General features: G+C 42.3%; 2 protein-coding genes across 2 annotated transcripts; both read right to left on the bottom strand.

Moving 5' to 3' along the window:
• Positions 1–12,043: 12,043 nt before the first annotated feature.
• TLR5 (toll like receptor 5) lies at positions 12,044–26,453 on the bottom strand (the record flags this gene model as incomplete). Its single annotated transcript, XM_082306349.1, has 2 exons — positions 26,440–26,453; positions 12,044–14,633 (listed from the first exon to the last, which is right to left on the bottom strand). Exon 2 carries the CDS (start codon positions 14,624–14,626, stop codon positions 12,044–12,046), a length of 2,583 nt encoding a protein of 860 aa, XP_082162475.1. The 5' UTR covers positions 14,627–14,633; positions 26,440–26,453.
• Positions 26,454–44,117: 17,664 nt separating this feature from the next.
• Positions 44,118–118,299, bottom strand: SUSD4 (sushi domain containing 4; the record flags this gene model as incomplete). The annotated part of the gene is made up of 8 exons (XM_082305668.1): positions 44,118–44,146; positions 45,402–45,784; positions 47,436–47,580; positions 48,060–48,251; positions 62,854–63,042; positions 66,586–66,765; positions 74,804–75,016; positions 118,179–118,299. 8 exons carry the CDS (start codon positions 118,297–118,299, stop codon positions 44,118–44,120), a joined length of 1,452 nt encoding a protein of 483 aa, XP_082161794.1.
• Positions 118,300–144,179: the final 25,880 nt, after the last annotated feature.

Below are 144,179 nucleotides of genomic sequence, written 5' to 3'. Positions count from 1 at the left end.
GTAGCATCCCTTTCTATTTCTTGAAGAGGCCTTGCAATTCCTGAATCATTAGATACTGCAATGCTATAAACACCATTTTCTGAGAATTGGAGGGCAGATTTCTGGCCCACATTAGAAAATTGTGACTCATATTTTGGGAAGGGATAGAGACATCTTTTTTTGCAAGGGAGATTTGAGAGCAGTGAATCACCATGGTGGTCTCTTTCTGTGACTTTCTTCTTTTTAGATGTGGAATTCATAGACAGTTGAATATTTTAAAAATGCTATAGGCCACATCTGCAGGAGAATAATCTTGATCATTTTGGATGCTGTAAGTCAGAAGCTGGTCCAGAGCTGAGATCATCTGATTCTTCCCATCAAGATCTAATACTGTTTTAAAAATTTCTCAAGAAGGGCTAAGATTGTAGAAAACAAAGATTATACTTCTTGCTGTGGGATTAATCTACTCAAGATGTAGTAAAAATGCCTTTTTTTTAAACTAAAAGATTTATGGAACTCCCTGGGTATCTTTCTGTTGATGAAACTGGGTCAGATCTTAGATTGCTTAAAATGTAAGAGGCCCATTTGTTTTTCTCCGCATTTTTTGTTTTTCTCTAGCTTTCTCTGATTTTCAAGCCTTTTTGTTTTCGTCTGCCTTGTGGTCCCTCGTTCTCCCTTTACCACAACATAATTGTGTAAGACTTCTCCCCAGTTCATCCAGCTTACAACCGTCTAGATGTTTCTCAGGCTCTCACCTCAGATGACTCATCAAAGCCAAAACACCTATTAATCAGTCACCATCTTACTGATTAGGTTTATTTCTATTAAGTACATTAGTACTGAAGAAAAAATTGTTTAAAGATGTTTTTCCCATCCTCCTCAAAGTCAGTGGGTATAGGGCAGGCGGGCTGCAGCCATTATCCCCTTCAACCACTTCTCAGTGGGTAGATTGAAACATGCAGAGTAGTCACAAAAGGCAAGTGGGAGCTAGGCAGGAGGGATTAGGTCTTGAGGAATTTTATTTAATTAACTTTCCTGCTAAAGCAATCACATCTCACTTCCCAGACTCATACCCTCCTAGGTCATGTTTTCTCTATCAAACTGTGAAGTAATACACAGAATTATATAGCTTTCTTGTTATCTTTGATGTAAAAAAAAAAAAAAAAATCTGAAGTGACATGAAAGTATAAATAGATGGAGTATGAAAATATTTACTACTGCATAAACAGCTATCAGTCTGACAAAAATCTATGCGGCTGATGGATCTCTGCGGGAGGCAAGCCTGAGTCTCGCACCTTGAGCCACTTGTGACAAAGGTTTGCATTGATCCCAGATGCTACTTTGAAAACTGAGGCTTGACACATCTCTAGCCTTTGCAGGAAGTCAGACTAAATCCAACAGCTTCTGTCTCAAATTTCTGCTGGTTTTGCTGTGGATGGTGTTTTTGGTGGCGTAGCAGATTTTAGTGAAGATTCTGGCTTCAGATTCACGTCCCAGGAGAACAGAATGGTATTTTGCAAAGCCGAATTTCAGTGACTAAGGCATCAAGCACATCGTGATAGCTCATCTGGCATTATTAATGCCTGTATCCTGGAGCTCTGAAAATGAGGGTCTGGCCAAAGGTTCATAGGTTCAGGCAGGATGTGCTGCTTTGTCCTGCCAATGAACTACAGTCAACAGGATACGGGGAGAACTCCAACCTGAGTGTAAGGGCTACCAAAGGGTCACTGAAAGAAAAGCTGCTGCTTCTATACATGAAGTACAAGATGTATCCCTCCGGAGCGTCTCCTGCTAAGCTTCTTCCTTCAAGGGGGTAAAGCCAAGGTCAGAGAGCAGTAAGTTGTTAAGTTAAAAACTCTGTATTCTGAGGTCATCTGAGAAGCAGCAGAACCTACAGCATGGCAGAACAAAGGTTGAGGCTTTGCTGAGAAGAGCCACTGTTGTGCTTCTGCAAGGCGTAGGTCTGTTTGGTGGATTTCATCACCCGTTGCTGTATCATCTCATGTATGTGAAGTATGGGCCAATTTCTTCATAAACAGCCTGCTCCCATGGGAGAACAGACAAATGAGAAATACCACCTTTCTCTGAAAACTGAGAAGGCAGAACAGCCCAGTCATAGTGGTTACTTGCAGCTACCTACTTTGTAAAATATTTTTCTGCAGATATTCCTGATAGGTCCCTAAGTTATAGTGCCAGGCCTCTTTCCTGAGGGCTTGCAAATACTGAGTACATGTAAACCTGAGGCGAGTCACGGGATCCTTCATAAACCATGGACCCTGCAAAGAGCCTGTGGAGAGTAACTGAGTGGCAGAAATCACCGTTTCCTAAGAGCAGTGTCCCTCCTCCCTGAAGTCAGACAGTGACGTCTGAGCAGGTGTCACAGGTTGCCTGTTGAATGAGAAGGATAAAGCTGGTAGAATGGCCACTGCCACCTCCTCACTCTGTTCTTCATGATGTTTATTTACGTAGCTTCTTAAGTTTGGCAACCCCACAGTATCAGTGGGACGGAGTGTCCCTGGGCACCTCTGCTAAAAATGTGCCTCTCTGGTGCCTTTGGCAGCTGCCAGCAAGTATGCTGGACCTGGGTAGAAAACTGCAGCATCTTATTTGTTCTTCTTCCTCAGGCTTCGTATGACTGGGCAGCCCTTTGATCTTCTGAAAATTTTAGGACCATAACGTGTATGCTGACATGGTGGAGTTGTGCAGAGGAAGTGTCAGATAGGCTTCATAGCTATGTGCTTTATAGCGCTGCAACACGAATAAGACAGTGTAGTTCTGTCCCTTCAGCTAATACCAAATTACGTTATAACCCATCCTCAGACAGGCTAACGTTTTCTGTGTACGCTGGCCCTTCCTCCTCGCAGGGCACGGTACAGGTAGCGGAGCAGCGGATGGGTCCCCAGCGTGTGCACTGCGGTTGGCCAGCCGCAGCCTGGCCTGCCTCTCTCTTCAGGGTCGGGCTGTTGGCTGACTGGGTCAGTCTTCCCCAAATTATTTACTACAGCTACTCTCCAGCATTTTATAGGCCTTCCTCTTTATCTCTTAGCTTGCAGGTAGCTTATTCCTCTCTCACGAGGTGTACAGTATGCGTTCTGACGGCACACATGTCCTGGTGTGGAAACAGTCACGGTGCCAAATCCTCCAAATATTGTAAAATTCCAAGACCCAGTCCAAGTCTCCTAAAATAGCACGTCTGAGCAAACTTCCTGGGGCTTTTTAAACAGCCTTCTGATGTGTGTGCTGGGGTATGAATGGAACTGTGGATTTCTGAAGTGTCAAGGGAGCAAATGTGTATATACCCAAATGAGAATATTATGAATGAGTCTCTTCAGAGAAGAACACTGATGAAAAGGACACTGTTAGCAAAAACGACCACAGAAGTATGAGCAAATACTCGAAAGGAAGAACACCCGGGGGAGTGGGTTCCCGCTTTCTAGTGAACTACATTATTTTCTTTTCAGAAGTCATGCTAAATAGGAAAGATTTTCCAGTTTTAGCAAAAAACTGAAATAACGTCTGTCCTCAGTGAGAGTTCTCCTGGGTGTGAAGACAAGTGCCAGTGTGCTTCCATAACCGTAGGACAAGCCTATGGATCCCTCTCTTAAGAGGAGAGTAAATTAAAAAAAGTTAAGCCCTTATCTGTCTTCTGTGTTTACATTGCTCCATCAGCATGGTGTTTAAATGTCTCTCAATTTTCATATATTTACAATTCCAGCACCCTTAGGATAGAGGGCTTGTGCTGGTCTTCCCATGAAAAAGATGAAGTGAGGCATGAAGAGGGTGATTTGCACAAGATTCCTTAAAAGTTGAATTTTTCTCCTTTATTTCAGGTTATTGGCCTCTCATACCATTCTTTACCTTTCATTTAGTCTCTGCATCTACAATATGAATAGTGAGTTGGCAGGGACAGTGCCCTCTGTAGTAATGCATCTCCTCTTCCTTCACACTGGGAACTTCTACTAGCTTCAGATATGATTTTCTTGCAGCCATTGTTGTTGGTAGTTCTTTTGCTTCTCTGGGTTCTTCAGCTGTTTCAAATCAGACTACAGATCTTTTGCAACCTATCTTTTCTTTCAGGAAGTGATTTGTTTCCATCTTCAGCCAGAACCTTGGCTAGGAGAATTGCACAAAAATGGAAAACAGGGCAGAAAACTGACTGGGCTTTTCTAAAGCCTGTCTTAAGTTTTAGGAACAAAAAAGAAGAAATGCCTTCATTATTTAAACTAACCAAGCTCTGTCGTTCCCAGCTAGAGTCTGTTCTCCATCAAGTCACATTCCAAATTACTCCTGATAAAGAATTGTAAAGACAGAACTGAGTGAAATACCACTAGCTTTGTAATAACAGATAGCCTGCATTTTCCTCTTGCTGGACATGTCCCTAAAGAGTATCGAGGGATTTTTGTAAAGGCGCTGTGCATTCTGGACTTCTCTTTGTTCCACACGTGCTTGTATTTCCCCTTGTGCCATCAGGTCTGTCAGGGGCAGCACTGGCTGCTACAGCTGAAGGCAGAGCCGGCAACTTCTTAAAAAGTCATGCCTCTGGCAGGAAAAGTGCAGTCCAGACTTCAGAGACACGAGGGAGGGCTGTGATTAATCTGCGAGTTTTCTCAGAAATCTGGGTTGTGAGTATGGTAGACATACCTAGGTAAATGGTTTGTAGATCTTTCCCAACTTGTATTTAACGGCACACACATTCCTGCCACACAGCGTACATGCCAGCTCTTGTCAGTCCTTGCTCGCAGCGCAGGACGGTCCTTTCCTGGGTGGGTACAAATCCGTTTGCAACAAAAGATGGTCCAGAGATGTTTGACAATGTAGAACTAGGGAGGTTATAAAAAGGAGTTACAAAGCAGTTAAAGTTTGAAATTAAAGAAGCTGACACTGACAATTGCAAGATGCTTCCAACAGGAGCAGTTGGAATGCACTCGCTTTGCAGCTTGAAAGCTATTCTCCCTAGGAAAAGAGTGAGAAATTCAAGGCCTGCTGTTCAGGAGCATTGAATGTTTATGTCGGGAGGGCTACAAGTGCTAACGCTCTTAGAACAAAATAAGTGATTCACCTGGGCATTTCTCACCATCCCAAAAGGAAGGCTGGGTGCATGGGCCTCGGGTTTTCCTTTCCGATGAGCAGCTGTAGGAGTAAATTCAAAAATATCAAATCTTCGGAAGAAGGAGGTTTGTGAGGTCAGAATGTGTTTGTGCATTTCTTGTACTTCCTACCATTAATTCTCTTACCTTTTTTTTCCCTATTCACATCAAATTCTTAGGCTTCATTGTTTTGAAGCAACATATCCAAATGGCTCATTCCAAAGCTTTTTCCTGATCACTGATGAAATTTTAGTATCTTGGAGTTCTCAAAAGAGAGTTCATGTATTTAAAAATACTTTGCCTTCTCCCTGTTCTCCCTACTCCATTGCTGGTATTCACACAGGTACTTCTTCATCTGGACTAGGCCATATGTCCTTCACCATTTTTCCCATTGTTCTCAATTTGCAAGCCCTCATCAGAAATACCAGTCCATGTGGCTACCTGAAAAGTGTTAGCAACTCCCAGTGACATGCCCAGTGAATGCTCCTATCCTGAACAGGCCCAGATCATCCCAACATCACTGGCACTCAAGATGGCAAACTCTCGTTGAATCTTCAGCTATCTTCTCCTCCCTGTAAAACTAGTTCTGCCCCACACAGGCAAACTGGTGGCATATTAACTGGAGACCTTACGCTGCTAATTAGTTCTGCAGATAAATAGAAGACTTTAGTTTCCAAAGTAATAAAAACGCATGTTGTAAAGCTCCTACAAAACAGAGCAAACAGACTTAATAACATCCTTTGTCAAACCTGAGTTCTCTTCCCAATGCTGCCCATGACAAAAGGTACGTAACTTCATTCTCTCCACCTCAATTCCTCCATCTTCAAAGAGAAGGTAATAGAATCGTTATGAAGCACGACCAACTTTGCTATTACAAGGTGCCATGTGTACTAGACATCTTTGATACTGCATCTAATCACAATGCTGAAATTCCATTGCCAATTCAATTTTTAGGAACAGCATCAGCAGACATGGCTTGAAGTATTTAGCTTTGAGTGGCAGCATGAAAAGGGTGGCAGCCTGGAAACATCCTGATGCAAAAAAACCCCTGTCACATCAAACTGTTGTTTTGTATGATGTTTCTCAGTTTGCCCCACTGCTCCCCATCACTGCTCTCCACGCAGGCTTGAGGCAGCCCAATAATGCTGTTCTTAGACTGGAAGCTCGCGAGAAGCAAGCATACAGGTGATCAACCCAGTGCAATGACTGCTCATAAATCCATTTTTGCAAGAGGCTGGTGAGCCAGTAAAGATAAACTCTAAACAGCAGTGTAGCATTTGGGACGCACTAAATAAAGACTGAAGCCTTCTTTGATACTTACTGATGTTTACATACCATGTAATTATTATTATCGTTGAAAATCCCGACTTCCTTTCTTTGAACATAATGTCTAAACAGGAAAAAGCTAACCTTCCTGTTTGGAGAACTGGTAGTTTCAGAAGAAATATATTTTTCTCTCTTACTTGCCGTTTTAAAAGATTTTATTTTTAATACAAATGGAAAAGACAAACAATAGGCTATCTAAAAGGAAGGAAAACCGCATCTCTGAAACAAACAGAATCTGCTATGAATAGATAGTGTTTGCGCTATGAAATAACTCATGTCATACCTATATACTGACTTTTGCATATTGGGAAAGGAAATGTAGACTTATTTTTGGCACCCACTACACTGTATGTTCACGAGACAGAAAGCAAAGGTAAGGTTAGAAAGGGAAGAGAAGCCTCCTGTCAATCTCTGTGGAGACAGAATCATGCAGGAGTTGGATTGGCCCAACAATAATGGCTAAATGTGATACAAGGTTGACTAACGAGGCTGAATTGAAAATTTCTGGTACCTGCTTGGCATCCAGCATTCCCTGTGGTTCGTGTCTGTGCTCACAGTGGCCTTCTGGGTAAATCTCAGCTTTTAAACTTTGCTTTTGCAGCTTTTGTTTAGGTGGAGGAAATACTGGTGGAGCAGCACCTGCAGCTCCGTTCCAGGTATGTAGAATCTTTGATGGCAGCACAGTGAAACTGAAGACCGAGATGCTCAGCTCATCTTTGTGAGGGACAAAATGGAAAATGGGTAACTAAAAGCTGTGTATGAAAAAATGCTTGTACCCAAAAGCAGAATGAGCTGTTTGGCATCCCAAAGGTGTTTGATATCCTCTCAGAGACTGACAAGCAGCCTAATGGAATAACCACCAGAAGAGGCTTTGTAAGGACTACTGATGTAAATTTGTCTGTATGAGAAGTCTTCATATCATCACTTCTCGTTCAGGTTTATTTCATTGCAGTCAAGGCCGTAGTTTTGCTGATCCTATTTATCAGCAACAACTACAAAATCTTGCAAGAATGAAGGAGGATATATGTGATGTAAGACCATCGCCCAGAGTGGACTGGGAAGCTGGAAAGGTCAGCCTATCTTTTCTTCACCACCTTCCTAAAGCTGTTCTTTGCTCAAGGCCTGACTAATTTAGCGATACTTCACAGTTAAGCAGAAGTCCTGAAATACTTGAATTATTTCTTAAAGCCTTGGCTCTTGTATTCATGGACTGCATGAATATCTACCTTCTTATCATGATGAAGAAAGTGTAAAAATGTGGTCTTACAGGGTCAAATACCAGACATTTATAATTGTTTTCTAATCTTTTGGGGTTTTTCACCAGTCTTCTGATTTTGGAAGCCTTATTTCACACAACTGTATGTTTGCTGTTGGCAGTACTGTATAGTGCAAAGAAACCTTGCAAATATTTGCTAGTGCTGGTCCTATTCTAAGTTAATCTGCTTAGTGTATTAGGGTATTATTTTTGATCAGGTTTGTAAGATCTATCTTGTTCCTTGTCTGTCTTTGCTTCCTTCAAGTTTCCACGTCTTGTGGAACGCAAGTCCCCTTTCGATGGCAAGATGCTTAGACTGCCATACGTACCCTTCCTAACTTTGCTGATCTCCCAGACATTCGCATGTGCTGCTTCTGCTCTATTTGCAGCGTCTCCACCACTCGCTCCTGCCACTCAGTTGTGTACTGCTCTTCATCTGTAAGCATTTTGCCAGGTACGGGCCTTGCTTTGTGATTTAACTGGACTACTGCTATTCACAGTTCCAGCAAGAAGAGAACATGTTAAAGCCATTGTAAAATAATCAGCACCACATGAAATTGAGAAGGTAGGATGCAATAATCTGAAACCCAGATGGTCTCTGGCAGTGAGAAGTAGGAGAGCTGTCATGCTGAAAAAGACCCAGAAGTCTGCAAATGAGCTGAGTTAATGATGTGACACAAGGAAAAGAAAGGCAGAGTGATTCTGAGCAACGTATGTAGGAATGTCCCACTCAAGAGATTGAACTCTCTGTATTTTATCTATGCTAGCGTTTTCCCCTGAGGTTAGTACAGCTACTGGGATGTAGGGTGGGAGCAATGATGGGTACTAACTGTAAATTAACAAGGTGATAGATCTACCAGTGTGTTGAACAGTCTCTCTGAGGAGGGATTAGCAGTTGGCATTAGCAAATATAATTGGACAACGCTTTGCTGAGACTGGTGTGCATGTTGGATGGGAGGGGGAGGAGAAGCCTGATGTCACTGTATGTGAAATAACAGTCATGTAAAATGCGAAATAATATGTGGGCTTATCATTGTTGGCTTCTGGTACCCTCCACAGGAACGTGTTTGTAGAATCTGAGTGCTGGTCCTTGATGTCGAGTAGGTGCCCATGTAATCTTTGGACTCTGACAGGTTGGCTAGCTGTTACTGTTGAACAACGCTGCCTGCTTGACCAGTTAATGTTCACAATACATGTTGCAATGGTGGGGCTGGGCTTTTACTATTAAATATCTGTGCTGATACCATGTGGCACTGAGTCACTGTCCTCTGAATATTCCCTGTGCTGCTACTGCAAATAAATTCACCAGCTTCCGTCTTAATGGCTTGCTTTAGAGCCACGTCACACTTCACACCCTATTCTGGACACTCTCCAACAAGTTAATGTCTTTCACTGAGGAGGGTGAGTAAAACTGATGAGAGTATCCTTAACTAAAGAGCCATAAAATTCTAATAGAGCAGTAATGTTCCCAGTGAGCCTGAAGGGAATCTGATCAATAGTTATGAGGTTGAGACTCAATTTATGGCCTTAATTCATCAAGCATAGTCATTCTCCATTTTTGTACAGGATGCTTTTGCGGTTCCTGCTGAGCAGAGGAGTATAAAGTCTGCACCAGCCCTTTCTTGACAATTCCCCAGGCTTTGTCATTTAAGGAGAGGTGACTCTACAGAGGTGGTCATCAGCGTCCTATGATCTATTTGAAGTCAATTTTTCATTGTCTAGGACAGAGTGTACCAACTGCATTTGTTCCGAGAGTCTCAGGCTTGGAGTGGTTTCACAGTGAAGTGAAAAAGAAAGTTATTTTGGGTGTCTTTAAAATTTCACACTGCAGTTATTCACATGCCTGCAAACCACTCCACAGTCAGGAATGGCTGAGTAGCATGTTCTCCAAAAATCCCTTTACTGCCTTTTGTAGACCCCTTGCAAGAGGATTTGCAAGGGGCAGATGGGGGCTGGGCTACTTCTAGGTTTCAGAGCTGCCTCTGTGGTAGAAAGAAGTTTTCCCAGCTGCTCCTGACACAGGTTTGATCTCTTTGAGTTTCCAAAATGGTATGTAAGCAGAGAGGCAGACAATGAAATTTCATCCAAAGGTTTTATTAAAAACATTATGTAAAAAGTCAGACCTTTCCAAAGACTGAAGTAAATGCCAGTTTTATATAGCCACCTCCCACCAGTGGCATCAGCATGAAGAAGACAGAAGCATTTCAAACAAAATGGAAAAGCCTTGGTTAAAGACATCTCGGTAATTTCTGTATCTACTTGTCATTCCTGCATATATAGGTTAGCAGAAGTAAGTTTTAAGTATCTGAAGTGATAGGAGTGTCTTGTAACTACACAATAAGGTCCTAACAGGAGAGGGCTCTCAATTAACATTTGACCAAAAATGTTTTGTGACATTCATTCAAATATAGTTTCTTAAGTAAGCTTTTAAAATTCCCATCTCTTACACCATGTACAGATCCATAGGCTAACAGCCTAGACCTGCACGTGATCTTCATTGTACGGATTCATTCCTGCTTTGGCTACCTGTCAGTGATTTTTGGTGTGAAATACTCCCTGGTATAACCTCTGACTTTAAAGGATGCCTATAAATATTTGCACTGGTTGGGGGGGAAAAAAAAAAGGAAAAGGTTGACATTTTCAGAGAACTGTAAGAAATGCAGAGAGTTGAAATGCAGGGGGTGGCTTTTCTGACAGCCCACGGGGGCTCTGGGAAGCCAGGGCTGCTGGTTCTTTTCCAGCCCTCCCTCTGCAGCAGCATTTGGTCCCTAGCGCCAGCAGCTGCAGCCGAGGGGAGGCAGGAGGAGTTTGGGCAGCCCTAAGCTCTTACCCGAGCCAACAGCGACACCCCGGGCTTCATCAGCACAGTCCAGGCCCTTTTCTAGTCCGCTCCCCCCCGCCCCATGCCGCCTGGAAAATTTTCCAAGGTTTAGCCCTTTTCTGTTCCTGAATGAGGATGCTGATTGAGAAGGAAGTAATATTTTACTGTAGTAATTTTATCAATAGAAATCCTGTATACTGGTGCGCTGACAGTAAATTAGATCAGCCACGGGCACATCTATATTCAAACAACTGCATTTACATGAAGTGGATTGTACTTTTTCATCTCCATCGAAATAGTTAAGATGGTCTTACTTGTCTGCAGCGAAGGTCAAGACAGACATAAAACCTCCCATTCCTGCCTCCTCACTACAGCGAAAAACTCACTGAGGCCATACTGAAATTATTTTGGTAAGCTTTTGTTGAATAAATGTATAAACCGAGATGAACGGTACACTGGAGGAATACGTCACCATCGAAATAATAGGTGCAGGTTCTGTAACAGTGAACACTGAGTCAGACTTTTATTAAAATTACCCTGAACAACCCCCTGAAGACACATACATGAACAAACTGGTAACATGATTAGAGAGGTAAGAGACTACCAGGCATTAATGACTCTAGAAAAACGTTTCAGTAGAAGCAGAAAAACACCTTAGAATTGATCAGGACACAGGATGTACAGAGAGCAACCCAAATTACACACCAGCTGTCTGTACTTTCCACTCCCAGAATGTGAAAGCTGTCCGGCAGTCACTGGGCTATCGCCCATGTTGCCGGTATACAGCCCGCGTGGCTGCTGAGGTAGTTTCTTGTTTGCTTTTCAAGCCCAGGCTTGCTTCAGATCTGAAGGGGATACCTGTTCCTCTCTGCAGGGCAGGAGACACCTCAACTGAAAAAGCACCAGGCTGAAACACCAGCAAGTGAAGCAGACGGATGCCTGTAGTTTTACCACCAAGCAGAGAAGTTGTGGAGGGGAAGGCGATGAATGAAGTTGAAAGTTTGTACGTTCCAGTTGAGAAGCTGAGGCTAATTGAGTAGAAAATAAATAAATGAAATCTGTGTTACACCAATTTAAAGCATAAAGGTGCAAAGCACTGATTCTACTTTGAAACAGAGCATGAAAAGTTACAGAGTTCAGAAAGCACAGGAGTAAGTAAACTGGGAACCAATGTCAGGCTAGGCCATACGTGAAAGCATACATGTCACTCCCGTACAGTACCATGGCCTCTTTTTAAAAAAACAACCATGGGCATCGTTCTCTGACTGCAACAGACCTGTAAGTAAGTAGTACTCCAAAAATCAGGACTGAAGTGTCTGAAGCTGAGCATCCAAAATGTGAAGCATCTGTGATTCATTTAAGTCTTCTGAAAATGTGTGTCACAGTCCACAAAATAATTGCACTTTCATATATTTGCTGGTTGCTTTCAAGCTGTCTCCATGTTTAGAAGGATTTATACTGAAATAGTTATCTTTCTACCTGCTTTTTCAAGGAAAGATGACGCAAACTTCTGTTTATTCCTGCCATGGCACAGCTGGAAATGGGATATTTAGAAAGCCAGCAACCCATACACTATCAACGTGTGAGTGTTGCTACAGTCTGCAGCTCTATACCACTGGCTTTCCTTCGCACTTTTTTGTCCTTCAGAATTTGGCAAGAAAGGTTATTTAAAAACCAGTCTACATCTTGATAATCTTCAGGCCACTGCAAATATCGACTCCTTTGTAAAAAGTTTCGAATTGGTTTGTGTTTCATCAGTTGATATGGAGAAAGTGACCCAACCACTACCATAATGAGGACATCTTTCAGATCACAAAAGTACCTGCTCTGGGCAAAATTAAAGGCTTCCACACACCACCCATCTTTGAGAAACTGCCTGGTCACAATGCAAATTGTTTTCCTGCTGTTCCAAATGGCATCACGAATATTGTTGATATGTTCTTCCCCAGGCAAGAAATCTCTTTCCTCAAAGCACAAGGTAAATCTGTTTTTATCAAAATACTGCGAATCCAGGCGCTTTAGCAAAGAATTCTGGACCCATTCAAAGTCATTTTTGCTGTAGCACAAATACGCATCATATCTGTATTCACTTTTATCTGCTACTTGTGAATGTCTGCCTATCATTTTTTGGGTGATAGTTTTATACCAGACAAAACAAATCCCCCGACAGCGAGTAAAAATGATGACTGCCATCAAAAACATTAGAAGAGTGATGGAGGTGAAGACGAATACTGAGAGCCTGAGCGTCTGCTGGAGTTCATCTTCATCGCAACCGTCATATGTCAGAGACGACAGTGGTACCCCTGCAAATGCAGGTGGGTATGCACAGTACCTGTCAGATTGTGAGCCAGCTAGGGTTATATTGGTTTCATTTAGCCACACTAGTAGGCTCTTTAAAGTACAATCACAGACATACGTATTATGAGTTATATCCAGAATACTCAAAGTCATAAAGACTTCAGGCTCAGGGGAAAAAAGCTGGTTTCCAGATAAGTTTAGGTTTGTTAGGCTTTGTGGAAAAAGCCCAGGAGAAAGATGAGACAATAGGTTGGAAGCCAGATTAAGTCCTTTTAGAGATGTTAGACCTCTAAAAATCTCCTGTGGAAGTGCACTAAGGTAGTTGTTATTCAGATGTAGAACCTGAAGTTTGGACAGTGCCCTGAACACATCCAAACATAAATCTCTCTCCCACACAAGCTGTAACATATTTTCACCTAGATCCATGTAGATTAACTGATTGTTTTCTATAACATTATCACTTTTCACACAGTAAGAGAAGCGATTCTGTTTTAAGACGATATACTGCATATCTGGAACTTGGAAAAGAGTATACAGGTCACCTAGGTTTGCCAACCAATTTCTGTCTAATTCAAGGTGCGTTGCTGCTATTGCTGTGCCAACCATAGACATTAGCTTATTGTCACCTAAAAAGGCAGAGGTCAGATGTGGAAAGGAAGGGAGCTTTTTAATGGCATTGTCTCGGAGATCAATTATTTTCAGACTTACTAATTTACTGAATGATTTTTCACCAATCATCCCTATATGATTTTGCTGTAAATCAATATACGTTACGCTACGTAGACCTTCAAAGGTATAATCGTACAACTCGCCTAAAAGATTACTTGAGAGATTGAGAGTTTTTAGGTTTCCCAAGCCAAAAAATGCTTGCCTTTGGATTTGATTTATCTTGTTTTTGAAAAGGTTGAGCAATTCCAGATTACCAAGGCTTTGAAAGATTAAAGACTTGAGAGAGAAAATGTAACCATTTGAAATATCAAGTGAACGAAGATCGCTTCTTGCTAGTCCTGCAAACGTATCATTATCTGGATTTTTTAAGTTATTAAAGCCAAATCCCGAACCCATTATATGAGAGCTAAATATTAAAGAACCGATTTGAGTCCCTTTAATGGCTGTACAGAAATACTGGGCTTTCTCTGTGCTCCAGCCATTGCCACTAAGGTCCAGTGTGTTAATCGTAATATCTCTGAAAGGATTTGGGCATTCGGCCCAGGCCATTTCATCTGTCTTGTACAAATAATTAGAACTGAGGCTAAAAAATAAAAAGTGTTTTCCTCGGAAGCTAGTTAGATTGCTTTCGCACAGGTTGGATATCATGTTGAGTCTCAGGTTCACAATTTTCAAGACTGTCAAATTATAAAATAAGGGATGAGGCTGAAGTTTTGTGATTTGGTTCCCTGACAGATCCAATTCTTCTAATGAGCTCAAACCTTGAAAGTAACGGTCCTCCAGGATGGAATCTCCAAGGTAGTTGTGAAACAGACGGAGTACAGTCAGACTTGGCAAGCCCACAAAAGCATCAAGATCCAGTTGAAGAATCTTATTGAATCCCAAGTCTAAGACACGAAGGTTTGGCAGGTTCCTGAAAGCTCCTTTTCCTATGGTAACAGGATAGACATGCTGCGTTCCGATTTCCAACAAGAACAAGTGCTCCAGCAGTGGAAATGAAGTTGCAGTCACTTGTCTGATATAGTTGAAAGTTAGCAAAAGCTTCACTGTATCCTTTGGCACAAGTGGAATATCTGTGAGGTTGCAGGAATGATATCGGGAGACTTGGGCTTCTGAATAACAACTTCTACATGCACATATATCACTAGCTAGTGATATTCCAAAGACAAGTACTAGCTGTTGATGTAACATCACGAATCTATGTGAAAAAAAGTGAAAATAGTTAAGTACTAATTCTGTAGTTGGCTATCTATGCAGTTAGTTACAGAGCACATTTTTAACAGTTGTCGAATAAAAGACTAATGTCACACTAAAAATCACTTGTGATTTGGGATTTATCCTTTCTCTGAAGGCTAACAGGCATCATCTGATAGGCTGGCTGGTCAGAAGATGTGTCCCAAAGAGATGGAAGCACCTCCTATGACCTGAAAAGTAACCCTCCTTTATGTACCTTAAAGGCGGCACCAAAATCCCACTAGGTAGGTGTGAAAATCTTGACCTAGCTATTTAATTTGCATCATGGAACTGATAATGCTGGCGTATTAGCTTAATTCCTTAATCAGTTATCCAAACAGGTTTAAACAGTTTGGATTACCAAAGTAAGGTGTGGTCATCAAGTCATCTCAACAGAGCAGGCCAACGCTGCTCTTTCTCTGAGTGCTCTCCTGATGAGGGCAATCACGCTATTTGGAATTCAGATTGCTGTCGCACAGAAGTGTCTAACAACAGCCATGAATTTCTAAAAGGGGGACCTCTTTTGGGGCTCCTTGAGCGTCAGATTAACCCTGCAACGTGAAATTGTTCTTGAAAGGGTTGTAAAATAGTTTTGAAAGTATAGGCAGAACAAGGCTAACAGTGAAGGAAAAGAAAAAAATGTGGTAGCCTGAAACTGTGCTGCAAAATTTCACGTTTTATGAAAAACGACATTTCCTGAACTGTAAATTCCTAAGTTATACAGAAAGGTGCATAACATAATTTATGCAGCTCACTGATGAATTCATTTATTAATTTATTCCCACTCTGGATTTTCCTTGCATTATGCCATCTGTCTGCCTGTCTCTCTCTTTATCTGAGACAAAAACCTCTTCAAAACAAGGAAGGTCTTTTTTATTGAGCAAATTATTAGCCCTAAAGTGGTTGTTTGTGTACTATAGTTTAAAAAAAAACTTTTAGGATTACAACCATCTGCCTCTGCTCTTAAAAAAACATCTATTGAAATTAAATGACAACGCAATGGAAGAATTCTTGTGACCTCCAGCACAGTCTGCTTAAAAATTGGTAAGTGTAAATCCTTGTGGAACCAAACCCCCAATGGCCATCTAACGTCTGCAAAGTAAATCTACTTCAGAGAGGAAAAAAGTTGGGCTTTGAGCCAGTAATTATAAAGAGGTAAACCCTGCTAATTATTATTATGATTTGAGCACACTGCTTCTTTAAAGCCCAAGTACAAAATTCTATGCAGAATATTACACTTGAACTAAAATCATCTTATGCTTGTTGCCGTCAGACAAAGTGACTTCTGGGAAATGAAAAAGTACGTCAGTAGAAACCACTATGATATTCCCATTGCAAATACCAAGTGAGAGAGCTAGCCATTTTTTAGAGACTATCATCTGCTAAATAGGAAGTACAAGGATATTATAGTACCATTGAATCTCATAACTGACACAATCTCACTGTACCTAATATCAAAGTCATCTGATTATACTAAAACCTTAACTTGTAACAACTGTGACTACCAGGGTGAGTCTGCAGATTTCCACCCTAGAGGCTCAAACACCAAGTGGGAGACACACATACCTTGCAACTTTAAAATACTAATCTTGTCATTTTTTAAGACAATTTCATGGTTTTGGGACAAGATCTGATTCTTGAAAGTAAAAGAGATTATGAATATAGGATAGAGTGCTCAATTCTGAAGTCCTGGCATTCAAATTTCCTTCACATTTTGTCTCACTAAGGAATTTAGGATGTGCTGCAAAGAAAAGCAAATTGCAGGCAATGAGTATCAAAATTCTGTTAAGAGATTTTAACTGCATCTATGGGGAATAATTCCTCATACTAGAAAATAATTGTCTTTTCTACCCTCTTTTTTTGACCTAGCACGCACTGTTAAAAGGGGACATTATAAACAGTAAACTATGTGTTTGTGACAACAAAATGTTGTAGGTTATTAAAAAAGACACAACTCAACATACAGCAGGTCATTCAAGATTTTGTTTGCTTTTAACTTTTCTCTTTGCTTGAACTATGAAAACAAAACACCAAGTTTTCCTTTTATTATTTGTTAACTATTACAGTGGTTCTTGTTGACACCATAATATGGTTAGCACAAATAGATTTAAATTACATTTATCTTCCAGACGTTTACATTTCCATTCCTTGTAGTTGCCCAAATGCTATGGCTGGTTTTTAAAGTTTGGGCAAAATCACAGCATCACCAAAAGCAGTGACAAATAGAAAGTACTTTGGAAGTCAAAATTTAATAAACATGTGTATCAACTTACCACAAGCAAAAGCTCAAAATGTTTAGAGTGGAAGAATTAGAAAACGCTGTTGGTTTTAAATTTTAAAATGTAGTTTTATTAAGAAAACAAGAAAACGGTGAAATATTTCTAGCCACCTTTGCTTTTACACTTATCTGCTTTTCCACGTTCGTGTAAGTTAAAGAAGTCTCTAACAATCTCTTAACAGTTGTTACACCTCTGCTCTGGTTTGGTGACAAGGAAGATTTCATTTCTAAGCTCTTTGCTCCCTCAGTTTTTTCTACCTTTTCCCCCAAATCCTGACCCTCCATGAGCAGGAGGAGGATGCTGGCAGTAAGTAATGGCTCTTACTGCTCTCATAAGGACAGCAAAGATTTTTAATTTATCAGAATCCCTCCATGTAGCATTTTATACAACCCTTCGCCATTGTACATTAGGACCTAAAACCACTTGGGAAGAATATTCTTGCACGAACTGATGATCAACCCATTCAGTTATGTGCCTGTGCATGGACATGGAAATGAAGGGATGTGTAAATGCTTCATTCATTATTGAAAACTGGAGTAATGAAGTTTAGAGAACCAGAGCTCAGCGTGTGAGATTTGTTTCCTTCTACTGTGTTGATGTCAGAAGGGGTAAGTGGGAAAGGGAAAGGGAAAAGTAGGAGGGGGAGGAAAAATGCAGCAAATGCTTTTGGGATGGAAAGTCCTAAGCGGGGTATGTTTCTGAGCAATGGAAAGAACTTTTACAATGCAGGGTGGATATTCTACCTAGATCTAAAGGCAACAAGCGAGTACGTACAGAATGCAAATACTCTAGCTCTGGTCTCAGCCTCCTCAGGAAGTGTGCGTCTGGACCAGGTAAGGCCAATGCAGATGTTTTCAGTCATCTGGACTGACCTACACTATTGTACTAACTTTTTTTAAAACTCAGTTTTGTGAACTTGGTTTTAAATCACCTTGAAACCTTCACTAGCACAGCAACAAAGGAAGGGAACTGACCAGAGTGGATGTTGTAGTAGTGGCTGTCCATCTCGGCACAGCTGGGTACACCTTAGGATATCCACAGAGGCTGTTAGTAAGCAGGGTCTGAAGTATAGCTGAAGAGGAGGACTAAGACTGCCTCCTTTTTGATATACGCAAGTCAGGAAAGAAGTTAGAGTAACAAGTATCCCATGGAGAGTTAGAAAGCACTTGCCATTCCCCCTTCCACACCCCCAACAAAAATGCACTGGAGTCCCCATAAACAAAGAACAGGTTACATACCCTATTTTTGTCTTTGCTGATAGCCGAGAGGATTTGCTTACTTTTTAAAAAGAGCGACCTGAAAGGAAAATTTTGGTCTCAGAAGTGGTTTTGTACAGCATTCAGTAGCATGCTTACTCTCTTCAACAGCCTCCTGTGCTTCCGCCACATAACCCTAGGTCAAATATGAACCAGCAGATGCCAGGGGAAGTGAACAGACATGTACCATATGTGCTTATGAAAACAAGCAGCGGGCTCTCAATTGTCAGCCGTAGGTTTTGGGGAACCAAGCAGCAGAGGTGCTGGCTATCTGGGTGGACTCTAGAGAAGATCAGTCTGATATAATCATCAGTAAGATTTAAAAAGTTTAAAAATCTTTTCAATAACCTATTGCAGTGACCATGATATCCTCCTAAGGAGATTTTTCCTAGATGACGACTCAGTCAGAGGAATTGTGTGCCTACCACAAGCACAGATTGCTTGAAATAATTCCACAAAGATGAAGTCCTGTGACCAAGAATACCAGTCATTTAGGTGTTTGGGATGTGGTCGGTACATAACAAGGTAAAGACAGAGGTAAAGCTGGTATATTTTTCATTATCTGCACCAAAAAAAAAAAAAGTAAATTTTTTGCTTATGCTAGTTTTCCCAAAAACATCCAGGGCATTTTCTGTAGGTCACTGAATCACAGATGAGTAGGGGGGTATATATATAATAAAAGTAGCAGTATCTTTTGATGAGCATGTGAGAATCTCATCCCTAATTGCCGCAAGCCTGCTTTAGGATTAAGGATTAAGGGATAAACATTAATCCTACTGCCGAATTGGAAGGCTTTTTTTCTCTTTAGCTCCATAGCTAAGGGCCTTGCTGTTAGGACAGCGAGACGTGAGAGCTCACCTGGAGCCTGCACGAGTGCTGCTGTTACCCTGATGTCTTTCTGTGAAACACCACTAGTTGTCACAGGTAGCACAAAAGCCCCCCAGAGAAAGGACAGAAATAAAGATAGGATTAAACAACTTCAGAGTCTATTTCTTGCCTGTAAAATCAATGCCTAGAAGATAGTCCTCTTTTCTCCCCTCTATACTCAAATACATTAGGCGCTAAAGAGACAAAGACCATCTTTGTTGTCCCTTATTATTTCTTTTCTATAGTGAGATGGGTTTGTGTATAAAATTACACTGATTTAACTTCAAATTTGATATGCGCACTGCCTTCATCATCAGTGTACAACTTTTCTTGTGAATGTTTTGAAAATATATTTAAGCCAACTTCTGTATGTCCAGAGTCCAGCTAACTGAACAGAGACTGTTTTATATTCGTCTAACCTAACCTACACTGAGTTTGCAGCACTGTTTTTGAGTAAGTTTCTAGACAGACTGGTGCCACACTTTTGCTTTCTGACAAATTCTAAGATTTGAAATAATTCTCTGGTTTCAAATCTAATCAGCAATAGATGTTTCTTTGTAGAAAATCATATAATTTCAAATGTTTTGTTTCTGATTGCTAGATACTAATATAAATACATTCTTGCCAACTTCTGTCCCTCTCAGTTCACTGGAGTAGCTGTCCCACTTGATAGGAATGGACATGTTTACAGTTGTGATATAATGAATTGGGGGTCCTGCCCATATACAGCTTCTGAATTCTGCTTGAAGTAGCTATGCTCTTAGTATGAAATTGTTCTGTTGTACTGTGCCTCTACATGGTGTCCAACACTACTGACAAAGGTTGCAGGATGTCTTTGCCAGACCAGAAACAACAGTCAGCTGTTAAATCCTTTTGGGACAAGGGATTAACCCGTTCCTCGAAGAGTTAGTTAACCCCAGATCTTTCTGCCAGACGCTAGCAAAGTGCAGCATTCACAAACAGTATCAATAAATAAAGCAGCTGCAGGTACAAGGCACATGGGCATGAAAGAGCCACTGGGAAAGGGAAACAATGAACAGGAGTTTGGGACCTTTGGGTAAGTGAGGACATTTTTGCTTAGTTTCAGGTAAAGCCTGACTCAGTATAGATAATCTCAGCTAGGAGGACTCTGAGATTTCAAAGCGCTCTTGATTCAGTCCACAAGTTCTGGTACAAGAATCCCAACAAAGTCAAAAAATCCTTTCTTTCTTCCCTCCTCCTTCCTCTTTCAAACCCAGTTTACTTTTAAGAACAAATGTTAGGAAAATGTTCATGTCCTGACAGTATTAAAGTTTAAATACCTGATCTTTGTACATCTGTAACTGCTCTTTGGCCATGTTGCTTATAAGGTGCTTGGAACGGCTCCAGGAAAGGGGTTATGGTAGATACAACGGTCTATTACCACTCAGCTACGCTGACAGGACAAAGCTGATCTGTAAGATACAACGAAACACACATACAGCTTGTTGGCAGTTAGGGCTGAAATGGTCTCTCACAGGTTAGCAGTGTGGGACAGCTGAGCCAACCCAGAATTGCTGCAGGAGCCTATGCGAGACTCTACTCCTGACCTGAGACTTGATATGTCAATGAACGATCTCAGTTCCCATCTCCATCTTCTTTTCTTCAGTCCCTTTCTCTTTTCACTATACTTCAGCTTAGGCATGGACCAAGTACACCAGCATATAAAGGGGGTTTAACTCCTACATTAGTATGACCTACTGCGTCTGTCCTCTTTCCACATTGCTATTTAGTCTAGATGAAAGGCAAGACTTAACTTACCTGCCTGGGGAATTTTGGATGTTAGCTGCCCAGTCAGAAAAGTAACCCCTGATCAAACTCTCAGAATGAAGGCCAGAAAGCAGGCACAAACCTAACGCAGCCCACGCACAATTACGTGGCCTATCCCTGGTACATGGCTAGTGCAGCTCCCATCTTATTTGGATTGCATTGACCCTTCTGTGGAAGCACCCAGACAGAATGAAGCAGACTTGAAAAAAGAACAACAACAAAAAAAGGGGAATAACAAGCAAACCCCACTGTAAACGATGGAAACTCGTCGCTGTTGTTTATATGTCACGGGGCTGAGACTTCCTCGAAAGTATCTAGAACAGTTGGGCTGGTTACCTGTGACTTTCAAGTTGTCTGAGAATGGCTCAAAGCTATTGAGGCTAGAGGCTGTAACTTTGGAAACTGGTACCTCAAAGTGGAAGGAGATGCTAAAAGCACTGAGGAGTTCCAGTTCTGCAAAACAAGGGGAATACTGATGGGGTGCAACATTATGCCAGAGGTGTGTACTGACAAAGGGAAGCAGAGGACAGTAACACCAGTTGTTAATTCTACAGTCAGCACTGGGCTCTAAAGATGAAGTCTGGTTATGGATTTTAGCTAAACTAGCATTTTGGATTAAACAACCAAAATCAAGCAAGTAATGTTCTATTCTGAAATAACTCAAGGAGTTTATCTTCCAACCCCTGCTCAGCAAAAAATCCTCACAGCTCTTGCATTCTTGTTTGCACAGCCAAGCCTCTGCAGGAGAGATATAAGGTACTGTTACCTAACATACTTACGTGCTTATAGCCTCATGGTTAAAGCAGTTTCCTTGAGTGAGAACCAGACTGAAGCTTCTCAGACTGAGGAAGGCCAAGTACTCAGGTCTTCCACTTCCTTTAGTGGTTTAAATGGGTCATAATATCAGAGATCTCTCCTTTCCTTGGCTAAAGTTTGACAGAAAATGTCCATGGCTAGTATGCCCTGCACTAGACCCAAAGCTGCAGCTCTGCTAGAAGTGCTCCCTGCAGGCTCCCCCGAGGAGGCCTGCTGGGGACTGTGTTCTTCATATTGATCTCCACAACATCTGCAATCGCTGTGCAAGGCTCCTCACCCTGCGGTGCTCCTGTGCAACGGCTTACACGTACTGTGAGCAGCAGCAGAAATGGAGGTGCCACGTGGGTTTATGCCTGAAGGAAGAACCTTTTGGATCAGATTTTGGGGACTTGGCTGCTTAAGATCTACTGAAATTCACCTCAATAGACAAACGTGTCTCAATCTCATTCTTCCATTCTTGGGTCCCTTCCTGCCATCCAAATGAAAGAATCTTCCTGTTCGGTTTTCCCCATATGTTCACGTCACAATTCTGTAGGGAACTGAGAGTCATTCCTACTTCTTGGAGAAAGTGCAGAACAAGTAAAATATCCTTGTCTAATATCCTAATATCATTAGTCTTTACTTCACTCATGGCAACAATTATAGTCATCTGTCCCAGAGGCTGGTGATAACACACTGACTGTGAAGGCCTATTTGTATTTGGCACTTGGTAAAATTCCTCAGAAAAAAACCCCAAAGACCTTCAAAGAGCACCCTTTTTCTTTTAATCTAACAGAAAGCCTACTGACAAGGAGTTTGTTTGTAATATTTATCTATCTAGGCTGTAAAAAAGGTCTTGAAAGATATATCACAAACAGTAAGCCTTTGTTCTTAGACTGGCCAGATAAAGGCCAACTGCTATTGTGAAAATCTGTATTGCTGCTGTTATCTGATTAGATCAAATCTACTTACTGAAACAAAAATAAAGCTCCAAGCTTTTGCCCAGGCTCTAAGCCATCATAATATATGCATTTGTGCTCATAAAAAGCTGTGCAATGTAAACACGCTTTTCTTCATGGGGCCTCTCTAGCCAATTACTATCTAAAAAAGAAACAATTTCCTTCATCAGATGATTAATGAATGTGCCCCTTCCCACCCCCTCAGACTCTCCCTTAAGTTGCTAGGATGCTTAACTCGAATACACCATTTTCCGACTTAAAATCAGGAAGCATGTTATAAGGCAAGTGAGTACTGTGACAGTTCCTATCATTGATGGGTAAAACCCAAGACAATAAGGTATTTAATGATCTGACATAGCAGAAGGACCATAAAAAACAGCCACTGGTTTGGGTAATCAGAAGCTACCTATGGGATGTAACGATCTAGTTCCTGTTCATCATCTAGATTTATTTGTATTTATTTATTTGTTTTGATGTCCACTCAGATTATATGATGAGATGCAGACACACAAAGACAGCGTGATTCCTCTATTCTTATTATATTCTAACAGTTCTTTAAAAGAAAGCAGTCTCCAGAAGGACGGGAAAATAAACTTGAGAGTTTATTTACTGAAACATGCTCTGGGCTGTTTCTCTGGGGGACAGGAGTAAGCTGGATAGGCACAGGGTGGGTGCTGGAGCCCCAGACTCCAGCCCCTGGTCCCAGCTCAGTTGTTTTTAGCCACCAGCACTGTTTCGAGTGTCTCCCTCCTGAGCAGAGCCAGCCTGCTCTTTTCCCTGCCTGAGCAGCCAGCTGGGCTGGTTGTTCCAGCAAAGCCCCGGCACTGGGCACTGGTCCATCTGCCAGCCCCGGGCAGCCCAGGCTCCACTGCCCCTGTGTCTGACAGGGGATGATGAAGGCAGAGAGAGCCTCAGCTGGGCTTGAGAAGAGGACCAACAAGCTTTCTTATGCTCTTCCAGGTCCTAAGCAAATCAACTTGTCAAGGCGTCAATGAGGACAGTGAAGATTCCTGTTTTTTTTTTTTTTTTCCAACTCGGTGCTACAGTTGTTTCCAGCCGAGACGCTCGTTCAAAGCTGCACAAACCACCTGTGCGTGGTCGCAGTCAGCACTCAAGTATTCTTGCCTCACACCCTGAATCCATATTGACTTTCTTTTTCTTTGAAAACTGTCATCATATGGTAACTGCCTGGTTTAGACTAGAAGCCATTCCATGAAAGTAGCATTTCCCTCCTGTTAGTTTCCCTTCCCTCTTAGCTATCATTTTGGACTGTGTTTTTCATAAAGTGGATTTAGCCCAGAGGCAAAATGTCCTTTTTTGTGCTCGTGGGATAATTAGAAGCAGCCAGGATTAAAACTCTCACCTGGAAAAGATCAAAGTGATAATAGGAAAGGACTCTCAAGAATGACAGCCAAGTTTTTAACTTACAGGAGGCCAGCTTTCACAGATGGGACAGAAATTCTTGAGGAAGTAGCAGTAAGTAGAGAAGCAGCATTCAGACTGTAACTCCTAGGGTCACAAGCAGAGCTCTGTGTAGCCTTACCTGTAAAGCTAACCTTTTTATAAAGCTTATCAGCACTGTCATACCTGTGAAATAGTGGTCAGGCATAAAACAGCAGTAATGGTTTGGTAGCTGAAGTTGGCAAAGATGACTAAATGGCTAGCTGGAGGGGACATGGCATGGTTGCCACACCTGCACTCCTGGGACCCAATCTGGGCACGTTATTTATTAAGGAACTATTAAAAGAGTATGGAGCCAGGTGCCTAAATATGTGGAGCCAAACGGAACAACTGATAACAAAGAGATGTTTGCTTTTGCAAGTATGCTTTTTGCAAATAGACTTTAAAAAAGCAATCAAAAGATAACAAGCTGCAAATGCCCAGTGACAAAAGGACCATAAATATAGTACAAAAGAGAGACAGACAGCCAATCTGCCCAGCATTTACATGACGTTACAAACGTGCTCCACTCTTTCCTGGAATGGAGATGCTGAAAGGATACCTTCTGAACTTGCTTGAAATAAGCTTTAGATCACAATAAATTTGAGTTAGCTCTTAACTTGTCAGTGGAGGAGAAATGTGAAAATTACACTCACAAGTACAGCTGACATAAATTCGTATTGTAGAATCTGTTGTGCGAAGGAGACCTAACGAGTGAAGAAGGTAGAAAAGCAGCTAGGAGCCTTTCTGAAACAGTTCCTGTGTGAGGCTGTTGGTGAGTTAGCTATTTATTGACTCACAGTATGGTAGTAGAGTCCTAGGGCTCACCTGCCTATGTATCCCAGGTCAAGTGCTTATCTACTGATTATCCTTATGCAAGATGGTCCCAACCCAACCAAGAAGAATAGCTGTCACACAGGCTAACCTGCATGAAAGGCATTTAGAGTCGAAGCAGGAGACCAAATTATACACTCCATGCAGTGGATGTAGAAAGATCTGCACCTGATTTCTGAATCCATAAAAGACCTGCAGTCTTGACACCTAGGGACTGCCAAAACAGAAATCCCCATGCAGGTTACGTTTTAAATTCTGTCCCTACCCAGCTCTTTCTGGAGAGAAAGCTAGCGATGTCTTCATTTAGCACATTAATCTATCATGTAAAACAGCTACACTCAATTCTGTTGCCTGTGCAATGCAATACCAAAACCTTTTATCTCACAAATACCCATTAACTGTGGAAGCAGTGGTTATTTTGGACTGGAGGCACTCTCCTCCTGTTACAGCTCTTCCGACTGAGTGAATAACATTTCAAGATTCACTGAATCAAAGACATGTTTCAGCCTAATGAGGGGTTTGTATGGGGGCCAAGGGAGGGGAGGGAGGAGATCTGCTCTGGGCAGTTTCCATATTCTAACTACCACATGTTCAACCCAGAAACCATCCTTAGAGAACAGCCTGGAGGCCCTTCTTGCCCTCCCCTCTAGTTCCTGCCTCTTACCATCTCAATCAACTTCTAGAAGTTCTTGCACAATGACACACCTTCAAAAGGAAGCTGAAGATTGCCAAAAAGAGCCTGTCACCAATTAGGAGGAAGGCGTGTATCTCATTTGCCCTCAGGCAGACGATGGAATTGAATGCACTCTCCCATGACCTGAGTGAATGCTCCGAGCCATAAGCCACTGAAGTAAAGGTGTGCAGTAACTGTTCGCTGCTCCATTTTAAAACAAAGCAGCAGCCACTGCTGTGTTTTGGGCTGGATCTGAGCTAGAAGCATGCCTACATCAAAACATCTGCGCAACATAGCTAGATCAGACGCTGACTGATCGGCTCCGTCAGACTCAGGTAGTGCTGGGTATCTGCAAAAGCAGTGTTTCGTGCTCGAATACTGAGGTGAGGGGTGGGGAACCCCGCTGACATGCAGCAAGCGGGACTCTTCCAAGATCAGGTGCGGGTGAGGCTGTGCCTCATCAAGTCCTAGCTCGGGTGCCTTTGTGCCTTTTAGGAATTTTATACCTCACGCACCTATTTTTTTTTCCCATAAAATGAGCATAACAATCCTTGTCTGCCTTGGGGAAAAAAAGAATGCTAAATAACATACTGCTTTGAAAAATGCAAAGTGCAACCCAGGTGCCAAAAACTTCTCTTGGGGCAGATAACGCGTCTTATTTCTTAGCGACTCAAAGAGGGTGAGAAGGGAAGGAGAAGTTTACACTGCGAAGGACCGGGGTAAGGCTGCCGCACCCCTCCCGCCGGCTCCTCTGTCCCCCGCCACCCGGCTGCCCGGCCCAGCCTGCTGTCCCGGCGACGCCCCTCGGGACGCTCCGCAGCGGGGCTCCCCGAGCCGGAGGCCGGCAGCCGCCTCACGCCACCCCGCCGCCCGCGCTCACCTCCGCCGGCCCGGCCCGCGCCCCCGTCCCCGCCGCGGCCGGCGGCCCGCGGGGCTGAGGGCACCCCGCCCCCGGGGCGGAGCGGCCGTTAACGGAAACCCGCGGGCACAGGGCCGGCCTTGGCGGGGGCCGCGCGGCACGAACGGGCGTACCCGACGTGGCCGCGGCGCGGGTAGTGCGGCCGCCTGTTCGTCACCCTGCTCAGTTTTCCCCCCATGCACACCAGCCGGCTGAAGCGAGATAAGCGATTTCAAAAACTCAACCTGTATGAACTAGGAATAGTGCGGCCAGCAGGACTCGGGAAACGATCGTCCCCCTGTACTCGGCATTGGTGAGGCTGCACCTCGAATACTGTGTTCAGTTTTGGGCCCCTCACTACAAGAAGGACATCGAGGTGCTGGAGCGTGTCCAGAGAAGGGCAGTGAGGCTGGTGAAGGGTCTGGAGCACAAGTCTTATGAGGAGCGGCTGAGGGAGCTGGGGTTGTTTAGTCTGGAGAAGAGGAGGCTGAGGGGAGACCTTATCGCTCTCTACAGCTACCTGAAAGGAGGATGTAGCCAGGTGGGGGTCGGTCTCTTCTCCCAAGTAACAAGTGATAGGACAAGAGGAAATGGCCTCAAGCTGCGCCAGGGCAGATTTGGGTTGGATATTTGGAAAAATGTCTTCACTGAAAGTGTTACCAAGCATTGGAACAGGCTGCTGAGGGAAGTGGTTGAGTCTCCATCCTTGGAGGTATTTAAAAGACATGGCGCTTAGGGACATGGTTTAGTGGTGGACTTGGCAGTGCTAGGTTAATGGTTGGACTTCATGATTTTAAAGGTCTTTTCGCACCTGAACGATTCTAATGATTCTAAATGGTTGAGGTGTTGAGTGGTGTCAGGCAGGCTGCTTTCCCTGGACGGCAGTGGGGGAATCACTGCTTTCCAGCTGAAGGAGCCTGCCTCAAAGAGAGCAGCTTTCACAGTGACCAAAAACAACAACTGCACTTAAGCTGTTTACTCATGCAACGCAATGGTAAATCAAGGCCACAAGGGCCTTGCAGCAGGGGTAAAGAATGGAGGAAAACAGTGATTATGTGGATATGGCATGGAAAAAAAATCTAAAAGAAGAAAGGTAGAGACAACAATGAAGAAACACTGGCAGGTAAATTCCCCAGCAGGGGGGAAATCCTCCCTAGCTTTCTAATACCAGCCTCCAGATGCCGAGAAGGGGTCGGGCAAGGGGAAACCAGGCTGAGGGGTGCAGCCGGGGCACAGGAGCCAGTTTTTATGAGGTTTGCTCAATGTAAGCATTTTAATCTGTAGAAGATGATCACACTAACTCATCTCAGTCTAAGCAATGTAAAAATTTGTGTTTGCTGGCTGCTTGGTGCTTGAGCTGTTTCTTCTGGGCTTTTACAGGTGGAAAGAGCCGGCTCGTCTCTTACCTCTAGTGTGGCGGAGCCTCTGATGTGTCCTTAATCTGACCCAAGCTAACTGTAAGTGGCTGATACTCTACTCACATTCTTATCCTATTTCTAATGGTCATTATATTCCATTTTCTACATTACCTTATACTAAGTAGCATACTTAGGCTTACTAAAGAAGATTGAATGATAGATGTGTAGCTGAAGTGATTTATTTGCCTGTTACTGTAATTCTTAAAGAGGAATCCAGGAATGAAAAAGGGGGATAAGAGAGAGAACAGGGTAATTTTTATCTTAAAAAAATATAGTAATTTAAATTTTCATTTAAATACAATTTCTGGAAATTGATGGTGTTTGAAAAAGTGGCCACTTCTGAGCTAACTCTTGAGCACACTGCTGCCTGCCCATATCCGCAGCAGTGAGCTGGGCATTTAGTAACATTGCATGGGAGACATAGGTGCCTAAAGCATTGGATCTACAATATACATCATGTAAACCAAAGCATGACTTAATATGGCCAGTTGGAAGTGCAGAACTGGGAGCCATGTCTTAAGATTCACCTATTAAATAAAACGAGGCTCCACTCTGTTGGGGTTGCACAACTTTCAACCTGTTTTGGAATTAAACACCTAAGGCAGCTCTTGCTTGCAAGAGCAAGTTGTAGCACCCTTCTCCGATCACTCCACTCAATGGTCAGATTGCTCCTTCGGGAGCCTTTCTCTTCCTAATAGGACGTGAACTCTGCTTCTGTCCCTGATGTTTCCTGATGTCCCACCAGACCATGAGGACATCTAGATAGGAAATTCTCACTCTTTCCTGCTTAAGCTGTTCTGCTTTGTATGGAATCGTTTGGGCCAGAGATGACACCACAGTGCCCATCTTCATGCTAATCTGGGTTATGTACCTTTAATAACTGATACTTATGTTGCTTCTGTACTAAGTACTTATAAGTGATTGCATATATGTATTTTAATGGTATTAATGCACCCCTCTGGTTGCCTGTGATATATTCTACTTATGTTAAATTGGGTGAACGATTACAACACACTCAGGCACTGAAACAATAGTTCTAAGGCCGCTGAAAACGGGACCTGTGTATCTGGAGAGAAATAATTTTGCTGAATTTGGAATACTGTGTTTAAGCAAAACACAGGGAATTGGACAAAGCCAAATAAACCAGTTTAGGGAAAGTCCTACAGAATTCTGTCAGGCCACATGGGATATTAGAGAAGTATCTGGAAATGCAGATTCACAGGGTGAGGAAATAGTTGCGATACTTATGCTGAAGTACATAATACTTATTTTCTGTTTGGTCCTGCTTCTCTCTCTTGTAATTGAATAGATGGAACTGGATACCTGACGTTCTGAATATTTTCAGGATTACTCTCAGCTGTAATTAATAGAAAAAGACAGTAAGTCTCATTTCTACTGAGCTTGCCACCACAGCACTTCTTTCCAGGTGGTGACTGTAAGAACCAGCATCAGGATTTAGACATGCTTGCCCCCAGTTTACACGTCTCAATGTGTGCCTAATGTGGATACTTCACTTATAATACTGTTGTTGTAGCTTGTTGATGCAGGTGGGGAACACCTAGGGTTTTGTGGATGCTGTCAGCTTAGGCCTCTGTTTGTCCATATACATAGAAGGCTGAGATATTTTGTATTGAAGTTACTGAAGCAAGGCCTAGAACCCAGTGACAGTTTAGGTGTCAGCTGAGCCAGTTTCACATTGTGAATAAAAACTTGAGAAGTGGCTGAAGCAGCAGGTAAGCAGGACTGCTATCCTTTCATGGCTATAGTCTTCAAGCATCTTTTTGTTTAATATATAATGTACATTTCAGCATGGAAGCAAGGTGTTCACTGCTGCTTGTTGAACAGTCAACTGCTGCTAACAAGTGGTCACAAATTTACAGAAGTGTTTTTTGCAAAAGCTCTTGCCAAGTTATGGTTGAAAATCCAACCTGGAACTTTTTTTAGTTCGGTGCATTGACTTTATCACTGAACAATGCTCACACGCTATTATTACAACTGTAGGCTTGCTTCTGGATTAAATCTTTTTGATTCAGTTACTAAAAAACTTCAAGTTTAAAATGTGTAAATCACAGGACTCTATAAAAGATGCCAGTATATTCAGCTACTCTGCTTGTGTAACTCAGAGAGAAAAGAAACAGTTAATGCAGTCGTATTTTCTGTAGCACTGCGCTGACATCTTTAAATGCCTTCGTGCACAGAGGAAGTAATGCAGGTCCAAATGATGGAGATGAGCATGTTGTATTTTGATGACAAAAGGCACACCTACGCAACCACCTCATGTTGTTCTGTCACTTGCAAGAAACGACGGAAACTAAACCAAAAGTTGTCTTTCTGCCAAGGTGTCTGTGTTAAGCAAGAAACCTGTTTTCTGTTGTTCCGTTGTCTTATGCAAGTCACATACTCATAGCGGGCTAGACACCTAACAGGCACCATAAGGGATTAGGAAAGAGGGAAGAAGAAAAGATGTCCTCTCCACTATACACATGAAAACACCAAAAATTAGCAACAATTACTTACAGAATTTTACTGTGTCCTAGATTTATGCAGCTTTTTTAAATTAAGTACTGAGATAGATACCTGATTTTAAGCATATTACTAATTTCAAGAAAATACCATATATGAAGGTTCATTTATAAAAGGTCAGTAAATGCTTTAACAGATTTTGTAACAAATAGTCATTTGTCTCATATTTTGATAACGACTGCAACAGGTTAATAGGCTGTTTATTACCATGGTTTATCACTAGCTATGATGTCTTCTGCTGATGTGCTTGTAACATTGCCAGTGTATCCCACTCCATTTTCAACATGCTAATAAAATACATTAATAATGTGCAATCTTTATAAGCCCCCTTAAAATGCAACCAGGATATAATCTTTATTGAAATAAGACCCAAACAGGTGCTCTCTCTTGTATTTAATGGAGTGGATTTAATACTGAAAAAAGTGCTTCCAGCCAAAGAACAGGCGCTGGTGTGTGCTGGTTGTGCAAACGACATTTGCCAGTTGTAATGAACTCGGGCTGTGAAACTCTAATAGCCACTGAAGGTTATCTATGGCGAATGACTAATGCCTTCTAAATTAAGGTCTATAATTGCACTCTAGTGATTAATGCATTAAATTACTGATTTCTTACATGTAAGACACTTACCAAATGTGTATCTTATTGTACCTCTGGGCTCACCTATAATGTACAATAGGCAGGTGAAATACATGATCATTTCCCACAGGCTTCTTCTAAAGCGGGCTTCCACCCACGCAAGATCAACGCTGTAATAAGGTCATTATTTCTGAAGACACACATTTTCATGTCTTGCATAGGTAATGACATGAAGTTCCTTTACTTTATGAGTCTCAGTTAGAATTAGCATATTAAATACCAAGAATTATTTGATTTTTTTTCCCACCTGGATTTCACAACAACATAGGAAAATCTGTGATCTTCTTAATAAACCTCCAGCTTTAAAGAAAAAAAAAAATCCAGCATGGGTTGTGTTGAGTGTTTGGGGAATTATTGAAGTGTTTTAGAAAGCTTTTATCAAAGCAGTGAACTCAACAGTTTGTCCACAGAATGGATAGAATAAGACAAGATAAATTTCTACATGTACAAAGATAATTATTCTCCCTTTATGCATATAGAAGGATCCAAAATGAGACTCTGCAAGTGAATTTTTTCCTAGTTTAGGTAGCATAGATTTTGATCTGAGTGTGCTTCCGTGAGCCTCATTCTTAGTGACTGAAGACTTTGGAGAGGCAGGTTTTTGCATTTATATGCCTTTATAGCCTTGGCTACCACTGAGTTCAGTTACAAATATGACTGTGTTAATTTGAGGAAAGAAGAGAAAAGCAAGATCAGTAAAGTCGAACTGAGCAAAGTTTGATCAATTGATGAAAGTGCTTTATCAGTCTCAGCATAAGAATAATTCAACGTCTTACACTTTAGCTTGAAAATGCCAGTATTTTCATTTTAACACATGTTGCAACCAAAGTTTCATCTGTTGAAGTTAGCATGGTCAGATGTTGGCAAAAAAGCTCAGAGCTGTGCTTGCTGTGCCTTAGCTTCTGAAAAATAAGGCAAAAATACACAAAAGGGTAATGTCTGCGGAACTGATTCAGCCCGCTCTGCTTCTCTCCAAGGCCTGAATAGGTTGTAGGAGAAAAATGTGCTCCCACACTTTATATATTTATAAATATATAAATAAAAATATATATTTATAAATATATAAATAAAAAAATACAGCCCCAGATTGTCTGACCTCCACAGCTGTACAGGGTAAATCCCTATTTCGGGCCCTGTTGCCAGGCCAGCCAGACGCAGCAGCAGCTTCCCCCTGAGGCCACTCCGATTAGAAGGAGACCTTTGTTCAGGCAGCTCCTGCCGGCCAGGCAGCTGTTCCCCCTGTTCTGCAAAGAAAAGCTGACCGGAGCTGAAACCTGGTTTTATACTAACCTAAATACCTTTCAAACTTTGGGACTGTAGTAAATTGGCCTGTGACAGCTTTCATGTTATTGAATTGTCCGGCATTTGTATGTGAGTGTACGTATGCACGTGCTCGTGCAAGCTCAGGTCTCTGCCCACAGAAAACCCCCTGGGAATCACACAGCAGACGCAGTATCAGGTAAGACAGGAGAGAGCCCCAAGAAATAATTCCTGCAGTGTTAACAAAAAGGGAAGTTGAAGATAAAACAAAATCCACTGGCAACACCAAAAGAAATGTTCCGTGAAATTGAAAATTGTACATGCTGACAATATGCCAAGGTTCTGCATGCAATTGGGATTTAAAAGTCAGCACCTCCACGACAGCCTCGTGACTCCTGTTGCACTGGAGATATATGTCAGTTAACGGCAGCGTATTTGGCTGGAATGGCTGGATTGCTCCATTCTGACCACTTCTCCAAATGTGAAAATGACAGATGAATTGCAACATTTCATGTTGTGCCACTCAAAAACACAAAGGGTGAGGAGAGCATAAAAACAGCACATCACTTCTTGCACTGCCAGGAACATTATTCTTTTAAGGATCTCCAAAGTGGTTTATTAGCAAAGCATATAATATCCTAGAGAAAAAGTCCTTAACATTTTTTTTCACATGGAAAGATGCCTGCAGGCATCAGAATAATAATCGGGAGTCTTGATACTAGATCACAGTTTTACCAAGAATCAGGAGGAAGTCATCTTCTACCCAAATTCAAGAGGGAGGACTGCTGGGCGGCCACGTGTGTTCCCGGGCTGGCTGGCAGCCCCTCAGCTGCTGCTGCCTCTGGCACCTACGCCCAGGGCAGGAGAGGCCCCGGAGTAGTGCAGATAGCGGGACTGGCCACCATGAAGCTGTGCCGGAGGCCACGCTTCCCGGCGGTGCCCTGCCACCTCAGCCTTCTCTGGAGAGGTGACCTGCCACTCAGCCTCCTGCCCCACAGCAGGTAGTCCCATCGACTGGGGTCTCACCTGCCAGATAGAAAAATACAGCCATTGTGCTGCACCTCACTCGGTGCCCAATTTAGCCAAGCTCCAACCAGTGCTGCTTGCACTTCTGCTTTTACGCTGACAGCAGGCTGCTGGCCAGGAGTAGCTGGAGAAAGCACTTGGAGCGGGAGGTGGCTCAGCAGATGTGACGTTGCTTCTGGCTTCATCCATACCTGAGAGTCCAAGCTTTCCAACATGAAGTGTTTCTCACTTTTGTATGGCCTCTTCCTGTATTTTTCCTACCTGTTTTGACTTGACAGCAGTTTCTGCTCATTTTGTGCTATCAGCACAAGCCCTAAAACACTGCTCTTATCTACACCTGTCCCTGCCATGGAAAGTGCTGCCTAAGGAAAAGAGAGATGCTGCAGAGGCTAAGCTTCTGTGACTCACTGCCTGTGAAGCAACCATCACATCACAAATCATGTTTGCCTGAAAATAGCATGCTTGCCATTTTCAGTAACCCCACAGATTGCTGATATTTTTAGTTTAGTTTGTACATTTGAGAGAATTTTGTGTCTAGTCACCTTTGCTACTGGTTTTCCCAGCCAGTGTGCTGGTATTTGCATTGACAGAGCTGTGTGGATCAAGACCTGGTACAGATGGGCTACAACAGCATAAACTTGTGTCTCTTTTGCACTAGTGTGTATGGTGCAAATCAACAAACAGCCTTCAGCAGCGAACAGCTGGTGTTTTTAAGAGAGCAGAATCAATTCTCCGTGACCATGCCAAGGGTAAAGCAGTTGCTCAAGTAGAGCATTTCCCAGTTATCACAAATTTGTGCTTTTGAATTTTTTTGCATTTCCTGCCTTCTTAGAATTATATAGAAACAGTTGGGTTTGGCATCCGCACATGTGAGTCCATCTACGTTTGGAATTTAAAATCTATTGCAATCTGCTTGGCATCAGTTTCCCTGCAAGCTGTCAGCGTATTCTCATTGCTCTCCACAGTTCTTCATTTCTTTCGCTGTGTCCCCACTAATTAAAGCCTTAGCTCATTTTCCTTTTAAGGTCCACACTCTCTTCACTCTGTAAAAGAGAAAAATATTAATCAAATGTCAAAGGTCTTCAAACTGTTGTATTTGTGTTCCAGCCTGTGATGATTACACAGGACTCTCTCTGACCAGCAGCCTGGGGTGTATGCCTTTCTCACTCAGTCAAACAAATCTTTTCCACAGAGCTTAAATATGTAATTGCATGGCATAGGTTGTTTCTTTCCACAAACGCACTTAGGAACCCATCTTGCATTAAGCTTTGAGATTTCAATGCAATCATGGGCTTATATTTTTCTGGTTTACATGCTGGTTTTTCGTTCCAGGGTCCTAATTCTGAACATGAGATTTGGCTGCCCTGTTGTGAACTTCTTATTCTTCAAGTGCATGACTAATCTGAACAGAAAAATGAATGCACAGGGACAACACAACAATAAGGCTACTCCTAAGCTTGATTTTTTTGTTTAGGGTTTTTCTAATTTGTTTAGTTTTCAATGGCACTCGCTTTGGAGCCAGCGTGAGTTGAAAATAACTCACTACCTCATACAGCTGGGTCTGAAGAACGTGCTGATACAATGATCTGATAGTGTTGTATGCTGCTGATGCAAAAACCTAAGAGGACAAACCAAGGAAAAGAAATGATAAAGCATTGCTGCAGAGGGGGGCCCATTCTGCCATGGACTGTAAATAATACCGGGTTCAGTGGGGGCTGCAGTGCCCAGCGTACCTGCGCGGGCAGGAGCAGCAGCGTGGGCAGCACAAGATGGCACGAGGGGGCAGAGCGCTGCTCTCTCCCCATTGCATGCAAAGGCATTGGCCTCCCTGTTCTTATGTCCTCCACAGATGTGGCTACAGGATGTGCTGATGTTGTGTGCTGCAAGCATGGGTGCTGTCAGAGACCCAAGGCCCACTGTCATTTCTTGCTGATTATTTGGGAACAAAGTCCCCTTTCTACTTACTGTGTGTTCAGTCTTGGAGCACAGAAGTCAAGTGCATGGGGTTCAGTCTTCTTTTGGGCTAATTAAATTATCATTTAATTTCTTGAGAAAGGATACCCACTATCTTTTCTTCTGAAGAAACCCAAAATATAAATTTATCTTGGGTGATATATTTTTTTTTTATAAATTATTTATAGTTTTTAAATTACGTAGTGAAAAAAAAAGCATTTAGAAGATGAGACAGAATGGCAGGCTGTTGTTCTTGCCAGGGCTGCAAACAAACTGAGGCAACGCCCCTTGTGCTGGAAACCAACAGGCAAACCTGTGAGGATGAAATCACATTTTAAAACTGAATTTGGAAGGCAAAAAATCCTCTCAAGAAAATCTGTTTGCGTTAACGGATGGAAGTAATTTCCTCCCTTGTTATATATTCTAAAGCAGGCAGATACTTGATTTCCATCTGCTGTCTCCTAGTGACATAAAATATGGTTTGGTGACACAGTCTCAATGAAGAAACTGAAGGTCAGGGACCAATTAATCACTTTCTTGCTCATAATTTAATACTAAGATATTTAGGATACTTAGGCATCCAAAGATGAAGGGAGCACCATGCTGGATTTAAAAGAGGTGAACTGTCTTGCTTTCATTTGCTTGTCAGTGCCTAGAGCAGCCAAAGGCTATTGATGACCTGTTGCATGGCCCTATGTTGTGGAGGCTTAAATGAATGCAGAGTTCCACAATGCACCCAGTCAGACTCAAGTCATTGCAAATGGTGTAATGGAAGTAAAATCAGAGAGCTGGGTGAAGATTCCAGAGTCCAGTTTTGCTCTAAAGGAGTGTAATGCTAAACCCCACCTTGCCTTGGATGGGAGCACATGGCCTTTCTTCTGCTTCTGGAAATCAGGAGATGGGGACTCCCGACTGCACGGTCAGAAAGAGCGTGTTGCTGAAAGGGGCCCAGTGGTCCCAGTTCCCATCCATTTCACTGGAAGCTGAGAGCAGTGCGTTGCCTCCTGTCTGCAACGGCTCCTAGATTCAAAATTTCACGGAATAGGAGACTGCCAGACCAGAGAAAACTGACATTAAACTACCTTTAATGGTACCTCTTCTTGGCAATTCTTCCCCCACTTTTTTCATAAAACAGAGAGAACGTTATGATCTAAGCCTTGTTGTAGATATGTCTATTTCCAGTAAGATGTATTTGTGACTCTTTAAGAGAGAGAGCCTTTATTTAAGGCTCTACAGAGGGACCTGGACAGGCTGGATTGATGGGCTGAGGCCAACTCTATGAGGTTCAACAAGGCTCAGTGCTGGGTCCTGCACTTGGGTCACAACAACCCCATGCGACGCTACAGGCTTGGCAAAGAGTGGCTGGAGAGCTGCCCAGTGGAAAAGGACCTGGGGATGCTGGTCAACAGCCAGCTGAATATGAGCCAGCAGTGTGCCCAGGTGGCCAAGAAGGCCAACAGCATCCTGGCTTGTATCAGGAATAGCGTGGCCAGCAGGACTAGGGAAGTGATCATCCCCCTGTACTCGGCACTGGTGAGGCCACCCCTCGAATACTGTGTTCGGTTTTGGGCACCTCACTACAAGAAGGACATTGAGGTGCTGGAGCGTGGCCAGAGGAGGGCAACGAAGCTGGTGAAGGGTCTGGAGCACAAGTCTTAGGAGGAGCGGCTGAGGGAGCTGGGGTTGTTTAGCCTGGAGGAGAGGGGGCTGAGGGGAGACCTTATCGCTCTGTACAACTACCTGAAAGGAGGTTGTAGCGAGGTGGGGGTCAGTCTCTTCTCCCAAGTAACAAGCAATAGCATAAGACGAAATGGCCTCAAGTTGTGCCAGGAGAGGTTTAGATTGGATATTAGGAAAAACTTCTTCACCAAAAGCAAGCATTGGAACAGGCTGCTGAGGGAAGTGGTTGAGTCCCCATCCCTGGAGGTATTTAAAAGCCATGTAGATGTGGTGCTTAGGGACATGGTTTAGTGGTGGACTTGGCAGTGCTGGGTTAATGGTTGGACTTGATGATCTTAAAGGTCTTTTCTAACCTAAACGATTCTGTGATTCTATGCTTCTATGATTCTATGACAGCCCAGCCCAGCACCGTAAGCCTAACTGAAATGCTGGACTCTTTACAGCTGCCATGATGTCTTTTTTAATGCCAGGCTTCAGCACTTCTGGAGCTGTATCTGAGCTGCACACTGCTGCAATGTGAATGGATACGTAAGTGAACCTGTTAAGTGACTGTGGCACTTCTCCTCCCAAGTGGTTGCCCAAAACCCAATGAAAAACCAGGCAGTGGGTGTACAAGCAGGCAGCTGACTTTGCCAGTTGGACTAACCCTCATTTTTGCTGCACCACTTCAGTAAAAGCCAATTATACCAAACTTCAGGAATGTCTATATCAGTGATAGACTGCAGACATTTATAGTCTTCATCAGTGAACGGGCTAAGCTAAGCTAAATTGTTCTGCTAAACTTCTTAGTAAGTAATTAACCCTAAATTATCAACAACCGGCAGCTATGGTAATGATTATGAAAGAAATAACAACCGGTTGCACAGTTATTAATACGAGAGCACTGAATAAGGCAGACGAACAGCATGTGCTGCCATAGAATTAATAGAAGGGACAATGGTGGCAAGTGTGATCTCCCGCAGGGTGGTACAGTTCCAGGGGGCTGAGAGAGCTGCTGAAAGACACTTGCTTTGGCAAGAGCAGCATGTACTCAGCAGTAGTCAGGATGGAAGTCAGAAGCGGATGGTAATAAGGAGCATTAAAAATAAATCTAGCCTAATTAGGTTAAAAAAAAAAAAAAAAGTGAACCTGACAGCTCAGCAACTGGCAACTGTTTAGTTCAAGCAGTTATCCTGGGGAAAAGAAATTCATACTGGAGCACCAGGAAGCGGACAGATGAAGTGACCTGCTGTGCACCCTGTGCTCCCTAACTGGACCGTATCGGTGCCCAGTTTCTGAAGCTGTGAGCTCACCAATTTCAGAAAGGAGGGTCTCTTTAAAATGTCTTACCTTGAAACACCCTAAAATATTAGCTAATTCTGAAAAATCTTGGCTACTGTGTTTGTATAGGAGCATTCATGTGCACCTGTGAATTCTGGGCCAGTGCAAGATCGTGAGCTGACAGGCTTGGGACCGAGGCATATAGATACATCAAGCATGCAGTAGTGTGGGCTCCCCTCAGTGTCTCTGTCTAACCATTTTCATGGACCATTTGTCAGCAGAGTGAAGGGCTCCATGTCCCTTCTTGTCCTCTCTGCTGAGAAAGTAAATGAGGAAGGAAAATAAGAGCAACCTCTTGTGAGGGGGGGGACATGTCTTGCTGACTACTGCACTGCAATTAAGCAACTTGTTTCACTTCCCAGCATGACTGAGATGGCAGGATGAAACTGGAACAACAGTATTAGTTACAAAAAAAAAACCCAAACAAACAAACAAGAAGAAGAGAAAGAGAGTAGAAGGATAAGCAGCAGGGAAACAGAAGGCAAACACAGTAAAATGGAAAAAGTCGATCCAAACCAAAACCAAGGCCCTTATTGCAAGCAGAACCAGTCTGACCACTGAAATGCAGAGGTGATGGTAAAGAGCTGCTGGACCCCTGAACGAAGAAGCTCGTCTTCCTTCCCTGCCTCTTGACTTTCTTTTGAACTGGTTGTATTAAGGAAACAGCCCCCTCTGTTCTTACTGGAGACCATGGGGAACTTATCCATGTACCCCCTGGACTCTATTAAAATTTAAGTGGCTTTTCTTACTTCTTCAGGTTTCTGTGTAATATATTTTATCAGATGAATCCAGTTTTCCTGGGTTACAAAATGTCCCCAGGTAGCAGCTCCCCCTGCCCTGCAGGACAGTCCCTTTGCCGTGCTGAGGAAAGCTGCCTCAAGAATCCCAGTGGGCCTTATGTGTCCAGTTTCTGTATGGGGTCTGTGTGAACTATTAAAAGGCTGCTCTGATTCCTGGAGAGCAAATAATTTAATCTCAAGCTAACGCCCTTTCTGTTATTGTTAGATAACATATCTTATTGTCCTGGAAAAGGTAGGGCTGGAAGAATGGTACTATATAATGGTGACAAGAGAAATCTTACAAGGCATGAAAGAAGTTATATACGCTATTCTGGGGGAGAAGGATTTGTCTGTCTGTTCTGGCTGCACACCCTGGCCTAGGAGAGCAATAGGCAAAGCAGGGCCTATCTCCCCTCTGCCATAGTGCAATTCCTTTGGCAACCGTGTCAAAGGGACTGGACTTGCCCTTGACAATGGGAGATGCTCCTGGCTTTGGGGCAGATGTTTACTTGCTTTCTAGTTCTTCTTGCCCTGGAGTCCTCCCTGAGAATCCACAGCAGACCAAGAACAGTAGCTCGGGATGTGCTTCTCTCATCTGTGCTACTCCTCCCCTGACAGCTGATGTGGTAAGCTATGCTACCATCTGCAGCACAGCGCAGATAAGAATAAACAGCTTTTGTGGCATGGGAAGCAAGTTTTGCATAAACATGACAATGGTCTGTGTGCTCCAGTGCCTGAGCTGCTGTTTTTCCTTGAACTCAATAGGTGTCTTCAGATAATTGCTGAGAGGATTTACTTCATCTAATGTGCAAGGAGTCTTAGAAGGGCTGCATTCATTTAGCTGCCTAAGACAGACACGAAGACCAGAAAATCCCAAATTTGGATTTGTCACAGAACAAAATTCTGAAATCAATGTCACTTTAATGCAACAGGATTTAATTCACAGGATTTTACTGGAGTTCAGCCCACGCTACACGAAAAGCTTCTGTTGGTGGAATAGAGAGTATTTCTGGCTGTGATTTTGACGACTGCTGACCAGTTTGACCAGTACCATCGCTTTAGAATTAGTCTATATGGGCAAAACCATGCATCAGCCAAGTTTAGTTCTCACAAACTGGGAATCGCATGGAAACAGAATGAGAAGGGGCCCCAAAGCTCACATAGTGCATCCCACTCCAGTGTTTTCCTGGCCCGTCTTTATTTAAAACAGTCTTTAAAAATCTCTCATAACGGAGGTTTTTGACAGCTTCCTCAGACTGTCTCTTCTTGCTTGTAACCATCCCTGTGGCTAGAAGGTTTTTCCTAATACCTAACCTAATTCTCTCAAGCTGCAATTAAGCCTATTATTCTTGTCCTACTTATATGGATAATTCCCTTCTTCTTTGCAAAATATGCTTCTTACAGAAAACCAAATTTCTGTGTCCCCTTTGGTCTTCTGTTGTTCACACCGAACACCTCATGATGTCTAACATGACCTGTGAGGACAGGCTCTTCCAAACTTCTAATAATTCTTGATTCTGTCTGCTTGGCTTCCTTCCAGCTACTTCACATTTCCTTTGAAGAGGAAAAAATTTGCTCAGCATTTGACACAATGCTCTAGCTGAGGCCTTACTAGTGCTGGGTGGAGCTGAAGGATTGCTTCATGCATTTTATAAGTTATAGTTCTGTGTAAACATCCCTGCATTGACATTTAACATTTTCACAACAGCCAGGTCCTGTTGACTCACACTCAGGTTGTGATTCACTCCCTGCAGAGCTGCTGCGAGACCTTGGATCCCTGCCTTTCCCCCAGCATGCTGCAGGTCAAGCCCTCATTCGTAAGTCAGTGTTGAAGGCTGACACATTGCTCCCCCTCCTTTTTCATTTTTAGAAATATTGGCACACTGTAGTTCTTGTTTTTCTTTCCTGGAGTTCTCAGTACATACCCTTTGCTCCCTCTGCTGAAGGTACAGGGGTTGTCCATCTTCACTAATGTGCTGCTTCTCCCCTCACCAACAAGGGTTTTCCTAGGGTTTTTTTTATTCACATCCCATTAGCTCAAGCGAAAACAGCTTATGATCTGCATAAGACTCACTCATCCTCCCATCTGGTTGCATTTGCACGGCAAACATACTGTCATCATCTTACCAGCTCTCCAGTCTGTCAGGGCCCTAAGTGTATCCGCCCTCCTGAAGGTTTGGCTGCCGGGGCTCAGGGAGTGCTCAAGGTTGACCTGAGGTCTTAGGCCAGGGAGCTGTGGGGTTCTCCATGCTGGCAGGGCAGCTGGGGAGCTGGGCAGGCTGGGGGGCACCTGGGGGCAGCCCTCAGCCCAGGGCATCAGCTCATGGGTCAGGGCACATGTACAGATCCCAGGGCAGGCAGACATCTTACAAGAATTCAAGGCCCATGTGAAAAAAAAAAACAGCAGAAACAGTCCTCTCTTTCCCCTCAAATATTCAAGCATGCAATAACCCCAAACTCAATTAATTCCCCCCAAAACACCCTTTCAAGAAATCTTACACATCATAAGCAAAACATGGTAAAAACCTCTGTTTTACCTTTGCAAGTTATATTTAGTACGATGCTATCAAAGGACTATCAAGCAATATTAATACATCAATGTTTTCTAGCGTATTTGCAGTTCTGCACTTTTTAAAATAAAATGGTCTAATAAGCCATAAATTTACATTTCTTAAGTTACCCCGTCTGGCTCCCTTAACAAAATGACTGCAATACAATACATAGAGCAGTGTAAATCTGTAAAACCATAAAGCTCCAAATATTAATCTGAAGCTTTCCTAGCAGAAATTAATAAATGGAAGTCCAGAAATTTAATAAGGAATGAAATTTCACAAGCTGTTAAAAGACCAGCAAAGACAGGTTTCATAATATTTTATAGGGCATCTAAAGTAAGTTCAATACTTTTCAATGACAATATGAAACAAAAATCACTTAACTGGCTGTAGGCTTGAGACGTGCTTCAGTTCAAGGTTGGTATTTCAGCACTCCTGTCGTGTTTGCTGGGGTGACAGTCCTCAACTTCAGTTGGTAGTGCAAACACCTCTGGGAAGCATGGGACCTAAAAAGGAAGGGGGTAGCAAAGAAAATACTAACACCCAATAGATATGGCTCTGGGATAAACCTGAAAATATGATTGCAATTGAGACAATTTCAGCAGAAAAAATTGTAAATCTTATGTAAGCAAGAATGGAGGATAACGTGGAATATGTCTTATCTTTCAATACCAATCACTACATTCTCATCAATGATACCATAGAATAATTGAGATTATTGTAATAATTGCCTCTCCATTTCACAGTTTTTTGTCTCCATTTGCTTCTTGCTGTCATATGCAGTTGCTGACAGGATGCTAATAAACACTTTCTTGAATGGTTGCAGCACATCTATCGTTCTACTAGCCAGACTCATAAGTGGGGCCACTAGATGCTACCACAACACAAATAAAGAATTAAACAGTCATGAAAAAATAACAGAGCAACTTGTAGCGATCCTCTGTTTAGAGCAATAGAGATATTATTGGTTTACTTTGTACATAAAATCAGAACTCAGTCTCATTTTTTCCTTTGGTTCGGATTAGCCCACATGATGGCAATCTCTATCATTAACATACGGCGAGTTCTTCCTTCAAACACTGCCAGTTTAACATATGTTTCATTTGCGCAATACCAAAAATAAGATGAGAAAATCTGCTTGGCTTTTATTAAGTATATGAAACAGCCAGGAATTTTTCTGACAAATAAGGAATAGCAGGTAACACCAGAAAGGTGAACCGTTCATACAGGCTTTAGCACAATGCTCTGGCGTAGAGGAGGGAAAAGCCAACAGCAGCATCTATGGAAGCCATGCCACTGCTGCACCCATTCCACGTGCTGTGCTTAACCAAAACCCGTCTGTCCCTTTGTAGCTGGATAATGACTATAAAGCTGAAAATGCTACAAACCAGGTGTTCTGCTGCCGTCTCAGCCTTCAGGCGGGAGCAGGTGAAACAAGTGAGGAAGGGAAAAAAAGGCCAACTACACACAGTCGGATAAGTCAAAAGAAGTGAAACTGAACTTTATTATTTTTTTAAAAAGTATTCTACAATAATGGCTCAGAATACTACCGCAATGTACAGGGACAAGGTAGTGCTCTGGGCTATGACTGTAGATTACTCTAGTGTATATATATATATATTTGTAAGAGCTAAAGAAAGGTTGAAGCAGGGTAGTTCAACATTTCTTAAGCACATACTTCATAATTTTAACATTTTCTAGATCTCTCATATTATAGCAGGATTTATCAAATGCAATGTAGTCACAGAAGTCTTGCATAAATACAAATATTGATACTTTACCTTGAATATTGTATATGATATAAATTCTGCCTTACCTTTAAAAAAATCTCCAGATCATTATGTGACCTGGGAGTCTTTCCTTTTCTTTCTCTTTAAGAGTTTTTAAATATATATATATATATATATTTATATATATCTGCTATCATACATCAAAGTATATATGAATCCCATCATTTCTGTTATATTTTCTGCAGACATGGTCTGAAACAAAATCACCAACAACTAAATCAAAAGCTTCCTGGTTAACATAGGAAAGCCAAAGAGGATCTTTCCTCTTTTTTTGCGTTTCAGTACTAGTATTTTTTTAAACTTGTAAGGATTCTTCGTAAACTAGAGGTCCATAGATCTAGTCTTTATAAGCAAATTTACATACTTGGACATGCTTTTGTGAGGCAGTTAGTATCAAAATCCAATAGTATTTCTTACAGAACCATATGACTTTCTGCGATGCAGATATACATTTCATTTCTAAAAAGCCACAGTTCTTTTTCTACATCTGCTCTCATCAAATCCCCAGGATTCATTCATAAAACTGCTGCTGTTCCAAAAGCTGATGCTGTTATCCCCGCTGCGGATTAAGATGTACACCCAATCTGGTGACATCATCATGTGAAAGATGGGTAAGTAAGAAAATACCCTCCCCAAATCCACAGATAGTCTTTTGTATCTCTAAATCCTCATGATTTATGTCACCCAACAGTGCAGTGCGACGAAGACACGTCTCTGTGCAGGCTAAGGGTCGTCTTCCATCAAAGGAATCTCTAGGGGAAAAAAAGAAATAGCATTGATTGCTGATTATAACTTCCCTTTATACTTTTGCAGAGTATTAGTATTAGCAATTCTGCAAAAATAGAAATGGACTTTGCAAAAATCTGAACAACACATACATTGTCTCCAATTCTAGACCCACTTAGCTCTAACACCTAGGTGAAAATTAACCTACTAAAACTACCCAGATTTTCTAAAACAAGTTAGGCCCACAAAAATCTAAATGCAAACATCCTTTCTACTATATTAATTACTGAATCAGCGTTCAGAGTAGGCAGACACTTTTGCTGGCATTATCATAATTTGTCCCTCCTCCTTCTAGCTGTCCTCTTCCCCTTGTGATGCCATTACAAGTTAGCCCCAACCCTGTGAAGCAGTAAGACTTCCTCCACCCAGACCTTCACCCACACTAAATTTAGGACACTGGGCTTCAGCTCTGCTGCCAATAAATCACACAGAGACTGCTTTGCCTAGTGACTCTCAGTGACTGTGGAGAGCAGGATCACAGCCACTCCTTTTAAATGTCTCCAAGGAAAACTATCCAGTTTCCTTAACACGCTGAGCAGCACACCATATGGCTCCATCAGAACTCAATGAAATGGTATCAATGCAATCTCATGTGCGATTTAAGTGCAGATGATAATATATGGCAATCATCTCCCTTCTCGTACATGGTCCTGTGGGTACGTTCCCCTTATGCTGTGACTCCCATGTCCAGGGCTTAATGTGTACATGCTTTGGACTGAACAGTTTGCTTTACGTGCAGACATAATGAGCTTGTTAATAAAGGCTGCTAATTTTGGCTTAGTATGAAAACATGATTTGCTTTCCATTTTAAGGAGAAAATCCTGTTCTTGGCTGTGAAAGGCATGGCATGTGAGGGAGTTGTGAGTGTAGGAGTTGAGAAGCAGATGAACAGACCAACACAGGCAAGGTGATGGTTGGTGTCGCTGCTGTACACAGGTGCCTGCGGACATCCCTGTTGCTGAGACTGCTGTTATGGGGTCTGGACAGGAACCTTCTGGCCTGGCATTCAAATCCCTTGCACCACAGCTGGCAACGACATATCACAGACACGAAGCTCTATGACCATGGAGTAGTATGGTTTAAAAGATGTCCAAATTAAGATGTGGACCAAAACATGGAGAAAATAGGAGCAGGTCAGCTGGGTTTATTCCTGTTCTGACAGTAAAAACAAATGATGGCTCCTGTTTACGGACTCACCTATTGCACCTATGCAAGACTCACCATCTGCAATATCGATCCGCGGACTCGTGGACGCAGCCTCCCCAGCAGTGCTACGGGATACGTCAGTTCGATCTGAACCGGGAAGCGCTGCTGCTTGGCACGCCGGGGACGGGTACAAACTTTGGAGCAGTTCAGAGGAGCCCGACCTACTGTCACAGGTCTCAAATTCGCTAGGCAGCGTGTCTGTAATCCGGGGGCCGGGGTAAGCAGGAGGATTCTGATCTTCTGTCTGCAAACTGTGCCCCTGGTCTGTGGTAGCTGAGTATCCAGGTGCCAGAGCATTCAAGCCGCTGCTTACAGCTTCATCGTAGGAAGGCAGCATGACAGGAACGCCATCCACCACCACAAAGTCGGGGTCACCCATGGAGCCCTCCTGGTTGCCTCTATGTCAAACACAGATGAGTTATCACATAGAGCAGAGCATGTCAGAGGCACCTCGGAGCAACTGCTGAACTTAAGTAAACACAGCACTTTCTAGTCATGCAAAATGAAGCTACAGGGTCATTAACATTCACAGAAATGTTTGCTTCACGGGTTTGCAAAACTCTCTTCAGGTTGACAGTCAGGTGGAATCTGTTACAATCGGAAAAAGGAAACCAGTAACATGAACAATTTCGAGAAGGGAAGGAGAACAGGTGCTTGGAAGAGATAAGGAGCGCCATTTGCTGCGCTGTGCACAGTAGGTATCATGGATATAAGATCACAGATGTAGCTCACCAGTCAAAAGTGTCTGAACCCCTGGAAAGATGTGTGCTAGGGCGCAGAAGTGTTTACAGCCCACGTAAACAGGCACTGAGGTGACGACTACTGGATGACAGGGCTTTGGTGGCCAGATTTGTGGCCTCCTTCAGGTCTTACTTTCAAAGGATGAAGGCTTCCTTAACCAGTATTAAGCTGGTTTCTTTTTTAAGCAAAACATTTTTATTAATTGGGAAGGTCTGTTAAACCCTAAAGGATCTGTTTAGTAGGCAATTAAATCACAGTAGAGTCCTAGCAGGAGGGAATTGGTCCCAGGTACATTTAGGACATGAAAACGTTTGAAAAGGAGAGGACAGAAAGCCATTTCAATAAGCTAGACAAGGGCGGGCTATAAAGCTATCCATAGTGCAACCCATTACCCTAAAGATCTTCCTAGTTATATACATCTATGTATACTACTCTCCGAATACTGTATATATGCACATATATATGCTTATAAATTTACACATTATTTATACAACCTGTATACTTTCATGTACACATTTCTTTAACATTAAGATCACTGAGTCCTTTCTGCTGCATTTATTTACTGACATACAGCTTTTTCATCTCTCTTTTCTGCACATGGTAGAATAAGAACATGAGAAAAGCAAGCGCTGGAGAGGAGTGAAGGTCCATAGCAAACTGAGCAGACTGAAAACTAGAAACGAGTCTAAACCCAGATACACTACTAGCTTTGCCTAAAACTCCACATGCCTGCCTTTGTTTTTCTGGTTGTACGATAATAATACCCACCTACCTGTCTCATGAGGAGTGCTGTGAGAGTCAATGACAAATGCTCATAGCTGCACAGTATTTTATGGAAATAAAGGAAGATGTAGGAGATGTTTATGAATCATGATGAAAATAATACTCATAAAGGGAACGCAAACTTTTAATATAAATTTGTCCACAGAGAAAAAGAAAATCTTTCTTAAAACTTACATTACTAAGTCTACAGTAGTTAAAAAATTAATTCCCCCAGCACCTGAAAATGAATATTTAAAAATATTGTCAGCTATTTTTACATGCAGAAGCAGCAATTCTCTGTAGTAGAGCTGTAATTACTCCCAAAGTGAATCTGGCAAAGTTAGCCTTTCATCTTAGTTGCAGAAAAGAGTGCTGCAGGTTTTTGGGGATACCCTTCCACACCAGTGCTTCAGAGACTTCTGCTCAGAGCAGAAGAAGAAGGTATCTGCAAGGCTTGTGAGCCGCGCTGCCTCCTCAGCAAGGAGTGCGGAATGTGAAAACTGACTCAAGGTCCTCAATCTTCAAAAAAAAAGAAAAAGTACAAACCTTGGAAGGAAATGTGTCTTAAATTTGGTCTGGAACATCCTGGCTAAAATAACCAGTAGCAGTACTAATAAAACGCTGGTAGCAGTAAATGCCACTATTTTCCATGTCGTCAGCAGGGTCTCCTGTGTATTTGGCCAGGTTTGTTCTGTAACAAAAAGGCAATACAAGAGTTGTGTTTGATTATTACCACTGTTATTTTGTGTTAATACTTCAAGAACACTCAGAAGTGCCAGTTAAGACAAGACATCTTTTATACATGTGTTGTAAAGACACACATGAACTCAATGCCAGGTACCAAAAGCAGCCTTAACATTAAGCTGCCACAGGGGCTGGACCTTGCTTTTTCCCTTTGACTTTTTTTATACATGCCATCATGAACTTAGCTTACATACATATAAAAATATCCAGAAGATATTAAAAAATCCATTTGAAGAGCTGACGATTGAAATGTTCAGGATCATTCATGATCTTGGAAATGTACTGTATTTAATAGCATCTTAAAATCAATGTTCATCACTTAACCATGAAACAGATGGCGTTCACCAGGCATTACAGACCAACAAATTTGCTCTGAAAAAGAGGGCCTGTAAGAGGATAGGAGTAATGCCATTGCTGCTCCCTTACCTGTTTTGACACAGTATACTTGGTAGGAGGGGAACCACTCTCCGTACTGGCAGGTGATGTACTTGTAGTCGTTGGTGAGGGTGTAACCAGGATCACAGTAAAACTCCACCACCGTCCCGTGGTTGTAACGCTCGCAAGGCCGCGGGTGGCAGATGTAGTCTCCATGACTCACCATTGGAGGTAGTGGACAAACTTGGGCAAATAAACAAAGAGAAAAGGAGAAAGACGTTAACGCCAGCAACACACCGCTGGGTAGCTTCACTGTGTCAAAATGCACAGGGCACACTTCTGGCTCCCTTCCAGGCTCCCTGCGGTTTCGGGTTCATCTCAGAGGTACCAGCGGTACCAGCGGATGGATGCGTGCACCTCCCACGTGGTAACGTGTGCTGGGGTGGGTAGCTTTCGGCTCTCACCGACACCAGCAAGCTCTGCTGTCACCTGCTTGTTTAAAGGCCTGAGAAATGGGATCTGTGAAGCTTCCCATCCTCTGGGGGAAGAGGGGGCAGGAGGAAGACAGAAGGGGACACAAATGCCTACCTATAAGATAGCTATATGGGGATGGAGGGGCACAGTCAAAATAAGAACTCTTCTCCTTATGAAGCATCTCAAATTCAGCTGTAACAGCCTATTTTTTTTTGTTTCATTAATATAATTACATGGTTATATGCACTAATTAAATTCCTAATAGTCACTTTTTAAAATAAGTTTGCTGTCAACTGTGGTGCAAGAGATGCACAGCACACGATGTTGCTTAAGCACTTACAGTCTGTACCACTGTAATATTATTAAGTTGAGCTTAAACTCTACTGGTGTTATTTGCGTTTTGTTATCTCTGAACCACCCAACTGATCTCAGTGGGATCTTTGGTGGAGTGAGGTCTTAAATATAACAGAGGCTGAGCCTGTGTTAATTAAGTACAGTGGCTTACATAAGATTAAGTAAATAAGAGAGAATTGCGATATAAACATGTGGAACTTTTATTATAGGCCTTGAAACAAAAAGAAACGTCCTCTCACATGGCTGGGCAGATGAACTCAATGGAGAACCGAGGGAGCACAAACAGCAGCGGGGAAAGCAGCTCGCAAGCAGTATTTTTATAAGAGAGGAAACTTTTCCACTGAGTAAGTGTTAGTTGATTACTATTTTCTTAAGTGCTTCTAACACAGAGGGAAAAAACCCTACAAAGTGTAATGATGTCTCAAATGGCTAAATACTAACCCAAAAAGGGCTTAAATTACTGGATGGCTTGTTTTATTTCCCTTCAGAGGCAGTAACTAACTGGCTCAGTGCCCCACCTACAGGCTGTTCCCTTCACTTCATGCCTCCCTCATGCAGGCAAGACCTACTGCATTGATTTAAATAATGAAAATGCCGTTTCTCGGAAGAAGAATCTTCCCAGAAATTACAATTCAGCTGCTTCTGTGAATCTTGTTACATGAATAATGCATTTCATAAAAAAATACACAAGATATTAAATGAATCTTCAAGAGAGGCTGATTACAATGTGCAGCAATGTCTATTCCCTATCCCCTGGAGACATGGTTTTGTTTGCATTTTCACTGGCAAGGTTTAATAATAACTTGAAATCAGAGCAAGTAATTCACATAAAAATTCACATCCTCAATACTCTGCATACTTTCCAAAGTCTCTGGGCCCACAAGAAAGAGGAATGCTTTACTAGGAAGTCAACTCAAGATTGAAAACAATTTTCTTAAGACTAGGGCAAAGGTGTCAGACTGAAATAGTAGGAAAGCACCTTTTGTCCATATCAGGGATCATTCTTCTATTAAAAAGAAAATGATCAGTAAAAGCAACGATTCTGGCCTGCCATAAGGAAACCTGGTATATTTTTATTATCTAACGTTAGAGCATGAGAACAAAGGAAGACAGCAATTTATGCTTCTTTGCAACTGAGTTTTGCCAAGCTACTGCAGGCTGCAAGAGATGTGTAGCTGCCCAGTACCTTTCTAGCAACGAGCAAGTAGAGCACACCTTATCACAAAGAGCAACTCAGAGAAACAAATTTTCCTCTCCAGCAATGTACCTGCTGCCTCATCCCCAACCTCATTAAGAGCCAAAGCAGCCTGCTGAATAAAAAAAGCCTCAAAGTTGGTGTCCCAGCAATGTGGATCAGCTCGGGAACGACACATTTCCAGGCAGATTAAAAACAATACACTGTGGGGACAGCCCAGATATGGAGCTGTCTGTTCACAAACAGAGATGTATTTTATAAAACCTGAAAACAAGAGCATCACTCTTCGTGTAGGATATGTCCCCAGTGCTAAAAAAGAGTGCCACCCATTCCACTGACACCCTCCATATTTCAAGGGAAATGCTGATGTATTGGTGCTGCCTGGAAACTTCTGCAAACATTTCTGTAATGCACTGCCAAGCATTAGTCATGAATTAGAGTCAAGTTTGAAGTGGTCATACCTGCCAACAGCTCTTGCATTAAACACTCTTGCAACCAGCAGATGCAATGGAGAGGGTTTGAAAATGAGGGCGTTTAGCTCAATTGAAACAGTGGTTCATTCTTACATCAACTGGACTGTCAGAGTCAGGGGTTCTCACTCACTTGGAGTATCCCTCACCACCTCCTGTGAACTTTATGTTCATCCAGTTTCAGGATCCCCCCCCCCGTACAATCAGTATTGCTCAGGTTCAGATCCTCTTTTTCCAAATGAAGTCAAATGAGATACATCACATAAAACCAAAAATGAACTCGCTTTGAGCTCTAGACAGTTAGTTGTACACCCAGTCCCTTTCTCAACTCACTCCACTCCCATGGTCATCTTGGCCCAAGATCCTTTAAAGTCAGGGGAAGAACAGCCATGAAGTGGCCTTAGTTTTGATCACAGAAAAGCAAGATTATGAAAGTCTGGAGGGCTGCTGAACACTCTTGGCTCCCAAAGACAGAAGATTTTTAGTGCAGAGCTAGTCGTCTTACAGGGTCAGATCCCTTATTTATGCTGGATACCAGTGTATGATACTGATTACAAAGATTAAAGGAATGTGCCAGATCAAATATGGAGGAAAACTCATGTGGCAAACCTACTGAAGTTTTCTAGGAAAGTTAAAATTCTAGCATTCCCAGTGATAAGCCCTGATTGTATTTGGAAATTACAGGCCATAGACTTCAAGAAAATGCATCAAACTCACAGATCGAAAATATCCACAAACCGATTAAAATAAAAGTGTGTCTGACAAGTACATTTTCACTGTCAAAGCCGACAGCAGTATGAATGATAAATAATCATAGAAACAAGTGAATTCTACTTCAGGAAGTTCTCACAGCTTAAAAAACACTTAGGCGCTGTTCTTAAATATGACACCAAATCTTTACTACTAGCTTTCAGCATCTTCACTCTATGAGGCTTTTGAGACTCTAATGTGCTAATTATAACATCCAGCATGGATAATCCAGTACTATCTTCTGATGACCAACATTAAAAGACCACATGCGTGTGTTCTTAATTTTGGAGCTTGTCAGAGGGATGGACATAATGCAGGCAGTGTCTGCTGGTGGTTCTGCAGCATGTGATCCTGGGTCTCCAGTTCTGTCTTTGTAGAGCAATTGGCCACAAACTGTAAGGGGACTTACAGGAACTTTACAGCTCAGCATTCTCAGCTAAAAAGCTGAACTGTTCATCAAAAAGAAAGAACAAGTGTGTTTATATGGCAAACAAATCCCTTTTGGGATGCTCAAGGTGCCTGTTACTCAAGGAAGCTGAAGAGAGGAATTCCTGATTTGATGGACTTCCCCACCTCCTCTTAGGAGCTGCTGGAGCTGAGCGCTCTCCTCTGAGATCAGCTATGGGCTTTCTGCTCTGACTGATCTTAGTGAAAGACTAGTGCTCTCAGGGAGAGCTTAAAACCTGGGGAGTCGAGCCTTGTGATACAAACACTGTCACATACTGGCTTGGAGCAGAGGCAAAGGTGGGTCTGCCCCATGGCACGCCCCCTCCATCGCAGCCTCCACAGTGCAACAGCTGCATCCCTTGGACCAGGGTCACAGCGAGGGTGACGCAGGCTGCGGGCACTTACTGCTCAGACACTGGAGGAATAAACAGGGTTCACCGAGTAATTTTTCCTACCTATTACAGTCAAGAAGCTTTCTAAACCCTGCCCAGAGGATGCTGCAGTAATTCTGCACTGTTGACACTGGAACTGTAGGAGGGAGGGAAGATTTTTTGGCATTAGCATATTCTCAATTAACATTGATGGCACAGAATAAAGATGTCATGCCACTGTTTAAAAGCCACTGGTGGAGAGATAACAGTGGAATTACAGATATTTACAGTGCTCAAAACCTTCTTTTTAGTCACTCAGTTCCATGGCTCGTCAGTTTAGTCTTTGGTCAAAGTAGGCAGGAGGTAAATTATTCAGGTTTTGCCCAGCTTTTGTACGTGAGCCAAAAATAAAAGCAAAAATGTCTTGAAATACAGGGTGCTTACTTATAAAAAAGGGGTAGGAATAAGCACAAAGCTTATTTTCTACCTGTGATTTTTTGCATAGTATGTTTTTTTCCCTAGCTACTAGTCTGCCTTTCATGTAGGACATTAGTTGCTCAGTTAGCTGGGTTAGCAGAAAAACCCAGTGTGAGGCCAGTCATTTTCTGTTTGACACAGGGATGGACAGGTTTAGTGACATTTGCACCTAATCAACACCAATGCTTCTTCCAAACACACCCTCTCATTATGCAAAGAGTGAGAAAAGATTAAGATGAAACTTCATGATGAGAAAGACACAGATAAAAAACTGGCAGTTCCAAAGTGCGGGGAGAATGCTGGTGTATCTCGCTAGGTAGTAATCAGAGAGGTGGACACACCGCTTTGTGCACAAACTGGAAGAGAGTAAGAGTTTCTCCTGACCCTCACTGGTCGTTCTTGTACATATCAGGACACTAATTAACACCAGAAATCTGGGCACCTGTCATCTGGCTGCTGCATTCCAAGCAATGTTTAATTCAAGCCGTGATTTACTCTGTGAGACCGCAGCAGTATACATCCCAGAAGGTTTGACTCTGCCCATCTAGGGTGGCCGGGTCTCCACCTGAGGCTTTACTGGCTGGCTTCTGGGGCCTCAGTAAGGATCCTTTTCCATATATTGCCTTCGTACAAATACACGCTTGGGTACGTAGGATCTGAAAATTAATTTTTTTTACAGGAACATAGAAGATGAAGATTATGTTTGTTCCTTTTCCTGCTTCTTTATGAACACTGTGCCAATACAACTTGGTTCCTTGGTTACTTCAGTGTCATCATCCTTCAGACCTTCACAATAAAATAAATACTCAACCAAGAAGCCTTTCTTTCATATACCTCAACAATTCCTGGCCAGTTCACCTGACAGACTTGGCCATTTCCACAGGTGTTACCAGCACATGAATCATACTTGCACTGCACAGTACAGAGCCCTAATTTCAAGCTTCTCATCTTCTCACATACACATGACACATTATAAGATAGCCAGTATGGAGGGGAATGTAATGCCTATATCCTATATTCAGTTGATGGAACACTGATATTAGCATCTTTCACAACGGGAAATGTTTCTTCATAGTTACGAGTTTGTAAAAAACAACAAACAAAAAGAAAATAAATCAATCAGTGGTGTTCAAAAAAAGTAGCTGTTAGTTGTCAGTTTTTAAACTCTACAGACACTATGCTGTTCAGAGAATTTACTGATTTATTTGTTAGCCAAAAAGATCTCAAGACAAAAACTGGTAAACCAAAATTGGTATTTCTGGTGCAATAAGCAAATGCATGGAGGAAGGGGGAATGGATGGCCAACAGGAAGAAGAGGAGGCAAAGGAAATTACTTCTGCACTTTAAATAAAAATCAGGATTTTTCTATTCTACATCTAGAGTTCAATTTATAGTAATGTAACAAAAGTATTTTAATTCTAAAATTGCAAGACAAAAATTCCCATTAAATTGTCCAGTATTCTAAGCAGGATGGAAGAAAAACTCGTGGACTCTGTCACTCATACCCAGTTGAGAGCCTGAAGAAGAAATCAAGAGGTTTGTAAAATGAAGGAAGTAGCAAACCCAGTTGCTTTAAAATAAGCCCTGTCAAAACATTTCAGTCTAGAACAGCTGCTTAATGAGAATTGATTCCTAATGACACTCTTCAGAAATGTAAGCAGAACAGGAAGCATTACAAAAGTAACTTTTCATTTATCGTGAACAGCAGCTTAACAATATCCTAATGATACATTTCTATAACAAATGATGCCCGCATTGTGAAGGGAGACATAGTGCATCTTATAGCTGTACTGGAACAAGTGAGAAAAACTTTGAGGCCATTGAATTTGTGTTCTGAAAGTGAAGCCATGCTTTGAGGAACTTTTCCGATTACTCATTCCCACAGCAAAACAGCAGCACCAATAGTAATATCAGAATAGAAAGTTTAGTGGAAACAACTAAGTAAGCACTAATATATAAAGTAACTCCTATTAAGCCTGATAGTAGACATGACTTAAAGTAACGAAGATACCAGATGCTTATTTTGAACTTGCAAGTTGCCAGCAAATTTACTTCTTGAAAACCTACAGCAAGAATCATTAAAAGTATTGCATTCTTAGCCAATCATTTCCAAATTCTTTTCAATCTTAAACTTTCTCAATTACTTAACCTTCATAATGCCACTTGTGTTTTCTTCTGAAAAGACACCTAACAGTTAAGCCACTTCTTCTTGACCATTCAGCAAGTCAGTGTTCAAGCAGCTAGGAACATACCCCAGGTCTCATGGCTCCAAGCTGCTTGCTCTGCCCCTCGACAATCACTCCTGGGTAATTCTGCACCAGCTACAATAGCAATGTCAACTTTTCAATGTGCACACAGTGAGAAGCACTTTTCACCTTCTACGAAGTGTGAAATGAATTGAATAATTAAGTTTTTAATGAAAAGCTGCTTCTCTGGTCTAGCTTTGACAAACATCATCTTGCTGAAAATTGCTATTACTGACACCAGCTGTATGAGACTAAATTAAACCGTATAAAACTAGTTTCAAGCCTATTTTAATAATAGTTTAACATCATAAGCTGATTCCTAAATGGAAATAGAAGGTGATTTACAATCACTTATTGTACGCAGAGCTTCCTTGTTACTAGAGTTACAAATTATGGAGCCCGTTTTGCAACGCCAGTCAGCTGAGCTCCTACAGGAGCATCAGACCAAATTCACACTCATCCTCAACAATCCTGCTGTTCCCAGCACAGCAACCTGTGAAACATTGATCTTGATGCCAAAGTCTTTAGTCTCAAATGCATTTCACAACAGATACGGGATGAAACACACCCCAAGTGATCTTTCTCCTATAAATCGTAAGTTAAAAAGTGCAATTTTCACTTAAACTACAAAAAATTGATGATGAGTTTGCAGCAATAGAGAGCTAGGAGTTCTTTCAGCAAGAGACCCATAATTATCTTTAAGGAAATGTTTATACTCATTATTCACATGGGAGTGCTTGGAACCCTGTGGTCTCATTTACAGCAGATTGTTTTAGCTTTCTTCATCACTTGCTTCTAGCTTTGTTACTTCCTTTTCTCATGAGTGGTTGACTTTATGATCAGTAAGGGTCTTTTTAGGACTTTGAGAAGCAGATGCTGGGGATTGCGTAGACACCTAACAGGAAGGAATCAGAGAGCTTCAAAATAAGTCAAGGCTTGGGTATTTGACAGGCGTCACAGGATAACCCCAGACCTGGAAAAGGTCAAAGTGCTTAGAAGTAGAATGGGGGTGGAGGAGGGAGAGAGAGCTGTTGGGAAACTGGCTAAGACAACCAGACAGATAAAAGCACCTGACAGGGATGTCTGAAGAAGCCAGCGCTCACTGTGAGCTGGACATATCAATGTTTTTATGCTATTTTAACCCCTCTTTCTTCAATTGCTTCTTCCTCTTTGTTTATAAGCAAGAATCCCTTGAGCCTGTGTGGTGTCACCTGCGCCAGTCATTGGGGATGAGACTGGAATGCCAAATCTAGCTGGACTTGCTGGAATAGATGAGCTGTATTCCAGGGTTTAGTTGAAGGCCGAGGAAATCAAACTATACCACCTGAGAGAAGAAAAAGCACAAAGTCTCATTCCCAATGGAGTGCTAGTAGGAAAAAGGGGAGGAAAACCAGTAGGTGATCTTAGCACCGTAATACCACAAACCAGCTTACAAGACTAGGGAGGCATGGAAGAGTATCGCTTTCTGTTATTATGTTTAGTTATCAAGTGCATGCCTACACTGATTGGTGAAAGTGCCACTCTTTAAATATTGGGTTTTATCTCTGAAAGTGAACAAACCTACACAGCGAGTAGACTTCCTAATGTATAGAGTCTGTAGCTACAGTTCCCTCTATTTGTGGAAGATGCTCTGTGATTGCACTGTGTAGCCAAATTTAATGAACGTGTCCATAAAGCACAGAGATACTTGATTTCAAGGTAGACAGTGTAGTGTGCCTTTCCTTTCTGAGGAGCCCTGCCAGATATAGTTAAAGATTAATATTATAAAACAGCCTTCAGGGAGAAATTTTGTCTGCCTTCCCCCACCTAATCCTCAGCATATTTAAAGTACTGTGGATAAAATACTACATGCGTCTGGCAGCTAACGTGGAACTTCAGGGCAGAAATTATGGCTCCATAAAAAAGTTGGGATGTCTGGCTGATTCTGGAAATGCTATGGAGTTCCTGAAAGGTACACAGGTGATAGAGCAGGTATAAAACAATGATTTACTGTGACAGTCCTGTGCATCAAGCAGAAACAGAAGACATAAAAGAAACAGATTACAAGTTGTTCTGTTGCTTTCTTGAAAAATTATGAACAGCGGAGAAGGCGTCTATTTCAATCATAGCCAAGATCAAAGAAGATTTCTGCAATGCAAAAAAGGAGCAGTCACTTAGAAATATAATGGTATTTATCTTCTTCAAACAATGTCTTCAACTTGGAGACTGTTCTCTAAACCCCCCATCCCTCATAACAAGAGCTGTAAAAAGCCCACTTTTGTGTATCATTCTGTCTCGAAATGTGGTCTGGTTTTCTTTTCTGTTTCACTTTGCAATACACCTGCTGGAATTAAGTGATTGGATGATTATTAAGCAGTACGTCCACAGAAGAACATGACTTGTCTGCCTAGTATTTCATGTCACTGTGCTCTTTATGAACTCAGTTATTTTCCACGCCTCTTCAGCTGTGGGTAAAGGTGTGCAGATGAATTTCAGCATTCTCCAACAGCACATAAGTCCAGATATTCCAAGTCACCTATGAGCAGCTCCTTGAAGTGTTCAATGTCCACACTCGTACAGGGTGACCGGACACATATAATTTCTGTGATCTCGGGTGATGAATGAATTAACTGTCTACAGTGCAGAAACATGTAGAATTATTGAATTACTTTTTTTAAAGAAAACTATCCTTTTAAACTTCTTCATCACACTTGCTTTCTATGACTTAATCACCCCCAGGGTGAAAGACTATCAGTCTATTTTATCCTTTGGCCATCAGGCTAAAGGTGTCGCGACGTGAAGGTGTTGCCCAAGTAAAGGTGCTTATAAATGTTGGCTGCTGCTATTTGAGCATTTACTGCTGGTTGTCATTCCTGAGTTGCAAGAAGTATTGCTACAGGCAGTGAATATATTCTGAAACGCCACTCTAGTCAGAGCTATTAAAAACAAGGCTATCAATGCGTCTTATGTTAACATTAACTCAGTTAACTTGGATGACCTCTGTGGCAGTTGAGCAATATTTAATTTATTCTCCCTCCTGCCTGCAAGCTGAGTAGGTGTAAACATAAAGCAGAACCCTGGTATCTACCTCTCTTAATTTCTTAATACCACAGTGTTTCACAGCTTGGTTGTATTGCTGCCCTCTGCTCGCTCTACAGGATTTTTATCTGTTGGAGATCTGCTGCATCAACATTATCTTCCCTGAGGATACACATCAGTCTGCCATGCTGGAATTTATCTAAAGCCACCTCAATGTCAACAAAGAAACACAGAAAGAAATCCATTCGTACTAACATAAAATATCTCAGGCTTAGGATTGCTTGCTCTGTTCTGACTCCTGAACACAAAATGATTACAGGCTGACTTGTATCTTTTTTCTCAGTGTATTGCTGTATATTCCATCAGGAATTTAAAATATTTTAAGGGCATGGTTTATCAAACATATAGCTCAGTGTCAATCACTGTTTATGGCATTAGCAATTGTTATATATGAATGAAGATTTTTGAAGCTATCCTTCAAAGTATCCTGTGTGTAATTGGTTAGCAAGTTTAAGCTACATGGTTTTGAAATATTAAGTGGCTATGGCATTTCACCTGTAGTATCACCCTCCTCCAATGCTCTTTCATGCTCTTTACTTTCTAGGTTCTATGTCAGAATTACCAGGCCCTGGCTATGATTGTCTCTCCTCAGGTTTATCAGAAGAATAATTTTAAAGCTCTGTCCTGTATTCTTGCCTGTCTTTCCAGAATAGTTTTTTATGTGTAGCATACTTTGCTGTTTTTAATTTTCATAGGACTAACCCCCTTTTATTCTTCAGAAATTTCCTCGTGCTCTAGGTAGGGGTTTTTTGGGGTTCTCTTGCACTTATTCTGGTTTGTTGTGCAATTTTCTTAATTCCTTCCTTCTTCTATCTTTCTCTCATAGTTTCTATAACTTTCAGGATCCCTTCTGTAATCAGTTGTTAGCTTAGTGTTATATCTTTTCATCTTGCCTCACAATGAGGTGGTTTTATACACCAGAGTTCTGAAATGCCTTCAGTTTTCCTCTATGTTTTTCCTCTCTTCTACTCATTAACTCTCCCCTTTGAAGTCTATTCCTCATGTTTGTTTCATTTTTATTTTGAATCTACCTACAAAAATTTGAAATATTTTCTATTTAGCATTCTTTCAAGCTTAACCTCAGCTAGAGAATCTGCTGATTCTCGCGTGTAGAATGAAGTTTTGATATTGCAATGTATCTGATTTCCTGCAGGACTGGCTTTTGTGTTTAGCTGGGATGATGCTGAAACCAGACATTCCAGATAACAGGATCATGTCCGTTTGCAAATGCAATCAACCTGTTTTCCCTTTTACTCTTAAATACAAAGCCAGGAACTATCCATACAACTGCTTTATATTCTAGCATTAGGACCAAGATCAAATTCTCCCAGCCTTTCCTCTCTTTGCCTGCTTTCCCCCCAGTTCTTTATAAGAACCATTCCTTACATCTTCTCGGAAATCTTCCAAAGGGCGTGAAAGATTAAAATACAGAGTCCAGATGGCAAGGTATGTAATCATATGCAGATCACGTTCCCAAAGTACTAATGGCCAGGCTTTTTTTCTTTTTTGCAATTTCTCCAAATCCTGTGTAATGTCTTTATTCACCTTAAAGTATCATATCATAAACATTTCGTAGTTCTATACACTTCATTTCACAGAGTTGCATACCAGTATGTTTTGAAGTGTTTGCTCTCCCCCAGTGTTTCTGGAAGCCATCTGATTTTACAATTAATGTTTATACCCCATGTGGTAATCCTCAGTTTAAGGGTTCCCCCCCCCCCATCTTTTGCATATCTGATTTTACAGAAGGCAATCACTAACTCGCATTAATTTCAACAGATGGATGATTAACCCAAAAATGGTAAGTTATAAAGCATATAAATAAGTAAATTAACATTTTCCTTACGTTTTCATATATCCTTGGAAGTGCCTAACAAGTTTCAGTACAAAAGAAATTTAAAAAAACTTTTGCATAATTATGGAATTCCAGTAGCAAAAAGGATATTAAGGAAGTTAAAGATGTAAATCAAGGAATTAAAGGAGAAAAAATTCAGTGTTAAGATGTTTCATCTATTCTCTAAATGACTGTAAGATTTTCTAGCACTGGTAAAACACCACCATTTCCTCTACTGCCATTCTCAGATATAGCTGAACCATTTCAACTGCAGCTTCCCAAATGATTCAGCTTGAGGCAGACACTCAAAAATCAATCCAAATGTTTTAAATTTGGCAAAGGTACAAGCATTTAAGAAGAGGATCTCATACCAGTAAATACTTGGCAATCTGAACTAGAGGCATCCTTATTTGCCCGAGCTATAACAACCTCCCTGATCAGGTCCAAGCGGCTGTTTCTGAGAAGCCACTGCATAGCATTGCAGTCTTGGCTGCACTTCAGTTCCAGGTAACACAGTTTGTATGCACTTCTGTGAATAAAGCAACAGTGATTTTAAGTATCAGAAAAATCTTCTTCCCTATCAGCAAAAATTAGTCTCTCACCAGAGTTGGTGGAAGCTCTGCACTTCACAAGACTGAGACCAAGACTGGACTGAACATTAGAAATCATGCTGTAGGATGGGAGCTGAGTGGTCCCTGGTGTAACTATTTATTTAAACGGAGCTACAAACCCTTCATTCAGAATGTATTTGGCCTAACGAAGAGGGAAAAACTCACGAGATCGAGTATTTGTGTGATTACACACACATTTAAGAAATTCCTTCTGTGAAGGCTTCAAGAAGAACATATATCAAAATGAGAAAGCTGTAAGCAGCATTGTTTATAGCAGAATAAAAGCTCTAAAATGGTTTACTATAGCTTCCTAACAACCATTTGCTTTTAATCATTACGACATTAAAATACTGAGCAGGAAATGTCATTAGAACAAATTTTGAATTGATCATGGAAATAAATAAATGGAATTAGTTTGTTATTTGCAGATTTCCTCTGTGAAAAATACTGCTCGGCGAGATTATACCTCACACGTAAAAGGAATGCTGAAAAATGAGCTTGACATTGGTATGCAAGGTGCAGAATAAAAAATATGCAGGGAGGGAGTTTTGTCCACTAATTAAGACTAGTGGATTGTAACAAGATTCCTGGAGACTGGCACTCCTTGCATAAATCACTTGAACAAACACTTTCAAACGAGGGCATCTCAAGTTGATTTACCCTATCTGGATTTAATTTTGAAGTTCGCTGCATACCAGCTGAAGCATCTCATATAAGAGAATTCACAAGGGGAGTTGTCAGGGGTGACCTTTTAGTGCTCTTGCCCCAACAGAAGCAGGGACAGCCCCAAAGCTGAGGAGAACCTGCTCTTGCAAGCGTTATGCTCTAGACTTCGGTCTCCTGTGGTTTACTCCACACACGCACAGATGGGACACCAACATGAAATCACCACGGAAAGTTTTAACGTTAAAGAGAGCAACAAGAAAGCGATTAAAAGGGAGGCTGGAATTAAATCAAAACTCAGGAGGCCTCCCAGATGGCCTGGACCCAGCATCTGGCACACACTGATCCACCCATCACAGAACATCATAGTTGACTGGGGATGATAACTTTTGACATGTTATTTAAAACAGAACTGTCAGGGAAGCGGTTCTTATCTCCTGTTTTAAATTATCAAGAAAAAAGAGCCTCTCCATGACTTTATAATACAAGCAATAAACAATGAGCACATGAGTTTCTCGAATATTTTGATAGAGGCTGGAATGCTCACCTGTGTTAAATGAGGGTAAGATACAACTTTTTCTGCTTCATACACTTGAGTTTCTGTATTTTAATGCTCTTATCTTCCTAACTGGAGAATTGTCGTCTTTATCAAAACAGTTATACTGTTTGGATTAAGCCTAACAGGGCCCTTCTGATTTTTTAATGTATTTTCCATGCTATAAACAACAACGAACCTTCCAAAAATGGCTTACGTAGAGCTGATTTGGGATTAATCTTTTACGGTATGCTAAATAATAAAAAAAATCATCTTGTTATGTCATTCCAAAATTACAAAGGCATTTTTCCATTTTGGAACTTGAATTGTCAGTTAAAAATAAAGATAATTTTATTATTTTTGTGCAGTATATCACTTTGTTGATGCTGTTGGCAAATGTTTGCACTTCCAGAATGCTTAGCATTTAGCTCGGTGACATAAGCATCACATATAAATTCCTATAATTGCTTTTAGCTACATTCTACATATAGATAGCTTCCTTACAGGCTTGAAATAGAGCAAAAATGTAGTCCTTCTAGAGGAATGAAATGCAGAGGATGTATTTGGATTCTGATGACTTCCTAGGATGTTTCATTCAAGATGCAGTATGAAGATGGAGGAAGGTAGTTCACAAGGTTTTGACAGTGTATGGAGCAATCCATTTGGCATCTTTGTTTTAAATGTATGGGATGAAAAACATAAATGCACTACAATATCCTCCATTCCAGCACTGCAGTTATAGTCACAGATTATTCCATTTGGCTTGGTACGATTTACCTCTGTTTCACGCTGAATGACTTTTATCTTCCTAATCAATAAATTAGCTCAGTCATTTTAGTTGCAAATCCTTCTTTAAGGTTAACTACTATGAGAGACAACAAATAGTCAAGCATGCAGCATCGTGTAGCACTGAATAATGTTTGCAGCTGGCACAGCCCAAACTAAGGGTTTCTATGGAGTATTTTTTAGTTTATCATGGAAATCTGTCTGTATCTATAGAAACTCTGACCATCTGCACACAAATGTGAGTTCCATAACGTCCTCAGTATTTTTATTAGACAAGCTGCAAAGAATTTACATTTTAAGGGCAAAGCAATCATTGTTAAGAGCTTCCCCTCTTGCACTTCAGCCATGGAGAGAGCAAACATTAATTAAGGAAAACCAAGAGCTAATGGTGCAGTGAGCCACAATAGGTTGCACGCAACAAACCCCAGATACACTCTGCATGGCCTGCGGAAACATCACGTATAGCATAACCGTGGTTATAGCCCTGAGTTAAAATCATACAGAGCATGCTGATTTTGCAAAATTGAAAGAAAAATGAACAATAAGACATTTACCTTCCACATCAAGGCACCTAGGTGGGCTATCTGACCAGATAAGGTTATACATGCACTCAAGGAACTCTGCCCCTTCTAGTTTATATCCAGGAAAGCATTGATAATACACCACTGTTCCTACGGGGAAGGAGGACTCGAACTCAGATATGTTAATGTAACTATGAGGAAGAACCAATGGCCTCAGGCAACCTGCAAATTAAGAAGAGGGAGGTATCTTTTATTATAAGGTGCTTATCTCAGTCATCTTCACACATCTTGGTTATAATTCCTAAATTGAGGAGTGCGATATCTTTCATCTTCTCTACTATGAATGGCATGCCTGCATGATCTCCCTCAGATACATATGCCTCATTATCCTGTTTCAAACCCTTTCATCGTTTAGCCCACACGGTTTGCTAGTGTGGGATTCACTCTCAGCAAACCCAGGAAAGGTTTACTGAAAATGACAGCATTTTATTTCACAAACATTCACTGGTTTAGCAGATGGCAATTTCTTTTTGAGGTAGAATCTTTAATAAATAAAGATTGTCATTTATATAAACCATGAGTTTTATTCCTTCTCTTAAAACTGACAGGCATGTAAACCATCTTTAGTATTAAAACTGCTCCTGTGACAAAGTGCACACAACTGTAAAAGATTTGCAGACAGAATTTTGAAATTCCAGTTTGAGAAGGTCTATGAGCAGTCCCATGATAAACACTGAACGAGGTCTCAGATTAGGTTATAAAAAAGTTAAGGTACCTGTTATCACCAGAAATTGTAAATGTAGTCAGAGACTACGTTCTGCTTCTGGAATTACTTCTGAGGGATCTGTACCATGGATGGTACTGAGCTGTGACAGTTAAATGGTCACCAACCATACTTGGTGCAAGAAAGAGCAGTGAATTTAATAGATGATACGACTTTATAACATGGCATTCACATACATACATTCAAAGTCTGTTTTGAGCTGGTATTTAGGTAAGAGTTTGTATTAGAGAAAAAAAATAATGCCTCACAGCTTTAGAAATGACCCTCTGGTAATACTTGATACTGTTGATTTTTTAATTTGCAGTAATGTGGAGGAAAGATGATTAGTAATCAGGGGATGAAAAACAGTATTATAAAGTTATGAGACTAATAGGAGCTGCATTATGGCAAACCATAAATAGGTCTCTTGCCACTACTAGGAATTTGTGAAGGATGTTCATAGGACTCTTATAATTTTAAACCTGAGGGGGAAATTAAAATCAGTCTGAGAACTTCTTGTAAGATACTGGCATCTAAAGAAAAACGTCTCAGCAGCACTTCAAGTGGTTATTTCCTTGCAATGGTCTTTTGAGGCAGAGGGACAAAAGCAAAAGAAAACAACAGAAAAAGCTTGAAAGCTTTTTCCAGCACACTGTACTACCAGAGCAATGGTTTTGATAGCTGTTTTAGTAACTGGTTATCTCCCTGCTCAATTAAAACTTCAAGCATCCTATCTACGGGCTACTGCTTGTACCCCTGATCAAGCATGCCCAACACATAACACACTGGTTCCTGCAAGCTGAGCAGCCCACTGAGCAGGACGATATAAGCAGCCTCCAGTGGGACAGAAAAGAGCGAGCACAGACTGCCCGAGCAAGACTGAGCTTACTCTCCTCTGAAGTGTAGCAGGGAAAATTTTGTCCTGCTGGCTCAGAATTTTAATGCTCGTTGGGAGCAGGACAGAGATGTACTTGAATTGGTATGAGAGCCAAGTGTTTGTGAAAATCCCTGGGTCTCCAAACACCTCAAGCTGCTTGAAAACTTCATTTTAGCTTTTTTTTTTTTTTTGCTAAAAGTAATTCACATCATTCCAGATCAGTAATTATCATTATTATCTCGTGGCAAAAATAGTTTGAGGTTGGATTCTTATACGCTCTGCAATCCTTTCCCGCTGCTCTGCCAGTAAAAAGGCATCTTAGTGTCATGAGACTCCCCTGCCTGTTGTAATCAAAGGGCCATAGAAATGTAACTGACAGCCTACCTAGTGCAAGTAGACAAGTGCCTTTGATATTATTAGTGCTTGACATAGCAAAAAGAAAATTCTGGAGTCAGCTTTGGAACAGGTTTATAGAATTTGGCAAAATATGGCAGATACTTGAATCTGAATTGCCTATTCTCCACCTGTTTGGTAGTTACAGCACTTTGCTCTTGTGCAATTGATTTCATAGCTTCTATTAGCACTGCTTTTATTTTTAAAAGCAGTTAATATTGAATATTGAGTACCACCAATTGATTGTGTTTCATAGTATAAATACAGCAACAGAAGAAAGTAACAAGCCAAGGGGTACTTGGGGTATTTTTGTTTACCCAGTTAATACTGGCTCTGACAAAATTTCCACCTGGATCTTTGGCAATAAAGTACCTACAAATTAATCTTACGAGCATTCATCTCACCTAACTGCAAGAGTCTTAATCTACCTCAATTAGATGTGAGGTGCACCAGCTCCCAAAAATGGGCTGTATACTTCATACTGCCACACACCATGCCATTGCCAATAAGACACCCCGAAACTAGTGCCCACTTTTTTATGGGTTTGTGGAAACTCTCTTTTCTGTTGGCCCTCTTCAGATACACTGAGCTAGCCCTGTGATCTGCCTAAATTTCTACATGCCTGTACCATCGTCTGCGACAAGACCTTGAGACACAGTTTGACATGTGCCAAACTGAGGGTCCTAGCTGTGGAGACCCATACCAACTAAGCTCCTGTAGCTTCGGACTCTGGCGCCCATCAATCTCATCACTTTACAGCAGAAACGCCAAGCCCTGACTTTCGTGTCTCACCCTGCCACTGTCACTCCCGAGAAGCGTCCCAGGTCCCCTGCCCGCCCCAACTCTGCAAATTGATGTGATGGTGTAGGTGCCTACAGAGAACTGTCAGCTTTAGGAGACAACAGATGGGTTTGAGGAAAGTTAATACTAAGTCTTCTCCTTAGCACAGACAGTTAAAATCTCTCGATGCTGTTCAACTGGTCAAGCTTGTTACCAAGAGGTGAATTGGTTAAAACCAAGTCAATGGTACTAACACATGCGTGTTAGAAACGTAAAGGTAATTGAATTGAAGGGTTATTGAATTTCTATTCACTAAATCTGGCCTACCCCCAGCCATTTCTCACAGTCTAAGCAAAGCTGGGATCCCACGCTACTAATACTACTAGTTCTACGGCTACTGGCTTTTCTGGCCAAAATCTTTCCTGTGCACCCCCTAAATTTTCAGTCAATACCTATGGGTTTAATGGACTGTGAACCTGATTAACAACTCTGCTGAAAAATCCAATAGAAGACCAGGTTCCAGCTTCTCTCCTCTACCCCTGCCCACTGCACAAGGCAAAGAAAGGTAAATTGCAGTCAGAAGCTTAAATTTTTCCAGAAATTAATTAGTGCAAAAATGTCAGTTGCCCGTCAGATCTTTTGCTGAACTCCTGGCTGATTTAAACCTGATTTTTTTAAAAAAGCAATGTATCTGTGTCAGATTTTAGACTAGGAAACAAAAAGCAATATTTAAAGTAGCATTTTAAGTATGGATCTGTTCAGAAAGTGGCATCTTCTTTCCTGCAGTGAGCAATGGAGAAGAGAAATCAAAAAATCTTAGCAGCAGCACTATTCGAATACTGAACAGTGGGACTTAGCAGGACACTGACATCCTTACAACTGTAGAAAAAAATATTGGCAAACTATCACAAGGTGCATGAGCTATAAAACAGGATGTGCTGGTGTACTAAACCTTGGCAAATGGGCAGATTATCCCATGTTCCATCGTCTTGACATATTGAAACCATGTTGTCTAAGTCAGGGTAACGGATCTGGAATCCTTCATGACAGCTGATTATTAACTTATCGCCAGTCCTGTATGTCTTGTTATGAATCTCTGCATCTTCAACATGTGGAACAAGGCAATCTGTGACTTTATGAAAAAAAAAAATAGTAACTTAATTAAAAAATCATGGCTAGCTACTCAATAATCAAGCTCTTAAGCAAAAGTTACCAGATAACGTAAGCGCTCTGCTTAAACTGTTTGGAAAATACATGCATTTCAGTAAATATGTCCTTTCCCTAGTTAACCATCGGTTACAAAGTCTATAGCACTATAGTAGAAGCTGACGTGCTGCAATAATGGATCATTCCCCCAGACTTTTTTAAGCAAACAAAATTAAGAGCATTTAGGAAGACTGTTTTTAATTTTGTCCTTCCATTCATCATGTGTGCAAATTACACCACACAGTCTGACTATCCCAAAGTCCCATGTGAAGGCAGACTCTTTGACGGCACTAAGGACAGGACGAAAGAAAAGATAAAATACAGATATGGCATGAGGAACACAGAAAAACTGCAGTTTTAGCAGAGAGACAGATGAAAATCAGGTACATTCACAAGGGTTTATCCAGCTCCATTCCACAAAGTTTGTTATGAGAATGTCTTCACTTTAACCTCATTGATTCTGTTTTAAATCAGATAATTTTATGTGCCTGAATTCATATGCCTTTAGAAGGCGTGATTTTTAAGGCCCTGAGCAGCATCTCAAGTGCTTCTAGAAGACTCTGGACAAGGGAAATGACTGCAAACCTCTAGCAATATACAGGCATGGGCTCTATTACCTGTCCGTGATACATGTATCAGACAGACTTATATCTCATTGTATATACCACTGCCAAAGACACCAAAATATAAAATAAAACCCAGAAGACTATAAAATGAAAGATGTTGTGGGAAGTGGAAGGAAAGGGCGAGGCAGGGTAAAAATCCCTCTGCTAATACTGAATAATTAAGAGACGAGCCAAGAGGATATGAAGGAGTAGTCCAGGTGACTCAAAGTTCATCCTCGTCATAAATGCAAAGGGAGATTAAACAGAAGAGAGGAAAAGATTAAATACTGGGAAAATATAATCAAAATTATCTCTCTGTCTGCCAGCAGTCAATCCATGACAGAGATCGTGATAAAAGTTTCCAGGCATCAAAACCCACAAAGTATTTCAAATAAAAGCAAGACAGTTAAAATATTATAAGCTTTTTTGATGCTGGTTTTTTTCCCAACAGTTCTACCACAAGCGGCAATTATCTTCATTTAGGAATGCAATATTTATAAAAAAAGAGACGTTTCAGAAGTCCCTTGAGACTTGCATAAAAGAGAAAGTTTCTGCCATTTTCATGGGTAATTCTTGCTAAAGAGGAAGAGGCAACTCTGAATTTGTATTTAGCAATTAATTGTGAGCATGCACAAAGCAAAGAGACAGCAACAGCTTGCTTGTTTGCTTAGAAGCGCAACTAGAAGAAAGATAAACTGTCATTTAGCATAGCACACAAACTACTAAGAGCAAATGTATTTCATAATGTATTTACTTATTTAGGCAAACTAGGGGAGCTATTATTCTGAGACTCGATCACTAAATTTTACTAATATGAAGTGGAAGAGTGTTGCTTCCCCAGTTAAAACATATTTTCCTTTGTACCTTCCCATTATACGGATGTTTTCTAAAATACCTTGTATTTAGCTAACTTTTAGTATGGGGTCTGGACATATTATTAGTCAAAAATTCTCCCATTTCTCTTGTTACTATTAGCTCCTCGGCTGCTGCTGCCGGTACCTCCTGCTGCCTGTAACAGGAGGGGCTGGCAGTCTGCCAGGCAGTCTGAGAACCTGCAGCAAGACGTTTTATTAGAATTTATTCATGTATAAATGCCCAAGTCTGGGAGGATGCATACCCTAACAGAAGGTTATAAAATGCACTGGGCTGGGGATGCAGACATCACCTTCAAAGACTGGACAATTTTCTCTCTCTCTTTCTCTGGCAAGTTAATCAGCAGAGGAGACAGCAGAGGATGCCCCATAAGAAATGCCTGACACTAAGCCTTGAATGCTGTCAGGAAGAGGCTGCCCTGGGCACCCCTGAGGATGGGATGAGATAGATGGGGATCCTGTTCCGCAGCCACACGGGAGGAGGTCGGGGATGGATGCCGGAAGATAACATCAATGAACAGCTCACTCTCTTGGCATAACAGCTTTCTGTTGCTGTACAAATAAAAAGAGGTGTGTATACATACACTACAGTAAAATATGAGATTTCATTTTCAAAGCAGGGGAAATTGATTCTGTAACAATGATCTATTACAGCAACTTCATCCCCATTATTCCAAGTAACAGCTATAGATCGAATCATTTTAATCGGCTAGATGTTGGCAGAGAACAGTGATAAGTTGCTCACTGTACCATCCTTCGCCTGCGACATCCTGGCTGACTTTGATAACAAGCCTATTACAAGCCCCGGCTAAACGTCAGACCAATGGACCACAGTATTACAGCTCTTTTGCCTGATGCCTTGCAAGCAAATGCTTTCCCACTGGCTGAATTTGTATTGTTTAGCACTTAGTCGGGCATAAATTGCAGTAGCCGCCTCTCTGCAAACAACTGGATTAGCTGGCACAAATTCTGCTTGGAAAAGCTGAGAATAAGTGACTGGATTTTAAAATGTCCTGTGCAAGAAAATAAACTGCTTTATTCTAAGTACTTTTCAGCAAATCCGTGGAAGCTGCTAAACCATTTAAGGGAATACACGGTCTTTAATCAGCATCCAACAGCAATGGCTATGACTTACGGTCCTTTCTGGCAGTTTTACACGATCTGCTTATATCTACCATGTGAATATTAAAACAGGTCAGCCAAAAGAACGCCCTAGTTAGGAACACATTTCTTATCTTGCAGAGGCACAAAGAGGTGGGGTGCAGCCAGCAGGCCCGCCAGCCTGCCAGGTGCAAGGGCTCATCTTCACCTAACTTTCATGAAGATGCAGCTTTGTACATTAGGAGTTCTGGGCTTTAGCAAACGAAGTGTGTCCCCCATCACAGGAAGACTGGTCTGAAGAGTAAAATTTGTTAAACGCTATAGTTAAAGTGCTTTAGTTTATGTGCAAACCACGCATCATCGCTCAAAACGGTTTCTTCCAGCCCATGGGGAAGCAGGACCACCCTCCCTCCTCCCAAGAGCACCTGTACCATAAAGGCAACTCAGAAGGAAGGCATGACCTGGACACTGTGGAGATAGCTACACCATCCATGGGTACCAGCTGCCTTGGCACGGCTTGTGTCTATTGCAGGTGAACTCTTACCCTCCAAAAATTGTCCCTGGTCCATGCTAATCCGGGAAGTGCTTGTAGGAATTGTTTGGGAAGTACTACTTGACATTGGTCAAAACCATGTCAGGGACCCTTCTAGCACTGTAAGAGTATGTGCAGTTGAAGAACAGTGCCCTAGCCCGTGCTCTGACACTGTTTTGGGTACAAGTCTGTATGTAAATTCAAATGCAGAGGTTCAGTGCTCCTACATATCTCACTGTGGAGCGGTCTCTGAATTAGCCTTGACTACATCTAGCCACAACGCTGACAGGCTGGAATGGAGAAGAACAGGGAGAAAGGATGAAAGGAACATCATGAAGAATGGGTTGAATGCAGGGACAGCTCATATGGCTCTTAAAAGTAAACATTTAAGAACGATATTGTCTCTTGTTATTTACTAGTGTTAAATCCATATTACTGTGTTAGGAGGATAGTTCTGTGGATGGCAAACACAGTATTTCCGTGCATATTAAATAACACCTCGTTATTGTCTTTGCTTGTATTACAACAGTGCACAGAGACTTCGCCTAAGATCTGAGGCCATCGTGCTAAGCACAGGTTACAAACATCATACAGTGCTTTGAACCAGGCTTAAGGATTGACAAACACTGGGCAAGACAGGTAAGAGATGGAGAAATAAAAATATTTCAGTCATGTCACAGATCCAGGGACAAAGGCAAAGAGAAACGAGTGCTGAATGTCATACATGAAAACTGCAGCCAAACTATGTACTAGTCCACTACTTTTACTGCAGGTTCATCATCCCTGTCACTGGGAGAATGAGGCACTGAGGACATCTCGAAAGCATCTGCCTGCAGAAGCACTGGGAGAGAAGGGTACAGCTCTTCGCTTGGTTGCCATCCCCACGTACACTGTAAATTTAGATTCAATCTCATAGGAAAGAAGTAGCATTTGTTCCAAGTAGGGCAACAGTCTCAGCAGCCACATTATCACAGTGGGAGAAGATTAGATTAAAGTGTGAACAACATGACATATTGCTCTTAAACAGTAAATACAAAATTCCTACCTTAGAGCTTTGGTATTTATGTGCATAACTGTATTAGAATTGATGGAAGTTACAGTCACAACATGCTGTAGATCAACGTGAGAACATAACTCTAAGCACACAGATTTTTGACAGGGCATTTATTGAGCACCTAGCCATGCAACTTCATTCTCATACTGACACTTAAAATCTCCTGCCTCTTAACGAGAAATGACAGACCCATAAAATCAAATTGATTGGATGAAGAGCTCCAGGCGAATGTATTAGTTTTAAAATCAATTACATTCTGAAACAGGTTGCTTTGCTTCCTTTGGTAAATAGCATTCGTTTGTGATTAGAGATTGTTCTAGTAAACACATAATGACAATTAAATGTACATAACATATAGACATAAAATTATATGGAACCATCCTTAGCTGAATCCCAACTTCTGAGATTAACTTAAAATGAACTGCAGTATTGAGTGTTTTTACTGCTCAAGCTCAGCTGGCAGTATCTGACATTTACATATACTGGGATGAGAGGCAAGTATAGCGTACGATAGCAAACATGGCAATCAGCCCCTGCCTTAAATGGGTAAATGCAATATAAAGTTCATTTTGCCTTGTGATAGCTAATCATGAACGGTAAAACATTAACTTCTTACTTCTCCAGTAGTTGCTACAAATTTGTGCTGGTTTTGGCTGGGGTAGAGTTAACTTTCCTCATAGTAGCTAGTATGGGGCTATGTTTTGGATTTGTGCTGGAAACAGTGTTGATAACCCAGGGATGTTTGAGTTGCTGCTGAGCAGTGCTTACACAGAGTCAAGGCCTTTCCTGCCCCTCACCCCACCCCGCCAGCGAGCAGCCTGGGGGGGCACAAGACGCTGGGAGGGGACACGGCTGGGACAGCTGACCCCAGCTGACCAAAGGGATAGCGCACACCGTATGACGTCATGCCCAGCGTATAAAGCTGGGGGAAGAAGAAGGAAGGGGGGGGACATTTGGAGTGATGGCATTTGTCTTCCCAAGTAACCATTACACATGATGGGGCCCTGCTTTCCCGGAGATGGCTGAACACCTGCCTGCTGATGGGAAGCAGTGAATGAATTCCTTGTTTTGTTTTGCTTGCATGCACAGCTTTTGCTTTACCTATTAAACTGTCTTTATCACAACCCACGAGCCTTCTCACTTTTACTCTTCCAATTCCCTCCCCCATCCCACCCAGGGGCAGTGACCGAGCGGCTGTGGGGGGCTTAGTTGCTGGCTGGGGTTAAACCATGACAAAATTTCAAATTTCTTTTTACATATCATTACAGAATTTCTGCAATGAGGACTTTTATGTATGTCATTAGACAGCTGAGAATTACAAACCCTGGTATAATTCCTTCTTAACTGCTCTCCAGATGTGCCGCATGTCTACAGTACCCACCTCCCTATCGTGCTCCTCTCCCATGATTCTGCTTCCATTACACAAAAGGATCACTCTAAAAAGCACTTAAGCCAATGCTTAGGTCTCATGGATCACCACTGAACCTTTGCTTAGTATTTCCTCTGAATCAGTGGTTGTATTGTGTATTGGAAAGAAGAATTAGTTCTGTCATCTAATTTTTTTTTTTTCCTATTGCTAAACCCTAGGATTGTTGTAATAATACCTGAAGTATTATTATACAGTCAATCGGGAAAGTACTTAAGCACTTGCTTCACTAAATCCTAAATCAGGGTCCTACTCTTCAGTCCAAATAATAAAAAGCATTTTTGCGTATGCCTAATTTTGAGCCCAGAACTTTAACAAGACTAATCACATAATTACAGTTATGCTGAAGCTTAAGTGCTTTGCTTGATCAGAGCATTGGCTTGCAATCCTTTTTAAATGTTCTGTGCTTTAAAGTAGTGATTATGTCTTAAGCAACTGTTGTCACATCATCCATCACACTCCCATCTTCCAATTTGTTTCTTTTTTAAAAACACCCAGCTCAAATGTTGATCACACTGACATCAGTGGCAGTTTTGCTGTTGATGGCATTGTGATCAGAAACCTCCTCCACAGATTTCCACTGGACTGGGGGGCCTGGGAAGAGGCTTGAATATTCAACAAAACATGTTAATGCTTGTTTTAACAACTGCAGTGGATGATACAGGTACTATTTCAAAGATGCACATTAAAATTCCTTGAAGCTACCTGCAGTGGTTAAGAAAACAGATTTTCCAAGCTTTATAGCTTTTTCTGGCAGTTCGAATACCCAGTTTAGACATATGCTGCTGTCACTCTACATGTATTTTTTCTTAAATAACCATGAGATGAGAGACAAGGGCATTTATGAAAGGTGGCTGTAACAGGAGAGGGCGTGCATTTCATACATACATTAGTTTTAAAGGCATCAGGTTGTTTCTTTGAAGCTGCCCCACGCCATCGTTATGACCAGGTGTTATTGGCCCCCATTGCCTTTATGTTGTACACATCAGCTGCCATCTCAGTGCATACCCCGAGACAGCTCAAGCCTGTGTCCCTCACAGCCCTGTGGCCTGCGGCCTCACCCTTGTCCAGGAGTCCGTAATCTACCAAGGCCTCTCCTGCCAACAGGGCAGCTACCTGAAAGGCCATGGACCACTTACCAGCTGCCTCCGGCTACCCTCTCTGCTATCTCATGCACCACTTTCACACAGGCTGCTGTTTAGGGTTGTTCCCTTCACGTGCATCTCCTGAGCATGGTCCTCCCAGGCCTGGCTTGCTCCTGCTGGGGCACATCCCTCCGCGCACCCCTGCTGCAGCACAGGATTCGCACACCCACCCACCCATCAGCATAAACAAGCACTTGCAGTTTTTACACATGCTGAGCGATGCATGATCCTACGTGGTAAGTGTGTTTATGAGCCACATAAGTCTTTGACTACTTTTGAATGAAGTCCATATATTTATCTGATTTTAAATGATGGAAGGCATCCTGAAATAGAATTTGTTTTGCTCCACCTTGAAGAGAACGAGGCAACGGCTAATGACTTCAGTGGAGAAGTCACAACACTAAGATGTGCACACTTGATTTAACTAACACTTCTCATGTCTGTTGATTTTAATAGCTCTGTTGACCAGAAATAAACAAATAAAAATAACAAGTTATAGCTTTAATATACTTGGTGAAATAAATTGTGCTGCTTGGATGTATTTTTTGTGAAAATTTACATTTATGATATTCAAATTAATCCTGTCTCTATCTAACTCCTAGAAGAAGAAAGTAATTTAATGTCCTAATTATTTAAAACCAAATACAATTTCAAAAATGCAATATAATAAAAATAAATTGGTTTATGCCATAATAGTCTGAATTATCTCAAAGTAAACTTCTGCTGTGACTTTAAACTTCTGCAGTCCAGGCGCATTTGATTTTCCTACTTGAATCATGCACATGTCGTAAAATATAATTGTTTAAAACTCCTGATTAGCAGCAGGAGTAGCATTGGAAATTCATTATATTTTCCTAGTAAGCTATTACAGAAAGGAGTATTAAGACAGCTTTAATAAATAGTTACAAACAGTTTACTGATACTGGATCTTGTTTTTTCTCTCTGCACCAATTTGTAACTAGGTAAAAGGAGAAATGTATTTTCCTTCAGATTTCCTCATGTCCCTTTCAACGCATGCGCACGTGCACACACACAGCCTCTCACAGTATAGATTTAACTGACAAATGGGGATTATGGATGGGATGTATGGGAAACTAAAGTACGTATCAAATAAGATGCAGTAAAATGGATGCCAGTCTTTTGTGCTTTGTGCTGAGACACACGGACGTGGTACATGGACAAATGAGAAGAACTGACACTGGTGAAATGCTTTAAGAAAACTGACTTACCTTCTTGTAGGCACACAGGTTTATCACTTGGTTTCCAGCTCAGGGAGCCATTAAAGTGTCTCACACAAAGTTTTTTTGAAGTACCATTAAGCCTGTATCCTTCTTGGCAATGAAACCGGACTACCACACTTTCAAAGAAGACACCTGCACTGGGTGTCTTGTATCCGTGTTCAGGAGCTCCAGGATCAGCACATGCATGTAGGTCATCAAACCCTATGTCAGACAAAGATACAATCAAACTGTGTTCATTTACTCCCCGTGCAGCCGTAGTCGTGCTTTTTCTAGGTTTTTCCATTTGACACTTAATTTTCATGGGGGCTTCGCATCACCCATTAATGACCACTAGCAACCCTACCTGGGTACCGGGCACTCTAGACTCGGGAGTGGACCAACCTCCAGCTCCAGCAGAAATACTCAGGTGACAGAAATAATCCTGTCTTGTCGTGCAGCTACTGAGGAAGCAAAGTCAATCACACTCCTCGGTAGCTGACCTGTATAAAAACAAAGCACTTGACCCAACCTACCTGTGGGGATTGCACAGTAATGTATCTGTAATTACTCTTGGGGACTATGGGATTTTGGAGGTCTGGTACAGTCACTGGAAAGAATAATAACGTGTCAGAAGCCGAGAGCAAGAGGAAATAAAGAAAAGGGCACGAAGCCTAACTGCCATCCAAAGGCATAGCAACTAAAATAGAAGATGAGCTGCTAGGTACAGGGAGATTATGACCTGGGAGGGAGCTCTACCACAGGGAAAAGGGACACTGGATGTGTCCCTTTTGGATGTATGTGATCCCCCTATCACGTTGGTTTGGTGGCCCTACCAAATTCTATAAACGCTGTTATGGAGCGCAGTATTACTGCATTGACGCCAGAAGGGAGTTTGTAAAGCCCTTTACTTCCACAAAATTAACTGTAAAATAACAAACAAAAACCCAACAGTTGCAATCATAAAATGTGACTGTTTATCACTTTATCAAACTCATTTCAATGTCATTTGCATAAACTGAAGCTTTTTTATACTGCAAAGCAACAAAGGTTTAGTGCAGCACCGAACAAGTACTGCATACTGAAAGAGCAAATAGCTTTGCAAGAGGAACAGCAGGGGGGCAATTAATGCCAGTGGGAGGGATGCCTGGAAAATTTGAAGATCATTGCATTGTAGCTTTAATGTTTTGAGTTTAAAAGAATAGTATCAGAGAGCCTCAGCTACTTCCTGCATGATAAGCACAAAGTGCCTCCGTGGTACAGTCAGAGAGAAGGAAGGTATTACAGTAGAAGACTTTTCAAACTAAATCTCCATTTCCCCAGGCCAAATCATTCCCTCCACTGAAGGGCTCGGTGTGCCGCTGTGGCAGCCAAATGGAGAGCGCTGAAGGTGGTAAAGGGCTCTTGCATCTGAACACTGAATTTCTCCCTTCAGTCCCCTGGCTGAAGGCTGCCAGTGGAGAAGAGAAGCAGTACACGCTGAGCCGCTGTGTTGTACGTACAATTACCTGTCCCCGCGAGCAGCGGCAGGGCACGCCGTGGGGTCACCAGGGAGGACTGCATTTTCCTGACTCCATACACGGCTGATTTTATGTGGGTCCAGGTCACTGCGCTGAACTCCCCCACCAAGCTACAATTTCCAGGAGGTGACCTGATGGTCAGAACCCAGCCCGAATAACTACGTGCCACACGTGCCGGAGAGAGCCATCGCCTACACCCAGCCTCTGCCCCTCTGCAGTGCGCCGATACCCGGGCCACTTCACCTGAAGGGATTTCACTAGTGTCCCCTCTCTTGGCACTGCTGAAGCAGCACAAAAGCAGCAGGGCATCTGCTCTTATGCGGTTTTACTCCTCCGTCCAGTGAAGTTTATCATGAGGGGGCAGTGCAGTAGCCAAGTCAAACAAATCTCTGAACTTCACACCTGCTCATCTGCCACATGGCTCAAGACCTCCAGTGCAAGTTGCCCAAGACTCTCTATCATTTGCTGTCATGACGAACAAGGAGAAATACAGTCATTATGTTCATGGGATTGCACACTGTAGGCAATACTTAATAATAGAGAAGGGCTGTCCTTTTTTACTGGAGATAAAAAAGAAGCTTCTTATGCTTCAGGCAGCAAACCCGCATCCTTCAATAAACTCAGTGATGATCTTAATTATTTTCCATTAAACCAAGGGATAACACAACATTTAGCTCAATTTTGTTACTTTGGTAATCTCAGAATTTGCACTCAGGCAAGGAATATTATAACCCACCTTGAAGTATGTGTCCTTTCTTACTAGCTGCATCAGGGAAAAGTACATAACTGCCTACTGCTATGCCTCTGCAACAACAGAAAAAAGAAAGGTGCTGAGGTCACGTACAATTTGCCTGGTAAAAAAATGAGCCAAGCGCATTTCTCAGTTTTCATTAAGTCAAATATGCAAAGTTAGAGATTTTGGGACTGTCAGCACAAAGCCCAACATAGAAGGCAAGAATGTTTTTTTCCCTGATGCAGCCTCATTCTGTGACCCTACTGCCACTTTTCTGGTGACCTTTCACAAGCAAAGATTTTCATTCCTCCTAGGGATCATTTTGCAGTAAGCTGGTCTCTTAGGTTCTTTTTCTTGAGCGCAGTTTGTGAGCAGGCAAATCTATCCCCAGGGGGAATTCCCAAAAAGGAAATGGAACATGAATGGAAAAATTGAATTATGTGCCCTCTAGTTTCTACAAAGCCAGTAGCCAGCTGTTATTCAGCTGCTGAATAAGAGATGACACATGGAATCAGCACAGGATCACTGCTTCCATGCAGCATTTCCATTGCTTGTTCCTGAAGCAAGGAAGAAGGGAAAAGCCTCAGGGACTAGTCAGTTAGGCGGATTACACATGCAATGCAGTAACTTCTCATGGGAAGATCATAAAGGCAAAGCAAACAAAACCCCAGCCCCATCTTTTCCATAGATATCAACAGTAGACTTGGCCCAAGTCTTAGTGCTGCTAAACTCACTGGAAGTCACTTGTATGGCAAGCTTCTTTTTGAAGATGTATATGATCCAGGCACAAAGCAGTGAAGCCAACGCTGTGCCACCTCTTCCTGGGCTTTGCCTGAGAAGGAGGCAAGGAGGAGTGCGAGGGAGGTATAGCGAGGCTGGCCGCTGTGCTGAGGATCTCCCCGTGCACAGCGGGCACCGCAGGTGTTTTGAAGGGGCCGTTACAATCTAGAGAAGCCAGGAACTGCTCTGATTTTCACCAGGGCTGCTCCTCTCTTGCACAAGAGGCGTGCTGAGTGTTTCAACAGCTTATTTAGCTGAGAGCTAAATTCATCAGTCTTTTCCAACTGAAGTATGAAACTTCTGGTACAATATTCAAGAACAACAATGCAGAAACATCCCTGAGAATTGCCATCTTCCAGTTGTCCTTAATGATATCAGACTTGGACCCTTTACCTAATAATCCTTTTCATATAATCTCATCTAGTTAAGCTCCACCCTATCAAAGATGAGTAAATGCATGTCTTCAATGAAATACAGCTTGGTAAATCATAGAATCATAGAATCGTTAAGGTTGGAAAAGACCCTTAAGATCATTGAGTCCAACCGTTAACCTATCACTGCCAAGTCCACCACTAAACCATGTCCTCGAGCACCACATCTAGCCATCTTTTAAATACCTCCAGGGATGGAAATTTAACCCTTCCCTGGGCAGCCTGTTCCAATGCCTGAATTAAGTCCTTTTTTCTCACAATCTTTAGTTTCTTTCCTTTTTCAAAGCTATGCAATTAAGACCAGCTACTCAAAGTTGTGATACAGTATTTTTATAATGGCAGGAGTAACCTCACGTTATAGACGGGACATCTTTTGCTTTGGTCCCTTTAGAACCTGATGAAACCAGCCAAAACAGTTTTCAGCCAGAGCCACAAGATAGGGCTCTGGAAAGAACCATAAAAGTTACAGAAATGGGAAAGCCAATCTTTTGTTTATAATAGAAAGGCGTTATCCTGCAGGAAGGAGATATAAAGATAAATAAGATACAAAATAACTTAGAACTACAATGGGTTCTGTTTCTTTATAAACCCTTCAATGAGTCTTTGGGGAAAAGAATGAAGTTTTATTTTGACTACTGGACTTTTTCTCCTGGTTACAAAGAGGAAAGGGGGAATCATCAGCACCTACTAGTAAAAACTATACGACACACTTGTCAAATAAAGCAGTAAATTTTCATGTTACCTATACAGTAAAAAGTTAGTAAGGTCAGCAGCCATCATCATAATCAACACTGGATCACTAGCAACAACTTTATGGGATGCTATTGTATGGCTTTAAATCCCTAAAGTGAAAATTACACAATTACTGCTGGAACTGACTATTTCAGTAATCAAAATAGCTTAATATTTAGTCTGAGTTGCAGACTCTCTGTATCATGGCACCTTTAAGGGATGTTGTGTAAAATATAATGAATAGTACCTTCTGATAAGGTTAATGAGTACATAAGGTCATCATCACCAGTAAAGCATGCAGTTGATACAGAACATATTTTGGTTGTGGTATTTAGCATATTTCTACTGTTGGACAAACAGGAGGTCATCAGAAAATAGCAATGTTCTTAACCTGGATAAAACACAAGCAGTTTACATGGGTTCCTATTTTACCTAAATTACTTGGTATTGTCAGTCAGATAAAAATGATGTTAAATTAATCAGAAGACTGAAAAATAAGCAATGCCCTCCTTGGGGTATAAAATGAACCATTATAATTAATTTGAACGGACTGTATTTCTAGAACTCTGCATTATATGTTCTCAAACATACAATGATTCATCTTGTCCCCAGTGAAAAGCTTGAAATATCGGAAGCCAGGGGAAAATTACATATTTGTGATGACAAGAGATCATGATAGCTACCACTGAACTTCAGACATGCCTGAAAAAAGGCAGGAGGAAGAATCCCTCAGCTCTTCCTGTCATTCTCTATTTCTCCACACCTTTTTCTCAGTTTCCTCTTTTGTTTTCCTTGTTTCCCTCTTCCCTCACCTCTGTATCTTACAGCTCCTTGTAAATTCATGGTGCCGGCAAGGTGATTTCTAATCTAGATTTGATGGACGTCGTTGCCTCTAAAACTGCTATATAGCATTTCACTGACACACTGGTGATGCATGTTAGCTCAGGAATAGCTGTACTCATTCTTGAACAGAGACATTACTCTCATTCCAGTTTGTTACATACACACAGTGAAGGAAAAGTGACATAATGTGTAATAATATTAGAGATATAGAGTATTTTCAGTATTTGTCTTCAGTAGGATGGAGAATGGGCTTCTCGTACAGCAACACCTGCATTTGGGTTCACTATATCAGCGAGTCCGTTCTATCCCAGTCGGTGGTGGAGGGAGGCAGAGGCTTTGCAGCCTGTGGCAGGACCAGACTGCCTGCATGCACATTTTATAAGGCATCTGTAAACACTGCAGGAGCAGGTTACCTTAGGCCAGCTCTCAGTGAAAAGCCATATTAGGACTAAAGCAGAAGGGCCACAAGTGCAAACATGCCAAGGGCTTGCTTGTCTTGTACAAAGGAAAAGTAATTTTCATCCTTTTAAGAGTTTCTGCCCTGTTTCTGTGAAAGCCACGCAGGCACAGCATTTTGTGCCTGTGGCTGTTTATGCTTCCTCGCTGTTAATGACGTTAATTGAACTATCCACATACCCCTGTAACAAGAAAAGAAAGGATGTGCTTCGATTAGCATCTAGCCTCGGAAGTGAAATGAAATTATAAACCTGTGATTTCATTAGTGAAATGCCTGTTAAAATCCAAACTCCCTTTAATCCCTTAAGGGTCACTAATGCTTCAGCTGCCCTGAGACTTCAGCAGTTTTGTAAAACCCTGCCCTGTTTAAGATGTGAATCACAACCTCCCTCGCTATCCTTGCAGAACATACTCCCAACTCCCAGCACTGCTGGATATTCCTCCTCACTTGGCTGAGCCTTATCCAGGGCAGCCTAACAAGCCACGGGAAGAAAGGGAGAAGTTCAAATTACTTTGTAGGAGAAACAGAACAGCAAATAAGACCTCCAGGGGGTGGGTACTTTGCTTAAGCCACAAGCTGATCTATAAAATCAAGAACACCATTAAGCTTCATTCTTCTTCATATAACCCAAGAGCGTCAGAGCAGAAAAATAAGAAAATCAGTGTGTAATGCAGTTCACGAGCACCAAAACCACCTATCTGCAATAAAAAAATGAACATGCAAGCCCTGCACGAAGGGCAACAGGCTCCAAGAGGGGCAACAGGCTCCAAGAGAGGCAACTGATCATTCGAAAGGCTGAAAGGTTGCCTCATTTGCAATTCCTCATTTTTCTTATCTTTCCATTTCATGCCCACTTCTCCCCAACCCTGGCCTCCCACTTCTGTTCCTCATCCTCCTTCACCCCAACCCACCCCAAGCCAACTCACCACCTGCCCTTGCACCCTCCTGTTAAGACCTCCATGCTCCCAAATCTTGCCCACCGCCATGCTCACCACCTCTCTTTCTCCTCTTCTCAACGTGCGCTTGGAAAGGAGCAGTCACTCAGAGATGGTCCTAAGAGCAACGGTCAGCTCAACCTTAAAATCCCTACTCAGGCGTGACAAGTCCCTGGACATTTCTGTGCTAAATCAAACTGACATCTCCCTGGAAAGCCTAAGGATTGCTACTCCCTCCAGAGCGGGCACAGGGGAGGGAACATGAGGAACCGTAAGCAGGGCAAAGCGCCCATGGAGGGCAGAAGGCGTCTTCCAGGAGCCACGCTGGAGCTGCTTCTGCCTGGGAACCTCACCGGGGAGAAAGAGGGAAAAGCTGCAGTGTCAGCAGGGCAGGTTCAAGGGCCCTGCGTAGATGATTGCAGATGTAGTAACAGCATCTTTATTTCAGGGGTCATGCCTCCAATTAGTTACTCCAATTACCGTTCAACGCTCAGGGATGATAGCACACCCCAGCTGGTGCTTGACCAAGTGTCATACAGCAAGGAACAAGCTGAATTTTCTACCCGTGGAGGTGATCACCATTTTTAATTTTGAATGTGAACCTTGATACAGAATTCTCTTACTGCCTTGACATTAGGCTAATGCATGAGGAAAAACCACTTAAGATTGCTGGAAAAGGAAGATGGTTTAGAATACCATCAGCAGAGCACTTCAGCAAACCCACAGCAAACTAAAAAGATGCATTTGTTTCTTCTCGAAAATGAGTTTCTTCTAATTAACATCTTAAACAGCACAGGACTGTCCCTTTAATCTTAACTTCTCGCAATTAATATAGCTATGTCATCTTTGTAAATAAGCCATTTCATTTATAACACAAGAAGCACTTGTTGCTTCCAGCCTTTTGTAATCCAACAAGTCTGACTGCATAATTTATGAACCTTTATGAAATGTCATATGCTACTGGGTGATCCTCTGAACCTCCCATCACTTAAATGAAAAACAAAAGGCAGAAAGTCAATGTGCTGGTGGTTCTTCTATGTTTTTATTACAGTTATTACAGTTACCGTGTTACCATGGCTATCCTGAGGTATGATTCAGGGTGAATAAAAGCCAATTTATCGCACAAGAAATCCCACAACCTTCTCCCAGTTTCTAAACATTTCAACTGGATATTTAGTTTTCTAACAAAGCCATTGAAAATGATAACACTTGCATGCTGAGGCCTAAACTGAGGCCAGTTCAAATCAAGCATTAGGCAGAATAACTAAAAACCTGAAGCCAGAGCTTGTTCAGCTTTCTGCAAATATAAGGTGAATATTTTCTTCATTTCCATTTATTCAGCTAGTTCAGTTTAATGAGTAGTTCTATTCAAGCTGCAAACTCTACCACAAATTCAAAAAGTATAAAACCAGGGTTTTCTTTGCTATTCAGTGAAAAGGAAGCAGGTGAGAATGAATGACTTCTTCAGTTTCCTTGTTACAGATAATATTTCACATTCCTAAGTGAATTTTAAATATAAAGTGTGCTTAAATAAGCTTATTTTTATGCATATTTATTATCCTTAAAGTAATTTTAACAACTGTAAAATGGTTCTTCTTTAAAATGGTAGTTCCACGCTTCTTATCTGAACCTTGAGTATCTATGAATTCTAATTGCAAACAAACATGCTTTGACATAGACGATGAGTTTTTGAAACAATCTAATTTAAAAAAATAATCAAATCTTTTACCATAATAAAAACAAGGATGCAGTAAATGCACATTAAGCTCTATATATGCTTCAATAAATGGGCACATACCTTACACATCCTCCTATTCCTTATGCTGATAAGGCACTGTAATAAAGATGATATTTGCCAACATGTGCTTGTTGACTGGTGACCCATTAGAATCATCACAAGGAATTAAATGTGTAGAAATCCAAAATATAAAATATTAATATATCACGTATGCCAAGATTTCCTTTTTACTGATTTAAATTAATAAGTAAGCTCATTACTTTGATTTAAATCAACCAACCCCACTTGTATTTTCATCCTCATATGTAACATTTTATATATTATGTCTAAGGATTTCATTAGAGTTGCAATATTGTCGATGTGGGAATCCAGCCTTAGGTCACTAAACAGGATTAATAACAACACAGAAAGCTACTAATAAAAAAGTGCCAAATAAAATAAAACTACACTCCCATAATTTAAAGAATGTTATGGGCCTGCTGTGTTTTTAAAAAGCAGTATCTAAGTATTGTTTATCTGTCCCATATTTTTAGCACTCTGGAAAAAATTAATTACTGTTACCAAGAGTTAGTTTAAACATTTTTAGTCTAGACAGGCATCCCTTAGGAAATATAGCAAAAAAACATAAAAAATGAATCATGAGCCAGTTACTATAGTAATATTTCTTCTAGGCCAATAGCATATAATATTATTCATCATAGCAAATCCAAAGTAATGAAATGTCACACTGTTCAGCAGAGATCCTTGTTTCTATAAGATGCAGGAATAAAATACTCAGAGGTATGAGTTGGGGGGTTGATATTTATGCTCTAATCAACTACAGACTTCCCTAGATAATGCTATATTTTTATTGCACACAACAGTATGGTAATCCAACAATTTTTGCTTTTCAGCTGTGCTACAGAAATTGATTTTATACTTTCCCAAGAACAGGCAGAATTGGATATAGGTACAATCAGGATTAATGTGTGAATATTGTAATATTGAACTTTTAAATCAAGTGCACACTAGAGAAGACTGAGAGACAAGGGATTTAAAAAGCTGGTACATACTTAAAGCAGGAGAGCAGACAGACACCGTTTCTATCTTTTGTACTTGATTCCTTATCACAAATCCTCTGATGCTTCTGGATACTCTGACAGCTCTTATGCCCTGCAGTGATTTTTCTCTATATGCACCTACCCGTGAAACTGTGACCTTTTCTCTTAGATGGGGACCTCATCGCAGCCATCCATTTTCTATTTGCCTTTTCCTCTGTGTATGTTTTGCTTGCTGGTACTTATTTGGTTAGCCTTGCAAAGTTGGGGCATTATTTGCCTACAGGTCTAGAAGATGTAAAGGAAGATAAGGTGGTTTGCTGGTTCACCAGGTATTTTCCAGATGAGGGCGGCCATTGCGCCTTTCACATTTGCTTCAGATGATCACACCGCGAAGCACGTCTACTCAAGTAAAGCTTTTTGAAAGGAAGCAGGTAATAACCACTGGAAAAAAATACCCTGATTGATTTTCATCCAAATCTGGACCTAAGAAGAACTTCTGATTTCCTTCTATGTTGAAAAGTGACTTTATGTTCCTACGGTTTGCTAGTACTGTTAGCATTAAGCATAGGTTTTATTCTGTTGTTTCCCTTCATGAGAACACATTCACTGAAGGAAAATGAAACAAAGTTGGCTTGTTATTTTCCAAGAATGAGACAAACCCACAAAATTGTATAGAAAGGAAGCAGGAATCCAGTTGGGCACAGATAATGAAGCATTGTCATCATACCGAAACACTTGGTATTTAAATTATTCTTTTAAAATGCTCTGTCCTGTGAGTTATTCTGTCCATACTGAAAAGACTGGAAAAATCAGTAGTAGGTTAAGATGATGCAGAAGCATATTTTTTCCTTTCTTTTTGACTCATAATTGTGTTCAATTTAATTCCTCAATACAGGGTAAAAACTCCCCTAAAATTTGTTCTGAATGCTGTTTGAACGGCTGATTAGGAGCAGTAGATAATAAATAACAGCAGATAATCCAGTTGCGGGGCTGTGTCCATTAAAAATCCTCATCTGCCCATTTCCCTGGTGCAGTCCTGCCCGAGGACCTCCCAATGGCTGGAACGCAATGGCAGGCTGCTCACAGCATCAGAACAAGCAACTCAAGGAGCAAAGTCACAGAAGAGCTAGTGAGCGAGACGGAAACATTTATAATTAAAACATTGTGCCACTACAGAGCCATCATATTTAACCCACTAAAAAATTGCCAGAAAAATGTCAATGACAAATTTCACTGGCACACTCTCAATTTTTGTGGCATCATCAAAAACTCATCGGTGTGTAAAGTCCCCTCTGACCCAGTATTTCCCCTTTCAATGCAATCTGTTTCCTTTCTAGCCAGTTTCTTATCAATTCCACAATTCTGCTATTAATCCAAATCTTCACGTATACCTTCCCTGGTGGCAGTTTACTAAAATCAAGCTAGACGATATCTGCTGCATTTCCCTTCCCTGGGAAACCAGCTGTCATCTCAGGAGATTAGCAGATCAGTCTGACACAATCTTTCTTTAATACATCTATGCGTTATTTTATATCATACCTCTGAGACTTTTAATCTCTCTACCTTAAAAAAATTCTAAAATCTTGTGAATTATTGAAGTGAGAGAATGAAGTCCCTGATTGCCCAGATCATGAGGTTTTCTTTTCTTCTTTTTTTTCCTTTAATCTGTGGGTGTTACAGGTAGTGTCTTAGGGCACTACTGGAAGTGGCTCCCTTTCAGTTATGGATATGACAGCGAACTTATGCAGAAGAGGAGGAAGCTGAGGACAGGAGAGGAACAGAAGAAACCGGAGCAGGAACAGCAGGAGCGACTTGGCAAAGGCACAGAGATGGGATGTAGTGACAAACAAAAATACGTTAGCATAGAAGCTGACTGACAGCTGTTTGGATGGTGATACCACTAGAAGATAAGAGAGAAGGTGATGGGAACACAAGAAGCAGCCCAACAGGGTTCCCAGTAGGTTAAAACAGGGAGCTAGAGAGGGACAAGAGGGAAGAGAGGGGGAAACCCTGAGTCACAGGCAGCAGGGCTAAGAGGATGGGCAGTGCCTGAAGCAAGAACAGGGCATCAATGCCAGGAAGATGCCTGGCAGGACAGTTTTGGAGGCTGGCAATACGCTATGACAGCCTTCCCAAGGGTTAATGGCCTATCCTTTTGGACCAGAAGAACACGATTATTTTTTTTTTCCTGCTGACACCTCTAAAAACTACAGACTCCACGATGTACTCTGCATTGCTAACACTGAAGTTGAGACTGTCAGATGAAATCTAATACACTTTATGTAATGTATACACGTCGCTATTAGTCTGTTCAAAGATTGGGAGTTATGGCATTCATGTGCACAGCTAATAGGTAATGCTGACCTACCTGATGCTCAAAATATTTTCATAAAAGCCAATCTGAAAATCACATATACTGGTTAAATTTAAAGACTATGGGCTTCCGCTCTTCAGAAAGTATTCACATCCCTACCTATCATGAAAATAGATTTTCATCATGAAGTACTAGAGGAAGAAGAAGAATAAGCTGTGATTAAATTTTTTATGGTACTGTAAGTTGATTAGCTGGGAGCTAGGAAAGTTCTAGAACTAGCAAAGAGATGGTTCTTTGTTCTGTTCAAGGGATAAGAGTTTCAGCCACATAAACAAGCAATTTATTTAAAACTTATTTTTGTTAATAGATATTAATTTGAGGATTTCTGCAGCTTCTCTTTCCCCAGAGTGTTAAATGGTTCTTTTCAGAGCAACAGCTGCAGCAAACCTAGTTAAAATAAAAAGCAGGCGGTACACTGATCCATACATATGCTTTGCGAGAAACAGGCAGCATATCCAGATTTATATGTGTGCCAGTCCCCTAGGATGTCATAATTGTGTATGTTCTTTTAATAACTTTAGGCTCCAGTGATCAGAATAAAAATTCTATGCTGAAGCTAATGCTTCATCCTTAGTTCACCTCACTACTCTGAATTATATAGTAAGCAGTCTTAAATAAATGCAGGAGTCTGGCTCCCTCCTTACACCATAGACTCCAGCCACGCACATAATGGGTTGCCTGATTTAATTCAGGGTCTCTCTTTTCAAATCTTACTTTGTTTTTACAAAATATTTGGCTCAGCCATTTCTTTTTATAACTGCACAGATTTTCAAGCCTGCCTTCCAGTGTTCAGTGAATTGCGTTCTCCACTGATACAAGCAACACATCAAGCTTCCTGACTTGCAAGAACAGTTGGGTTATTTAGGCAATTATGTTCTTCCTAATTATTATATCTACACTTTACATCTACAGCCTCTTTCTATAAATGTAGCCCAAAATACTGAGTTAGTTAAGCAGCTTATTAAGTAGGCATGGCCTTTCAGTAGCTATTGTGACTACAGCATGCCAGTACTAATCTTACAATTAGAAATGATTTTTTACTCCTATAACCAGACTCCAGATCCCCCTATAATGAAGACAGGCATATATATATTACCAGTTTACATGAGGTGCACTGAGACAAACAGAAGTAGGCCATAAACAGCACAGGCTAACAGCACAGTGCTGAGTAGAAAGCCAAACTCCGATCAGCCAGTACTTTGTCCAATATGCCTCACTAGATTAAAGTTAAAAGTGAGCTGAACGTGCCTAAATATACTGCCATTTTCAGTTTCTGACCGCCTTAGAAAGACTTTTTGGGGTAATCTGACCCTGTCTTGAGCCTTGTTTGAGACTAGAGGTGAACCGCTTTAGGAAGTTCAGACAATTCTTGCAGACCTTGCTGGATTAGGCACGACTAATAGCTTTGTTTTGTTATGCACAAAATTCCTGGGTATTTTTTGCCTCTAATAACTCAAAACCAGTTTCACAACAAAACTCTGAACTTGGCTGTTGATAATGCTGGTTGAAGAACATTGACATAGTCCCTGCACCAGTTTCCTGACCATTACACTATCTTCCCCTTTTGCTAGTCCTCCTTTCTCTTCATCATTACCACTTTTACTGTTCTCCCGAGAACAATAACAACCCTTTCTTTCCATATCTCCTCTATCCTCACTGAGCTTTCTTCTGTGGCTCTCTTGGTGCCATTTTCCAAAAACCTCACTTAAAATCTTTTGATTTCTTCCCATTCTACCTGATGGGAGCCATCCACCATGACTTGGCATCTAGTGTTTGGTGCCAGAACTGCCTTTCTAGAGCTGCCTCAAAGCCCACGTCTCCTCACTGTTCCTATTAATGTCTCTGCTCTCATGTCAATCCCTGCCAGGACTCTGAGGACATTGATAGGCCTTAATGGCCGTGACTGGCCTCACCCAGGACCCCCACTCACACCCTCTGCCCATGGCCTAGGAGCTCCAGGTAGCTCAGCCCTGGGCACCCAGACCTTGCCTGGGCTATGTGCCTGTCTCCAGCCCTGTCTCTGGCCCCATCTTCTGGGTGGACCTTGGACCCATGTTGTAGACCCATCTCCTGCTTCTCTGATTGGGTGGCTCCTGGACCTGGTTCATCCTCTGGCTGTGTCTGGGGCTGTCAATGGACCCCATTACCAGCACCCAGCTCTGCTGAGACCCTGTGGGACTGTGCCGTGTTCAATGAGGGCACAGCCACACTGGGGTCGCCCTTGGCTCCTGGCTTTCCGCCTCTGTGGAGCAGCGCTGCTCCTGCTGCTCCCTGATGCTTCAGCCAGGCCACACATAGCCCCAGCTCCCTTCACTGCTTTCCTTTCCTTTCTTTGTGAAGTTCAAGCCCCTCATCCTGTTCTTCCTCACCATACATCCCTATTCTCAGTTCTTTCTGTGCGCTGTCTTTCTTCTACATTCTCCCTGGGATATATGTTTATATCTGCTTTGTTTTTTCTCAGGCTTGAATTTCTCTTTTTATGACACCTCTCTATTCCCCCATTTTTCTCCATTCATGTCCTGTTGTCTTTTAAACTCCTTCTCAAAACCCCAGTTATTTCATTTATCCTTTGCCAGGCCCAGCTGCTTTCCACTTTGAGGACTATTCTCCATGAGGCCTTTGAGTTGAGGCTATAAAATCCAAAGACAAGAAAGCATCTTTCCACACTTGGTGGTCTCTTACATAGTCTGCCCGAACTGTGGCCTGAAAATTTTCATCTTTAATTAGTTTTTGGAGTTCCTGAAAAAAACCCACAGGCACCTTCTGAAATTTCTTCACCTGCCATTAATTTTCCATGAATATGTTGCTGTACCTAAAACCAGAGAGACTGCCATTGATCTGATCTGCCTTATTGTTAAGCAATACTTGTTCCCAGTATGAAAAGAAGTATCTCTGCTCCGGATTTCCAACTCAAGCCATTTCGTAGCCCACATGCTGCTCAGCAAAGACACATCAATCATCACACCTCAGGCAGGACTGACCTCAACAGGTAGTTACAAGTTCCCACACTGAGATGTTGCTACGTGGTGTGAAGCGTATGGCTTGACCTAAAGATCTTTCCCACTCACAAAGCATGCCTGTTCTCCACATGTTTAGACCTACTGCCCTCATTAAATGCAGTGTCTTTTGCCCTATCAGCATCATGTTGAAACTAGGCACGATTATAGGAATGATAACCATGTATTGTTTTGCTAAAGTTAAGATTAAATGAAAGGCTAAAGGACATATACATAGTAGTGTAAAGAGATAAATGCCAACCTCATGTTTAGTAGCTGTCTTAACATGGGACAGGCAATTTCCCCCTTAGTCCAGATATTACTCAGCGTTAAGAGAAGGACCAATGTCACTTATTATCCCTTGTCAAAGCGGTCTCTCAGAGGAGCAACCTGAATGTTTTGCTATGCTAGGATTAGGCTTGACTCAATAAGCACAACTCTGCATACCCCGAGTGCCACTGAGAAAGGAGCTGTGATGAAGGACAGAGCCTACACACCAGATGCACACATACACATTCACATACATAAACACACCCTGGGCTTTAGCTTCAGTCGAAACAGAGGGTTGAAGGATTCTTCTAGGGACTTCACCCTTCTTCCTAGCTAATTCATTTATATTGCAAGTTTAAACTTAGCTGCTTCAACTCAGTTGAAAAGGAACTTTCTCAGAAAAAATGCCAACTAGGCAATGTTATTGATTGCGCCTGATTCTCTGAGGGAAATAATACAAAAGCTAAGTTCCTCTTGTATGTCCAGCACTTCATAAACCAATCCACTCTATAGCTTACTTGATGCCTTACTAGACATAATGCCTTATAACTCTGCTATCTTAATGAAAATAACTGTATATACATACGTCCTTGTACATCTTAAAACTCAGCATGTTTCCTATGTCATAGATACAATTATGCATTCAGTACCCCACATACATAAGCCTAATTGGAAATGGAGTGAAGATTGAGGAAAAATACTGTATCCCATAGAAACCTTGCGGAAACTGCTACTCCTCAAAGCCTCTGTACACATTTCTGGCTTGAAGCACCTCAGCTTTCTCTTCGGGGGCAAGGGATGATGTCTCAACTTTATCAGCTGTTCTACATGGTATGGAGGAAGTACAAGAACAAATAATCCAAGCTGGGAGGAATTCAGCAATTTTTTACACTCATTTAATCAGTAATCAGGTAAACTTAATCTGATGCCAAAAAACACATCTTGTTACATTTACTTTTGAAATACAGCATAGCCAAACTGGGAGGAAATTGTTTTAGTGTGATTCATAACAGTAATGAAGAGTTATATTCTTTTTGGTAATGACATTGTGCAATACATTTTCTCTTTTGGGAGTAAACCTGAAGTATTTTAATCATCTGTCTCATCTACTGTTACAGACTTCAGTGAAACTGCGAAATCCTCATGAGAATCAAGCCTGTATATAAATCCGATAATAACCCATGATCATCTCTCCATTTTGGATTTATCTACGTTGTAGATACTAGGCTTTTTCAAACTTCCACCAACCAGTGGAAATTTGCCAAATATATAACTCAGTGGGCCATTTAAAGAGATTTTGCTGCAAATTATGACTGCTGCATTTGCGGGCAGCTTTCAGTACCAGAGACACGAAGGGGAGAGGCAGAATGTGAAGACTGGGGAGCTCAGCTTTCAACCTTAAACCTTCCGAGTATTTGTTCATGACCTACAGAAAATGGATGACCTGGACAACATAGGCTGTGTACAAATGGGAACAGCACTACTTAAAACCAGTCCTTGCTTTGGCATCTGGGGAGGAGATGTCAGTCCCGTCTCTTGGGCTGGCAGAGGCTGCCTGGAGCCTCATTTAAGCTGGTGTCTGTACAATCAAGCTATTGTGGCTTACCTAGGTAGTCTGTGGCAGCTGAGCTGCGGCAACAGACTGTGCACGCTCTTCGCCCATGAGATGAAATGCCTTAGCTTTAACTTCTTGCATCCAGATTATTTGCCAGATGGATTCCTAACAAACAACAGAACCACACTGCTGAATTATTTTACATATGCTCAGAAGGCTTGGGAAAAAATAAACACAAAAGAAATAACTAATGGGAACTGAGTGATGCGGTTTTGAACTCAACAGACTCCACCATTATTTCAAAAAACCTCTGTACATTACAATTCTATTAAAAAAAAAAAGTCAAAAGTCAAAGTAGTTTTCCATGCTAAGTGAGACAACAGGTCTAATTTTTTAGATAATGAAAAAGAGAGGCTTTGTTTTCACTCAGTAGATCTCATGTCCTGTTCCTATCTGAGCATATTGCTCAATAGCAACGGTGTACGAATGTGTTGAATTAAAGCTCATATTGTGCTGCAAACTCTTCAGCTATCCCTGCAAGAAATTACCTTTTCTCTCTTCAGTACAAATCTACATTGCTCCTCCTGTACAACAGATGTGTTATTATTATTACTGTTTCTTTTGGTTTGGGCTTCCAGTCTTACGGGGTAATCTGCTTTTTTCATCTTTCTTTTTAAAAAAACAAAAGCCAAATTAAGTTAATATAGCCACCAGAGGGAGCCTCTGATATCTTTCTAGAGAAGAAAAAACTACTGAAAGTGACAGAGAAATTAATGAAAATAATTATAGTTGAGAAATTGAGTTCCAAGAAGCAGCAGCCTTGCCTTAAGACCAAATTCTATTTCAGTGTAAGGTTTTGTAAAAAGATGTAATTTATGGCATAAGCGGCTCCTTTCAATATGGAAAGCATACAGAGGAAGGACAAGAATCAGACTGGGATGAGAACAACTTTGATTAACAGTTGCCTCATCTAAAAATGCAGCAACTCTTCAGTCTCGGTGAGTAGCTAGAAGCAATTCAGATTACTCAAGAGAACAGCCTTTTGCAAACAGATATTAATATATAAACCCACTAAGGTAGTAGAATAGTATCAAATTTTCACTATCTGGACATAAACTTTTAAACGGATTTTGCAAAAGAAAACATATAGCTTATTTCCTATGTATGAAGCCTGTGTGTACACAGGTTTTATATGCATGACGGCTGCCTGGCCGAGCGGATGGATGAAAGCAGAGTTCTTCAGAAAAGAAAGCAGAGCTTTCTCAGATCTCTCAACATCTCGCACAATCCTCCTCATGTTCCCTAGACAGCTGACCTTCAAAATGTCATTAAAAATATGAAATATTAAAAATATGCTACTACAGAGTAGCATCTGTGTTTTATATCCTATTCCTTCTGTGGCTCTTCAGAAGAAATCTGCCTTAAAGCATATATTGCTTAGAGGATGAAAAAGGATATAGTATGTTTGTATCTGGTATCTCCAACAGTACATTTATTGAAATATTCATCACTTGTTCTAGTCCCTGAACTACTTCTGAATTGCTTATGCCGTTTTTGAGAAGAATGCTCACCATATAAAGACTATATGTTGTTATTCTTAACTATCATCCTTCTAACCAAGAAATTTTGCCAGAGGGGCTTTACTTCACAATGACAAGAACTTATCTTTTAGTTTACTCAGGCTGGAACTGGGACATTTCCTTATCTCTTCCTACTAATGGAGCAAAATGTTGCCAAGCAAATACCAGACCGATTGCTGGACGATGCATGGTACTTACCATACTCTCTCAAGATGCTTCTCTTATATGCTAGGGGACTTCAGTTCTGGATTTTTCTATTCCATAACTGAAGTAAATATCCTACTGGAACCCATACTGGTAACACTGACCATTTGAAGCTACCTTTCTTTCACATAGCTGAAATAACTCTACACAGACAACCTGGGTCAAAATAAGTGATAGTCTTGAGAATGATCACAAATGTCTATAACTGGCTCGGATATAAGAGGACTGGAAGAACGGCCATATGAGCAAGCCTTCCTTCAGCATTTTGTGACCTGAGGGGTTTTGCAGTCCAATGTCCTTTCAGCATCTTCTAGTATGTCTTTAACTTTAACTGAGTATGACATTAAGAAGGCAAACTGATGCTTTCCTTCATGTGGCTCCCTGGTGACCAACACTCTTCTGGGCAAAAGGGTAGCTCCTGTCTCAGACTGAAGCCCAGCTACTCCTTCCCTTAGGTTACAAAGGGAAGGTTACACCTCTCTCCTGCAACCTGAAGCTCCAAATGTGTGGGGCAGGATAACACGCAGCATAGGATATCTGAGATACTTTTGCAAGCACCTAAATGCCTTTTGAGCATTTGCAAACTCTGATAATTAATTAATGCAAAAAAGTAACACATTGGGCACAATTAGGTATTGTTAAAATCTTGTTCTAACATTTCCTGAAATCCAAAGCTATGAAGCCAGAGATAAAGTAAGCATGGAAATTTTCAGCTAAATGGTTATAAAGTTATAGGGCATTGAAAACAAGGATTCCTACTGAAGAAGCTTTAGCTACAGGCATCATTACCAACTCCACCTTGCACAGCACAGCCCCACTCAACTACACAGCTGCTCATCACACCTAATGTAATCACGGTTATATAACCAGCCCCAGCACAAGGCACTTGATATAAATGTTGATGTCATGGTGATTTTGAAAAACAACATTTCTATTAACATTCTGTCTCCAGCTTTCCCAGCTGGCTGACTGCAGACCATTTCCCAAGATGTTCCAGTTCCTCCCTGCAGAGCTCTCTTGTGTATCTTAATAATAATTCATAACATTTCTATTGCACCTTTTACTTTGACTCCCACTGACATATTCAGCTGTGACTTTCAGAGCAGCAGTAACACTGTTGTAGCTGTGATTGCCTTCATGATACACCAAGGCAACATTTGTAGGGAAAAGAAATATATTTTGCTAGACCAATTACGTTAATTATAAAAAATGGACCATCTCAGAGTCACACAAGGCCTTCCTCACAAAGTCTGCTGTATTGTCTCTACTACAATTATGAACTAGAAAATATCCATTTAATAGCATGCTGGCCAAAAGATTCAATTGCTTGGGAATATAACATAACAAAGTTAAAAGTTTGCAAAGATTTTATGTTTAGAACCAGGAGCAAAATCTAATCAAACTAGAAAAATATTTTCAAAAGCATCTTTCCTCTCCCTCTCGTCATTAGTCTCTTCACTGACCTCTTTCCCCTTTTGATATATATATGGATCAGTGAGTAACTACTTAGGTTTTATGCAGAAAATTAAGAGACCAAGAAATACATGTCAGAACAAAGAAAAGCATGTAGATCAATCTAATGCAAAAGCAATAAAGGAGAAAACGTGATAAAGTCACTTTGCAGATCTGTTCCTAGTAGGCTTTTTCCCCCAGTTTCAGGAACAAATACAGCAAGCAATCACATGCTGACATAAATTAGCCTACATCTAGTAGCATACATACAAGGCCAGAATACAGTGAGCAAACATAAGTGAATATAGTCTAAAATGCATAAAAAGGATTTTCCTTTTGGCATGGATGTAAAGTGCTAGAAAGTAAAATAACAGTACATTTAGTGGAGGGGGATTGCAAATTCCTTCCATGGTCCCAGCAGGACCTCTCCAGCCCCAAGTAGTTAACTTCTACAACCAAGCACGGTTTGACTTCCAAGATCTCATCCAAAACTGGCATCTCTGCTGAGACTGTGAAAGGTCACGAGAAGACCATGTGCGATGCAGACATTTGAGCAAATAAAAAATCCATTTTACATTTGTGAGGTCATCTAATACCTATTTACATGGCAGCAATCTTTTGTCACTGTTGAACTAAGGTCACTGAATCAGGAGCTTAAAATATAACTGTTTCTTTATCCCTCTGTCCAGATTCAAGGTTTCAAGGCCATCGTGGCTTTTATGTAAGCAACGATGAGATGCTGCCAGCAGGGCAGTCATTTTATTGCTATACAACAAAAATGTTGTCCCTACACGTTCAGCGTCAGATATGGGACGAAATGTCTCAAAATGCATATATGTCTATGAAAACACATCTTAAAACCATTCAGTTAATTTCTGTGTCGTATATGCTTCCCACACTTGAGAGACCTTTGATCCTTTCTGTGCAATGGAGAAGTACATCTAGGACTGATTGTTAAACAACAACTGTAATAGCCAGCATATTCCAATAAAAGCCAGTTCATATGACCTTTTACATCTTTGTTTTAACCAAGCCAGGACCACTCCTGCTAAGCCATCTGTTCCTATAATGAAAGCAGCAACACAAGGACATTGAAGAATGTGAGCTGTGCCTTAGCAGTTTGGTCCTACTTGCGCCAAGGCAGCATACGGTCATGTTGTGTGTTCATAAAGACACCAATGCAACAAACTGTTCCTAATTTCAGCTGAGGATAGTAGCCAGACAATGTTAAAAACAACTATGTCAGTCATAATAGCAGTAACAGTCATGATAATAGTAATAATAGACCACAATAGCACTGCCATACATAATGTCTCTGTGGTTTTTTTATTTTCTAATGGTCATTCCCTTTACTTCCTTCGGCTGGGGCTGCACGGCTAGAAGGCGCGTCCCCTGGGTGGTGGATAGGGGATCCCTCTCTGGAGGGTGCACCGGATAAAATTGAAGAAGGTGCCGCGAACCAACGCAGCCTAAGGGAAGGCCACCCTGACAGAAAAACCACTGGCCCTCCAAGTCATGGGGGTTGGGCAGGAGGCCAACTACATCCTCCGGGGAAAAAAAAAAAAAAAAAAAAAAGTTGCAGAAACAACGAGCATCAGAAATAGCGGGGTTGGAGAAAATCGGTAACGAAGTGAGGAGGAGGAGATGGAGCTGGATCGGTCATGTCCTGAGGGGGAAACCGACGGAAGACTGCGCTGTGGCCCTTGGCTCCAGAGCACGCAGCCGCGGACCGATCGAAGTGGAAGAACGATGTTCGTGCCTTGTGTGCCTCCTGGCACTGAGAGAATTCAGATCAGATTCCCTTTACTTACATTGCACTGTAGACCTTTAACTCTGTATTGAAAGGGTTGCTAAATTGTTTCACCTTGATCAAGTACTACATTCATTCTGGATTAAAGTTAGAAGAGATATGAAAGAAAGGGGAGGAAAGGTAGATTACATGCTGCCAGAACTAGGTATTTCTTAGGCCATATTTTCAGGCTGGAATCATTCAGGCTCTTGAACATGAGCAAAAATGTCCACATGTGTGTAGTATACATACAAATCTTGTCGGATACACTTAAAAAATTCAAATAGCAGGTCTCAGATCTTCAGCTGCTTCTTTATGTTAGGAAGACACCTCAGCCTTGCACCCAACTTGCTGCAAGTCTATGTGCTTTGGACATGACCTGTGAATCATATTCAGTCATTCCACAACTGTATCATGCCTGTATAACTGAGCGTGGCTCATACACTTCCCGTGTCCTTGACAGGACCGACAGCCAAGTCTGATAGGGGGGCTTCCTCTGATGTGTGTTGATGCATGGTATATCACAGAATAACAGAATCGTTGAGGTTGGAAAGGACCTTCTGATCATCTAGTCCAATGCCCCAGCCCAAGCAGTGTCAGCTAGAGCAGGCTGCCCGAGACTGTATCCAGTCAGGTTTTGAATATCTCCACAGATGGAGATTCCACCACCTCTCCGCGGAAACAGTGCTCAGTCACCCTCACAGTGAAGAATTTTTTCCTGATGTTCAGAGGGAACCTCCTGTGTTTCAGTTAGTGCCCATTGCTTCTTGTGCTGCCACTGGGCACCACTGGGAAGACCCTGGCTCTGTCTTCTTTGCCCTCTTCCTTCAGGTTATTTTTATACATCAATAAGACCTCCCCTGAGCCTTCTCTTCTCCAGGCTGAACAGTCTCAGCTCTCAGCCTCTCCTCACATGAAACATGCCCCAGTCTCTTCCTAATGCAGCCCAGGATGCTGTTGGCCGCCTTTGCTGCAAAGGCACATTGCTGGCTCATGGTCAGCTTGTTGTCCACCAGGACCCCAAGCTCCTTCTCTGTGCAGCTCCTTTCCATCTGATCAGCCCCAAACTCACTAATAGGACTTGAATGCATCTGAAAATGAACTCCCCTTTAAAATGTGTGCCTGCATAACACCAGACTTGGATGTAGATGCACAAATAGCAAAAAAAAGGTACTTTAGACCAGTCCAGGCAGTGGAATTTGTTACAGCTGACTATGAAGTGTTGATGAGTCAATGAGACTTAAAGTGGAGAGCTGAGCTTGCACTACCCTGACTTAAAACATTCCTCTCAGACATTCACACAGGATCAGAACAGACAGCTAGTCTTCTGCTTTGAAAACATCTCCCTGGTGTAGTTTGATAAGATTCAATTCTCTCCTATACAACAAGAGAATATAAATTTCCAGTGAACGCTGCAAGGTTTTATGTCTCCTATGAAACACAAGCGATCCTCTACTTTGTACATCCATCATTTCAAACACACAGATGAAACTTTCACTGAGCTATCTTGATTCCCAGGTCTCGCCAAGGAAAAAGTGATCCCTTGAAAAGGAAAATATTTTAAAGAATTTGCTACATATTGTAAAGATTGCTTTCAATCAAAGGCAAGTGGTAGGTAGTCTGTTGCAGTCTGGAGTGTCTTCTGGATTCTTCATTTGATATCCACATGGGTTCTGTAATTAGAAATACTTCTTCCACTGTTAAGTCACTTATGACTTGAAGTCATGGCCAAAGCACACTATATCTTTCTCATCTTCTGGCTCAACTACCGTATCACACTATACATGGAGACAGACAAGGAAGATACAGAGTCTATAACTAAGAGAAAGAGGAACACATTCCCAATGACCCAGCATGCCACATTTGTTTCAGGACCCGAAATCAAATTGATCTTCCAAATCTTGAAGTCAGAAGGTTCCACCCTCTCCTGCAACTGCCCCTTTATGGCCACAGCAGCTGCAATCTCTCAGTGTTCGTAGGACCGAGATGCCAAAGACAAGACCTGCAACTACAACAGATGAGGGTGACAAAGGGTGTCGGAATTTCACCTCTTCTGCAGAGCACTCACACATGGAACATGATTGTGACCTCAAAACTTACTGTTACCAGAATGAAACAAAAGACTCATGTCACAATCTAGGTTTTTCTATTGGAATTTTCTCAATGAGAACAAGTGCAAAAAGCATCAAGAAAAAATTTAGCTATGTTGCACTCTTGCTTAATGCACTGCAGAGGACAGGGGGAATATATATGGTCAGTGATTGCTTTTTTGACTTTTTTTTTGCACAGAAAGCTCTACTATTGGACATGTTTACAGATTAGACAGATGCACAAGGGCAAACTGAGGTTAAGAACATGAAAGCCAAAGTGCATGGTTCACATTACTTCTGCAGTTCTCTCTCAATGCAAAATTCTACTGAAAATCAGTCAGATTAATTCTTTTGTTGGAAAATGAATGCAGGATTGATTACCAATGACCTCAATGCATCTCAAAGGACTGTACCTAGTACAAGGACAGACTGGAAGCTACAAGTGATCAGATCCTCCTTCCAGGAGATTTAGAAGACAGTGATATAGAGAGGGTTAGTCTTCAAAAGGCACTCAAAACAAATAATAGCTTGAGTCTTAAGTTTTGAGGATGTTTCTAAAGAAAAATGTGCTTTATGTCAGATATTTCACAATTTCAGTCTTTACCTTTAATATCTCATCAACTCCAGACCCACTATACAAGGCAGAACTTTCCAGAGTCAGAAATAGAACAGAAAGAAACCAGATGTCTGAATGATTGTTTATAAAACCAAAATGTTGTATAAAATACATAGAGGGCATTAAGGAAACTGAGGCAGGAGACCAGTTCCACTAATTTCTTCAGCCTACACAGACACGTGCCCAAAGGATAAAACTGTCATCTTCTACATGTTTTATCTATTCTGTACCATTATAATTTTGAAAGTCAAATCTTTTGCCTAAGGAGTCTTCCCAGATGGCAATGCTAACACATCACTGAAAAATCATACATCCATTTCAAAACCAAATAGAACTACAGTTTGGTAACAATTACTTCAGCTATTCATTCCTCCAAATTTCAAATATGAAGCCACAGCTTTCCACCCTTAAAATAAACTCACCCTGCAGGCAGGATATGCATGGCGTTCTCACCACTGTGTCCCAGCGAACTGAGGTGCACAGAGGACTTCTCAGCTGCTTCTGCATGACAAGTCCAACATGCAGTGGAATCGCAGTGGCTCAGCTCATTTGAGGTAGACTATGGACAGGCATTGCCTTTATTTCACACAGCACCTGTTCGATGTGGTCGTACAAGCTATAGAAGAAGACAAAGGCAATACTATGGCTACTAATTCCAAGGGTACCTGTAGGCACAAGCAGTGCCTGAAGAAGCCACATGGCAAGGCCACAGCAGGGACAGCATCTGTGAGCAAGAGTGGAATGAGAGCACTTCAGAATGAGAGGAATGCTTTCCTGCATGTATAGAGGACACACTCCACACTCACATAGGCTTTGAATAAGGGAGAGGTGTTCATCCTGAATAATCAGTCTTAGGAACTGTCACCTGCTCTGGTGGAGTGGATAGAAGATCCATGCTTAAATAAATGTAACTTGTTTGACTTAAGAAATCACTGCCTCCAGCAAATGCTTGAGTATATATTTACATGAAGAACTGAAGAATGAGTAGGTAGAATACAATATGCCACTCCATTCCAGAAGTACATTGCATGAAAACCCCACAAACCCAAGCCTGCAGCAATGCTCAGATTATTTCACTGCCTACTAAAACCCTGCAATTTTGCTGTTGAACTTGACGTTTGGAGCAAGATTCATGAATGGTCTAACAAGAGGTGAATCCACTCATAAGGCGCATTTGTTTTCGGTAACGAGGGATAACATGACCTCACCCAGAGGCTGTGGTAGATGTTCTCAGTTCAGAGTCAGCACCCAGAGGACAAAGCCAAGAGTCAGGAGCTGGACTCAAAATCAAGAGGACAACATTAAGAGCCACTACTGTTAAAAAAGCAAGATGATAAGGCACTGCCCTTGTTCAGAAGGCACCCAAGTCTGTGAGCAGTTCTGTAGCCAGAGTAAGCAGAACTGAACAGTATGGCTGAAGAGAAGACGAGTCGTCTTGTGGGCTTGGCTAAGGGGATCAGACTGTAGCTCTGATGTCTCGTTCCAGTTCTTAAAATTTATTCATTTAGAAACCTTTTTGCCTTAGTTCATTCAACTTGTGGCATATACAGCATTATCTATTGACAAATAACCTTTATAACATGTAGGCATAGGAGAATATTTACTAACAAACTGTCAGATTTAATAATTTCCTGGTTGTAGCTGACTCATTATGCAACTTGAACTTTATATTTAAATACAGTGCGTGCACACAGTATGGCTCTTGGTATTTGCTTTGTTTTTTTTTAAATATGTTGTTAAGTGAAAAATGTTCTGCTGTACAAATCAAAGATGTCGAACACAGTAAGCTACTGTCAGTCTTAAAATACATACTAATTTTTCTAACTGCTACATTGCATAAATAGATATTTAGAGTCTGTTTAAAAGCAGACTATTTATATAACAGTTCATAATAAACCCTGTAGCAACAGTACCATTTTCATGCAAATTTGTACTGAATGTCTTTTTAAAATATACTCCTTTTGTCTAATATTCTTATACAAAGGTAAAACAGTTCAGAAAACAAAGCGCTATTTAACTATGTTGTTTTTCATCTACATAAATTCTGATCAACATCAATTTTGTAAATATAAGGGGCCAAATTCAGCTGTGTTATAAATCCAGAGCCATCAGAATATTCTGTAATTAATATTTCCTGCCTTTGCAGAACACTGGGCAGATGGTCACGTTTTAAAGAGATTTCAGTATGGTGGCCAGAAGTCATTTCCCACTAATGGTGCCATACGATTAAGGTGTCTTAGGTCAGGATCCAGTTTCGAAAGATGATACAAAATCACAACTTTCAAGGACTTTTACTAGAAATTTGGGGTAAACCACCTCTGAAAATGAAGTACTTTTTGATTTAACCAGTGATATCCAGTGCTTCTTTTTATGTTCATAACATTTGATCTTGGGATGCCACCTCATGTGTTGGGGCTCAGCCTCAGGCAACGATTTTACATTAAATGGTAAAATAAATGCTTAGAGGACAAACTCTGGAATCTAAAAGAAATACAAGCCATCAGTTGTCCAAATAAACTGCAGTCACAATATAACCTTCAGAGGGATCAAGGGTCTCCCCTGCTCAGTTTTATAAGTTACAGGATCAGGTAAGGCATAAAATTTTGCTATGTAGGCATTAGCCTACTACAACTGAATTCTATTGAACAGAAATATCAATTTCTAAATTGGCATTAAGATTAAGATAAAGAAAATTGAAGTGAGTTAAATTTTATGTTTTAAAATGTTTTCAATGTCTATACAGTATCTCTAGAAGTATAATCCTACAAGGAAAATTTGGAAGCTGAATTCCTCTATTTAATTGTGACATTTTACTTCTGATGCAATCCAAAGCGTAACTCCTGTGGTCTTCACTGTACCAGGTAACATTCAGAAAATACACGAGAGGCCACAGCAGCAGCCTTACGTGACAACTGGCTGCTAAACGTAAAACTTCCAGGGAGAGGAGAACAATTCACTCTCTTTGCCTGTTCAGTACCAGCTTTCCCTTGAAAACTGACAGCAATTATTAGGAATTAGTGCCAAGTGACCTGGGGCTATGAGACAGATAGGTATCCCATAAAAGTACAGTAAGAGAAGGCCTTCAGATGAAAGCAGCTTCAGATTTGGAGGTAACAAGTGATGACCTACTGAAGGAAGAAGGATCAATGATCAAGTACAAATTCCTGTTGCACTCAGCCCTCTTGAATATACACCCATTCAATATTCATTTTCGATTTTTTTACAAGTCAACTTTTCAAACCCCTGCTCCTATTTCTGGCTGCATAACTTTGCATTCTGTATTACACATGTATAAAGAACAGGATTATTGTGCGCAAGTATATTTTTTCCTCAAGCAATGCATAAAGGAGTGGGCGTTCACATATGTGTAAGGCATATGTGTGAGCATTCATCCATATTAACATTTTTGGTTTGTCAGTGGCTAGGTCTGTGTGCAAGTAATCAAAAGACAGGTTGAGACACAACAAGGAAATCTGTCCCATCTGCAAAACTGAATCAATCATGTGCTGTCAGCAGAGATTTAGCTCACAAAGAGCTTGACTCTTAGAATGTGATATTGCCTTAAATGCCATGCTGTTAAAGAAAATTATATAAATGAAGCCATTTCTCACCACAGTATTACATCCTTTATTTAAATGTCTAACAGAGGAACAAACAAACAAAAAACGCAGCTGTCCAAAAATGTTAGCATCTAGGTCTGTAACTCAATGGCCACTGCTAAAACCAAGGTGCCTGGGAGCCTTTCTGCAACCAGCCTTCCACATGGCAGGGATACTACCTGTTTTTTTCCTGCCAGCTCATTTTTTTGCATCCAAGCAGTGTATTGCAGCTGACACAATTTCTTTTCTCTGAAGAGCAGAGAGAGCAGAAGTCTTCTAAGTTTTGCTTCTCTGCCTGCTCAGGGGATCTGAGGAAGCGGGGAGAACAGATGGGCAAAGTAGCATGTGCAAAAGTATCTCTGAACCCAGCAAGTCACTCAACAGAAGACCTAGAAGGGACGCTTCAGCTGTCACATTCCCTAAGGTATCAGATAACATTTTTGGTGCTGGTTTTTTGTTGTGTTTTTTTTTTAATCACAGGCATTTTAATTTTAATATTAAGCTTAAAATGAGAATATCTGTAGGACTTTTGGCATTGGCAGCATTCTGTTAGTCCAAGAAACCAAAAGGCTCTCTCAACTGGATCACAATTTATGACCTTGCAGAAAAGGGGCTTGGATTATGACGACTCTTGAGCTGCCCTATTCAGCTAATAGAAACCGCTGCACTTTGCATGGGAAGGGTACAACCGAGCTCTGTTCCCACCATGGCACTTTATTTCCTGAGTCTGGGCAGCTCCTCACAAGAAAAAGGATTTACATCCTAGCAGCATTTAACACCCACGGACCCTGACAGATTTAGCAAGAGGTACAGTGATTCAGCATACAGAGGACGGATTAAAAATAGTGACGTTGTGGCTAAATTGCCTCCACTGTGTCTCTAAACACCAACAACGACAAAGCAGCCGCTTACGATACTTGAAGACTACCTGTGCAATTGCAATTGCATGTCCACAAGAAAAGGTCATGAAGCATCCCCTGGACATGAACACAACAAGGCCAGGAAAAAGGCAACCCGGCAAAAAAGCCTGATTGTGCAGGTAGTTACTGAACAAAACCAATATTTCCTATTGCATGCGTTACAGCTTTAAAAGGAATAAGTCAAAAAAGCAAGGCATAGCATAAGGTCAGTGGCATCACTGTGCCCCAGGATATCATATAATGGATACAGAAGAGCTCAAATATAGAGAGAGACTGATTCTACTTCCTCTATCTGCAATCAGTATCTTTGTTCTGGGATAAAACAAACATCCATAATCAATACCGAAGGAATGCTGGACTGTGCCTCATATACTTGAGCAACTGATCAAGACATAATTCATCCCTGTGCAAAGCTTACCCTTGTGAGTCTACCAAGGTCAGTGTCACTTTGGGTTATCAGCTGCTGGAAGTGCTGGCTAAGTTAAAACTGCCTACAGCAAGCTTTAAACTTACATATCCGACTTCTTTGACAAAATGTCTGTGTCTTACTTTATCTGAGTTTGCAAGCCCCTGATAATGCAAGGCACATTCTCCCCCTGTCTTCCTTATTCTCTGCCCTTACTTCCCTCTTTGGCTCAGATAAATCCTCCATATGTAGCAGAATGAGGCGTGATTACAGAGAGCATACTAGTACCACTCAATTGACATTCACCGTCATATGTCCTTCCTAAGAAATAATTCAAATTAGATTTAAATACTGTTAAGTTTTTTCCAGGAGAAGGTTTCTGGGTGTGCAGCTTCCCACTGTGATTAAAAAAATAATCTTTTCTTCAACTTAACATACAAGCAGTAATCTCCTTATCAAATATGCTGCATCACCACTATGAGCTACAGTCTAAGACCTAAACCCCATGTAATCTGAATGCAGGTTTATGATTTGGTCATACTCTTAGCAAGTATCCCAGAGGCAGGAGCACCTCTCTGGCCTGGCCTGTACCTTCACAGTAGCTCAGTACCTTTTTTTCACTGAAAGTTTATGGACTTCAAGTTTACTTCAGTGCCTAAGCCAATTCTAAAGCAGTTTTTAACTTCCAAAGTCACTTAACTGCTTTTTTAAGATGCAAGCATGTTTTTTACCTCCAAATCTGACAGTACCACCACTCACCTTTACTTAGAAACTCACAGTTAGAAACTGGATCTGCTTGGGTGCGCCAGAGGATTTTAATGGCCAGTTCATTTCCCAGGTAACCCTGGCAGGAACACAGAGGCCATGCAGCCTGCTAGGCTTTGCAGCACTCTGCAAGACTAGGAGCAAAAGCTTTCAGAAATCAGTGTAACTTTCCAAACTGAATCTGGATCAGTTATCCCACAGGAAAATGTGATTCTTCCTTTATTTTATCAGTACCACCAAATGTTTCACCTCTGAAAATTATTCTTCAAAAATAAAATAGCTATCATTCTGAAGGGGAATGGAGAAAATATTTATGCTTTGACTAGCACAAACCAGATCCAAAGACTTCTGTGTTGCTGTTTCAGTTAAATTGGTTACCTTTTCTACTTCGGCCGTTTCTAGCAACAGTTCCAGTTGTGAAGTCTCTGTCCTTAGAAATACTAAGCAAGGACCCGTACCATACAATAAGAGCAGAGAGCCGTTCTCTCAAGGAGTGAGCTTATTATGAAAAGAAACCGAACAGATGCAGAACATCTTGCAGAAGTCTGATTAAAAACAGAAACGTGAAGGTTAAACCTCTCAGCAATATCAGATTGTTCAACAAAAGATGCAGCTGGTACGGAAAGATGAACCTTTGCTCTACTGTCTCCCCTTCAGAGCTAAAAATAATGGTGAGTCATGCCAGTAGCAGTGTTGCTATTTAGCTTTACAAATTCAGGTCATTAGGCTTTATATGTACAGAATCATTCCCTTCCTACCACGGATCATGAAATGACAGTAAGGACATGAGCACTCGGGAACTGGGCACCGACCAGCCCTTGGTTTCAAAACTCAGTAGGATAGTTCAGAAATAAACAAAATTAATACAGTCAAGTTCAATAAGAGAGTCAAGACTGAAATTACCATTACAACTAGGAAGAAAAGGGAAGCTATACATAAACCTCTGAATGGTACATCCCTCGATCCTTTTTTTCCCCATCTAGTACATGCCTGTCTTTTTTTCTGTCTTTTTTTTGCTATTTCAGATCAAGGCAAATGGTTATAAAGTGTTTGTGAAGAATTTTTTTAAAAGCTAGCTGATCTAGACAGATAGACCAGATGATCCGTAGAAGGCTGCACAGGAGCCAAATTACAAAAGAAACATATTAAACATTTTTAAAGTGCCTTGTAGCTTCCCAGAGAATCTCCCAGAAAAGGCATCAGCCCACCTGTTCGTTTTATTTTCAGCTAAGTACTTTTGAAAATAGGTCAGAGGAGGAGATAAGTATGGACTGACAAGGCTGTAAGGGAGCAAGAAAGAATGGTCCTCAGATGCTGAAAGGAGAGGCTGTATATCCAACCAGAAGGACCAGCATCATCTTGTGTTCTAGAAATACAAGATTTTCTTCACCCCTGCATGTAAACTGAGGTGAAGCATTGTTTTAGAACTATTTCATAAGGCCAAATCTCTTCATCTCATACAACCTCCACTCACCCCTACCTCTTTCATTCCCAAGGTCAAGTGTAGGAGATAAAACAGAGGATCCAAATTTGCTCTTGTAGGAAATCTGGCAGTGCTGCTGGTGATCAGAGCCTCCATGGCCTGAACAAGCCTCCTTGCCTTGGAGCAAGAAAGGAAATTCACAGGAGAAATGGAAAGCTGATGAACAGGAAAATCCCTACATCATCCTATTTCCAAAGACGTTTGGATCAGGGAAAAACCAGCGAATGGTATTTCCAAGCTAACAAATAGCAGTATTGTGTTAACATTCACAGTAAGCTGCCAGCCTCATTGGCTCCTGAAACTCTGCTGCAGCTCCCTGTACTGCTTTGGTTTTGTACTTCGGAGGAGATTTTATCATTACAGAATCACTTGACTGCAAAGACAGAAAAAATCAGCATATGGAAAATAATTTTTCTAACAATATATGTATCCAAGGACACTATCAAAGGACGTTTTCCTCTCCATCAAAACAACCGAAGAATTAAACTGAGATTAAGTATGCCAACAAGTGACCATAAACAGCAAATGCTAAAATGAATACACAGTTGCAACTGGGAACTGTTGTTTCCTTGGAAAAAATAATTATCAGACTTCAGATCAGATTTGTAACTATTTCCTCTGAAAGTCTGCATTTTAAGTCACAGCTTTAAACAGGCCAGAATGGCAAATGTAATGAATCATTTACCTGTGATACTAATGCACTGCAGCAAAATATCTTCAGTTGACATAATCCTGAGCTACTTTAAATGAGTGCCCCCTTATATTTTTTTATATTCTAATAATGCTAGCATTCCAAAAAAATGTGTTAAATACGAATTTTTTCAGTCTGCTTTATCAAGTTAGATCCCTGTAAACTGGGCCTGGCCAACATACTAACTCTCTGAACTGCAGAGATCTACTTGCTCGAAGTACAAGGTGTCTCAGATAGCCTGTTGGAAGAACCAAGAAAATTCAACCACATGCAGAACCCAGAGTGGAAAAATGATCTGTTAGTAGCATCCAGGAAACACACCTCCCATCACATCAAGGCTACTGCAAAAAGGCATCTTTCATCCCAGTTTTGACAAAATCCCTCTCCCCACAGTGAATGCAATTTATCTGATGGATTTCTCTTTGAAATGAGGAATGAAGTCCTTCTCTGTAATGTTACTGTATGTGAAATAAAAATTAAATAGAATCTAAATATACCCAACACTATTCTGTTCTCCATCCTTCACATGAATCCAATATCATTCTTGCACCCAAACAGAAGCATTAGAGGCAACATTCATCCATTTTGCAGTGTAAAAAGCAACCTTGTAATGTTAAAAACAAGCATAAGAACCTTGCAATGACTGTCAATGAGAGTAGTATATTTTTTACAATTTCATTGCTGAGGCTTTTTTTAGTTTCATACTCTTATCCAACATACATGCACACATCCATCTATCTATCTATCTCCACGTAAGATTAATAAGGGCACACTTAAGTGATTAGAGCATGGGTGCATACAAAGACAGTTATGTACCCCTCCTTCATCCCTCCTGTATAACCAGATGCCCTTGCTAGACCATGTGTCCTTTCCTGCAATTTCTTCCACTGCAGCTCTACAGCTGGTGGGCAGTGGTGTGTCCCATCATGACCCCATTTCAAAGAGATCATAGGTAGAATGGAGCTCGGCTTCACCTACACACATTTTGCAATAATTTGCATATTTTGTTTGGTGACTATTTTCCCAGGGATCTTCTCTTTGGACTAAAATACCCTAGCCTCTGAAAACCAGCCTAGTCTTGACAAAATCAGTCCTGGACTGTACCTCTCTTGTGCTGGTCTCTGACAGACACACTGGATAAGAGCAACAGTGACAGATGATGCACAGGTTATCAGCAGTGAAAGGCTCTGCTAGATTTGAAAGATGGATTCTTCCATCTGGGCAACCATTTCCGAGTGTCATTCTTCAAAAAGAGAAGGAGCTAAAGCCTTGAAACAACAACCCCGCTCTTTGGGACATGAATCTTACAGCAGAGAGAGAGGGAGAGTTTTAAAATGTGGGTACTGCGCTGGGAGAGGCACCTGAATGCTGTCAGAAGACCAGACTACAGCAGTATAATTTGCATAAGGGCAGAGAAGACATAAAAGAGGGGTGTAATCATGATAAGATGTGTAAATTAAGGATTTTGTTTCTTCTGATAAATCTACACCATTGATGCTTCTAGACAGAAGTAGGGCTTATTTGCTTTGTTTCTTGCCTGCTGCTGTGACTGAAGGGCTTGCTGAGGAGCTCGACGGGAGGTGGGACACCAGATGGCTGCAGCTGGGTTAGCTACAGCCACGGGGGGTGAGAGAGCTGCGCTGTCACAACCATGTCACACACCCCAGCTCACCCGTCTAACTCCAGGTGGTATTAACCTGGAGTTACACTTAATGAAAGGAGAGGCTGTATCCTCCATACTTCTTCGCTGGCCTCATCGAAGAACCTCAGGTCTCAGAGAAGAGAGCAAAAAAGGAGCGCAAAAATGAGAGCATGTCCTTGTACGAGTCAGCGATGGGAAGAACTGCTCGGGACGGTTATCTCTGAAGCTAAGGAGGGATAGAGCGGGAGTTAGTGTTGCAGTCGCAGCAGTATGGTGCTCCCGCAGAATTGCTGTGACTGTACTTTTTAGGGGTCATGGTCCCCCTTCAGAGGAGAGAAGGGCGTTCTGCGTTGTACAAGACCAAGACAGATGTCTGTATATTCTCATTTTTAATATTGCTCATGATAACACCATTTTATCTTAATTCCTTCAAGATTACTGCAAAGCTGGTAATTGCAATCAAGCTATTTTATAAGTCCAATTTACAGGAGACCAAATTATTTATTATTTATTTTCAGTTCTAAGTGGATCATTTGTGTTTTCTCTGAGTGATATGATGAGTACAAAACATCCCTAAAAATGACAACTAAGTGGAGAGATACAGAAAAATGACTGTCTGTCTCGTAAGTACCCCTGGCTTTTGGAATACAAATCATTATTACACAAACATAGGAATAGCAGAGTAGGCTTACAGAGAATATTAGAAATAGATAAAAGACATACTCTATGCCGTGAAGTTCTTACAGCTAAAAGATGTACTCAAGCAAGTAGTCCTGTTGACTTCAATCCCCACACCACTGCAGTCCTCCGCTTGCTAATTCAGCTCTTAGTGTTGCTCTAAATCTCTCAAACTTCCATTTTAGCCTAAAAAAGCAACTCCTCCCCATACACTCTCTAATATCCCCCACGTCTCCCTGTGCCACTCCAGATTCTTGAATGACCCAATCTTTCTGGATACCCACCATCAGCACCTATTTTAATGGGAACGGGAACTCAGGCACTGCAGGTGACAGCTGTAAGTAGCTGCTTCCAAAAAAAACAGTTAAAGCTGTTTATTTGCAAACACACATGGAAGTCTTAAGCTACTGACTGGCTTTTGTGTGGATCTAATGTATTATCACGGAGCTGTTCAGTATATACAACTTCACTCAGTCTATGGAAGTAAAATACAAATTCACTTGGGTGCAATTTAGTGTGGCAATAACCGCACCGTTTACACCATGATCAAGTACAAAGAGTTGGTCTAATATCACAAAGAACAGACTGTGTAAATAAGCATCTTTCATAGGAGGACGATTTATTCCTGATTCTTTCCAATTGTGACTTCGGAAAATCCTTGCAAGCCCTTCCAAACTAGCAAGGCAAAGCTGACCTTTTTGATAGCTGCTGGTAAGATATCTGAACTCAAGTTAAATACAAATTTAGCTGTGACCTTAACTAAACTAGAAAAACGAAGTTCCACCATGGAGAATCACAATGGCTCCTTCTATGTTGGTAGCAACATATGAACATAGGACAGTTACCGCTAAACCTTAGCTCCCAGACTGTTAACTAATATTGAACTTTTCAGAGACACTTTGCTGGGCTGGAGCAGTCAGGATTCTTCCCACCCTGGCCCAGGCAAGTGGTAGCAGCAGTCAGGATGGCCAAAGACACAGCACTGGTGGATTTGCACTGACAGGCAGCACAGTGGAGGAAGTAACACTTGGGAATCCCACACCAGAGATGTAAATCCTCAGAGTCCTACATGACAGCAAACAAGATTCAAATTGGACTTCAGAAAAACCTTTTTAATGGTTAAAAGAGTGAAGCACTGGGATAGATACTCAGGGAGACTGTAGAGTTTGCAACATAAAATCTTGAATGGTAACTTCCCTGAGGTGTGTATGTGGGTCCTGTTCTGGGCAGGAGGATGAACTACAGGTGCTTCTGAGGTCTTTTCCTGTCCTATTTCTGTGACTCTGCTCTCAAGTCTATTGTCCCACCTCCAGAAAGATGGAAATGAATTTTTTGTTCCATAGTTTTTTAGTGTATGCATTCACTGGTGCTAGTGACAGAAGCGAGAACAGGATGCCATGTTTACAGGCTTCCACTTCTGAGCATCGTCTCCTCCCTCCCAGCACATATGGGAGCTTTTCTCTTGAATCTGTATGGTGCTCTCCAGGCTCCTGACAGATCAACAACCATGTGTGCTGCTGCCTTTCTGCAGTACCAGAAAAGAAGATCTGAAGGCTTCGCATTTTCAACCTCTTCTTTTTAGCATATTCTCAATGTCTCTGGAATGGAGGTCCAGTGATACCACGATTCCCCTGGTTCATGTGCATGCTGTATCCTGCTTTTTCTTTAGCGGTGTACAAGAGAGTTTACTTTTAGGACACTACCTCATGATATGCTTGATAAACCAACTTCTACATGATCTAACCCTTAGTAACCTAACTTATTTTCTTCTTCAACCTATTGTAATCCCCCATCTCCTCTTTTCAGTTTCCAAGCAAACTTTTTTTTTTCCGGATTTTGTAAATTTTTACTAAGTGCAGAATTTGGCTTTACACAGAAACTCTGCTGCACCCTCAGCTCTGGTATGCTTCCTAGCTCTGCACCGTGCACCACTTCACCACCTCTAGTAAGCAAATGAAACGAGGAGGGACAGGGCACTACACCTATTTCATCCTTCTGTGCCCTTTACCTTACACCTTACGTTTTCATGAGCAAACAGTTGCAAGCTGAACTCATTTTTTACATTATTTACATCATATATCCACTGATTTCTAAAGTGCAATGAGCAGTATAAGGCAATGGCACTAATGACACAGTCTGCTTGGAGCTACCTGGTCATGCAGTGCTCTTCTCTATCCACTCAAGTATGCTAGAATTATTTAAAAATAACATGCAATGCTTTTCTAATGTTGCCCTTTCATGTAAACTATGGTCACAAACCACATGATCGAGCAAGGCAGAAATATCATTCCTACTAATAAGTGCTTTTCACTATGAGAAACTGCATGATACTGTTTTTCAGTGCTCAACCTACCTTATAACATTTTCTTATATTTGTTATTATTCAGAAGAAGATGTTTTCAGTGTCTGGAAAAATGCCATGTGTCATCTCAGACTTAAAGGAGTAAGGCAAATAAGCCACACTGGAAAAACTCCCTCTGTGATTTGCTTAAGTAGCAATTTACGTGAATAGGAAATCTGCTGCTCATTTCAGTTAGAAGAGAGCCACAGCCAAAAAATCCTGTTATAAAGGCTGTATCATACAAAAGTGGATTAGGAATTTCCCTAAATTCTATTTACAGAAGAAAGTGCTGGATGAAGATCCAGAGGATCTCTTCCCAGTCTATGGCAAGATCTGTTTCTTACATGAAACGTGTCTTTAAGTATTTAATCTTTCTGTAGTTATCATCTCCCCATCTACAAAGGGACATAATAAAACTTACTTTGCTTTATAGAGTGCTGTGAACTCTGAGAAGGGCTATATTAAAAAAATCACATTTTTATCACTATTGTTACTATTAACCTAACACAAGCAAGAATATTTGTCAAATTATGGGTTTAATGAGATACGCTTATTGAAAGTAAGTAGTGACACTGGCAGAAAAGCCCCACATACTACTTTCTAAAGTTGGTCATACTGACAAAACCAAGGCTTGTTTAATCCAGAAATGTTCCTGATAAATTCTGGAACTTCCCTACAGAGCAAAAGCTTTACATAGTCCCTTAATAACGAGCAGAAGAGCAACCCAGGATGGACACTACCCAATCTAAAAGTTGATATGATTCGGGGGTCACCCATCATGAGCGTGAAAACACATCTGATGCATTTTCCCCGCAGGAGCTCAGTGAGCACAGATGGCACCAACAAGCTCTTCGACTAAGTACGTGAAGAAAGAAACACCCCGATTTGGGTAAATCCCATCAGCAGCACAGCTGTTCAGGAAAAGCCATCGGGAGCCCCCTCTGAAAGACAGGTGGCCAAACTCGCCGTCGACAGAAGCAATGGGGTAAGGTAGTCAGAAGGTAAGCATGGACATTAAAAACTGCTACTATAAACTGCTCCACTGTGAAATCTCGTAGATGTACAGCCTGTAATTGGTTTCATAATGCTCTGCTTGCACCACGTCGAAGAAAGTAGCTGAGAATATGTAAAACCAAGTGAGGAGATGGTGGTTTCACAGTTAAATTGCTGAATTTGGTAAGATACATGTACCTTTAGTCCCCTTAATATGTTAGCAAAGCAAATTTTTACACTTGGTGAATCAAATTGTACACAGTACACTGCCGTATCCCTCGAGCTCATTTTCTGACTAAGTTATGTTCACCACTAAATGCAGTCCAGTTTTTCATTCACGTTTGCACAGCCATAGAGCAAATATGAATTCTGGCCACACTTTGTTGGACTTTTCATGCCTAAAATCTCACTGAAATGCACAGCATGAGTGCAAGGTTTTCTACTTTTACTAATGTGCATTTTGTTGTAAAAAATATGAATCGCAATCAGAGTACACAATATTTGGAAAAAACTGGAGTACATGATCAACGCTATAGAAAAAATCCATAAGAAGCTGTAAAAGTCAAAAAAGATAACATCTTCCTAATTCTGGTAAGAATATTTAATTATTAATCCACACAACAACAACAACAAAAATCATGAATGTCAAAGAACTTTCTACTCTGGCAAACTTTAGTTTACACTTTGTTAAAATCCCTACTTCTCACTCCTCTAACATTTTCTTTGAGAGGTTCTCAAACTACCTCATAAGATGCCCATGAAATACAGCGCTTATCTACTTCACAGATGAGAAAATCAAGCAAAGCATAATTAATTCATTCGACTAAAGTTGTAATCATCCCTAATACAGAGATCAAAGATACTCCACTGTAATTCTGGGAGTAAGGGACCAAAACAGAGAAGCGAAGTTAACCTCAGTCTCTGAATCCCATGGTAAATCAGGGATAAACCTCCTTCTTGCAGGGTGCTAAGAAACCAGTTTAAGATTAATCTATCAAATATGCCCACCTCTCGCAAGGTTGTAGGCAGAAGGATGTGCCACTAAGGTAAATGATGAGCTGCCATCCTATGATGTCGCTGGCTTTGCCACTTGCAATCAGAATGGCTAGAAAGTGGTATTTACCTGCTAACTTAAGTCTGCAGAGAGGGGACGGAGGTTGTATGAGGCAGATCTGTGATTGAGAATAAGATCATGTCACAGTGGGAAAAATCTGTTCCTTCCAAAATACTGAGCTTCTCCAATAAGCTGGAGGTTAAAAACAATGCTGCAAAATAAGTGATGATTTCATCAAATGTACAGAGAACTCGAGGCTGAAATGTCTATTTTGCTTGACAAGTGAAGCAAACAAACTGAGAGGGAGTGAGTAAAATGCATTAACTACAGACGTAGCAAGAGGCTATCAGAAAACATTCTGATTTTTCAGAAAACCTTCTTTATAATCTCAAAGGTGTATGCAATGCAGTTAGGGGGAATCTTTGGCTGGCTTCTCTTGCCAAAAACAACTGCAGATGGACAAAAAGCAAGCCCTATGGTGGGCCTGCATCATCAGCACACACAAAAACTTGTATTACCCCAAGGAAACAAGTCCACCATCCTCAGAAACCTGAGGGATGTGGTTTTGGTAGCCACTACATCCAAAGGCAGTGGTTAGATACTATGACAAAGGCATAACCAAGACTTCAATCAAATGCAATAAAATCACAGAGTAATAAAAATTCAGCTCTGTTCTAGGAAAAAACCCATCACTATTTGGCTTGGTATCACTAACATTCAATATAATGTTTGAAGGCTTCACAACGTGCCAGATTTCTTTACTGTCATGCATCGTGTATAGTACTTCCCATCTTAAAAGCACCCACCGATGTGAAGGCATGTTGCCTGCAGGACATGCGACCAGGGAAACCCAGCAGATTGATTGCAACACCAAAAAAAGCAGTAACACGGGATGGGAACAACTGGCCAGGTAGCAGTCCTGCAGGAACAAGCCCAGGAGTGACAGGGAATCAGAAGCTGAATATAAACCAGCAGTATCATATAATGACAGCAAAGGTACCCGGGATGTCTGAACAGCAGCAGAGCCTCTAAGGCACGGGCAGCTATCCCTCAGCTCTGTTCAGCGCTGGCAAGGCTGGTGGGCAGCGTCTTCCACAGGGACATGGCTCCACGGGAGCAAGCTCATGGTCTGAAGGACCAGCAATCGAGAAAGTATAATGTAGACTCAGGAAAAGTTTGGAGAAACTGGAGCTATCCAGTCTTTGGAGGAACTGGAGTCTGCATTTCTGCAGCAGAAGACCGAAGAGATGGAACAGAACACGAAAGACAGCCAGAAAGCTGAGGAGCAGCAGCTCTACTGAACATCTGCTGTGAACAAGATGGGAAATAGCAGGCTTAAACAGCAGCAAGGATGCTTCAGGTTAGACCTTAGGCAAAACTTTCTAGTGTAAAGGCTGATGAAGCACTGGCAGAGGGTGCTTAAATTAGAGGTGGAGACTTTTTAAGAAGATTAAACAAACATCTTACAAGAAGAACTCGAGTACACCTGACCCTGCTTGAGGCCAGGAGGCAAGACGAGGTGACGGCTCACAGCCCCGTCCAAGCCTACAGAGATGCATGTTGCAGCCCTGAGCTGCTCCATGGGGCTGTGCAGAAGACACTGCAGAAGAACAGAGGTCACCCAACTGACGTAGGACCATAAAGCAGACACAGGCCCAGGAGACGTCCGGGTACAATGACAAAATTCTAAGGCCACATAAACCTCAAAACCAGAGGCTTACTGAACGTTTTTCTCTCCCTTCTTTTTGATCCGCCCCCCCGCCCCCCCATTTTAATTTAATTCCAGGAATTTGACATATATGTAAAAATATATCCTTACAGCTATTATCTCCATACTACAGGTTTAACAGTGAACTCTACAATGCCTTAAAACTCTGAAATAACCTGTCAGCAGCGCCATCCACTTGTGTATCTCATTTTTCTGCTTACTAGCCTTCCCCCCCGCTCCTACTTTCTTATTTTCTTTCTTTTTTTTTTTTTTTCCTACACTATGGAATTATAGCAAAAAACAAGATAAACAAAGATGATTAGATGAAAGCCACAAGCTGAAGTATGAGAGATTTACTTTATCCTTGGTATCAGCGGAGTTAAATACATCAGGGAGGAATGAGGTATATTGATAGCTGAAAGGTTTGTTCATTTGAGTTCACTTCTACAGCAAATTTTCTGCTAGATCCACTTTTGAGAAAGTCAGAATGTAATAAAGAGAGTTATTCTCTGTAGGGTTCTTGACAAGAAAAAAAAAGAGTTATAAGTAGTATTGATTTGGGGTGAAATGGTAGAACGTGACAATCAATAGAGCTTAGTCAGATATAAGATAGAAGGAGTCACACAAGTCATGACAAGATTATTACAGGAGCCAAATCCTGATATCAGCTAAGCAAGACAGAAAGCTCTAAATGGGATCTAAAATGTAAGCTGTGGATTGCTTTATAGAAAAAAAAATAGCCCTAAACTATCATTTTCATTTTTTAATATACGAGAGTTTTTATTTCAGCATATTGTCACTGCTGTTTTTCTAAAGCTTTTGAAACAAATTCTTTCCACCTCCATAGTATTTTCATTAAATGTCATCAAAGCTCTTTTCAAATCTCTGAGAGAAGTATGATTATCCTTATTTAACAGATAATGAGAAGATAGAAAGAGATTGGGGCTACAATTTCCAAAGCAGTCAGTAATGCCGGGTGCCTTCTGTCTGGATACACAAATCCATAAAACGAGAGTCCTACAGACAGGAAATTTTCAAAAGTCCCGGGAAACCACAATTTTGGTCGATGTCAACGGCTGTTGACAAGTTCTCAAACTCTGGGTCACAGGCTGGGGATCCAAACGCTGAGCCTTCACAGCAAGCTGTGCAAGCACAGTAAGCTCGCTCACAGATACAGCGCAGCCTAAAATAGGAGGGATCCTAATTTACAGTCCTCTGTTCTAATTACAAAGCTCATTATTTTTACCACTCGAATGACTCAGGGTGAAAAAAACCCAACAACCATATATTCTACCACATGAAAGATCTGTACATTTACCAGTATTTATAGAGTACCTAACTTCCGAGCACAACCACACCGGGAAATAACAGCAATAACAACTTAGGAACAGCAATGAATATTTTTCACTGGTTATTTTAACCATGCACAATAGCTGAGTGCATTGCCTTTTCCTAGACTCTGGACTGAAAAAAAAAAAAAAAAATCCTCTGGAAAGATCCTAAAATGCCTTACAAATGGAATTTGATATAGAATTAGTTACATTACCAAGGTGAAAAGCAGTGGTGTTAATAACAATCGACATCACACATGAATTTATTGCAGGCTGTGATGAAAACTACTACATTCAAGGGAGACATAAACCATATTTTGAAGAGCCTCTTGCACTAATCAGCTAAATAAATGCCGACAATCAAACTGCAGGGTATACACGGCCTTGGGGAGGAGGGGGCCTTGGAACAGTCTCATTTTTATGAATGGAGGCGTAAGAAGGGGGTTAGAGAAGGACAGGGGCTCACACAACTCCAATTGCGAGGAACGCACAGGACAGGCAGAATGGCATCGCCATGCTGAAAGGCGAGCTGGCCAGGAAACCAAGGGTAACGCAGTTGCAGGAAAACAAGCCATTGATTTCTAAAGAGGGATTCGTAGGGACTGCAACAGTTTAAAAGCTTGTTTAGCTGGAATCACATTTGCAGTCATGGGATTTCTATTGGAAAATGGCATTATTGCCTCGAGATAGAAAATTAGGACTGAATCACATCAGGAGGAGGATGGACAAGACGACCTCTTGAGGTCCTCTTCAGCTGTATTTCTGCGAGTCTACGTCCAGCGACAGAAAACACATCTGGATCAGAGCTGCTTGGGCTTAGGCATTCAAGTTAGAAAATTTTGGCGTAAGTCTTTGGCATGAGAAGAAGCCCTTGCAATTTTTATATTCGACTCTGTCTGCCATTAGTGATGCGATTCAATCATAAAATGGCTTATTCCCCCAACACAAATATATAATACCATGTCGGAGTAGAAATGTGAAGCTGCTGTCATTATCACAGCTAAGTTCATTTTACAGCAAAGCAGTTTACTTTAAGACTTTTCCAGCAATCCAAGTCTAATTATGGAATCAATTTAAAGCAATTTTGTAATTAAATGTACCTGCTGAAAATATCTCACAGGCTCAATAATTTAAAATGATAGTGTAAAAATGTAATTAAAATTAAAAAGGCCAAATAAGGCTGGGTCGCTCCTCCAGGAGGAGAGTGCTGAAGGACGTTCCAAGCGTTCCGTTTTCAGCCCCAAATCGCCTGCTTCCTCCCCAAATTTCTGCTCTCCCCAGCTGCACGGGGATTCAGCACCAAGAGTAATCTGAGAGATGCCTGAGCGGACCGCGGTGGGGGAAAGGCTTTTTTTTTAAAGGAAAAAAAACCCCAAAACCCGCTGTTTCAAAATCATGCTGTACTTACACGGAGCTACAGCTCCCTAGCAGGGGCCGGGGTGAGGCTCCCTCCTCCCGGGGGTCCCCCCAGGCGGGTGCCGGAGGCTGCGCCGGGCGCAGGGGGAGGAAGTTTCCCCGCTCCCCCCTCCCCGGGGCCGGGGCTGCGGGGGCGGCAGGGCAAGGGGGGGGCTCGGCCCGGGTGCCGGGCGGAGGAGGGGGCCGGGGCCGGGGCCGGGGCCGGGGCCGGGGCCGCTCACTCACCGCCCGCCGCCGGCCCCGGGCCGAGGCTCAGCGCCAGCTGCAGCCACAGCGCCGCGGCCAGCGCCCGCCGCCGCGCCGCCGGGAGGGCACCGCCGCCGCTCGCCTGCTTCCCATGACACATCTTCTGCCCGCCAAAGGCATCCGGTTCGCCGCCGCCTGCAACGACAGAGCCGCTCCGCCTCGCCGCTGCCCGGGGCTCAGCGCCGGCTCCGCGGGTCGCCCCCGCCGCCCCCGCCGCCCCCGCCGCCCGCGGCGCGGCTGTCCCCGCACCGCCCCCCCCCCCCCCCGGGCCTCCCCGGGACACGCACCCGCCCGCCCCGCAGCTCCCCCGGCCGTGCCCCTCCCGCCCCCGCTGCCGCTGCTACCTGCGGGGCCGCCCCCCCGCCAGCTCCGGCGGGCACCTCCGCGGCTGCTGCCGCCGCCTCCGCCGCTGCGGCTCGGCAGCCTGCCGGGGCCGGGCGCGCACACACGCACACACACACACGCACACACACACACACGCACACAGCGGCACACGCAGGCACGGCCGGCCCTACCTGGGAGGGGGGGCCGCGGGGAGCCGCAGCGCCCACCTGCCCGGCCCGCCCGCCCGCCCGGCCGCGGCCGCGGAGCGGAGCGGAGCGGAGCTGAGCGCCGCCGCGGGGAGCCCTGCGCTGCGGGACCGCCGGCGCCCAGCCCGGGCAGCCCCGCCGCGGCGCGCACGCATGGCAGCGGCGGGCAGGGCTGCGGCGCCCCTCCGCGCTCCGCGGCGCGGTGCCCCGGCGGCCGGCGGCCGGGGCGGGGGGCTGCCGGCGGGGAACACGGGCAGGCGGGGGGGGCGGCTCCCCCTGCCCTGCTCCGGGGGTGCCGAAGCGCTTCCACGGGCAGAGAAAGGCGAAGTTAAGGCTTGCGGTGCGGGTAGTTTCTGGTCGTTTTCACTTTAAAAGGGGGTCGGTGGTGAGGGAGCAGCTTTAAGATGCCCTGTGCTTCATCAGGTAGGCATAACGTTAGATATGAGATAGGGTTTATTGATGCCGATGCCAGTGCCGCATCATTCACAGTTCGTGGGAGTGAGAAGGTGTATCGCAGAGTGCCGTCACCCGTCAGCTGCCGTTGGGGAAAGGCAGTACACCCAGGCCTGCCGGCTGAAGCAATTTGCCTGTTGGGAAGCAGCACTCAGCTGGATTTAGTCAATCTGTGAAATTCACTGCCACGAATCACTGAATCGGATACCGTCTCGTGGCTTAAACAGCTGCGGTATAACTCGGTGTTTCCTGATGCCATCTACAGTGCACTGAGTTAGGGGCATGCCCCCTTACCCTCAGCTGGACATTGCGGGCCTTCCCTTGCTCAGAGGTAGCAGAGGGTGTCCTTTGACTGAGGAGGTTGCAGAGATGGTGTCTGTGAAGCCTATTAAGGTGCGCGGCACACTCCTGGGATGCTGTGAGGGGAAGAAAACTGGGGACACGAGAAGACACATTTGTGACAAAACATACCTGGGCTCGATGCAAAACCATACCCAGAGATACATGGGCTTCTACTAACAGCATGTGGAAACAGCGCATCCTGATGCTTCGAAGTTAATAGTCAATATTGGTAAAAGTATACATACAGCTGGAGTTGCTTTCAAGTGCCTCTGCTACCTGATGCTGTCTCCTCCGAGTTAAAGCTGTTCAAGAGGGATTTTAGCTGAAATCAGTGCATCATGTATCAGTTCAACGAGCAGTATGAGAAGCGTAGTTCTTTCTCTCTTTACTCTCCCCTGGAGAAAATGGGCATCTCCTAGTGAAATACAGGTCTTCCATTAAGAAAGGAAAAGTACGTGGCCGATTTTCAGCTAAGAGAGTGTTTTATCTCTGAGATACCTTTGCTGCTCCTTTTAAACGGGAAAATTCGGAAACTGTAGAGCCTTTTCACCCGAGCACCATTTCCTGACCAGGTGAGTTTTCACCTCCCCAGTCCAGCCCAAAGAGAGAGTTCAGGTTAGTAATAGCTCTCTTAAACCGAGCAAATACAACACGGGCACAATTACATGATAGAGATGGTTTCTTCTGGTGGCTGCTACAAGTGGCAGAACAGAGCAGTAATGCAGCAATTCCTATTATCTGTAATAGGATGATCTTTATGTCACTGGTTTGATAGCTTTAATTTTTGAAATCAAAATAGCAAAAGAGACTGTCCCTAGCAAGCTAGCGCTATTCCTGTTTTGCAATGATTAAAATGCAAAGTGCTGGCTGCTAGGCCTGTGTTCAACGTGGATGGGGGCATTACACCCACATACATACTGGCCTTCCGAGGAGGAAGAGGCGAAGGAAATAAAGTCCATCAGCGTTGATAGGTATCACTTAACCCTTGTTACTGCAGTTTTCTCCTTTCACTACATGTGTGTGGCTGTGCTCCCGACGCCGCTCAGCCTGAGGAAGGACAACCAAGCGCTCTGGGCGTCCATCAGCCACCCCAGGCGAGTGGGAGCACCACTGCTCCAAACAGCACCAGGAAATCAATGTTCGCTTGTGCAGCGGTTCTTCTTCAAAATCTTAATGAATCGTGAAAAATCACCTCTTGCCGAGCAGCACGTGGATGTAGGGTGTAAGATGGAGACAGTGGCTGAAGGGCTGGGGGCACTGGCCCCCAGGGGGTGAAGGAGTTTGGCGGGCATCCCTGTCAGCCAAGAGCAGGAAAGGACTCCTGCAGCCCAGGAAAGCCCAAACTGAGTCAGGAGCAGCAAGAGGTGGAGGAGGACGGTGCCTGAGGCAAGCCTGACCGCAGAGAGGCAGAGGGGAAGGAGCTCCTCCACTTCGGCTTGGACTTTGTTTCTGGAAGGGATAGATTGCCTGAAGGGCTACAACAGCTCAGTACCAGAACTGACATCTGTAATCAATTTTAGTGCATCCTCCTGAGTGGGGCCAGAGCGGTGATCGACAGGCTGGACCTAAAGCTCTGAGCTGCTGTTACACAGCACAGACTGTAAAATACAGGAGAACTTGTCCCCTGACGATCCCGCCCCCCCTGGTGTTTCACAGTCACAGATTTTGTGATTTTATGCCTTCCCACACTTGGTCGCCCCTCCGCTATTTATTTTAAGCAAGTTTACAGCCATGCCTCAAACCTCCAGGGACTAACCCCGAATTGCCTTCGGTGGGGATAACCAGCGCTGGCCCAGATGGGCTGGAAACAAGTCAGAGAGATGACGTGACATTTTTTTTTCTCCGTATGTCCTCACAGAGCTGTCTCCATCTACCCGCAGCGCCGCTGTGACTAAAATTGCCTCTTGTTAGCAGCCACCCCCCAGAACGAAGACAAAAAGCACCAGCGCTTACCTGTGCCCACCAGAAGCAGATTCCTGTTGCTCAGGCACGTAAATATCGAGGCGGTGCCGGCAGCGGGGGGAGATCTCCGCTGCCTCGCAGTGGGTCATGGGTGCTGCCATGTGGTGAGAGGCATTTCTGGCCGGCTTCGCCCTTGTCGGAGGGAGAGGGCTTCAGCTCCTCTCCAGCTGGTGCGCACAGCAGGCTCCTGGCTGCCTCTAGCAAGTGTAGGGTGGGCATCCCAGCTAGATTTTGGCTGTTCGTGGGTTTACAGCTTGTCTTCTCCCAGAGTTTTGTAATCTTCTCCACGAGTAAAACATCGTGCGTGTATTTGAAGTTACAGGATTTTATTTTTATCTTACCATACATACTCATCTATTTAATTCTCTTATTTTTATCTTCCCATGTGCACTCATTGATTTGGTTATCTTATGCTGAGATCCATGCTGGATAAAAGGCTAGATTAAAAAACGTGGCTAAATGCATCCAACCCAAAAAGTGCTCCCTCACTCCAGGCCAAGTGACAAGAGTAGTCACATTGACTCTGCTCAGGACTAAAGAACATGAACACCATGCCCACCCTACACAGCATTTGACCCTGGGTCCTTAATACATTACAAACATTTTCTCTGTGTGTGTGTGAAGGTGTAGGAAGTGCTGTTCAAAGCATCCAAGACAACACGAGAGCCTGTGCCATTGCCAGTCCACGTGGTGCTCCTGCAGCGTGAACCTGATGGTCAGTGTTGCACGGCTGGTGCCACAGCACAGAACAGTGCTCGAGGATGCTAGAGATTGCAAAGCCAGGACAAAAGAGGGACAGGGGGAGCCAAAGCTGGTGTAGTCTCATTCACACTGCTTATTGGGAAGGTGTCTGGGCTAAATTATTTCCAGAACTGCAGACAGGTTCTGTAATTACCTCCTAGCTCCAAAAAGAGCTAGGGAATGAATTAACATGAGCGCAGTGTGGACAATCTGGGACCAAGATCGTGAGTGAAAACAGGGTAGACACACCCAAAGAGCTGCTCAGTATCTAAGGTAGGAGTCAGATGGAAGGGAGGCTTTTAAGTCCAAATTTGCAGTACAGCTCTCCTCCCATAACTGAAACAGCTATTTCTTAGCCTGGGATATGCCAAAATTCACTAGGTTCTTCCCTTTTTACCTGAAGTCTTTGGACACCCACTATTGCAGTTCTTCCAGCAGCGTCCCGTGCTCCGCAGCTCAAGAGCCTGAGCCTGTCCCGGACCAGGAGACACACATGGGCTGCGTGTGGCCTGCACCATCAGGGTACTCCTCGATTCCAGCCAGCTCAGGCTTTCCACGAAGCAAACTGTGTGCAAAATAGGTCAGAGTAATGTCGTTCTGCCCACATTTGCTGGACAATATAACAGTTAGAGCTCTCATCCAGGAACTGGGAAACCAAATTCCTTGGTCTGGAGGAGCTCAAACCTGTATCTCTGCTTTTGTCAGTGTACAGACACTATAGACACTGAAGCTCCATCTACATAAGTACATTAAACAGTTCTAGGATACCAAATCTCATTTCTCTGTAGTCTTAAAATGTTATCACACCATTAGCCTGGGCTACCTAACACTCTTCCAAGCCTGGTTCAGGAGATGCTACAGGCCAGACTGTTCCCTGTAGGTGGTTTGTGTACAGCTTCTCGGTTTCAGAAAGTAAAGAACTTTAATGATATGGACATCAACCACCCTGTGCCCGTTGGCGTCACTCCATGAGAGTGGTTGTCAGCACCTTTAATTTGCTAGGAAAAATGTAACCCAAAATGTTGGGCACTGTGTCTTTGCATGATTAAGTATGTTTTAATTTTATTTTACCTATGAAGATATTCCTCCTCCATATTTTTCCTGCTCAAAAACAAGGTCAGAAGGAATTGTCCTAGTGATGTGGCTGCTGGGTAGGTAAATTTCATCCTTTAGATTCCGGCAAGCGTGAAAAGGGTGTAGTGGTGATGATTGTAGCGGAGGGTAATGAGAGAATTTATTTGTGGCAGTGTGAGACTGTGAAAAAGCCATCAGGGCAGGTTAGTTGCAGCTGAATGAGTATAGGGCTGGCCAGTCCATGGGGAAAAGAACACCTTAACACGGAAGTCTGCAATTAATTATTTTAAAATATAAAATGGCAGTGACTAGCACTGAGATTTGGCTGGCAGAACATCATTCCAGGCTGTAAGCAGATACTCTTGCAATGCATCCTCCAGGCCTCCTGGCCACAGCCCAGCTTCCTTTTTCATCGGCCACAAGGAAGAACTATTGCTTCCCAGCCCACAGGTACCGTATTGCTAAAGACAATTCTGCATGTACAAATAAGAAAAATGATTCAAGCATCATCCATGAAATGCAGGGGTGTGCTAAGGGGAGTTCTGTATGCCTTGTAAGGCACAAAACTCTTCAGGGCTAAGATTTAATAATGACCTTGTCGTGTCCTTATGGCAGATAAGAGCCTAAGATATGTCATATTTCTTGTGTTCTTAACAGGCTCAAGTTTTCAAACATTTTCAAACAAACATGTGACTCTGCTGATTTTACCCCTCTATAAATGAGAGAAGCCATTCAAGCAATTTCTTCAACCTAGAGTATGCTATATTTCAGTTTTAACTTAGAAATATTAATGAGCCTAGATTTCACAAAAAATAAGGTGTGCATGGGTGACCTGGGGAGGCATACATTACTAAACCATGTAAGAACACACAGATGCTTTTCAAAGAAAGGTTTTATCTTCTTAGGTGTTAATGTTGATGTCTTACTCTTAATATTCAGGAGTGAATGAGTTCCTGAATATTTTCCAATATATTTCAAAGTGTGCTTTGGTCCCTACCAGAGCACGCCTGGAGACCCTCCTCTTCATCATGACATTGCCTTTGCTTGACTCTGCAAGAGGCTACCTCCCACCCCTCTCTGGGTAGATTTGTATTGGAAATCTTGATTTCATCACTTCAGTTCATCGCTGTCTGAAAAGGTCAGCTTTCTCACCTACGTCTGCCTGAAGAAGGTGATTGCCGTCCATTCAGTAATTGCAGGGATTGCAGGAAAGCAATTATTCTAAACAGAATGCTTTAAGGTGATTACTTAGATGAGAGGCTTGCCTCGTAAGTGTGCTTTCAAGAACAGGTATGCAATTAGGAGGATAATTATTTTGATAAATTCTGAACCACTAACAATTATGATGGCTGAAGAAAAGCAGCCCTAAAATAGTTGAGTCCTGATTCTATAGATGCTAAGTGCTGGCTGCTTTCAACTCCTACCGAATTCAAATGAGAGTTGAAGGCATTCAGTTTCTCACAGAGTCAGGATTTAAGAAGAGGTTTTCCCTTCCTTAAACATAATCACTCTTGTTTGAAGTGGGGGGGCACCCCGAAGAAAATGACAGGAATATGAAAAGAGAATTCTTTTTCCTTCACTGAGCCATTAGCACTGACAGCCGTAAAACCGCATCTGGGACCAATACACAAACATTAATAACCAGCCATCAGTGTAGTTTTACCAATTAGTGCTAATTACATTTCATTAGAAAAACTGGCAGCATAGGGAGGGTGGAGTTTGAACTATTTTTTTGTTTCTTACTGACCTACATAACTAACGAAAAGTTTTAATTAACATAAAACTATACTTTATTTTTATTTCCATCAACATTAGAGGATATTACAGGCAAAAATGATACCTGGCTAATTGGAGAACCTGACTACGTAGAACTTACTGGGAGGTCTGTTCTTCAGCTCAATACATGGAGATTTTTGTACTTTTCTGATTATAGACAAATTGTACTTGCCACTAGTCCTGTGACTACATTTGGCCCCTGCTTTCCATTAGACAGTAATTTCCAGCAGAAGAATGTGAAGTGAAACAATTCCAGGACCTGAAACAGTTCAAATCACTTATGAGAGCTTTTCTTTTCATCCCACTGGACAAGAAGAGGCTAGCAAATACAAAGTGCAATATGCAGTGTTTGATTTGCAACACCATCCTAAGCATGAGTAGTATTCATCACCCTTAAGTATGATTAATTTTTCTATGCCCACAGCACACTTGACCCAGTTAATTTTCTTCATATTATGACACCTGAATTTCTGCACAGGAGAACCCAGTGTCTTTCAGCTCCAGCTCACAAATTCATTACTCACTGAAGGTTGGTCTGTGTAAATTAAGGTGCCCAGCCCCATCCAATTTTCCCACTGGAAAAGTTCCCAAATCACACTTTCCAGCCCTTTCCACGAGTTTGGCAGAGGTAGCCAAGAGCAGAATGAGGAGGCACATATTTGACTTCCACCGCACCTTTGGGGTGGGCAGCGCAGTCCATTACATAGGGAGCTGCACAGGGTCAGCGAGACACAAATTCCTTCCTACTGCTGCTTGAACTTATGGCTACAAGCAAGTCCCTTGGACTCAGCTCCCCCAAAGGGCACTTAAATTCAAAATTGCACTCTCCAGACCCCTGCTCAGCTGCAATTTAACTCAAAGGCATGTCACTATTTCTTAGAAAAATTTCCCAGGGGCTTGGGGGTGTGTTTCTGGGTGTGGGCTCAGCCTTGGCAGCAGGGATCTTGTGCTTGCCTAAGAAGTGGTGTACCTCCATGTGCTGGATTGACGGGAACGTGTAAGCTAGCAAGATGCTTCCGATAAGAAGGTTCTCTTTCAAACCAGAAGGGATCTGCCTTCCCTTGTCCAAACTGAGCAGCTGAGCTTTCCACCCAGGTGCAGTAGAAATCTGCTTCCACGGCCCAGGGGGATTCAGGCCCTTGCATCTCAAGTCTCTGCAGGGTTTGTGTAGACACAGTGTGTCTGCCTAGAAGCATTTAATTAACCATGTAGAAAAGTGAAAAAATGTGTGCTACCTTTTTCCTTGCATAAAGAGCAGCTTTATATATTCCTTCAGGACACAAGGAAAGAAGAAGGAGGAATCAGAGTGGAGTCCCCATGAGAGAGGAGAATGAAAGAGCTGAAGCAGATGTGTTCACACACATACTTTGAAAGGCTATGGCATGAATAAGGCTGCTGTTTGAGAACCCTTCCAGTTCAAATACCCGTACCTTTACAATCCTGAAAGTAGAATAACAGAAAAAGGTAAAATGTCACAATTTTATAGAACTACATAATGGCTTTCTAAGTTGTTGAGATTTTTTATATCGGGTCCAGACCAAATGCCATGCAAACCTTAACTTCATAACATATGCTCATTATGAATTTGGTGAGAACTCATTTACGTGCATCTTATATATTCCATATCTACGCATTTTTATGTCTCTTGATAGAGATACAGCAGTTTGTGTTAACTGCATTTCATAGCAAAACCATGAAAAAGCTACAAAAGAATAGTTGAGTCATTACTACACTAGAATTTTTGTAACTTCCTCTGGCATCTGTTCTGATGCACATATTAAAAACCACAGTATCAAGTTGTAAAACTTTTAGAAAAATCCACAATATAAAGCAACAGCCGTATAGTGTGAATTAGTGCAGCTAGAAGAAAGGGACCAGAAAGAAAAACCTACTAGACAGTGCTCAGCATTAGCAGACTTTGAAGAAGCAGAGACTTGGATCTGATCTGAGATCTGAAGTCTCTAATTTCCATGTTTATTTTCTACTTTTTTCATGTAGCCACAAAAATAACTCAATTCAGCCGTAGCCACATTACCTCTGAGTTGTGCCAATTGTATCAGCTGTTCATCTGGCTCTCAGTACAGGCAACAGTTCAGGTTTGTTCAGGTTTCTCCCTGCATATGCTCCTTTTTTCCGTTTTGGTGCTGCATTTTTATAGTGGAATATCTGTCAGCTCTTATCAGGTGAGATGATAACAAATCTAAAGCTGTCTAGAAAAAACATGATCACCATTACTGCATACTGTTGCCACCCTGAAATTCATAACAACAGGGTTAGCCTGAACTGAAGAGAAGCCTAACCTAGGTTAGGTTGGATTAGCTCTTCTTCTTTAGCGAACAAATCCTAAACAAAACAAAACAAAAAAACAAACAAAAAGAACATCAGCAGTTCTTAAAAGGGGAGGTGCAAGAAGGTCAAGGATAAGTCCACGCCAGCCCTTCTGGTATGTGCCAGGGTGCGTGACTTTGGTGGCAGTCCCTCCCCTCTGTAGTCCATGGAAGGGAAGCTGTGGATAGAGAGCCACTGGACAACTGAAGGCAGGACAAAGGGGTGGGAAAAAAGGGCATGGTTGGAATTGGGGTGAGCTGCCCTGTGACAATGTGTTTGGGAACAGAAGACATGAGAGAGAGAGAGCAAGCCCTCTAAAGCCTGGAGAAGGAGAGGGCAGCAGTCTGCCAATGACACTTTGCATGTGGCAACAGCGCGGACTGGAAAAGCCTCTGAAATGATGCTGCCTTCCTCTTTTCTTCATGTTCCTGTCTGTCTGCACGCAGTGTACTGCATCCTCCAGGGACAACAGCTCCCCAGGGCAAGGGCTGAAACCCTGCTTAGCTACACAGAGGGAAGAGTTCTGTCTTTTTTCTGAGTAAGATGACTTTCAGGTATTTGGATCCCCATGGCAGTCGTCTAATTCTTCATGCTTGCTAATGAAAAGCGAATCCATCCAGGTCTAGTTTTCATCAACAGGTTAATTGGCATAATAGTAATTATTCCTTTTTATTAAGTTTAGTGCCATTTAAAAGCTTTGCCCTTCTTTGTAATTAGGCGTTAAGGTTATATTATTTATATGAGGTGATTGCTTTCTTTAAAGTGTAGAACACAAACTGAAACATAAACTAATTTCTCTGGTATAGCAATGTCAACACATTTTTGGTGCATAAAGCATCAGGCATTATGTACATGGATGGGACCATGTATGGTGGTGATGATGGCAAGAGCTTCAGATGACAAGCTTTCAAAATCTAATGCTAATTAGATCTTCATCTGATCAGACCTTCTATGTGTCCCTGACCATTACATTTCTCTCAGTTGCCCCAGTATATTCTGTATGCTGAAGCGTATTAGTGTTTGGTTAAATCTAAGTTTCCAGAAGAGCATCCAGTTGTCTTGTGGCAGTTTGTTCAAACAGCTAGTTACTTTCCATGTGAAAATCCACAACTCTCCAACTTGAATTTGTCAGCTTCAGCTCCCAAACAATGATTTCTCAGAGCCTTTTTCATCAGGACCTGAGAGTCCCTTCATAACTGTACTTTTTTCCCGTGAAACTACTTCAATAGCACATTCAAACCACTTCGTGAGATTCTTTAAGGCAAGCTCAGCAGACCGAACTCTTTACATTTCTCACTCCAAGAGTGTTAAACAGGAGCTTGTTTGAGCAGCTCCAGGGCCACCTGGCACACAGGGAGGCTGAGCAGGGGCAGGACCCCCAGATGACAAGGACACACCAGGCTGCCTGATCCCAGCTGCCTGAGCCGGTGGTCCCTGTGACCTGGACCTGCTCAAGTCACCACTGTCCTACCCACTGCTGTGGCAGTAAGGGAAAAGCACTGCTGGGCAGAGATGGCCTTGGCTGAGCTTGCTCCTGCCCCACAAGCAGCAAGGAGATGGGGGCTTTTGAGTCCCCATCTTTGCTAGCCACTGCCACCGGCTTGGCTCTGCTTAGCTCCTGTGCAAGGGAGCGAGAAGCCTGTGTTGGAGTGAAAAGGCCTTGCTCAGTCATGGGAGAAAGGGCAGGGAGAAATGGACAGTCCTCTCTTGGAAGGTGGTTCCTTCTCTTCTTTGGAGCAAGAAACTTCAGGCTTGCTTTCACTGTTGAGAAGCACTTAGTAGCCCACAACCCATTTTAAAGGGATTACTCCATGCTGGGTGATGACAGCCACCAACCCCAATGCTGGCTTTGTAGGGTGCTACCACTGTCCTGCACAGTGGTAGCTCCCTACAAAGCTCCTAATGAAAAGCCCAAACTGCCTTGTGCCCAGCCAGGAAGGAACTGAAAGGATTCACTGTCATGTCTTTTTGTCCCCTCTCTGTTCCCCACACTTCACAAATTCTCATCTGTAATTGGTTGTTATATGTTACCCTTTTTTATTGATTGTACATCACTGCTTATGCCTAATTGCTGCTTTCATTTTTTTCACAGAGTCTGGGTGGCCTTTAAGGCAACGCTGTCATCTTCCTTGGCACTGGAATCACAGCTTTTTGGCTATTTAATGAGCTCTTCTTGAAAGAGCTCACAGTTCTCCATCACATTTGCTCCTTCTGATTTTTTTTTTTTTCTCACTATCAGTCTCACAGTTTTTTCTTAATCTTTGGGAAACTAGTCCTTCTGAAACACTAAAAATGTGTAAAAGTCTGTTCTCTTTTTGCCCACTTTGAATATTAGCAAGCAGTGAATACCGTTCCCTGGTCGACCACTTAGCTTTATCTGCCACAGAAGGGTCCAGAATAGATTTGGTGTAGGGTGGCTGTTCTAGGTTAGGAAGTTACCCTTGTAACTTTTATAAAAAATGCCTTCAAAATAGTCTCAGATGATACTGCAGTTGTTTCCATACACAAAGCTTGTGAAGAAAAGAGAAATTGTATATGTGAAATTTTGTTGCAATGAGTTTGAATCCAGGAGTTCTTGTTTGGTCTATCATAGTCAAGTCAGAGATTATTTTCCTAACATTTGAGACTGTTTGGGTAGCAGGTTGTATTTCAGCTGATGATTTATTTATGAATCTGAGGAAAAATATTATTTATGCCTGCAATATGTGGGATAAATTGTAAAATTTTACCTATACCCAAAATCGAATCACAAAACTTCAGCCTATATTTTATTCACAAGCTTCCTTCCTAATATATTATTTAGCAAACATGACATTATCTCATTATAAGTGGTCTTTGCCCCAAAGAGTTTGCAGTCTCATTCAAGCACCAAAGACTTTTTAGCAGAGGAAAGCATAATGAAGTAATTAGTTTTGAAATAAACAGACATCATTTCAAATTAGAGAGGATGCACTTTAATTAAGGCATCATCCAGAAACCTTCATCTGCAAGGCACACATTCTGCACCAGTGATGGCAACAGATGTTATGTGAAGGACTTCACTGGAAGCAGAAACTGGTCCTCTTAGATGATGACAATGAAATAATTTTACCGATGCCTAGGTCATAGGTCCCTTAATGAAACACAAGGGATAGTGATTTCAAAAGCCATACGTTACGTTTAATCCTCCTTACAGTATACCGAGCGCACTTCTCTGCGGTTTGATTTTGCTGGGAACTGAAACCATTAAGGTGCGCAGTCCTCAGGCAGAGTTACAGCGCTGAGAATTATTCCACCACAGTTCAGTGCAATTTACCACGTCTCATAATGCCTGAATACAGGCAGCCCATGAATGCAAATGGGAAGAATAATTTCATTAAATTATTTTTATAACTGCATAATTTTAGTAATTAAAACCTCTACTTATACCGATTCAGGAGTGAGGAGAATATTATACTAACGCACTGCACTTATTAAATTTTTAAGGTTGACTAGTAAATTTGTGGGTGATGCAAACCACAGTTAAAAAGCTTTGAGGAGAAAAATGGTCGAACAGCATTTTGATTAGTACAAATGTATTTATGGGAATTATCTCCCCAAATTCAGTTCGGTGGGAACAGATGGGCTTTTTCACATACCTGGCTCTATGGCTATTTTGCTGTGCTTCAGATGTTTCTGAGGCACAGGTGTTTCTAAGCAACATTTACTGAATTCCCTGAGGAAAAATATCAACACAGGAAAAGCAAAACTAAAAGCTGCCTGACCCAGGAGCTGTACTGAGTTAGCCTGTCTTCTAGTCCTTCAATTATTCGAGGCCAAAGAAGTACGCTAATTCATTTCTTTGGGCTTTGGGTCAAGCTTTTAGGTTATGATCTGCAAAAACAGTGAGAAACCCAAACTGAGCAAAGCCCGAGAGATATGTAAGGAAGTATTGAAAATAAGTTGCTCATCAAAGACTGATAATCATTCAGTCGTCTCCATAAGCATGCACAGGACATGGAAAACAATTGCAACAAAGCACATGCATTACATTAAAGTCCTGATTTTATGTATATTTTATCCTGCCAAAAAACCTGCATATCCCACAAAAAAAACATGTAAGGGAGCAGGGCTCTGTACAGATTTAATCACGGTGTCTGGTCCCAGGTTAGCTTAAAGGGAAAAGAGAGAAGTCATCTCACCTTTCATAATTCATTAGAAACGTAAATTAGACAGTACAATTGATTCAGAAGAGTACATGACACTTTTTTCATTGCCTCTTCTCTATTTCTCTGCCAGAAAGCTCTTATATCTCAGCTTCTTACAAGATTGTTAAATTACCAGTCAGAAGAACAAACCTTTTAAAAGATTTAGAGGTTTTACCTTCTGGATTATATACCATGGTGATTTAATGTTAACATGCTGCGGTGCTGACTAGGGCAATTTCATTCATAAGAATTTATGGGCTACTCAGAATATACCCCAAACGATGATTATAATTATCTGACAAGTTGTTCTGTGAGCAGGGGGACTGATGTTGCGTCTGTGTCCCTCAAGCCCCCCCCCCCCATCCCATGCATCCCGTCTCTCTGCCTCCTTCAGCAGCCCCTGGCTGTGGCAGAGCTGCAGACATCCCACCGTTGCCACTGGGGCCACACAAAACCCGCAATGAGTTCTACGCCTAAAACCAGCACGCACAAAAGAAGAAACCACTGGTTAATTGTCCTGGTAGAGAGAGGTTTTCTTTTCCTGATGTCTTCAGAAGTCTGTTTATTCTCACTGCTATCCATGCAAAGGCAGGTTTGCCGCAACAGCTTTAGGCACCTGCTGGAAACCAAGATCACAGGTCCTTTGTAATTCATACGGATTTGCCTTTGACCTAGTAGTTAAAGGATCATTATTGAAATCTTTAGGCTCCCTGCTTGCTCCTGTTTGTACTTTCCCAGGTCATGTTGGTGATTATACCTCCTATGCCTGATCACAGGTAAGTACACATACCAGCATTACAAACAGAAAAGTCCCGGCTCAGAATATACGATTTACAGTTTCACCTTATCAGTGCTCTGCTGTGACTACGAGGTAACAAATCATAAAGAAAAAGACATGACAACAAAAAAGGGAATACAGTGGGGCAAAATACTGTTTTCTCACCCTGGAATCACTCTCTGGAGCTATGCAGCTGAAGTAAGTGGATTTACACTCAAGTAGATTAGAGCAGATTTAGTTCCCAGACTGTCACCCATATCTGCCTCTTACCTCATCATTGTCATGGTTGCTCTATACTGTTTAAAACTGTTGAGGAACGATACCTCCCCTTAACACTGCCCACAGATCTGTAATTTCAACTGCACAACAGTGAGGTTTTAGCTGCTGCTGAATTTGGCCCCTACTTTGGTTCTTTAAGAAAAAAGCTGTTCATAGCCCTAGCATTTTCCTAAGCAGCATCCATAGTGCTGCTCACACACACTTCAACTCTGATCAAGCAACGTCTTGAATCGCTTTAAAGAAGGAGAAATACAAAGTTGCTTCTGATCTTCTTAATAGCAGAGCAAATCAGGAACCTCCCCATAAGTGATTAGAGCTACTCCAATGGAAAACTACCATTAAGCCAACTCTAAGATGAGAAATAGTAGCTAATTACACACTACTGGTGGGAAAGAGGATGATCTCACACACCTGCATATTGCTTCTAGCAATCACAGAAAATAGGGCTGAAGAGAACCCCAAGAGGTCCTCTGCGACATTTCTGGATCATTGCTACGTGATTCTGTGATTTCCCACAGAAGCTCGTGCCATTCACTGTGGATACGGAAAACAGATTATTCCCACGATCTTTGCAGCTGCTCTCTACGTAGTAACTGAAGACTGTTACCATGTCTTACTTCAGTCTTCTCCAGAGTAACATTCCCAGTTCCTTCAGTATTTTCTGATATGTCATTTTTTTCTAGATCTTTGATCATTGTCTTTCCTGCTTTCTAAGCTCTCACCAGTTAGTTTAGATCTGTTTGAACCATGATATGAGAAGCTGAATGCAGAAACTTGTAAGTAAAATGCCAGTGTACCCTACTAGGTGTGGCTGCCTTTGTAGTGAGCATGGTCCTAGGCATGTGTCTGGAAGACAGCATCATAGGTCTTCTGATCTAAGCAGCTTTCTTTTCAGCCTCTGCAGTATCTCTGTCACCTGTGGCTGTTACATTACATACCCACCTGTGATAATCATTCTGGAGTCATCGTAAGCTCTTATTTTGTGGTTTTCAGCTGCAATTTTTGTCAATAATTCTAAAATAGAAGAGTTCCTGCACTCTGAGAAGCTAAACTGGTTAATGCCCTGAGACTGTGTCTCTCCTTCCGGCTGAATTCTCTTGGTATTTAGACTGGCCCTGCTCTCCACTGGAAAGTTTGCTGCTAGCTTTGTTTATCAGAGAATGCAATAATTAATTTCCTAGTACTTTCCTGTGATGATGGATTAACCTATTTAAGGATCTGAGGGAAGACTCCAGCTGTGAAGAGAAAAGCAGAACCACAGTGGGCTTTGCCATTGCGGGCACCAAGGAAGTCTGAGAGTCTGCTGCCTGCTCTGAGAATCCATGAGTGGGCATTTCTGTGTAAAGTGCACCTAAAAACCAAGGTTTCACGCCATGCCTAACTGCCTAGAATTACAGACTGGAAAGTTAAAGGCTGTACATAGCCAGCAGTAAAACAAAAGTTTCTATGCATAACAGAAATACTTGACCGCTGTACAGTATTTGTAGGAGAAATAATCTGCAATCCCATTCAAACTGCAGAAGGAGGAAATCTATTAAAACCAAATCACATTATAGTGTTTATGCTTATGTCTTGCATAAATGTCTTGCTCTTTATAAAGTTTGACTCTGATGAGAAGGAAAGCTGTGGGAGGAATGATTATGTGCTTATTTTCATAGAAATGATCCACCAGTTTCTGATGAAAACAACACAGAAGCATGCTTGAAAGATACCAGCTCTGACATCAGCTCGCTACACTCATTTTCTTGTACAAGTACCTAAGTCTTGAGATAAATCTGAAAGTGCTTTAATGTCTTAGGAAAATGAACAACTCAGCTGTAGAATGGTAAGTTTGATACTGAAAACTCAACAAGCTACGTAACGGCATCCTTTTGTGGCAATATTTGGGTTTATGTCTTCTTTGGGGTGCAGTCACTGAAGAATCTGATCTATTACAGCAAAGTGGATATGTCATCCTCTACGAAGCCATCTGACATGCATTCACTGAGAGAGAGAAGCCAGCAAACTGCTGATACTCTCTCCCTACTGTCTAAAACACATAATAGCAAAAAAACCCAACCCAAGCCCCAAAACTAAACAAAACAGGAATGTAGTTCTACATTTAACTTAAATAAAGGTTTGTTTAAAACCTTACAACCTCTCATATCCAGCAGCACTAAAAAGCCTAAAGCAGAAAACACATAAAAAAGAAATCATAACACACATCCAGATACAAAAGGATGTTGTTATGCATATGCAGTTCACTAACACTTATTCAAATAACTTCTGAAAACACTGCCCCACATTCTACTGTGAATCCCAGCACAAAGAGTAAAAAGGTTACTTCATATGTATCTCAACAATCTCACCTAGCTGGGCTTGAAAAGAATAAGGTATTTTCTAGGTATCTTGGACAAAATATCCAAAATTTAAATCCATACAGGGTCATCAGTTATCTTGGAAAATTTTAACTTTTTCTCTCTTCATTTTTAATATTTTGTCTACAGTAAATAACGAAGACCTCATCCTCCCTAGTGCTGAGATCTTGGTCTTCTAGATCATGCCCTGCAGATTTGCTGGACTGGGAGGTAAGTCTCCAGCTTCTTGTGGTGTGTATCACTCTTCCCACTGCTATGAGGATACTCACTGTGTACATGAATGTTTTTCTGTGTTGTAGCAGGGAATCTGAATAGCTCAGTACTCAGACCATCTATACCCTTTCAAAATCTGTATGGCTGAATTATATGGCACAAAACAGATCTTTTACATTTAAATAGAGTAAACAGGGAATGCCACAGTGGTAGGGTGAAATGCATTTGTTTTTGTAACAGGAACATTGTTTGTTACAACCATTTCAACAGAAAGATATCTGGATGATCTTGCATGTTATTAATTCCTTTTCATTGTGAAAAAGCCTAGTGTATCAACCGTTAATGTGTTTTACTTTGCCTGTATATAATGAACCTGAGTTCTCTTTAGTTGAATCTCTAAACAGCAGGGGAACTCAGTTCAGCTGAACTGGCCATGCTGAGTCATAACAATTCCAAAGTTGAGCAGACAGAAATCTAATTATCCCCTGGACCTCACCATAGATCAAGTCTCTCTGTGCAAAGGCTGGTGGGTATGATTAAATGCCCGTGGAAATCTTATCCATTCAGATCCTTGTAGCTAGTAACTGCTCTAGGGATCAAGAGTCCCAAACTCCAGTTTTCACGTTGCCTCCTGCAATTTCCAAGCAACTAGATGTAATCTGAACAGGTACCCTTTTTACATCATGGCGTCGTGCAAATTACGTCTGCTTTATCCAAGAAATTTGCAGCCAAGAGGAATCATGTACTTAAAACTATCAAATTAGTGTGGCTGCATCTGCAAGGGCCACGTAGCTAACATGCAAGGCAAATTACGTCAGTGGAGCAGTTCACTGTAAACCAAATACTTCAAAGTGCTCATGCTTCCTTGTGGGTGTTCAATAGGTGGGATCAGGCTTATTTGCGGAAATACTCTCTCGTCTCTCTTTGACATTGATCACCAGACCTGGCATGCAACTGAGCACTTATAGCAAGATTGATGTACTCCCAATGGCTTCCTTGTGGTCTGGATACTTCTATAAGCAAAACCCTAAGAAAAAGAATCACTGACCTTGAGAAACTTCAGACCTTGTGGTCGACGTGTCTGGAAGACGTGGAGTAAGAGGCAGCTTCGAACAGAGTCTGGGAATTGAATCAAGTAAATCACCCTCTGAACTAATCTTTGTTATGTTGGCCTACTCAAGAAGACAGGTGGCTGTTTCTAAAGGTGGGAGTCTTGTGTCACATCATTCAGCTCAGCAGCCTGGATGCTGCCTTTGTCACACGAAAGAGCAAAGTGGAGCACCAGCAGCTATGGAGAATGCCCTGGTGTACTGGGAGAGATCTGTACAGTACATCTTTGTAGTCCTTGCTTAGGCAGAAGTAAACCCACTCTACTCATGCTTCAAGCTAGCATAGAGACGTGGTGATAGCTCTCTGTAGAATTTAATAATACAGGCCTATTTCATTAACCCAGGCTTCCAGGCAGGTCTGAACACCAGACTAGTTATCTCACACTCACCCACACACGAACAAGTAGACATACTCTGGCCACATCAAACGTGAGGAAAATGCTAACTAAAGTCAACCCACTTATTTACCACAGAAACTAATGGCAGTTTCCTGGGCATCTGAGGTTTCACTAGGAGTCTGACTCAAGAAGTAGCCAAGAACTGCTCTTCACTTGGACATGTAATGACAAGAGATCATCACAAAATCATATAAACATCTTCAGGAGAGGAGCTGAAGGCGTTGCTTACTAACTTTGTCTGCAAAGTGATTTTGTGCTCATATCCAAGATATACAGGTATATGGAAACAGTAAATTGTTAGCAAGATCATCATTCAAACCTAATAGCAAGAAAAGAAAAACATAAGGTTAAGAACTTCCTCCCGCTTAGCCATCCCCTCAGATTGCTCTCTGTTTAACCTTAATTAGTTGACTAACTTATCATGGGTGTCCTGGGACAAGTAAGGCCAGAGGACAGATTTGGAGATTCTGATCAACCTACATTGGGGGACCATTCAAGCATCCTGATGTGGTCTGTTGAAGGTCGGAGAAGGTGTTAAGAACCTTGAGAGAAAAGCAAATAAACAACATTTCAAATCTGAAGTAGACCGCTGAAATCTAATTAGAAAAATGTCCCACCTCAGAAAAAGGTATTTTCCAACACTCCAGCACTTTCCTAAGATATCTGTGATGTCTGGGATAGTACATACATCACTATGCCTCGCTCCTAAAGGTCAGTGACCATTAATTAAAATTTCAGTGTACACCCATCTTTTGAAGGATGTCTCCTCAGCTTGCCATCTGGAAGGTTAATAACAGACAGATTTGCAGGCCGTGCTGCAACACTCAGATCCAAAGATGAATTTCAAACACTTCTGATTGCAGCAGCTGTTCAAATCTGCATTTTGGGATGCTTCACAGAGAAAAGGCCCCTTCTGAAAGTTTGGGTTCAGTGTCAAGGCTTTAACAGGGACTGATTCCAGCGCTGGAGACACTAATGTTCACGACTCCAGTGCTGGGCACGTAAATAATAACCAAGGGTAACATGAAAGGATAACAAGGGATTCTATGTGGCCATCTGGGTGGAGAGAGAAACTGAGACTTCTGGATGGACACCACCTGAGGCCACTTTGACAAGCAAACAGCTTCAGACAGTATTTGCTACCATCTTCCCTTACATGATGTTGAGCCTCAGGCTTGGAATTCAAGTACAAGTAATAACACAGGCAGGTTACAACTTCTCTTCTAGCATCAGAGAGAGAAAGATTAGCAAAAGCTTCCTGGACGATGAGATTCTATAGCTTCTCTGTGACTCTTTTGACTGTTTTGGGGGAATAACTGATGATACATTCACAGCTATGACACTGGAAACATATAACCCCTGGGATGGTGTTCATAAACATGCTTAACCCAAACTCCTTTGATGGTCTCAGCTCTCTCTTTTCCAAAGAACATCCCACTTCATTTTATCTTTTTAGCATTAAATAACTAGTGTTTGCTTGTGCCTGGCATTTGTAAAGGTCTCAGAAACAACAAATCCTGTGCTTTAATATTGGTGTGTGGCTTTGGCTTCCTCTTAGGACCTCAACTAATTTAACCATTCTTTGTGTCCAAGCCATTGCCTAAAAGGTGCAGAGGAGCACAATGACATACAACCCAGGGATGCTGTTCATGCTTGGAAAATGATGTTGCATTTTGCACCCTATAACCCATGTAGGGCTGTAGTCTTTTACCACACACAGGTCATCAGCCACTGAAGAACAAAGACGCTTGACCAAGCTCTGCCCCATGTGCATGGAGTCTTGTTTCCTGGTAAAATGTTGCAGTCCATATGATAGAAAAACAACATCCAGAACTATAGGCAGTGTCCCCTGGAGAGGAAAAATTTGCAGCTAGAGAACAGGCTGTTATTTGGTACAGTATTCTGGCACTGCTTAGCATTTTGATCTAGTTCTGTTTGGGAAGACATCTCGTGATGGAGAATGTCTCACCTTATCAGAAATGGACAGCAGCTGCTGCACAGGGACGGAAGGTCTTTAGGTGATCAGGTGCACTGGGAATAATTTGAAGAGATGAGAGTTAATTAGTTCAGGGTAAACCAAGAAGGGATCTGATTAGCCAGAGTACTAAAAGCCAATTACTTCCAGAACACAGCTAAATGACTTTACAAAGCTAAGAAAAGACAGCATCTGATAGCTTTTCCAAAACATGAGCTCTGATCATTAAAAAAATGACCTCTTCTTGCCCTCCCCCAGAACATTTAGTTCTGGATGAGGGCAGATTTGGGAACGTCTTTGCATTTTTTTTAAATAAATAATTTCTGCAAGGGCTTGTAAGATACCCAGCTACTGATGAACAGGCTTTAATGTGGAGAAAAACTCATCACTATGAAGCAGGATTTTTTGGAGAACCACTGTCAGAAGCAAACTGATCTTCCTTGCAAAGTCAAGTTGTCTCTTCTTCAAGTGGAGTTTGCTCTCAGGCAATCTGGCCACCCTGGGAACAGCATCAAGTCAGCCTCCCACCATCTGGTCCCCTCTTCTCTGACAGGAAGGAACTGTCCTGTATGTAACTAAGAACCTGATGATTTCCTTCCCATAGGTTGCATGTTAAAATATCTACAAAATCTGCTTGTTGTCTTAGCCCATAGCTGAAACATTAAGAAGTGCATTTCTGGACATTCAAGCACATTCAATAGCTTGCATAACGTTTTTATAAAAACAAAAAGACACTCAAGGCAGGCAAAGCTAAGAATGAGAGCAAGAAGTGGACCATCTGTGGGCTGGTGTGTGGCTGCCTCTGTGGCTGCTAACACTCAATTCCAGCTGGACCTGTCAACTCCTTTCTTGTAGGCATGCTGTCAATGCAAATTGACAGGAATCCCCAGGATTTGAGCTTCAGAACATATTCCCTTATGCAACGCTAATTGTTCACAACAGGACAGATATCGCAGGGGAGGATGTTTGACTAACTGCATATCAAATTGCACCCAAACCAAAAACCAGTCGCAGAAGAGGCAGTATGTAATTTCGGATAGGGTGAAATGGGATCATGTGAATGCATGAACTCAGCCACTTAGGTTCTGCTTAAATTCTCACTGTAAATATTCAGCAGAATTTGCAAGGCCATAAGCTGATGCTCTGTGTGAATGTGAATTGTATCCATAGCACGTATGGAACTGTGTCTTGTATAATTCATGAGAATAGCCACACGGGGTCATACCAAAGGTTCGTTTAGCTCAGCATCCTGTCTCTGAATCTGAACAGTGAAAGAGGTGTAGGAAAAAAGCATAAGAAATGGGATAAGCATAGCATGCTCCTTCCCCTGCTGTACCCTCTATCTACTGGCAGTCACTAGTTCAGGGATTTCTGGAGGCTGTTCCTCCTTCCCAGAGCTTAATGGCCCATGAGAGACTTTCCTTCCCTGATTCTGCCTAATTGCTTCTTCAGCCCATTCATACTTGTGATATCTAAAACATCCTGTGGCAAGGAGGTGCACAATTTAATTATGTATTGTGTGCAGATATTCTTCCCTTCATTTATTGTGATTAATAATTTCATGTGTTGCCCACTAATTCCTGTGTTATAAGGAAGAGCGAACAATCTTTCCTTACTCATTTTCTTAATTTTCACTTCCTCCTGTAGATTGCTCTATATTACTTGGAGAAAATTAAACCTTGAACTGACTCATCTCAAATATTAAGGTGATAAGAGATCACATCTATTTGTTAACTTCCAGTCGTATCTTTATAGTGGGCCTGTTCTGAATTCCAGCTGCAAGAAATGGTCTCTCTGTAGCGTTCAGGCTTTGAATACAAATTACAGCATGAACTCCCCTCCAGCATTATTATCCATTGGGCTACTGGGATTTAGAAACTCTTTGTATCTTGTCTGGTTACTATGGCCATTCTCAAAGTCTGTTTTTTCTGTGCTTTGTACCAGATCTGTAAGTGTACGGCTATGTTTTGAGTTGCCTTCAAAGGTATACAGTATTTCAATGAAAATCTCTCCATGTTCAGACACAGAGGTTTCAGTAGACCTGCAGATGTGAAGACCAAAAAGAACCCAAAAACCTTGGATATATCAGAAAAACAACCCTGTCTCCATTTCTCCTTGTCTTCATACGTAACTCTGTGCAAAATGCTGCTCTGAAGGTCTCCCTTTGCAACTGCTCCACCTACCACTGGGTTCTCTACCTTACACAAAGTCTCACATATATCTAGTCTCATTTTATCCCATGTACCCATCTCCTAATAATGTACCAGATGCATCCTCCTGATCGCTTGCCGCGGGCAACAGTCATTTTTTCTTTCTCAAGGGAAAGCTGTATTCGTACATCAATTCTCCACCTTCATGCCAGAGACACTTTCCCTGGCCCCTTGTTTTCGAAGCCCCTCATATGAAATGCATAATGGGTACGAAATGACAGAAAATCAGAACACCAGTATTTCGTATTCACTCGGCACTAGCTTGAGCAGCTGTGAAAAAGCACAAGCCTGGAGTTTTGAGGTCTGCAGCTCTCAGCACCCTCATAGCTCTGCTTCTGTTATATACTTTTTTCCCCTTGCCATGTCTGAATTTGACTGTAAGTTCTCAAAGGCAGGAAAGGAGTGATGTTTATAGTGCTTCATTTCTTATTGCCAGTGTCTGGGACAATTAACAATTAAGTGCACCCTGACAGTGGTTTACTTCAAGTGTAGAGCATTACCGTTCTTGTCAAGGATAAAGAATCTAGTGCAGTTCCCAAGAGCTAGGGTTTTTTAATCTCCTTTTTAAAATGACATTTCTGTAGACAACAGAACATTTAGTTGAGCCGTACTGTGCAAACTCAATGAAATCTTACTGTTGCAGCTCTGTGCAATGAATAGGGAGTGCATCTTTTGATGCGAATATTTGTATTGCCCAGCACGGAAGTTTGGTTTATACCATTGCCATGAGTGAGGGGATTCTGAAGAAACAGCCCGACAGTCAGTACACCAGGATGACAGCCCCACGGGACAGCAAGCTGTAGCTGACCGTGGCTGCATAAGGACCTTCAGCCATCCCTGGCCACTGTGCCCTGCCTACACCGTACCCTCGCTCTGACCTCAGGGCGCCACTCCCAGCATACGTCAGGCCTTAGCACAACCTGAGCGTTACCCAAACTCTGAGCAGGACCTGAATGGAAAAGTCACATCTCAGAGGTCCCATCCTGCCTCCACTGTCCTGTGAGGATATGCTAGGTTTGACTCCTAAACAACCTGAACTCAGCCGTGATGCCCGCTGGAAAGGATGCTGGGAAAAGGGATGTTCCCAAACTCCTCCCTGAGGATTCATCACAAAACAACAGCTCCCCACTCCAGAATACAGTATGGCAGACATAGTCAGAAGAGAGAAAAGATCATGTTACTGCACATATCAACTAGAGCGGACCAGGAGTAAACACGAGTTCAGGCAGTGAAAGTGAATCAGCACCTGCAACGAGAGAGGAAAAAAGCACTGGTAAAAGCCTAGAAGCAGGAAGAGGCAGGATTTTGTTGCCCTCTCTTTGGGGAACTCCATTTAGGAGGAATTGTTGATGGCCCAGAAGAGAGAGCTATTGCTGGCCTTGGCTCCGCGCTGGCTCTGCCGCCTTCTCCCCATGGGTAATGCCCTCAGAGACCTGTGCGTGTGCAGAGACGCACAGTGCCCCTGTGCCACGCAGCAGGGCTCCATCAGGAGCCCCTGGGCACCTGCCACGGAGTTATTCCCAAACCCTGCGCAGCACCGTCCCTCGCCGTCCCTTGCCAGCGACTGGGACTGACTTCGAGCAGTGTTGAGAGTTGGGAAGACGGGCAGCAGAGCCTGCTACACACCTGGCCTTCCTGACCTGCTGCACCTTCCTGCATCTTTTCCCTGGTCCAGCCCCCAAAACGCTTTCTCTCTTCCTCCTCTTCTTTTGCGCGCAGCTTTCACTCTCCTCTCCCCAGGCCTGTTTTCTCTTTCGGTTTCCCTTTTCCTCCTTGTCCTGGCGAGAGCCTGCAAACCTTTCCATCCCACACTGCTATTAGAGAGGGAAAGCCCCCATCCCCTGGAGCCAGTTCCCGTTTGAAGCCCGGCGAGCTCCTTTTACCTTCTGTCCTCTGCAAGGCTGGCCGGTTCTTCTGGGCGCCCCAGGGAGTCTGCCGCGCTCTCGGCGGGGGTTGGAGGCAAAGCTGGAGGTGCCTACAAGAGAAATGTCGGAGCCGGCGGGTGGCAAGAGGCGACCTGGAGTCGCGAGCAACTGCTTGCACCATTGCTACCTTAGCTCTCCAGAAGACAGCCCTTTGGCTGCTTTGCGTCAGCCACATTTTGCACAGTCCCCCCGCTCCCCCAAAAGAGACTTGGTGAAGCTCTGACCAAGTGGCACCTGAGCAAAAGCCCTCTGAAGCTGACAGCTGCTCCCCTCCCTCTTTTTCCAGGTATTTTGGAGGTATTCTGTTGGAGGAAGCGCATGCCTAGCGCATTTGAGAAACAACCTTGCCAGTTTTCCTTACTATGTATCGTTGCGGGGGGTGGAGGACTAACCCAAACACACCCCAGCTCTGCTGCCAGGCAGAGGCACAGCAGCGGCTTGGCCTCACCAGAAAGTGCCCTCCTGCACCAGACCCGCTGCCACAGTGTTTGGGGACCGGCCATACCTCTCTCGTTTCAGACTCCACCACCGTATCTCCCCCAGCTCCTTCGAGGACACCGAGCAGAGAGGGGGGGGGCGCGCAGCAAGGCTTCTGCCCGGTGCTCGGTGTCTGCTGTGAGTGCAGGGCCACTTTGCTCTTCCAAACGCAGATCTAGAAAGAAAAAGCAGCCAAGTGACTGCGTGGAAGTGAACGACAGCTAAAGCAAAACCCGCCCAAAGCCCTAACGCTTCAGTTTTCAGCAGGCTTCAGCTCATCTTGCAGAGCCAAGCGTTCATGCCGCCAGAGGCAGCGGCCAAAGAGAGGCCACAGGGCAAGCGGAGCTGCGAGGACAACACTCGATGCCCAGCGCCACCAGAAACGACGCTGAGGTTTCTGGTGGCCCTAGCCCCAGCTGCGACAGCCCTCCGTCCCTCCTCTTACGTCCGCATCTCTCCGGGGGGGCTGGCGCCTCCTCGGCTGCTGGGCGGGAAAGCTCCCTTGTCTCCTCCCCAGAGAGTTCCCTGCAGTTCTCCACCATGAACTCCACCAGCACCTTCACCTGCACACACAGCAAAGCCTTGGCCTCAACCCTGCTGCCTGCAAGCGCACCGAGCAGCCTCTCCCACTCCCGAGCCTTGCTTCTGCGCTGCACAGAAGACTCTGGCTGTGGGGCTGCAATTGCAGGCAGCCAGCCCAGCAGCATTTGCTCAAGGGAGGAGGCACGCCGAGAGAGAGCTCTGAGCAGGCAGGCTCTGATGGGCCGGGAAGGCTGCCGCCGGCCGCTCGATACACCGTACCTTGTCAGTCACCTCCAGCATGGCCGGCAGTGGAAGCAGCTCCTCGTTGGGCGGGCTCAGCAGGTTCGGCCCAACGCAGATGGCCA

This window comes from Platalea leucorodia, assembly GCF_965183815.1.
Source record: "Platalea leucorodia genome assembly, chromosome: 3".
In the NCBI taxonomy this organism is placed as follows: Eukaryota; Metazoa; Chordata; class Aves; order Pelecaniformes; family Threskiornithidae; genus Platalea; species Platalea leucorodia.
This window is presented reverse-complemented; position numbering and strand designations above follow the sequence as displayed.